We start from the raw sequence: 144,179 nt of genomic DNA on the forward strand, positions 1-144,179 counted from the left end.
TGGGGGACAGATCCGGAGATCTTGCTGGCCAGGGTAGTTGACTTACACCTTCTAGAGCACGTTGGGTGGCACGGGATACATGCGGACGTGCATTGTCCTGTTGGAACAGCAAGTTCCCTTGCCGGTCTAGGAATGGTAGAACGATGGGTTCGATGACGGTTTGGATGTACCGTGCACTATTCAGTGTCCCCTCGACGATCACCAGTGGTGTACGGCCAGTGTAGGAGATCGCTCCCCACACCATGATGCCGGGTGTTGGCCCTGTGTGCCTCGGTCGTATGCAGTTCTGATTGTGGCGCTCAGCTGCACGGCGCCAAACACGCATACGACCATCATAGGCACCAAGGCAGAGGCGACTCTCATCGCTGAAGACGACACGTCTCCATTCGTCCCTCCATTCACGCCTGTCGCGACACCACTGGAGGCGGGCTGCACGATGCTGGGGCGTGAGCGGAAGACGGCCTAACGGTGTGCGGGACCGTAGCCCAGCTTCATGGAGACGGTTGCGAATGGTCCTCGCCGATACCCCAGGAGCAACAGTGTCCCTAATTTGCTGGGAAGTGGCGATGCGGTCCCCTACGGTACTGCGTAGGATCCTACGGTCTTGGCGTGCATCCGTGCGTCGCTGCGGTCCGGTCCCAGGTCGACGGGCACGTGCACCTTCCGCCGACCACTGGCGACAACATCGATGTACTGTGGAGACCTCACGCCCCACGTGTTGTGCAATTCGGCGGTACGTCCACCCGGCCTCCCGCATGCCCACAATACGCCCTCGCTCAAAGTCCGTCAACTGCACATACGGTTCACGTCCACGCTGTCGCGGCATGCTACCAGTGTTAAAGACTGCGATGGAGCTCCGTATGCCACGGCAAACTGGCTGACACTGACGGCGGCGGTGCACAAATGCTGCGCAGCTAGCGCCATTCGACGGCCAACACCGCGGTTCCTGGTGTGTCCGCTGTGCCGTGCGTGTGATCATTGCTTGTACAGCCCTCTCGCAGTGTCCGGAGCAAGTATGGTGGGTCTGACACACCGGTGTCAATGTGTTCTTTTTTCCATTTCCAGGAGTGTAGTATCCCATGACTTTAGTCATCTCAGCTCATACATATCTATACTTAAAAATTACTTGTTGAAGAATTTAGCAACCAGTTGCACGAAAAAAATATTATATCTTTACCACTTTCAAGCACCTGTACAGGAAAATACACCACAAGTAAGTACAAGATAAATAATAAAATAAAAGTTGATTAAAAAGAGTTTAAAAATTTAATCATATAATATGGTCAGTACTTATAGTTGTATTATTAGCTAGCGTGAAAACGAAAGACATGTTAACAGTATATTACTGTATTCCTAAGAAAATACAAGAACAATGTGTGACAAAATAATGAAATACTTTAATGCCAAGAGACCTTATATAAGTAAGTGCCTACATAATGATCAAAGTGCGTGTAAAAATATAGTATACGGATACAACAAGTGTAGACATCATGACAGAATTGGTCTTAATCAATTAATGACATGTAAAACATAAGTTTTGTCTCATAAGTGGGTAAAACCCAATAAAATAAAAAAAAACAAATACTTATGAAACTGTAGTTCAGAAAAATTGGTTCAAATGGATCCGAGCACTATGGGACTTAACATCTGAGGTCATCACTCCCCTAGAACTTAGAACTACTTAACCCTAACTAACCTAAGGACATCACACACATCCATGCCCGAGCCAGGATTCGAACCTGCGACCGTAGCGGTCGCGCGGTTTCGGACTGAAGCGCCTAAAACCGCTCGACCACACTGGCAGGCTACAACTTGTAATGTCCCCACAGAAAATACTCTCTTCCACGCACCAATTAATCATTTTCAATCAAACCATCCACATTCATTTACTTTGGAAATGTTATCTGATCTGATTTTCTCGTAATATATACGGCGACAGCTCCAAGACGCCAAAGTATTTTCTAGTGCGTTTATTCTTTGAAATAACACAGATGTATATATGCATTCTCCATGGTTGTTACAGTGGTAACTAGGACAGCTTCTGGAGTATCTGTTGAGGGATTGACGTGTTTTTGGGAGATACATATTCTGCTCCTTTTCTCGCTAAAGCGAGCCAATTAACATTTGTGCCGCTAGCGGTTCGTTTGAGGAGAAAGAGACTGTAAAAGGAAAATAATTAAGGCGTGGAATCACCGGAGATCTGGATATGTAATGGAGATGGATTTAATACACAATTTCCTCTATAAATAAGGTTTGTGACTTTTTTGTTCTGGAGTGAATGAACGAATGAGTTTTCTCTTAATCATTTGATGATCACGTTGGCCCTGTAATTAGTGGGGAAGCTTCAGCTGTGTCGAAGAGAGCCTGCAATCACTGTGTCTGTGTTAAATCGTCCGAAAAGGCTTCGTACACATCTGGAATTCGCAATCTTTCGTAAAAGGAACAAATGGTCCAAGCGATTGATTCTCCCGACTGACTGCAGTGTTTAACAGTAATAATAAATGTAAAGATCTCTTACAGCAAGCTAGCCGCTGATTACCAAGACGAAGGACTCCACCAAAGATCCTATTTGGCTGATTTCACGTAATGAAATATTATTTTAAAAACTGTACATAGATAAAGGAGAGAAAGAGAGAGAGCGAATGAAAATAGAAATAATACTAATAATCTTCCATTAGTCAAATTTTTTGCGTGTCTTATCACGGATCAGCCAAGAACGGGGAGGGCCTTACTTTACTGTACAGATTTGTGTGTGAAGGTGAAGGGATCTTAAAGGCAACAGATACACGTCTACACAGACAAGACATTACACAGAGATAGCGGCTAGCTGCATTCATCATCCATTCTTAGATACAGAGACGGCAACTTATTATCCGAACATTAAAAATGTTAAAATGGCCAATCCGTGACAGGACACGTTTTTGGAAGTTGCTAAAATAATTTTGTTCTCTGTTTCATGTCAACTACGACGAGCTAACCTAACCGGCGCTTGAAAAAGAGAGGAAAGACTCGCAGGTGATATAATTGGATCTACAAATAAAGCCGGAAGACAGCATGGTGGGCGCAGAGATAAGATCAGATCAATTTTATTTAAGGTTGCTAGTGCAGTTGAAGTATACGATTTTCTCTTAGTAAGTGTGTTCATTTTAGATGTAGGAAATGTTTTGATTGATCTGTCCCAGTTGCATTTATCTGTATATGTACATTAAGAAAATAGACACAGAAGTACTCTTGTGTGAAGGGAGTTATATAGAGTGACAGTAGGGCGATGTTTAGGATGAGTCAAGCAGAGCAAAGCAACACGCATCAGCCTTCAGCTGTTAGCACTGATAATAATGAAGCAGTAAGAAGTGTTGTAGGACCGATGGCTACAGATAGCGCAATAGAACGCCCTGTAGACACGGCTGGAGGTGTAACAGCAAGTACGCAGCAGGGATTAGATCCATTGGTAATTATCATGAGACAGATGCAGATGATAACCGGGAGCATAAATACTTTGAAAACCGACATTAATGCGAAATTTGCCCCAGTTACTGAAGGGCAAAATGATTTGAATACGAAATTAGCCTCAGTTACTGAAGGGCAGGAAAATCTGAAAACCGACATTAACGCGAAATTAGCCTCAGTTACTGAAGGGCAAAATGATTTGAATACGAAATTAGCCTCAGTAACTGAAGGGCAGGAAAATCTGAAAACCGACATTAACGCGAAATTAGCCTCAGTTACTGAAGGGCAAAATGATTTGAATACGAAATTAGCCTCAGTTACTGAAGGGCAGGAAAATCTGAAAACCGACATTAACGCGAAATTAGCCTCAGTTACTGAATGTCAGGAAAATCTGAAAACCGATATTAATGCACAATTAGCAACAGTCACTTAAACTCAAGAAGAGATGAAATTGGTCCAGACTGAGATTAAGCAGCAGTTACAAGACAGTATTTCCGAATTAGAACAGCGGACAGAGGCGAAGACCAAGGAACTCAATGATCAGGCCGAAGCGACGGAACGAAAATTAACTGCACAAATAGAATTGGTGAAAGCACGTGAGGAATCTACTCACCGCGTACGAAATGAAGGAGTGTGTGGCTATTAAGATAGATACTGTACGGGAACAAGTGGAAATGGTTCCGCAATTAGTACAAAAGCAAGACGCCATGTCATGTGCAATTGCGCAAATACCTGAATTGGCACGTACACAGACTAACCTAAAGGAAAGCGTTGAATATCTGACAGAGCGTCAAGACGTTATAGACCACCAAATTAACGTATTAACGGGTAAATTATCCGAAATCACATTAGATAACAAAAGGCTAATGTGTGAAAACGTTGAGCAAAATGTTAAGGTAGAATTCCAGAGTTAATCTGGCAAACAGGAAGAGAATCTGTTTGCGAAAGGACTTGAGGAGGTGCGACAGCAGTTAGGTGCTGATTTTGAGCATTGGGAACAAACAATAGAAGAGTAGATGCGCGCTTCACAGCAAAGCTCAGAACAAATGAATACAGGGCAGCAGCAGAAGTTGGCAGCGACTACAGAGCCAGTTACTGCCCATTCGCACACAATACCGACTTGTGCAAATAATTCAAACATTAAATTGCCACAAGCTGGTTGTTCGCGTGAATTCTTATCTAACGGAGATTACGAAAGCCTTTGCCATGCCGAACAAAAAATGATAAAGCATCGGCAATTCCAGATTTTTAACCCTGACAAAAGGGGGGTCCATCCAATTGTTTTTATTCGAAGTTTCAGAGGAGTGCTACCCAGAAATTGGTCGAAGTGGCAGAAGATCAGTTTTGTTACAGGATATATACAAGGTTCGGGGGCGATCTGGGTCTCGGACATGACTTCTGTTTGCCCGATATATGACGATTTTGAGAAGGCGTTTTTAGCAAAGTTCTGGTCAGAATGGGTACAGGAACGCCGAAGGCAGGAGGTGCTCTACCCAGAATCTTTCTCCTTTTCGAAAGGAAGCCTTAGAAGGTATTTCGAAAAATATATAAATAAAACGAGATACTGGGACAGACCTACGCCCTTGCCAGACATAATAAACATACTTAAGGCAAGACTACCAACTAGCATCCGGAATCAATTGATTTACGGCAACGACAAAGACTTGGAATCGTTCCTCACGACGTTAGACCATATAGTTATTATCGAAGAGAACAACTAGAAAGCCCGTGATAACAGATTCCAATATAGGGCGATAGAACCTCCGCCAAACGGTAGGCAAGGTGGAAGAATGGGTTATACCAATGGCGATCAAGCGACACTTAGAAGGAATGAACAGAGATCGTTAACTAATGGAGGAACCCCTCAAAATCTCAATAGTAATCCCGGCAATGGTCTTGCGAGGGGCTATTCAAGGAACAACAAGAACGGGAAAAGATACAACCCCGTGCGGGGGAACGAAAGAAATTTCAGACCCGAAGCCTGGAATAATAACAATAATATAAAGTGGAATCAACCGGTAGGAATGAATTCAAATAGCCAACATCAGTGGGGACGGACATCTACGAATCAACCGGTAACTACCGAAGTGACGGATGATATCAACCAGCAGACAAATCAAAATCCAACAAACTTGTAAGGAACCACTCGTGCCCCGGAGGAGCGGTCAACAATTGGTTGAGGGGCAACAGGATATGTGTACCCATGTTAACGTATAATGATTGACGATTACTGGCAGATGTACTGACCGAGGACTTAGAACCACAAGATGAGGATAAGGAACAGGTGGCAGAAGCCGAAGTGCAAGTCATTATGGAGACCGTACCTATAGTGGCGGTTTTAGACACAGCTGCCACCACAAATGTTATTTCGGAGGCACTATTTAACAGGATCAGAAATATAAGACGAGTACCAATTTTTCCAGTTCAAAATTGCAGAATAATAGGCGCCGTTGGGACTCGATCGGCTAATGTGAAGGTGCAGTCACTATTTGGTGTGGAATTCGGAAATGTAGCAATATTAAGCACATTCCTTGTTGTGAAAAATTTGGTGGTAGATTGCATTATTGGAGTCGACAGCCTACGCCAATACGGATGCACAATAGATTTTAAAACAGGAAAAATTTGGTTGAATGTTAATAAACAAGAAATTGAGTTGGAGTTGTTGAAAAAAAAAAGCCTTACGAGAAAATATAATTGTGGGATCAGTGTGCAAGTAATCAGGTCGGCACAATATTCTAAAGAGCACGTAATTAATGAGTTTCAAGTCAAAGAAGATTTCGGTCAATTAGTGTTTGAAAAGGTAAATGAATCCGACTGCATTATCGAAGATCAGAAGAAGCTGCTCAATGAATTATTATTAACGTATGAAAACGTTTTTGATGAAAGGCCAGGAGTTATTAAGGGATACATATGCCATCTGTACGTTAAGTCGCACGAAACGTATTGTAGAACTTTCTATCCTGTTCCCTGGAGGTTAAAGGCTCAAGTTCAAAAGGAAATAGAGCGCAGACTGCGTGGGAAAATTACGTGGAAGAATTTGAGCAGATAGACAACAACATGCCCCACTCCTCCACTGGATATACACCTCATGAATAGATGTTCGAGGCTAAAGAAGAAAACTTCTGGACTGAACATATGCCCAAAACTCAGGAAACTGAGATGCCTTGAGAAGAAAAAATAAGACAAGCCATCATAAATATGACACAAAAGGCTGATCAGAGAAATCAACAATACGACAAATTAATCAAGAGGGTACAGGCGTACCACGTCGGAGGGAAGGTACTAGACAAAAGACATACCATATCATCCTCAATAAAGAAGAGTATAAAGAAATGGGAGTTATTATATACTGGCCCACACATCATTCTACAAATTCGGAATCCTGGGGCTTATCTGTTAGCATACCCGGGATCTAACAAAATTAAAGGGTTACTTTCCCATAACGACTTGAAAAAATTTAATGAAGATTAGAAGATAGGGAGGAATGGTGTTGCGAGTGACAGAGATGAACGCTCGTAAAAACATAACAATAAACTGTGTGTGTTTAGTGTTATAAAACTTTAAACTGAAATAATTAATCAGTGACACAGATTGTAGAAATAGTGACTAACTATTACTATCGAGTGCTGCAAAGAAGAGAGTGGAGATAGGCTTCACCTGTGTATGGGTTAACATAGAACCTTAGCATTGCTAATGTCATCAAGAATTATAAAGGATCTGAATGACCTTCAACAAGAAAGAAGTATTTCCCGAAAATGACGCTGCATAATCAAAAGAGGTAACCAGTGAATGTTCATATATAATTTCAAGCGCACGCTTGGATGTGTAAACGTGTGAAGTGAAGTTTTGCGGTTAAGTAATGAATCATGAGTGACGGTTAACGCCGCAATGATAATTTCCCGCGCAAAACAATTGACGTCGGCGAGAGAGTTAGAATCGATATAGACGACACAGATATGCTTTGTAAGAGACTCGCATCAAACGCGAGGGGAAACTTATTGATGTTCAACTTAAAAAAAAGTGTCATAATTAGAGGTTAAGAGTTTTTGATTTATTGTTGAATGTCAAAAGAAGTTAATATTCATAGAATTAGTAGTTATTTAATGGGTTTTGTTCACTTTGGAATTTTGCTTGAAAATCCATTTCCATATATGTGCATATACAGGGTGTTTCAAAAATGACCGGTATATTTGAAACGGCAATAAAAACTAAACGAGCAGCGATAGAAATACACAGTTTGTTGCAATATGCTTGGGACAACAGAACATTTTCAGGCAGACAAACTTTCGAAATTACAGTAGTTACAATTGTCAACAACAGATGGCGCTGCGGTCTGGGAAACTCTACAGTACGATATTTTCCACATATCCACCATGCGTAGCAATAATATGGCGTCGTCTCTGAATGAAATTACCCGAAACCTTTCACAACGCGTCTGGCGGAATGGCTTCACATGCAGATGAGAAATGTACTGCTTCAGTTGTTCAATTGTTTCTGGATTCTGGCGGTACACCTGGTCTTTCAAGTGTCCCCACAGAAAGAAGTCACAGGGGTTCATGTCTGGCGAATAGGGAGGCCAATCCACGCCGCCTCCTGTATGTTTCGGATAGCCCAAAGCAATCACACGATCATCGAAATATTCATTCAGGAAATTAAAGACGTCGGCCGTGCGATGTGGCCGGGCACCATATTGCATAAACCACGAGGTTTTCGCAGTGCCGTCTAAGGCAGTTTGTACCGCCACAAATTCACGAAGAATGTCCAGATAGCGTGATGCAGTAATCGTTTCGGATCTGAAAAATTGGCCAATGATTCCTTTGGAAGAAATGGCGGCCCAGACCAGTACTTTTTGAGGATGCAGGGACGATGGGACTGTAACATGGGGCTTTTCGGTTCCCCATATGCGCCAGTTCTGATTATTGACGAAGCCGTCCAGGTAAAAATAAGCTTCGTCAGTAAACCAAATGCTGCCCATATGCATATCGCCGTCATCAATCCTGTGCACTATATCGTTAGCGAATGTCTCTCGTGCAGCAATGGTAGCGGCGCTGAGGGGTTGCCGCATTTGAATTTTGTATGGATAGAGGTGTAAACTCTGGCGCATGAGACGATACGTGGACGTTGGCGTCATTTGGACCGCAGCTGCAATACGGCGAACGGAAACCCGAGGCCGCTGTTGGATCACCTGCTGCACTAGCTGCGCGTTGCCCTCTGTGGTTGCCGTACGCGGTCGCCCTACCTTTCCAGCACGTTCATCCGTCACGTTCCCAGTCCATTGAAATTTTCAAACAGATCCTTTATTGTATCCCTTTTCCGTCCTTTGGTTACATTAAACCTCCGTTGAAAACTTCGTCTTGTTGCAACAACACTGTGTTCTAGGCGGTGGAATTCCAACACCAGAAAAATCCTCTGTTCTAAGGAATAAACCATGTTGTCCACAGCTCACTTGCACGTTGTGAACAGCACACGCTTACAGCAGAAAGACGACGTACAGAATGGCGCACCCACAGACTGCATTGTCTTCTATATCTTTCACATCACTTGCAGCGCCATCTGATGTTGAAAATTGTAACTACTGTAATTTCGAACGTTTGTCCGCCTGAAAATGTACTGTTGTCCCAAGCATATTGCAACAAACGGTGTATTTCTATCGCTGCTCGTTTAGTTTTTATTGCCGTTTCAAATATACCGGTCATTTTTGAAACACCCTGTATGAATGCCGGATGAATCAGAGAATAAATGAAAGAAGTGAATCCACATTCCTCACTACTAATAAGTTTTTCATTACAGCAATCAAGCGGAGAAATATATGTATTTAGGATAAAATTTTTATGAGTATAGATAAATGATATGACTTTTCAAGGTAATGATGGATTATGTCCTTGTATAAAATGAACCACGCTTTCCATTATTCGATGATTTGAATCCAAAATCTACTGCAAGTTGCATGAATCCTTTAAATTACGAAGAATAAATCATTGACGGAAAAGTGTCAGAATTTTTGGGCTTATAAGCACAAGTGGTGATGCGAAGTCCAAAAGAAAATTCAAACTAGAGTAAATATTATGATGTTTTGGCAACAGCATTAGTTAATGGATAAATGGAAACCTTAAGTCAATGGCTAAATTCCTTGCAGTACATCGTAAGAAAAAGGATGCATGAAGCCATAGGGATTTTGTTTTTTAAAAGGAGAATCTTGGACGGTGCAACCTAACCAGTTCTTTTAGAGGAAAAGTTTCCCTTTCGGTCATTGCTAACTCTTTTGGAATGAATGTTGCATGTAAAATCTGGTATCCCTGTCCCTTCTACTCTTCCCGTTGTGGGCCGCGTAGAAGGCCGACTACAAATGTGGACGTCGGGGACATGCAAGATCGGGGGGAGTTTCAGCACCGCAAGATATTGTCCTGGGAACAAGATTGCAAAAACAAAAAAAAAGTCGAGATATTGATTGTAAAATTTTTATTAGCTACAGGCACAAATCACTCTTCTCCAAATCGTTATATAAATCGATCCCTATCTTTCCTTTAGAGATCAATTTCAAAACTATTTTTTCTCTTCTGTAAGGCTTTCTTATTTTCTATGTACCGTAGGCTGGGGGTCTAGGCTTAAGAGGTTTTCCAAGGTTTCCCTGCTTAAGAAAAATCCCGAATGGGTAGACCCTGATAACAGTTTCATGTAAGATAATCTTCCTTGGTTGTGCACAGCAGACATAACACCTTGATGCACGTAAAAACAATACAGCCGCGGTGCCTGTCTCTTCATTTCTTCTGTTTTCAATGTTTCTTTTCTTCGTCTGTCTTAAACATAATTACTTTTTTTCAGTCGGAGGACTGACACTCATCACTTCCGGGTTACCCACACTAATAGATAGCTAGCGAAGTGTGTTCGGTAAATCAAAATTAGGCTCACAAACTTCGCTCGCTGCGAGGGGCATTGTAATATCCCCACAGAAAATACCCTCTTCCACGCACCAATTAATCATTTTCAATCAAACTATACACATTCATTCACTTTGGAAAAGTTACCTGATTTGATTTTCTCGACAGCTCGACACCGAAAAACTATTTTCTAGTGTGTTTATTCTTTGAAATAACAGAGATGCATATTTGCATTCTCCATGGTTGTAGAGTGGTAACTAGCACAGCTTCTGGAGTGTCTGTTGAGGGATTGACGTGTTTCTGGGAGATACATATTCTGCTCCTCTTCTCGCTAAAGCGAGCCAATTAACATTTGTGCCGCTAGCGGTTCGTTTGAGGAGAAAGAGACTGTAAAAGGAAAATAATTAAGGCGTGGAATCACCGGAGATCTGGATATGTAATGGAGATGGATTTAATATACAATTTCCTCCATAAATAAGGTTGTGACTTTTTTGTTCTGGAGTGAATGAACGAATGAGTTTTTTCTGAATCATTTGATGATCACGTTGGCCCTGTAATTAGTGGGGAAGTTTCAGCTGTGTCGAAGAGAGCCTGCAATCACTGAGTCTGTGTTAAATCCTCCAGAAAGGCTTCGTACACATCTGGAATTCGCAATCTTTCGTAAAAGGAACAAATTGTCCAAACGATTGATTCTCCCGCCTGACTGCAGTGTTTAACAGTAATAATAAATGTAAAGATCTCTTACAGCAAGCCAGCCGCTGATTACCAAGACGAAGGACTCCACCAAAGATCCTATTTGGCTGATTTCACGTAATGAAATATTATATTAAAAACTGTACATAGATAAAGGAGAGAAAGAGAGAGGGCGAATGAAAATAGAGATAATACTAATAATCCTCCATTAGTCTAATTTTTTGCGTGTCTTATCACGGATCAGCCAAGAACGGGGAGGGCCTTACTTTACTGTATAGATTTATGTGTGAAGGTGAAGGGATCTTAAAGGCAACAGATACACGCCTATACAGACAAGACATCACACAGATATAGCGGCTAGCTGCATTCATCATCTATTCTTAGATTAAAGAGACGGCAACTTATTATCCGAACATTAAAAAATGTTAAAAACTGTAGTTGCCACAGGACGTAAACGAATATGTAAGTGTGCATAAGCAGCGTATTACTATGTAAGAATCTAATGATTGTTAAAATAAGTTCACACAAACGACATTTGGCGCTATGGATGGCAAACTTGAGAACAGGTCTCTGGAACAGGTTTACTGAGGTCACTAGCGTGCTACCAGGCAACCTGCAGACGAAAACAAAGTGCGAAGTATATGATGAGACTGCGAGCTGTAACTGGAGTAAGAGCGGAATCAGTTCTCAATGGGTAGCTAAATCAATCAGCAAAGCGACTGTAGAGGAAAGGAAATGAAGGCGAAAATGTATACTTATATTGTAGCGAAACAAATAGTACTGGAATATACACTCCTGGAAATTGAAATAAGAACACCGTGAATTCATTGTCCCAAGAAGGGGAAACTTTATTGACACATTCCTGGGGTCAGATACATCACATGATCACACTGACAGAACCACAGGCACATAGACACAGGCAACAGAGCAAGCACAATGTCGGCACTAGTACAGTGTATATCCACCTTTCGCAGCAATGCTGGCTGCTATTCTCCCATGGAGACGATCGTAGAGATGCTGGATGTAGTCCTGTGGAACGGCTTGCCATGCCATTTCCACCTAGCGCCTCAGTTGGACCAGCGTTCGTGCTGGACGTGCAGACCGCGTGAGACGACGCTTCATCCAGTCCCAAACATGCTCAATGGGGGACAGATCCGGAGATCTTGCTGGCCAGGGTAGTTGACTTACACCTTCTAGAGCACGTTGGGTGGCACGGGATACATGCGGACGTGCATTGTCCTGTTGGAACAGCAAGTTCCCTTGCCGGTCTAGGAATGGTAGAACGATGGGTTCGATGACGGTTTGGATGTACCGTGCACTATTCAGTGTCCCCTCGACGATCACCAGTGGTGTACGGCCAGTATAGGAGATCGCTCCCCACACCATGATGCCGGGTGTTGGCCCTGTGTGCCTCGGTCGTATGCAGTCCTGATTGTGGCGCTCACCTGCACGGCGCCAAACACGCATACGACCATCATTGGCACCAAGGCAGAAGCGACTCTCATCGCTGAAGGCGACACGTCTCCATTCGTCCCTCCATTCACGCCTGTCGCGACACCACTGGAGGCGGGCAGCACGATGTTGGGGCGTGAGCGGAAGACGGCCTAACGGTGTGCGGGACCGTAGCCCAGCTTCATGGAGACGGTTGCGAATGGTCCTCGCCGATACCCCAGGAGCAACAGTGTCCCTAATTTGCTGGGAAGTGGCGGTGCGGTCCCCTACGGCACTGCGTAGGATCCTACGGTCTTGGCGTGCATCCGTGCGTCGCTGCGGTCCGGTCCCAGGTCGACGGGCACGTGCACCTTCCGCCGACCACTGGCGACAACATCGATGTACTGTGGAGACCTCACGCCCCACGTGTTGAGCAATTCGGCGGTACGTCCACCCGGCCTCCCGCATGCCCACTACACGCCCTCGCTCAAAGTCCGTCAACTGCACATACGGTTCACGTCCACGCTGTTGCGGCATGCTACCAGTGTTAAAGACTGCGATGGAGCTCCGTATGCCACGGCAAACTGGCTGACACTGACGGCGGCGGTGCACAAATGCTGCGCAGCTAGCGCCATTCGACGGCCAACACCGCGGTTCCTAGTGTGTCCGCTGTGCCGTGCGTGTGATCATTGCTTGTACAGCCCTCTCGCAGTGTCCGGAGCAAGTATGGTGGGTCTGACACACCGGTGTCAATGTGTTCCTTTTTTCCATTTCCAGGAGTGTATAAAGGTAGCAAATACGATTCGTGAATGAACTGTGACAATCGACATTCATACTAGTTGTTTGGTAAGTTGTAGAATACATTGTACATTGCTGAACTGGTGTAGTGGGGGGGGGGGGCAATGGCGTGCTCACGGGAAATACGGACCCGAAAGAAACGAGCAGGATATACCAAGGGGTCAGAACCAATAACTGGAATATGTGAAGAAACAATTCCCAGTCATAAGCCAAAACGAAGGATCAAAAATAACCATAGGAGAAAGGAAACATGGGCATCGTTGTATACTTCTTTCATAATGAAATAACTAGTTCAGAAATATGTAGGATGTCCTAAATACCCTTAGTCAAGTAAATATGACTAGCGTCATTAATATTAATTGTATGAAATAAGTGCAGTTGGTTTGACTACCTGATTCTGAATGACTGAAAGTGCTTGTCGACCTTGAATGGTAGTTGTAACTATAAAGTAAAACATCTGTATCAACAAAAATTAAATTTGTGTAGGTCATTGTTTATCTATAGCTAACCACCTAAAGTAAATCCACTGTGAGATTTCGATGGCTTAGTATCTGCAATAACAAATGTTTAATTAGCTGGTAATGTATGTGGTTGACTACTTGGAACTAAAAATGCATCGCTACTTGTAATTATAAATCACTGATAACTTGTATCTATAGATGGTCAACTTAATGAAAAACCTGTGAAAGAGAGACAAAAATAACTATGTATATCACATGTGGCAGACAGTAAAATTATGACTAACTGGAGCTGAATACAATTATTTAAATTTCATTACATATAGCTAACTAACAGAAATTAAATGCTATAGGATATGGCCAAGATATGTTGTGTAAAATAGTAACAACGATTTACTGGCCGGAAATAGCAAATTAATGACCATCTGGATGCAACTAATTACTACAAATTATTGAAAGTTAAATTCAGTTTGCACTGCAGTTTACTGAATATAACTACAAGCATGTAGTTGTTGTTAGGACTCTAACCTACCAAATGAAAATGCTATATCTATGAAAATTAATATATCCCTACCGCTAAACTTCTGCACCTAGGTAATAAAATCCAATTATAAATCAGAGGCTAAATGCAAAAAAACTCCTAACATTAAGACAGTAAGACGTTTTGAGTCAAGTTGAGAGTTGGGTAAAGTGTGGAAGGGGAAGAGGGGAGGAAGCTTTCAAATGCACAGAAAGGGGGAAGAAATAGAGAAGGCAGGCTATATAACCAAAACTGTGCGAGCAAATCGTAAGTATGGGAGTGGGACAGGGTATTGTGATGGAGTTTTTGGGAGCAGCCGTGACAAGGGGTAGAACGGGGGAGGGGGGAGGGAGGGTTTAGAGCAGTTAGCCACTAACGTTGCCATGTATTTATTATAGCTGACAATGAACGGCCTAAAACTTGCAGGTTGTGACTCATTCTTGCATCTTAGCTGTACATTTAACCAATGACCTACAAACTGTCTGTCCTCGTAGGCGCAGATGCTTTACTTTGTAGCTACAAGCACTGTTTACGGTTAATAAGCGCTTTAAGTCATTCAGTCAGGTAGTCAAACTTGTTGAACTTCTTTCATACAACTAATATGAATGTTGCTAATTATATTTACTAGGCCTAGCGAAATTAGGACTTCGTATACATTATTCAACTAGAGGCCTCACTGCAACAGAAGTGTACCATGTTGCTCACTGTTCCTTTCCCCTGTACTTATATTTGACCTCTCTTTTCGGCTATTGCTTAGGAACTGTTTCTTCACTTACTCCAGTTATTGCTTCTCGCCCTTGGTGTATCTCTTGTTGTTTTTGCTACAACATTTCCTGCGAGAGACGATTGACCTCTCCACAACAGTAAAGGGATGCTCCCTACAAATTACCATACGACTGACATGAATGTTGCTGGTAACAGTTATTTCACGAATCGTATTTGCGACCTGTATAATACTCCAGTAGTGGTTGTTTCACTAGATCAAAAGTATAAAATTCTGCCTGCGCTTCCTCTCCTCTGCACTTACTTTGGTGCTTTATATTAGCTACGATTTGGGAATTGTCTCTCCGCTTACTCCAGTTCACAGCTTGCAGCCTCATGATATACTTTGCACCTTCTTTTAGCCGACTGGTTCCCTCCTATTACGCTGCTGACCTCATTGCTCCTGTTTCTGAGAAGAGTTCCAAAGCAGCACATCCGTAACGTCATATGCCGTTTGTATTAACTTATTTATTATTAGTGTTTCACATATTACATAACACGCCGTTTAAGTGACTTACCTTTTCGTTTATGTCTTATTCGAACTGCAGTTTCGTGAGAATTATTTTATTATTTTATCACACTTTTACACGCACTTTCAAGCCAAACTCAAGCTACTCATGTCGTTGACGATATTTCTAAATCTGTCATCACGTCTGCACCTGTTGTTTGTCTTCCTTAGACAGTAATTGTACAAACTCTGTGATGCACATGTAAAAACTTATTAGATCTTTTGGAATTAACGTCCTTTATTATTGTAGGAGACATTGATTTTGTATTTTCAGGAGTGCAGTAATATGCTACATACACCTGCATATTTTTCGAATCGCAGACAATGTGATAATAAGTATGTACCATATTTATGTCTATTAATTTTTCAACTCGTCCTTCTGAAATTTGGTATATTTTTCTATAAAGTCTTCTCAAGAAGGAAACTAGGTGCCTGAAAGCGGTAGAGAAATAACATTTCTTTTGTGCAACTGATTGCTGAGTTTTTCGACAAGTTACTGAAGATGGATAAAGTATTTAACTTAAAAACCTCTTAAAGAACTTTACTTGACACATTAACAATAATGCAATTTTACCTAATAGCATAATACAGTTAAATTAATGCATATATTGTATCACTCACTAATGGATATATCTTTCGTAATCTGATCCAACATCTTGGAGTGTTACTTAAATATCATCACTATAGTTTTACACAAACAGTCATATTATTGTACAGAAATATCTTTACGGTAGTCATAGAACAGCTAAATCAAAGAAAATCATATTATCAAGAAACATAGTCCTCTATAGGATAATGTTCCAACAATGTAAACTTAATACTTTCGAAATTTTTTGTGAATGTGGCACTGTGGTCTCTCATGTTACAAGCACTACAAAATAAAGTTTCATTTTCGAATTATCAAAAAGAGAAGAGATACAGTCACAATAACAAAGATTAGAAATGTTGTCTTCATGTGATTAACACATTCACCAGGTAGTGTTTCTCCAAAAAGAAGTTGCAAAAAGAAAAAGAGTATTAAAGGAAAAAATTTACTCGCAATGTAATTTCAAAGAGAGTGAAGATAATTGCTGCATTTCAAACCCACTAATGATATACCTCCCACATAATTCGACTACTGCCCATCACCACAGTTCAAAATAAAATCACATTATTTCCAGTCTTTGCCTGAGTGCTTCAAATGAATTATTTCCTATGGTGTAACAGTTTTATCAGAGACAACTACACAATTGGTTATCTTAATTAAAGAATTTGGTCACAGAGAAACTTAAAAGGATTTTCAATAACAATGAAATCAGGCTGAGAAATAAATGTCTGTAAGAGTCATTATTCTCTCATCGTGCACTATTTTATCTCGATTATATGCCCTTTATATATCATTTTTACGCATATCCATGATTATATTTGATTTCTTCGCGTTCATCGAATGGTGCTGAACAAAGCAAAAGACATTTTCATTTACATCCACACATATTAGGACAACACCCCCAATAATTCAAGAAACATCTTGCTAGCTTAACCATTAATCATTTACATTTCCTAAAACTCCAAGTGATGGTAGATGTGATATGTGTACAGACAGGAACAACAACTGTGATACCATAGAATTCTATCATGGTCTGCACGCACCCTAAAAGCCCAAATGACTTTTAAATATTCGAGACATACACTCAAAACCTAGCCCCCGTGGAGTGCACAACTTAGAAGAGAATGAGACTCTTTCCATCGTTAATGGAAACCACATTTTTACTTCCCATGAAGCAGCAGAGTTAGATAAAGGAATGCATATAAAAGTCATTTTTATCACTCACTACATAGAACTTCACTATAGAAACTTAACCCAAACTCCACCGACCATATTTTCAAACCTTCCAGTGACATTTTCTGAGTATTTTGGTACAAGGGACTCGTGGTCTTCAGTGGCTCCTTGCAGAAATATTGCGTTTAAGTTCTTACTTACATTTACCTTTTAATTTTACTAGCAAAAATATCTACACACAGTGTAAATGTCGATATTATGTGCTCTATCTTGTTTTGAAACAATCATGTGTTATTCAGTCATAATTTTTGCTGTTGAGAACCTAATCACCTATTCCCTAAAATTTTCAGTCAGTGCATTTCCGTCCATTCTCAGATATGTTTCTCTGGACACATTAATTCTGTGATAACAGTAACACACAGTAATGGGAAAAGTGTTTCTGACGAATGATTAGCTGACATGTACCTTGTGTGTGGGTTTACGAAATGCAGTGGAGGAACGATATTATGCTGAACTCTTTCTACAGTGGCTGCAATCAAAAAACGATACAAGCAAAAGACTATTTCGTTAGTCTGCGTGTTGTGCTGTACGTTTCCATAATTGCCTAGCACAGAGTGCTTCACTGTTCTGAAGATTAATATAATAAAACATAATGTCATTATAGATCTGTACCGAGCTACTAGAAACGAAGATTCCCTTAAGGCAAAACACTCAAATATTCCTAAACAGCCTCTGATATTTTTATGGGGTAGCTAGTTTTCATTATGTATAAGTTTGCGAATCTTTTCTTTGGTATGTGTTGCTTATAACTAATGACATGACGTCTGCTCTGCAGGTCAGTAAACTTGTTCACCGTTTTCAATGATTGTGTTACACAGACAAGAGACTACATGAGGACTATGAAGTCATATTACTCTATTTTAGGATATCCATGTAGCAACACCCCAGCCATCACCCCAATATCAGACACTCCAGTCAGTGTGCAGCGTTAAAGTTGACAAGTTGCGAGTTTAGTAAATAATAACGGAACATTGATAATGTATCCAAAATTTGAAGAAGAAATCAAACAAAAATTATTGGCATTCGAGACGAGTCCAGTGGTTTCTGATTTAGCAGTCTACTGTTTTGCAAGCTAAAACGATTTCATTGGTGAAGAGAGCTATTTTTCGCTTTTACATACCTTGTGGAACATACATTTTCCTTAACCATCAGTAGCATTGCACATCTGGCAACCCTCTTCGTACAGATACAACCGTTTTCGCGTCACCTGTGCAGTGTTCAATGATAACCCCTATCAGAGTGAGTAGCAAGTGTATGCTCCAAATTAATGACGATTCAGTCCTACTTCTACCCATTTCCTATTAATGAGGCAAGTCGATTTTCTCAGTGTGTCTCACTCACTATTAGAATACCAGCCACAACAGTATTACTAGACTGTTGTCACTGAGCACAACAGCAAAGATATTGTGACATTAAGAGCTGCCAGCTTGAGGAAAGAAAGAAAGTGGCTCACTCAGATAACTTTGATGACCGAGGAACAGAATCTGGGTATTTCCTGAGGTGTTAACACGTGCGCTGATTGAAAGGGTCTTACAGATATGCTACAGAAAAAACACTAGCTACACGAGAAAAATCGAAGGGATGAGACAAGCTTGTCGCATCTTCAAGTTTGACACTAGGATAATTATTGTAAAGTTAATATCGCTTCTTATTGTGATAGATTACTCAATTAATAACGTATAAACAATGAACAAGTATATTCCTACGATGTGTGATATCAAATCTAACGTTCTCAGTAATCACCACAACCGAACACACATGAAATCAGGCAGATGTATAAGGATTTATAATCAAGTTTACGAATTTGATGTTAGTATAAATTCTCCATGGTTCCACCTAATACGAAGGCCACATGAGTTTCCCAGCCCATTTATCTCAGTGGATGAGAAACGACAATCGACTACTTGGCAAGTGCATCTAATTTTTTGTGTAGTTTTGTCGCTTTGCAGATGTACATGTTGTTCGCGAATGTTATTAGGCAACATGAGTTTCCCAGCCCATTTATCTCAGTGGATGAGAAACGACAATCTACTACTTGGCAAGTGCATGTAATTTTTTTGTGTAGTTTTCTCGCTTTGCAGATGTACATGTTGTTCACGAATGTTATTACTTACTTTTTCAGTACTCTATCTACATTTTGCACTCTTTTTCTTCAATTATGATATGTATGCGTGTAATTAGGTTTGAATTTGAATGGTGGTAGTTATTTAAGTATTAAAATTAGGTTCATCAGTGCATAACGTCACAAACAGTACTGAAGCACTGGCGGCAGTGTGCATATGCTCACTTGTCATCGGTCTTTTGTGTCTTAGGAAGGGTATCGAGGATGCTGTGCACTGAAGCAGATGTAAGATATTCTAAAAACTGTGTGAACTTAGAATAATTTCTGTGAGTGTAAGTTACGGTTCTGTAAATAATGAGAAGAATCAACTTTCGTCGATTAGACATTGGACCACGGCGGGTAAGACATCTCGATTTTCAGTGTCTGTGCCAGCAGAGAATTTCTGCTAGAAGACAGAATTCCCATTGACTCGCTGAAATGTCAGTCACAAAATTATTTTCATCGTAGTATGGTTGCATGGTTAATAGTATTGCAACTTAATTTCGATTGAATACGTAAACATTTGTCTTCCATTGAAGAGCTGAGTACAACTAAGGATAATGACCAAACACTTGAGAGGACTTTAGCTACATTCTAGCAGTAGCCCGTTTTTGGTGTTTCGTGTATTCTGTAGTTATAACAAAGCTTAGGATGGGGTATGCGGGGGCATCTCCTTCAGAAAAAAAATGGACCATCTGAATCATTGTACATGCACCTTCTACAGTTGTTAATAAACATTAGGTTAACAGTGTCGCCAGAGATAGCGCAGAAGGGCTGGAAAAACCTGAATAAAGTCCCAGAAAGAGCTCGTTTACTCCACACAAGCAACTCCAAGAACAGTGCTACGGGGTTAGGATCATGTTTTCGCTCTGCTCGCGTATCTGTGAGCAATGCAGACGTCAACACAGTCAGCAATCACTGTGACAGTTGTTGAGCCCTAATGAGTCTTTATGAGGAATGAGGATACTATATACCATATTATACTTACAGTTGGTACCTCTGGCGTTACTTTCATTTCTGCCGAACGTTCGTTATCCGTTACCAATGTTTTACACACTGTCTGTGTTTATACACAGACCCCACCTGGGACAAATTTTCATATGTCATTAATAAAATACACAGCTGATTTCAGTACTCACTGGTATTCGCAATTTGCAGCGTACCTCTCTCTCGCTCCCTTTCTCTCTCTCTCATACACACACACAACACACACACACACACACACACACACACACACACACACACAGAATTTCCTACATTGGGACGATTTGCAATTATGCCTACAGAGCATTATGTAGCCAAATGAAAAGTGGTCGCCAAACCACAGAATGTCAATCATCCAACAAACAATGAAAGGATCCCTGGCAAAGAAAGACGATGAAAGAAAAAGTTCGAGCAGGAGAAATCTGCTGAGATTAGTCAGTGTATATTTTTGTGAAGAGAATCAGCTATAGCTCAGAACATACAACGAAATTAACTTCCAAGAGTGGTTAATGAACATCCGACAAAAAATCCAATTCATTATTGTGAAAATTATACTACTAAAGATTTGAAATTTACTAGTAAGTCTTCGTTACATAAAGGGCTACGTTAATACGAGGGTCACTCCAAAAGAAATGCACACTATTTTTGTAAAAATACAGTTTTCATTCTGCATGTGTGAAAGTTTTACAGTGTGTAGATACATCCTTCCCGCTTGTTTTCAAACATAGTTCAACCTGTTCCCGTGAGTGGCGCCGTCACAGCATGTCTTCGAGATGGCTGAAACACTTGACGTTCGTCAGAAGCAACATGCTGTCATAAAATTTCTGTACTGTGAAAACGAGACAGTGGGAAACATCCACAAGAGTTTGAGAAAGGTGTATGGAGATGCTGCTGTCGATCGCAGTACAGTTATGCGGTGGGCAAGCAGGTTACGTGATGAAAGTGGGCACAGCAATATTGAGGACTGTCATCGTAGTGGCAGGCCTCGCACTGTACATACTCCAGACAATATGCAGAGAGCTAACGAATTGGTGACTGCTGACAGACACATCACAGTGAACGAATTGCCACTCTACGTTGGGATAGGGGAAGGAAGTGTTTGCAGAATACAGAAAGTGTTGGCGTTAAAAAAGATTTGTGCCAGGCCGGTTCCCAGGATGTTGACAGTGGCTCACAAAGAAACAAGAAAAACGGTATGCAGTGAACTTTTGGAGCAGTACGAGAATGGTGGAGATGAATTTCTTGGAAGAATTGTGACAGATGATGAAACATGGCTCCACCCTTTTTCACCAGAAACGAAGAGGCAATCAGTGGAGTGACATTATGCAAATTCACCCAAGAAAAAAAATTCAAAAACCACACCTTCTGCTGTAAAAATTATGGCTACGGTATTTTTCGATTCCGAAGGAATCTTGCTTGTGGACATCATGCCAAGTGGAACCACCATAAATACTGATGCATATGTGACGACACTGAAGAAACTTTAAGCTCAACTGAGTCGTATTCGATCACATCGGCAAAAGCAGGATGTTTTGCTGTAGGACGAGAATGCACGGCCACATGTCAGTCAGAAAACCATGGAAACGATCACAAACAACACTGAAATACCCACCTTACAGTCCTGACCTGGCTTCATGTGACTATCATCTCTTTGCGAAACTGAAAGACTCTCTTCGTGGAACAAGGTTTGAAGATGATGACTCCCTTGTGCACGCTGCCAAACAGTGCCTCCATCAGTTTGGTCCAGAATTTTACCGTTCGTGTATTGTAACGGTACTTTGACTACCGCGCCACGGCACAATACAAAGATATGATTTACGATCGCGCATGCAGAAGAGCGCTGCGCCAGCGACCGATTTTTATAAATAATTTAGATTTTTTTTTTTACTTTTGCATAGGTGTTTGTTTTTAACAACTAATTGATTACTCTCTCTCTCTCCCCCTCGTCTTCATGCGAAAGACATGTATTCTTCGGCGCTGTGATAATATGCTTTTAAGTGGAAATTAAAACTATATTACGAAACGAAGTTATTTCAATAGTGATTCGAAACTGTTATCGCCAAATTTATAAATTAATCCTGACAGTGAAAACTTAAACAAATTTTCAACAGACGGAGAACAATGATAACAGGTCATACTACAAGAAAATTAAGAAGACAGCCACGAAAACTATATTATAATTAATACTACGTTTCTAACAAAATTATAAGGTAAATTTCGACTAATTTCTGCTGCTATTTCCGTATAGATGCTTTTTGTAGTGTTGCCGACCCGGTCTGCCATGCACAGTCAAATTACAACACTACCTCAATCAGTAATACGATGTCCGCCTTATCCGTAACTTATTCCATCGAAATTCTAAACCCAATCAAATTTTCTATTTTATATTTTCACGGCAGAACGCCGAGGAAAGGAAACACTACAATTGGCGTCCTGGTGACAGGACTTGGACTTACAATCTCCGGATTTGATACAAGTGCAATAATTATAAATTTTGGACATTTTATCTAATTTTAATCATTTAATAGCATCAGAAAATGAAGTTGGACTAATTCTCATTCATTTCAATTGTAATGTTAGGTGCATGAAATTTACAACAATATTGTTGGCCCTGTTATTAATTCGTGTTAATTTTCATTTTCATGCTGAGGAAATTAAATTGTTAAAAAAAAGGAAAAGGATAACGTTCCATAAAATAATTTGCACGGACGCGAAAGAAAAGTTTTGGATTGAAAACTGTATATCTGACGCTACATTTGCAACATAAGACTGAGGAAAAAAAAAGAAAAGAAAAGAAGGAAACACTACAGTATACAGGTGCTGGTTCCAAGATGGCATAAGGCTGTTGAGGGGGATGGAAATTGTGTGGAGAAATGAAAATGTTGTTCCTAAAGGATGTATCTACACACTGTAAATCTTTCAAACATAAAAGATGGATTTTCAAAAGTGTATATTCCTTTTGGAGTGACCCTCGTAATTTTAACTGCAATTAAAATCAACAAAGCTGAATAGAAAAGATAAAATTCACTAGTCGTATTCTCTAAGTCTCACTTTTCAAGCATCTATGAACACCTGATTAATTTACAATTGATAAAATGAGGGAAAGAATTCTTCACCGTACTGACATTACGGTGTGATAGGAAATAGAGGTGAAATACTCATTATTGCACGTATGTTTGAATACTTGCAAACGTCACGTCTTCCTAATATCGTTTACTCGTTTATTTGATATAGAACTGTAACAGCAAAGGTCCCGAGTTCGAGTCTCGGTCCGGCACACAGTTTTTAATCTGCCAGGAAGTTTCATATCAGCGCACACTCCGCTGCAGAGCGAAAATCTCATTCTGGAAACATCCCCAAGGCTGTGGCTAAGCCATGTCTCCGCAATATCCTTTCTTTCAGGAGTGCTAGTCATGGAAGGCTCGCAGGAGAGCTTCTGTAAAGTTTGGAAGGTAGGAGACGAGGTATAGGCAAAAGTAAAGCTGTGAGGACGGGGCGCGAGTCGTGCTCGGGTAGCTCAGTTGGCAGAGCACTTGCCCGCGAAAGACAAAGGTCCCGAGTTCGAGTCTCGGTCCGGCACACAGTTTTAATCTGCCAGGAAGTTTCATATCAGCGCACACTCCACTGCAGAGTGAAAATCTGATTCTGAACTGTAATAGCAGTTTTCCTGTTGCAGTGTGGTTTATGTAGCAGCTACATAGGAGACTAGGTTCAAAATAAAATACAGCTATAATAAATACCGTAGTTCTTTCGCCGATGACATTGTAATGCCTTATTACAGAAGATATCGCCGTCGCTCCAAGCAAACAGTCTATAAAACCATCGAGAACATAGAATTGACAACGTCTCCTGCAGACAAGAAGAAGAACACCCTGAAGAACACAGCCTCTACCGCACTCCTCGACGGACCTGCTGTTTTTTGTGGCTGTAGACTTAACTTCAGCATTGATCTGAATGATTCCTTTTCACATGGTAACGGATGGCTTACAGTGGCAATTGTACGTGGTGGCACTGGAGTTCCCAATGTTCCTGGACTTGGAAGAGCAGTTGAACGGAATGGATAGTGTATTGAAGGGAGGATATAAGATGAATATCAACAAAAGCAAAACGAGGATAATGGAATGTAGTCGAATTAAGTCGTGTGATGTTGAGGGTATTAGATTAGGAAATGAGACACTTAAAGTAGTAAAGGAGTTTTGCTATTTGGGGAGCAAAATAACTGATGATGGTCGTAGTAGGGAGGATATAAAATGTAGACTGGCAATGGCAAGGAAAGCGTTTCTGAAGAAGAGAAATTTGTTAACATCGAGTATAGATTTAAGTGTCAGGAAGTCATTTCTGAAAGTATTTGTATGGAGTGTAGCCATGTATGGAAGTGAAACATGGACGGTAAATAGTTTGGACAAGAAGAGAATAGAAGCTTTCGAAATGTGGTGCTACAGAAGAATGCTGAAGATTAGATGGGTAGATCACATAACTTATGAGGAAGTGTAGAATAGGATTGGGGAGAAGAGAAGTTTGTGGCACAACTTGAGTAGAAGAAGGGATCGGTTGGTAGGACATGTTTTGAGGCATCAAGGGATCACAAATTTAGCATTGGAGGGCAGTGTGGAGGGTAAAATTCGTAGAGGGAGACCAAGAGATGAATACACTAAGCAGATTCAGAAAGATGTAGGTTGCAGTAGGTACTGGGAGATGAAGAAGCTTGCACAGGAAAGAGTAGCATGGTGAGCTGCATCAAACCAGTCTCAGGACTGAAGACCACAACAACAACAACAGTTCTTTCGTCCAGCTTAATGACACGGCAAAAGAATTTTCCGAGAAATTGCTTTCGCAAACACAGAAATTGCATTCGCTGGCGCCACATATTTGTCTCACAGTGTGTAGTGTCGCAGTAAGTTTATAAAGAGGAAGCATGCACTGGCATCCAGTGTGGACTTCTACTGCGTCCCGGTACAGCGTGAGGAGACTTTGGCGCCAGACACAAAGAGCCCATACGCAGGCGGGCGCACCCATTTCGCCGGGGCCCACCCCGCGCAGCTGCTGCTTCCGCGGAAAGCCAATTGCATTTCGCGGCCACCTCGTTCGCAGGGCAGCGGACCGGACGGGGACAATGGCAGAGGGCGACAATGGCGACCTCTGGCGGCCAAGTGCGCGCCCTAAGTGGCGTCCGGCGGCCGGGCGACGCTTTTCCGCAGATTAGGCTGCCGGCGCGGCTTGTTCGGCAGCTGACGTCACAGGCCGCGTTCATTACTCCTAGCAGACGACAGTGTTCCCCGCTACTGCTCGACTGTCGGTTGGGAGTATACTGAAGTGGCGGGAGGACGCATCTGTACATTGTTATTACAAATGATTGAAGCGATTTCACAGTTCTACAATAGCTTTATTATTTGAGATATTTTCACAATGTTTTTCACATACAAAAACTCAAAAAAGTTTTTTTAGGCATTCACAAATGTTCGATATGTGCCCCTTTAGTGATTCGGCAGTCATCAAGCCGATAATCAAGTTCCTCCCACACTCGGCGCAGCATGTCCCCATCAATGAGTTCGGAAGCATCGTTGATGCGAGCTCGCAGTTCTGGCACGTTTCTTGATAGAGGAGGTTTAAACACTGAATCTTTCACATAACCCCACAGAAAGAAATCGCAACGGGTTAAGTCGGGAGAGCGTGGAGGCCATGACATGAATTCCTGATCATGATCTCCACCACGAGCGATCCATCGGTTTTCCAATCTCCTGTTCAAGAAATGCCGAACATCATGATGGAAGTGCGGTGGAGCACCATCCTGTTGAAAGATGAAGCCGGCGCTGTCGGTCTCCAGTTGCGGCATGAGCCAATTTTCCGGCATGTCCAGATACAAGTGTCCTGTAACGTTTTTTTCGCAGAAGAAAAAGGGGCCGTAAACTTTAAACCGTGAGATTGCACAAAACACGTTAACTTTTGGTGAATTGCGAATTTGCTGCACGAATGCGTGAGGATTCTCTACCGCCCAGATTCGCACATTGTTCACTTCACCATTAAGAAAAAATGTTGCTTCATCTCTGAAAACAAGTTTCGCACTGAACGCATCCTCTTCCTTGAGCTGTTGAAACCGTGCCGAAAATTCAAAGCGTTTGACTTTGTCATCGGGTGTCAGGGCTTGTAGCAATTGTAAACGGTATGGCTTCTGCTTTAGCCTTTTCCGTAAGATTTACCAAACCGTCGGCTGTGGTACGTTTAGCTCCCTGCTTGCTTTATTCGCCGACTTCCGCAGGCTACGCGTGAAACTTGCCCGCACGCGTTCAACCGTTTCTTCGCTCACTGCAGGCCGACCCGTTGATTTCCCGTTACAGAGGCATCCAGAAGCTTTAAACTGCGCATACCATCGCCGAATGGAGTTAGCAGTTGGTGGATCTTTGTTGAACTTCGTCCTGAAGTGTCGTTGCACTGTTATGACTGACTGATGTGAGTGCATTTCAAGCACGACATACGCTTTCTCGGCTCCTGTCGCCATTTTGTCTCACTGCGCTCTCGAGCGCTCTGGCGGCAGAAACCTGAAGTGCGGCTTCAGCCGAACAAAACTTAATGAGTTTTTCTACATATCTGTAGTGTGTCGTGACCATATGTCAAAGAATGGAGCTACGGTGAATTTATGGAATCGCTTCAATCATTTTTAATAGCCCTGTATTCTGAGAGAAGCAGTGTGAAGTATTCAGAATATGGGATAGAAATGCTTTCTATGAATTACTCATCAGACAGGTCGACAAAGTAACTTCAATATCTCTACGTTTCTAGGAAAGGAGAGCCTCCAGGGGTATGTCTCGAAGCCCCAAATGTAGGACTTAATACTGGGTGATCAAAAAGTCAGCATAAATTTGAAAACTTAATAAACCATGGAATAATGTAGATAGAGAGGCAAAAATTGACACACATGCCTGGAATGACATGAGGTTTTATTAGAACCGCCCCACATTGCTAGACCCGCGAAAGATCTCTTGCGCGCATTGTTTGGTGATGATCGTGTGCTCAGCCGCCACTTTCGTCATGCTCGGCCACCCAGGTCCCCAGACCTCAGTCCGTGCGATTATTGGCTTTGGGGTTACCTGAAGTCGAAAGTGTATCGTGAACGACCGGCATCTCCAGGGATGCTGAAAGACAACATCCGACGCCAATGCCTCACGATAACTCCGGACATGCTTTACAGTGCTGTTCACAACATTATTCCTTGACTACAGCTATTGTTGAGGAATGATGGTGGACACATTGAGCATTTCCTGTAAAGAACATCATCTTTGCTTTGTCTTACTTTGTTATGCTAACTATTGCTATTCTGATCAGATGAAGCGCCATCTGTCGGACATTTTTTGAACGTTTGTATATTTTTAGTTCTAATAAAACCCCATGTCATTCCAAGCATGTGTGTCAATTTGTACCTCTCTGTCTACATTATTCCGTTGTTTATTCAGTTTTCAAATTTATACTGACATTTCGATCACCTGGTATATGCCAGCTAGGAACATAAGTTTACCGTCAGTTTAGATGATGGGTACCAGCTTCAGAATGGTTATTACTGATGTTAACTAATATATTACTTTTACGTAGGGCCACAAACGTTCACACATATGTAACATAGAAAAAGCTTGGTGCAGCCGCTACAGCTCTTTCCATTGTCTCGTAACAACCATTTCAGTCCCAAAAATTTAAATAAATTACAGGAAATACAATTTAAACAGAAGGGTAGTTCGTACCTTGAAGACTGCATCACTGAACAGCGGCATCCAATAGTGTGTTATCTCATTTGCCTGTTGTTGCAGCTCGCTGATTACTAATCTTGACTTACAAGTAAGAAGTACGGCGACGGGACCTTCGGCACGAAGTTTAAGTTTCTCCTGCCAGGTAGCACCATGTTCAGAGAGTTGTAGTCACTTTGGACGGGATATTTCAGAAGCCGAGATTTTGGATAAGGGAAAATAAAAAATGGCGGTAAATATAAAATACACGAGTGGCACTACGTCTAGTATGGTCGGAACTTGAAAGAAAGTTGGAAAAATTTGAAAACGAAAGATACAGAATAATGGAAATTTTAAAAACATCTCTTGGAAATTAAAAGAAAGTCAAAAACTTATTGTTCAGAAATTTGAAAAGCAAAGTATTAAAATGAAGCATTCTATCGGTACAACATAAATTTTACAATATCAGACTAACCTAACTGTGCCACTCGTCCACTCTTACTATCGCCAACCAGTCTCAGTGTGCTACTGAAAATGAAACAGCCAATCAAATAACCCAAGATGCTGAAACCAAGCAAAATGTGTTACTGGGAATATAAAAAACTCTTTATCTTTTCCATTACCTACAGCAAATCACAGCAAATTATTTAAATGAAAGGGCCAGCAATGAAAAATCTGGAGAACGCTCCCTTATCCTTCACTTCCTGCCAGTCACGCGAAGTATTAAAAATGAAATACAGAATTGGAAACGCAAGACGGACGGAATTAGCCCAATTGCGCTTTGTATTGTCCCATCGCCCACTCCTCTTTCCAACCGATCAGAGTGTAATATTATAACGATGCATTATATTGGCACCAAGATGCATTATTTCTGTGATATTTAGGTAAGATTGTATAAAGACATACTGCATAATGTACCACTTCCCTCCGCTCTCCCCTTCTCCCGTTAAAGCCTATTATTTTATCTACCTTGGAAATGGAAGACCTAAATGGAGTGTAACCTCATCTGTGCTGTGCTCATAAGAATCTAAATGATCTGAATTATTTATAAAAAAAAAAACACACACTTTCAGAAGTGAATTCCGTAATACGACGAAAATATTCTCATCTAAATTTTGACTATTAACTTCAAAACATCATTTATGGGCTCACTTACCAGTCACATAAGTAAATTTAATTCGAAGCTACACATCATTTGCTATGGAATACTGGAATGAGTACATAACGTACTTTCCACAAACAGTTACAACTCAACACTTGCTTATCCAGTGAATTTAATGAATTGGTAAAACATAATTGCAGAAGATGAGTTTTACTTTAAATTCTTTTCTGGAAATCTTTAAGAAACGTGAAATAAAATCAGCTGCACATTTATGCCCCTCATCCTTACTGTCACCAAGAAATGTCGTAACTGGTAAAAACGTTAAAAGTTCAGTCTAAGTAACACAGTTAGTGTAAGGCAACAGAGGTTCGCGTTAATTATTTGTAATGTTTGTCAAATGCCACTGTGGTATAAAAGTCTGAAAAAATTCACCAAAACGCAGCACGATAAAAATATTGCTACATGTACATTGTCACAATGTTTACATCAAGCATTACAATATTGTTTTACATACATATCCGTTAAATTCGTCCCTCATAAACGAGGTCTCGATGTAGTGTTTTTGACGTAATCAAAAAGTTCTGGGTCCCAGTTTCGAACCTAACTACTGCTCAGAGTGTAAATAAAAATCGTTGTCAGTGTTGGCGAAAGACTTGCAGCATAAGAAGTGACTCCTAATCTGCCAACGCCCTTGTCAAAGAGGGATGACGAGCAGACACAGATCGAGAGTCGAGTCTTGCTGGCTTTTGGCTCATCCAGGTGGTCTGTATATCGTTGCAGTCTGTGAGAGATGGAGCAAATATGCTTTGTATACCTTGGCGGGAATTGCCGAAGATAACAAATGCAGTCACTGAGTTGAGTAAGAACTTGTCTGTAGTCGCATGGATGTCACACACTTGTCCAAGGTGATGCGGATGCCAAATTATCGTGCATACTTGCACTCAGGCTGTGATTTTGTTATGTGCGTAAGTGTGACACACCACAGTTCGGTAAAATTCATTTGAATGTTGAAGAACAAATACAAGTAACAGTTATTATTTCTCATGCATTCTAACACATAGATACAGTGATTTGAATAATTATAGATATACAAGCAAAAACACATTGGTTTGTCATCTATGAGTAAAAAAATATTATAAATAGTAGATAAATGTAGAAACCAATGACATTTTTTGCTCCAAATACGTTATCACTTACTATTCACTTACATATTTTGCTGATTTCAAATTAGTTTTCTGAACAGCAGTTTTATCAAACATCTCATCAGAATACTTATTTGATTTTCGAAGATTTTCCATTGTGACCCACTACAGAAAATACGTTCGACACATGGAAAGTGTATATCGGTATTTCGTATATCCTGAAATTTTCTTTATTTCAGGATAAAAATACAAGACTTCCAACTCACACATGGAAAGTGGATATCGGTATTTCGTACATCCTGAAATTTTCTTTACATCAGGATAAAAATACAAGACTTTCAACTCACAATCGTCTTCACATAGATTTGTGAAATCATTACATCACTCGTAATTTTAGTAAATAAGTTTGTTGTAATTCAATGTTAATTTCATCTCATAGAGCGTGTTGAAAATAAATTTTGTTTTTATGTCATAAAGTCATTTACAACTAGTGACTCCATTTCCTAGACATATCTTTGGCAGTTACAATTGAGTCTACAGTTTTTTGTAAGTCTCCCTTGGTCATGGATAGCAGAAAAGGTGAGCTCTTTGTTTTTAAATCTGGGGTAAGGCATTGTACAATGAACGCAGTTACTGAATAAAGGTGAAAAAGCCTTCCAGTTGTCTCTTGACACATTCTCGATTAAAAAAGTTGCCCATGTGCTACAATGGCACGACCTTTTTTATGCACTCAAACTTAGTGTCTCTTCCGAAACTTTTATCTTCAAAGTTCCGTGTACTCCATAGACTTCGACCTATAGAAAATCTATTCCATCCTTAACAGAAAACTTACACACCCTTAATTCTAAAATACTTTTGGATGACTTTAGACTTGCAGCAGCAATCCACAAACGTTTAGGAGACTACAGATTTAAAGTCTGTTAATGTTAGTCGTTAGCAACTATTGAGTTCAATGGTCACCCATTTCGTAGAACTACAAATACGAATGAATTTGATAATTATATCAATGAGACACCCATTTCTGATAATGTTAGCAGGCTTGGTACGATGGAAGAAGCTGTTGCAGATTAAGAGTTTTTCTTCGCTGCATTGTCTGGTTATATTCAGCGTTTTTGCACGTTAGAAGGGAAGTTGGAAAGTACTGTCAGGAGCAGAGTCACTTGAACTGAGCCACGTCAGGAGTGTAGCTGTTAGGCCATCCACCTTAGAAGCATTATTATGTGGGACTTTTGTTACGCTTTAATGCAAGTAAAGTTGTGGTCAACCTGCAAGTTGCTGTGTTCACAGGAATGTGGTAGCGTGTATCGTGTGTGTTCTTGCCTGCCTCGCACCTCTCAACCGACTTATACAGCCAATTACAGAGAGACCTAGAGTACAAAGAGTACTCTGAAACAGAGAGCAACTTCACTTAGCATTTTTATCATTGTTGCAGATGAAAGAAGCGATAAGTAATAGAAAATCGTAGTATCAACAGGAAATCGTACCCCAAATATTTTGATTTATAATCTGGAACAAATCACACTTTTTTCGGGTTCCCTATAGCTTCTCCTTGCCCTCAACAAGGGTGCCTTCGTCGTCTACCTTCTTTAGCTTTAAGAATTCTAATAACATTCCATGGTGCTTGTGAGCCCACTGAGTCAGGTGGGTAACATTTCTGTACGAAGCATTAATAGGTCATTTATCAAACAGAAACTATACTGAGACAAGGCAAAAAATACTGCACAAGAAGTAATCAATGAAAATGAGGTGGATGGTACGTTATTCGTTAAAAAGTAACGGGTAATGAATAACAAATAATTATTTGTATTCACAAAGAGGAAGAATGAAAGAGGAGAAAGACAAATTGAGTTTTGAATTCTACTTTAGCTAGTAATAGAGATTACTCTATTCAAGAATCGTAAGACGAGGAGGTGTACTTCGAAAAGACCCGGAGGTGGAATACGTTTCCAGCTAGATTACATCATCGTCAGACAGAGATACCGAAATCAGATGTTGGACTTGTAAGGGGTCCGTAGGCCCTTACTGTAGGTTTGCACTCGGCACAGGTCGACAGAGCAAACTATCGATAGTGTGTCGGGTTGCGAGAGCGAATGAGTCAGTAGGTTCCCGTGTGGCGGGCCGAGCTGTGCGGAAGCCAGCAGCGGTAGTAATTCAAGGTTTACCGACAAAGGGAGTGGCCATCGCCGCGGTTTAACCCCTTTGTGTTAGTATAATACGCGAAAGTGATAAAGTATAATTACGAGAGTGATCATTGATATTTCTGTGCCGATATTTGAGATTTCGCGTCTACCGCGCCGGCATCGTTTGGATTGCAGTGTTGGATTGCAGTGTTGGATTGCAGTGATTTGGATTAGTGTGACGATCATGAATAACGAAGAAGCCTGTGCTGAGATTAGCCGTTATTAAAAGTGTATGCCGAAGGCAGTGGCTGTCTCTTTTTCTTGTGTTTTTGAGAGGAATATAGGTCTTGATTAGCGAAGCTGTGTTGGTGTTTTTCTTGTTACCAGACATTTCATTATTACAGCATTTGAGAAGGACAGCATGGAATGTAACAACTCCGTAGCAGTCCATTCCGATTGCCAGCCCCATTAGGTACACGGTCACATTAATTAATTATTATCTGGGCTGCTATCAGATCCCGATCGAGCGGGAATGTAAAAATAATCGGACGCGTTACAGACTGTAACGCACACTCAAAGAATGGTTCAGATGGCTGTGAGCACTATGGGACTTAACTTCTGAGGTCGTCCGTCCCCTAGAACTTAGAACTACTTAAACCTAACTAACCTAAGGACATCACACACATCCATGCTCGAGGCAGGATTCGAACCTGCGACCGTAGCGGTCGCGCGGTTCCAGACTGTAGCGCCTAGAACCACTCGGCCACTACGGCCGGCTAAGGTAAACTCAGTAATACAAGTAAACGTAGATCATAATTTAGCAGTGATGGAGAGTGGATTGAAGCTTAAGAGGAACATCTGGAAGAATTATTGTGAAAGGAAGTGGGATACTGAACTACAGAGGAACCATGACACGCAGTGGAAGATCGCTAAGAATATGAAAACTGCGATATGGATAGCCACAGAAGATAGTTTAGCTAAATAGGATTGGACATTCCTAAAAGAGAAATCGAAGAAATGGAAAGACAAAAATTGGCATAAGGGAAGTATCTCCTTAGAAATTTTCGGTAACAGAAGAAATACTTCAGCTGATTGACGAAAGAAGAAGGTACAAAAAAGTTAAGGGAAGACAGGAATGGATCAGTATAAATCACTTAGGAACGAAGGAATAAGAAGAGGAGGAAAGCAAAGGCGAAATGAGTGTAGGAGAAATGTAAAGAAATCGAAAAAGAAATGAGTATCGGAAAGACTATGTGACATGACAGTCACATACAGTTGAGCAATATTTGATTATTTTTCTAATCTTCCCTTAGCTGCTTTTGAGGGGGATACAATGCTTGCTAACTCTGGAAGAAGACTTCAGAATGCGCGGTTAATAAATGTACGGGACAGGTTGTTCGTCATGAGGCCTGGCTTGATTGAAGGCGGTCAGTCACAGAGGCACTAAAGAAGACAAATCGGTCGCCAGGACACTCCAGTTTGCAGAAGTGGTTGCGGTAAGTTCCTGCTCAACGCTTTTTACTGACGAGTTCACCTCCATGTGGACAAATCTAGGAATGCATCGCAGTGACTTTGCTCCATCACCGTTAGAAAATTCGTTGCCCATTCTTCCTGATCTTCTTGTCCAATCAAATGAGTCTCCCCAGCCACCACACTTAGGAGCGAAGATCTACACCAGTGAGTGTGTAACGCCGGAAATGCGTATCCGCCTATTTCCATCTATTGTACTCAAACTTTTTCTCCTTATTTTGTTACCTGAAGATATGACGTTTCTGTGTCTTTATATATTGTAAATGTTTTACTATATATATATATATATATATATATATATATATATATATATATATATATATATATGCATGAAGTAAATTTAAGTCAATGTATAATTGGTTTGTTTTGTAAATATTATTTGTATTTTTACGCTGAGTCTGGCCTAGGGAAAATTATGCTATCGAACGATTACTTTAATAGGTTGTGTGGAGAACCAAAGTGTTTAGGATTATTGGTAGTGTTAACTCTGCCGCATGCAGTGCAGGCAGAGAGAGTCTGGCTGGGGTGGTGCAGTGGAGCAGGTGTGTTGTGTGACGCTCCCGCGAGTTGCCGCGCTTTCGGGGTTTGGCAGCATGTAATTGCGCTCGACTTGCTATGATAGTTTCTGACACAGTGTCGCGGACGGGAAGCATTTGCTGGCAAACATCAAGAGCCCGTCTCGCCTGGTGACCGTGTCGAGAAGAAGGCGCGCCAACATCCAGCTTCTGCAACAGCGATGGCCAACAATGAGTGACTGTCGCCACCTCCCCGATCGACGACTGCAAACCTTCAATCAACCAACAAGGAAGACTAAAAGCACGTAAAGTTTTCGAACTCTATGGCAGATCTCAGCTTTTCAAACTGTTGCATCACAAAAATACAGCAACTTAGCATGAACCTTTGTTGCTCATCGTCCCAATTGCATTACCTACCAGGGTCCCTTCCTTTTCCAGAATGAACCCAAGTGTCGTTGAAATTTATATGCCAGCATTATAGTAATATCATTCCAATTCACTGCTTTAATTTCAAAGTTCAGTTACAGTATTCATAGCTGGCTACAATAGTCAGATTACACAAGCAGAAATTAAGTGTGCGAGTTTTGTTAGCATATTTTAGCTTACCTGCGACTGCAGCTCAGCTTGATACATACTACATTTTGCTATTGTTAATTGTTCAGAATCATTTAATTCAATTTCGAAGTTAAATCTCTTATTTCTAAATTACGTAGATTCAAGTAGCTTTTGAAATGATTGTTGAGGTAGCCTAAGACTAACCTTATTTTATTAAATTTCGTTGTGTTTCAGAAACAAAGTTCACTACTAACTTCAGTCACAAAATTAACTTTTAATTCTCCGGTTTTATTAATTCGTTTGCTAAATTAAGTCAGAGCACAGCGAAATTTATTACTTGCAACAAACATTCATTTTTCACACAACGCGTGTCAACCTTCAGTTGCCACGCTTTTAGTCCTAATTAAATGTGCATTTATCTTTCATTTTCAGTTATTATAGAAGTTGTCCATAGGCCTGGCGGCCGTAATTTTCCACAGATCTCATATATCTAATTAACGCCAATTAATTCTTAACGTAACGACCGCACATTTACTTTCTTTATTAATTTTACCCTTTTCTCAAAATTAATTTCCACCAATTTCATTTGCATTTTTCCTTTCATTTAGATGTAACTCTTCCCTCCCCCTTTACCGAATAATTAACTTCGGTGACGATTGCTTTTTTCCCAAATTTCCATTAGGTGCACGCGGTTTCATTATTCACTGACATTAAGGTCGATAAGTGAGGGGGAGGTTACATGTGGCGACCTGGTGAGAGGACAATCTTCGGATTTGAGGTTGTTCTGGACATGAATTTTGCATTGTGCAAATCTCGTAACAAAGTACTGGTTACGAACAGGTAGTTACGTCAGCTACAATAAGTAGTGGGAGGAATCCTAATTAGATTCGAGTTTTGCCATTTATACTGAAAATTATTAAAGTGAATGAAGGCAACAATTACCAAAATTTGGTAGACCATCGGTCGAACATTGGGAAACGCGCACCGCGTAACACATTGTTCAGGGGTAGGCGGCTAACATGAAAGACGCGACCGCCGAAACGCAACAAAGAGCAGAAATGGAATTCCAAACTTTAGAAAATGTTTCCGCATCGGAAGTGAAAATCAAATCTGAACCGCTTGATGACGAATACAGGGGACAATTAAAGAAACACCCGCTACGGAAACAAAACCGCTGATTTCCGGGAATTTAACTGATTTATTGAATGTTTTTACTAACGAAATCTAGGCTCAGTCTAGCAAGATAGAAACTCAATCGGCAGAAATTAAAGTTCAGTCTGCCAAGCAAGAAGATTAGTCTGAAATAATTGACAGGAAGCTATACAATCAGAACAAAGCTATTAATGTTGTTAACAACAATATTTGAGTTGTTAACACAAATGTTGATAAAATCAAAGAAGTTATTGTTGTAATTAATACCGAAATCGAGAATCTTATACAGGAAATGATAGGCGTTCAGGCGGAAATTGCGAGCATAAAAACTCGTATTGATTCCGAAATTAGCAGAATCGAGAAAAGTGTAAGAGAAGCAGTTGCTCCGATGATCGAGAATAAGGTGACGGAACAAATTCAATTAGTGAAGAAAGAGGATCAACAGAAGGTGGAATCTTTAAAGGCTTTAGTGTCCGAAGTAGATACTAAAGTGAGGAAACAGGGTAATTCCTTCGAAGAGAAAAAGAGGGAAGTGGAAACGCTTGCGACAACCACTTGCCAAGTAATTACGAGAGTGTCGGCATTAGAAAAGAAACTTGACGAAAAACAGAGCTATGTGCCAATCTCTGCACATAGTTCGGAATTGTTGACGAAAGAGCAGTGGTACGACCCCGTGAAAAAAGGCGGTATACACGCTACGGATTTCATTAAAAATTGTGAAAGAGTTTTACCCAGATCATGGACTAATGAGAGAAAAATTAATGCGGTTATTGACGTGTTGGCTGGTGATGCCAAGCGTTGGGGCTTAAACCTCAACATTACGAACCTGACTTTTGACTAGTTTAAAATTTTGTTTCTGGCTGAATACTGGTCAGAGCAAAAACAACGAAGTGTCTGGCGCAAATTTGTCGTATCGAGGCCTTTCGATGTGAATTCGCGTGGGTCGATGAAGGAGTTTTGTGAGGGCTGGATCCGCAAGTTGGAATATTTGCGTGATCGCCGCACGGAATCCGAAATAGTCTGGGAACTCTGCAAGAAGCTTCCAGATGATACAAAAGGCTACGTAAGAAGCAATTACATGACAATCAATGATTTCCTGGAATGCGTTGAGGACGAGGACAATTGGCGCAATAATCACGACTGTGGTAGAGGCTGTGGTAACAACAACGGGTACCACAACAATCACAACAACGATATCCATGGGAACAATGCATACCGCAACCACGGCAGCAATAATAATAATGATTCGGACCGTAATAACAATCGGTACAATGCAAATAATAACAGGAATGATGGAAACCAGTATCATAACAACGTGATACGGGTTTCACAGAATAGTAATAACGCCAGAGGGTGTGATCAGCCGCCTCAGCAGCATCCGGGGAGCAGATCTGCTGGGACGAGACAGGGAGACCATTAGCCGCGCCAGTGAGGGGCCGACCGGGCGTGGGGAAATTATGGCTGCCCAATAACAGGAGAAAATCCAGGTGTCGTCGTTATGAAAATTCCGTATGGAGTAATCAACGGCGGGAGAGTGTGCCAGTGTTAAGAGAAAGGAGTGCGGCCATAAGTAGTAGATCAGCTGTAGACAAGGCAGTAGAAAATACATTCACTGTCGGTGAGAACAATTTAAGTAGTGTTCCGAAAATCGATTATAAAGTGGCAGCTGTAACACCCACAGCGGAACTGGAGGTTGAGTTTAATGATTCGCAATTGTTGAGAGAAGATCAGATGTCGGATAACACGTCCGTCATCCAGCGAGGGGATGCAGAGAGGGATGAGGTCTGGTTAAGGCAGTTCGGTCGCCTATACGACGAACTAGGAGATTATAGGGGCCCGTACGGGAGAAGTGTTTATGGGGAGCGCGGGCAGGATTTGCCGCGTCTAGTCCCGCAGGAAGATAGTGTTTGTGAAGTGATAGAAAGTTCTGGCCCTAACCGGCAGACTTCACCAGAAATAGTTGATGTTAATGGTGGGCACTAGCAAGATTCGTCGTGTTTCGTCCCGCAGGAGTTGGATGTTGAAGTAGTAACGGGAAGTTCTGGCCCAAACCGGCAGACCTTACCGCAGTTATAGTGGTAGAAGTAGCCGACCCATCCGACGCAAAACTCCAGTTTAAACATTGCGAGAGTATTAAGGATAAAGATTACGAAAATTTTAATGATAGCCGAACACGATTGGTAGAAAAGCACGTGGATTACAGCGTGTATGAGGTTAGAGCTGACGTTATACGGTCGGACGGTGGCAGTGTGGGTTGCGCAGATCCAGAGGAAGTAATTGCAGATACTACTGGGCACATTGCTCCAGGTAGATTGGCAGATGAGACCGATCTGAACAAAGAGGAATCAACGAAGGTGACAATTAGTGAATTGATAGCAAAGCAACACTCACTAGTTGACGAGTTACAGGAAAAGGTTTCGGTATTGGAGGCGAAGCTACAGACTAAGCCCCAGGACAAACATGGTGAAATTAAAACTGTATGTGAACAGAGGCAAAAAAAGCCGCCAGATAAGCCGGATTTAGGATCAAAGCCGGATGTTTTTTTCTGGAATGACCTGGGTATAGACGAGAATTTACTGTGGGAAAATAAAGAAACAGTCGAGGACAAGTGTAGACAGATAGTAGTGTCGGTTAATATGCACGGCCTACAACTAAACGTGTTGATTGACACTGGTGCAGAATTGAGTGCTGTATCTGGGAAAATATTTGAGTTACTGAAAGACAGACCTGGTATCGCAGTTATGCCAGTAACACAAGTGAAAATTATCGGTGCTACTGGGAAGGCCAGTAAACCGGTCACAAAGCAGATTTTTGTCAACTTCGAGATACGTGGGGCACGATCTGAACAAGAGATTGTCGTCGTCCCAGTCTTAACTACGGAAGTAATTATCGGGTTACATTGGCTAATAAAGTACCGTGCAATGATCAATTGCGAAAGCAAAACTTTGACAATAGTAATTAGTTTTGCCGAGGCAGGAGATGGTGTGCATATGCAATACCAGCCTACAACCATTGTTAACTGGCCGGATGCCATTGACGTAGGTATGAATTTGAACCACTGTAACATGTGGAATCTTGGCATTGAGAATAATGTAGGAAGTGAATTGTTAAGTATTGTAGACGATGTGTCAAACTTAGCACACGAACAAAGACGAGGCCTGTATGAAATAATACTGATGAATAAGAGTGTGTTTTCAGATAAACCGGGACTTGTGGAAGAGATAATCAAATTCCCTCCACGGAAAGACATTAGTATTGGTGTAAAAAAAATCGTTTGCGAGAAATAATAAAGCCCTAAGCCGAAGCCATGACGCTAAAGCGCGTTTTGCTAAGTTTGCAATAGGAGACTTAGTACTTGTAAAAGCTCATGAGAAATCGAGCGAGAGAGACAATGAAAGCTCTAAATTTAAGTTTGTTTATAATGGTATATATAAATTCATTGGTATACCTCACAGGAGTGCTCATTGCTTAGAGTATCCAAACTCTGGAAAACTATTAGGTATATGGAACAGTGCAGGTTTGAAATTGTACCAACCTGGGATTGAATAATACCACAGAATGGGTAATTTGTACAGTATGTAAATATAGTGTGTAAAATTTAACGATTTGCTAGATTGCCATGCCTTTGCCTGGCCAAGAGGACATTAAAGAAGTTATAATTAATAAGTAATTAATTTTGACTAAATGATTAGAGTAACTCGTTATTAATCAATTGAAAAATACAAGCTGCTAGTTTAGGTTTTCAGCTGAGTCACAGTACATTAAGGAATGTAAATATCATTTTCTAACTAGCTATAAGATTTCATAAATATGTGATTTACTAGTCATTGCCGATGTACTTAGACGCTGTTTTAGGTTTCAGACTAGTACATGCGTGTAGTGATGGACAGTGTTGAGTTATCCACTGTGATATTGTTAATGGACTCCTTGAGATTACTCGGGAGTGAGTTTTTCCGAAAGAATTCAGTGAAACGGACGTTTTGGAAATGCCGTTACACAGGCGTGTAAGGTCAAGCGTGCCGCACAGGCGGGCACAACAATACTGGCGAGGCGGAGCCGCTGTCGGCTCTTGTGCTGCTCTCGACATTCTTTGTACTTGCGGGTACGGAAGGGGGAGTGGTTTTTCTTCCCAGACAGCTGATGTGAAAGAATTCTACTGTAATTTTTTTTTTCGATCTGCTGTATATTATTTTCTTGTTTAGCGTTAAATGGACTCTGATGACGAGTATATTAATTATGAAAAGGTTATATAAAAATGTTTATTCTATGTAATTAATTATTAATATTTTGATATACCTGTTTTTTATGATCATGTACTCTGGTTAATTTTGTGAATAGTATTCTATTTCTTGATAATGTTAGGAGTTTTGCTGATTTAGAATAGCTGAACCATTTTCTATGTTTTCAATGAATTTTAATATGTTGTCAACCTGTTTTCTTTTGTGTAAGATGGCAGACTGGAATAAGGTAAGTGTCTCCACTCAATTATTATTGTCTAAAAATTGGTTTATGGCTAATAAGCCTAATGCTAAATGTTCTTGATATTTTGAGCATATGCATCTCCGCTGCTTTTTTTTCCTTTTTGGACATTTTCTGAGTCTGTTTAGGTTACACGAACATCCTCAGAATATGTGGGGCATATACCATCCTATTTCCATCTGTTGTACTACAAATTTTTTCCCTCATTTTGTTATCTGAAGTTATGACATTTCTGTGTCTTTCTATATATTGTAATAGTTATACTATTTGTATATATATATATATATATATATATATATATATATATATATATATATATATATATGTTGTTTTGTTGTTGTGGTCTTCAGTCCTGAGACTGGTTTGATGCAGCTCTCCATGCTACCCTATCCTGTGCAAGTTTCTTCATCTCCCAGTACCTACTGCAACCTACATCCTTCTGAATCTGTTTAGTGTATACATCTCTTGGTCTCCCTCTACGATTTTTACCCTCCAAACTGCTCTCCAATGCTACATTTGTGATCCCTTGATGCATCAGAACATGTCCTACCAACCGATCCCTTTTTCTGATCAAGTTGTGCCACAACCTTCTCTTCTCCCCAATCCTATTCTACACTTCCTCATCAGTTATGTGATCTACCCATCTAATCTTCAGCATTCTTCTCTAGCACCACAATTCGAAAGCTTCTATTCTCTTCCTGTCCAAACTATTTACCGTCCATGTCTCACTTCCATACATGGCTACACTCCATACAAATATTTTCAGAAACCATTTCCTGACACTTAAATCTATACTCGATGTTAACAAATATCTCTTCTTCAGAAACGCTTTCCTTGCCATTGCCAGTCTACATTTTATATCTTCTCTACTTCGACCATCATCAGTTATTTTGCTCCCCAATTAGCAAAACTCCTTTACTACTTTACGTTTCTCATTTCCTAATCTAATACCCTCAGCACCACCTGACTTAATTCGACTACATTCCATTATCCTCGTTTTGCTTTTGTTTATGTTCATCTTATATCCTCCTTTCAAGACAGTGTCCATTCCGTTCAACTGCTCTTCCAAGTATTTTGCTGTCTCTGACAGTATTACAATGTCATCGGCGAAACCTCAAAATATTTATTTCTTCTCCATGGATTTTAATATCTACTCCGAATTTTTCTTTTGTTTCCTTTACTGCTTGCTCAATATACAGATTGAATAACATTGGGTAGAGGCTACAACCCTTCCTCACTCCCTTCCCAACCACTGCTTCCCTTTCATGCCCCTCGACTCTTATAACTGCCATCTGGTTTCTGTACAAATTGTAAATAGCCTTTCGCTCCCTATATTTTACCCCTGCCACCTTTAGAATTTGAAAGAGAGTGTTCCAGTCAACATTGTCAAGAGCTTTCTCTAAGTCTACAAATGCTAGAAACGTAGGTTTGCCTTTCCTTAATCTTTCTTCTAAGATAAGTCGTGAAGTCAGCATTGCCTCACGTGTTCCAGTATTTCTACGGAATCCAAACTGATCTTCGCCGATGTCGGCTTCTACCAGTTTTTCCATTCGTCTGTAAAGAATTCGTGTTAGTATTTTGCAGCTGTGATTTATTAAACTGATAGTTCGGTAATTTTCACATCTGTCAACACCTGCTTTCTTTGGGATTGGAATTATTATGTTCTTCTTGAAGTCTGAGGGTACTTCGCCTGTCTCATGCATCTTGCTCACCAGATGGTAGAGTTTTGACAGGACTGGCTCTCCCGAGGCCGTCAGTGGTTCTAATGGAATGTTGTCTACTCCTGGGGCCTTGTTTCGACTCAGGTCTTTCAGTGCTCTGTCAAACTCTTCACGCAGTATCGTATCTCCCATTTCCTCTTTGTGTACATTCTCTTCCACTTCTATAATATTGTCCTCAAGTACATCGCCCTTGTATAGACCCTCTATATACTCCTTCCATCTTTCTGCTTTCCCTTCTTTGGTTAGAACTGGGTTTCCATCTGAGCTCTTGATATTCATACAAGTGGTTCTCTTTTCTCCAAAGGTCTCTTTAATTTTCCTGTAGGCAGTATCTATCTTATCCCTAGTGAGATAAGCCTCTACATCCTTACATTTGTCCTCTAGCCATGCCTACTTAGCCATTTTGCACTTCCTGTCGATCTCAATTTTGAGACGTTTGTATTCCTTTTTGCCTGCTTCATTTACTGCATTTTTATGTTTTCTCCCTTCATCAATTAAATTCAATATTTCTTCTGTTACCCAAGGATTTCTACTAGCCCTCGTCTTTTTACCCACTTGATCCTCTGCTGCCTTCACTACTTCATCCCTCAGAGTTACCCATTCTCCTTCTACTGTACATCTTTCCCCCACTGCTGTCAATTGTTCCCTTATGCTCTCCCTGAAACTCCGTAGAACCTCTGGTTCCTTCAGTTTATCCAGGACCCATCTCCTTTAAATTCCCACCATTTTGAAGTTTCTTCAATTTTAATCTGCAGTTCATAACCAATAGATTGTGGTCAGAGTCCACATCTGGCCCTGGAAATGTCTTACGATTTAAAACCTGGTTCCTAAATCACTGTCTTACCATTATATAATCTATCTGATACCTTTTCTTCCGTGTGTACAACCTTCTTTATTGATTCTTGAACTAAGTGTTAGCTATGATTAAGTTATGCTCTGTGCAAAATTCTACCAGATGGCTTCCTCTTTCATTTCTTACCCCCAATCTATATTCACCTACTATGTTTGCTTCTCTCCCTTTTCCTACACTCGAATTCCAGTCACCCATGAATATTACATTATCGTCTCCCTTCACTATCTGAACAATTTCTTTTTGTCTCATCATACATTTCATCAATTTCTTCATCCTCTGCAGAGCTAGTTGGCATATAAACTTGTACTACTGTAGCAGGCGTCGGCTTCGTGTCTATCTTGGCCACAATAATGCGTTCACTATGCTGTTTGTAGTAGCTTACCCACACGCCTATTTTTTTATTCATTATTAAACCTACTCCTGTATTACCCCTATTTGATTTTGTGTTTATAACCCTGTATTCACCTGACCAAAAGGCTTGTTCCTGTCATTGGTAACCTAGTCTCTATCGTTATAATGTGGTATGTACTAAGATTTTGGAGTAAATGAATGACTTATTAAACTAACGTTTGATTTGAATCTCGGAAACAAAACATTCTCCGGCAGGATCGTGAGTAGGCTAACTTTTAAAAACAGACATTACTCTTGCATTCTTAATCTGTGAACTGTGCACGACTTGTGCTCGTGCCATTTATTCTTTGTCATCTTCTATTACGGTGCTGCCGTCTCCTGGCCTCGCATTCGGGAGGACGATGGTTCAATACCGCGTGCGGCCATCCTGATTTACGTTTTCCGTGATTTCCCTAAATCGCTTCAGGCAAATGCCAGGATGGTTCCCTTGAAAGAGCATGGCCGACTTCCTTCCCCGTCCTTCCCTAATCCAATGAGACCGATGACCTTGATGTCTCATCCCCTTCCCCAAAGAACTCAAGAACCCAAGCTGCCGCCTCATTTCTTATTCCATTTACTGGCGTCACTAACGTCCTGCCTTACATGTCCGTGAGTGGCAACAGCAGCACATATCGATAGTAAACTGTCCTGTCATCTCTGGAGCGGCCGATAGTACTTCCGGGTTGTCGTGTGTCTTGAAGTAAGTCGGAGACAGACCTGGATAGCGATCGGGACGCAGCAGCAGTGCAGTTGGGGACGGAGACCCAGTGAGGTCCGCACAGCCAGTACCAGCAGGACAACCGTTGGTTGGTCATTCGGTCGGTCGTCTCATCGACGACGTGTTTGAATCGGCTCCTTCCTGTGCACAGATGTTGGTTGTGTTCCCTCGGCATAGTTGGCTCCGAGCCAGTGTCTGCTTCACGTCGTCCGTCCGAAGGGAGTCAGTTCAGTTGGAGACGGACCAGGAGTGCAGTCGGGGCGGAGCAGTGAGTCGGCAGAGTCAGTCGGGAGGCAGACAGTGCGAGTACGCGCCGGGACCGTGGTCGACATGGACGGAAAGGCGTTGGTCGGTCGGTCGGCTGGTCGTCGCAAGGCGACATGTGGTCTGCTGATCACTGACGCCAGTATCAGTCGGGGAAGAGTTGGCAGCCAGGAACAGTCGGGTCCGTCTGGTGTTATTATTCGCTGGGACCGCTGTCGGTGAAGGTGGGCTGCCATTTGCTCAGCCGGTCGTCTTAGTTGGCGACGTCTTGGATCCTCACGACGAACGCCATTTTCCGGGTTGGGATGTGGTTGACCTTGTTGGTTCGTTGGAACTGAGCAGCAACGCGGTCTCCACAGTGCGAAGCCAGGCCGGGGCTTTTGGTGGCGGACACGCGCTGTTCCATCAGGTGGCGCTACCTGTGCGAGCAACTTTTCGCTTTCTTCCGAAGCGGGATCCTCAAGTTGAGTAAATAGTTACCTGTTCTTGAAACTCGACTGTTAGGATTTGTTCGTTATTTGTGGGTTGTTGTTTTCTCAGCCCATGACGAGTGTGATAACAAGTTCTGTGTTTCCTTGCCTAAAATCTGCAGCCTCTGGTACTGACTTGACAGTTGTGACTTGTGTTTTCGTATTCTTTTAAACTCGCCTTGAGTGATGTTTCATGCCACAATCTTGGTGAGACCCAGGTTTAAGTTATTGGTATCTCGGTTCACTCTTCATTGTCCAACATTTTCTATTATCTGTCCAATTGGATCTGACCGTTGGAAATGTGTCAGATTGTCGGTGGGCCGTGAACCATCCGTTGGTTGTGTTGCCTTCCGATTAAGAGCTTGTCGGTTGGGCTGCCTGTCTCACCTAAGCGTGCGCTAGTGTTACTTCCCAGGCCGACCCTTGGGGTCTTCTTAGCAGCGCTCCCTCTGTTTTACATAGTGATTTCCTTTTACTTCTTAAGTACAGTGTGTGGCCTTCAGCCAAGTTTTAGTTTATTTAAATTGCAAGGCGGTTCATTTAAGCCTTTAACCGTAAAATTGTTTTCTGCATGGTGTGTGTGGCGGCCTTCAGCCGAGTTTTAATCTCTCTTAAATTAGAAATTAAAATTGTTGGTCTTGCGCTTAAGTCATAACATTGTTATTCTTTAGTATGAGGCTTTTAGATGAGTTTGCATGAAATGTTTAAGCTAAGGCCTTCAGCCTGTTAAATTGAAAGCCCGTCTTTCTAGGCTCTAGGCCATTAAATTGTTTGGTTGATATGCGGACTCCAGACGAGTTTTAGCCTATTTAGAATTAACATTGAAAATCTTTGTTTTGGCCTTAAGCCATAACACTGTAATTGGTTAATGTGTGGCCTTCAGCCGAGTTATATGGGAGAGATTTAGGCTAAGGCTTTCAACCTATTTTTATTGAAGTAAAACACTTTTTGAAAAGAAATGACACTTCCAGAAGAACTCCTGTACCTCAATTCCTTACTTAGGCCTTGCGCCCCGGATTTTCGTATGTGGCCTTCAGCCAATTTAAAACAAACCAATGGATGTCTTTCGCTAAAACTATGAGAGTTTTAATTCTTGCTTATGCTATTGTGTGTTTGAACGATAAAGTTTATATGTTGAGTGCTACTGACAGCAACTTATTTTGTCCGCTTTCCACAAATATAACCTCATCTGCTTTGTCCTGGTTGTCCAGGTATTTAACTGGCTACCGGAAGCTGTGTATTCTAGGCAAGAAAACACACAACTTGTTATCACACTTGTCATGGGCTGAGAAAACACCAACCTACAAATAACGTACAAATCGTAACAGTCGAGTTTCAAGAACAGGCAACTAACTATTTACTCAACTTGAGGATCCCGCTTCGGAAGAAAGCGAAAAGTTGCTCGCACAGCTAGCGCCACCCGATGGAACAGCGCGTGCCTGCCACCTAAAGCCCCGGCCTGGCCTCGAACTGTGGAGACTGCGTCGCTGATCAGTTCCAACGAACCAACAAGGTCCAACCACATCCCAGCCCGGATAATGGTGTTCGTCGTGAGCATCGGAGACGTCGTCAACTAAGACGACCGGCAGAGTAAACAGCAACCCACCTTCACCGACAGCGGTCCTGGCGAATACTAACACCAAACGGACAATACTGTTGCTGGCTGCCAACTCTTTCCCGACTGATACTGGCGTCAGTGATCAGCAGACCACATGTCGCCATGCTACGACCAGCCGACCAACCGACCAATGGCCTTCCGTCTGAGTCGACCACGGTCCCGGCGCGTACTCGCACTGTCTGCCTCCCAACCGACTCTGCCGACTCACTGCTCCGTCCCCAACTGCACTCCAGGTCCGTCTCCAACTGAACTGACTTCCTTCGGACAGACGACGTGAAGCAGACACTGGCTCGGACCCAACCATGCAGAGGGAACACAACCGACATCTGCGCACAGGAAGGAGCCGACCCAAACACATCGTCGATGAGACGACCGACCGAACGACCAACCAACGGTTGTCCCACTGGTAGTGGCTGTGCGGACATCACTGGGGCTCCGTCCCCAACTGCACTGCTGCTGCGTCCCGATCGCTCTCCTGGTCTGTCTCCGACTCACTTCCAGACACACGAAGACCCGGAAATGCTATCGGCCGCTCCAGAGATGACAGGACAGTGCACCATCGATACACGCTGCTGTTGCCACTCACGGGCAATAAGGCAGGACGTTAGTGACGCCAGTAAATTGAATAAGAAACGAGGTGGCAGTACAGTAATAGAAGATGACAAACAATAAATGGCATGAACACGAGCCGTGCACGGCTCAATCTATCTCAATGTTATCACGTTGCATTGAAAAACAGGTGCTTCATGTTTAAGTAAGAGCGTGTGTTAATCTGTGGTGGTTGTTGTTGTTGTTGTGGTCTTCAGTCCTGACACTGGTTTGATGCAGCTCTCCATGCTACTCTATCCTGTCCAAGCTTCTTCATCTCCCAATACCTACTGCAAGCTACATCCTTCTGAATCTGCTTAGTGTATTCATCTCTTGGTCTCCCCCTACGATTTTTACCCTCCACGCTGCCCTCCGATACTAAACTGGTGATCCCTTGATGCCTCAGAACATGTCCTACCAACCGATCCCTTCTTCTGGTCAAGTTGTACCACAAACTTCTCTTCTCCCCAATCCTATTCAATACTTCCTCATTTGTTATGTGATCTACCCATCTAATCTTCAGCATTCTTCTGTAGCACCACATTTCGAAAGCTTCTGTTCTCTTCTTGTCCAAACTATTTACCGTCCATGTTTCACTTCCATACATGGCTACACTCCATACAAATACTTTCAGAAATGACTTCCTGACACTTAAATCTATACTCGATGTTAACAAATTTCTCTTGTTCAGAAACGCTTTCCTTGCCATTGCCAGTCTACATTTTATATCCTCTCTACTTCGACCATCATCAGTTATTTTGCTCCCCAAATAGCAAAACTCCTTTACTACTTTCCTAATCTAATACCCTCAACATCACCCGACTTAATTCGACTACACTCCATTATCCTCGTTTTGCTTTTGTTGATGTTCATCTTATATCCTCCCTTCAAGACACCATCCATTCCGTTCAACTGCTCTTCCAAGTCCTTTTCTGTCTCTGACAGAATTACAATGTCATCGGCGAACCTCAACGTTTTTATTTCTTCTCAATGGATTTTAATACCTACTCTGAATTTTTCTAATCTGTGGTTATGTCTTATTATTTACGAGCACTTGATTGAGTTGGTCAAAGATACGCTAAAGGCAGGTCAGAGTGACCAAGAAATGTGGGCAGAACATGTTCTGCTCAACTTACTGAGCATGTATTACCATGGTGCATAAGGTCCTAGCGGTTTCATTTTCATGTTGGTATTCTGTTTGCTATGGCTTCATTGATTTTATAATTCTACTTCAATGTTAGCCGTATTGTCATTTTGTCGTGAGTAGGTAGTGACTGAAGCTGTGAACGCTAGAAAGTAAAGTGCCAAGTGGAGAAATCTGAACATTCCCGACATATTCTTCTGTCTGACGGTTGTCACGGCAGCCTCAGATCCACCTGATTTCTGCAGTCACGGAATCAAACATTTACCTAAGCGCTGGCAGACTGTTTTAAAAGTGGAGTAGAATATATTGGTGGTGACTGAGGTCCCTGTTACCAGTGTTGTGTTTATTGAACTTACTGGTAAAAGCTACAAACGTAAGCACCAAACCATTAGAAAGTCAAAACAACCTACGGACAAATTAAGAACAAGCGTGGTAACAATGGGAAATCAACTGTCGAAAACAGAGGAAAGAGTGGATAATTGGAAACGTACAATGGAGGATGCCATGAGGGGGAGGAATTGTCTGATTGCGTGATAGAAGACGAATATTGAGTCAATATGGAAGAGATACGGGGATCCGGTACAAGAGTGAGAGTTTAAAAGAGATTTGGAGGACTTGAAATGAAATACGGGATAAGGGATGTATAGCACACCAACAGAATTCCAAAAATCATTGGGAGTAAGTAGTAACCAAACAACTGTTAAGTTAGTGTCTAGAATCAGACACTGGGGCACTTCCATCTGACTTTCTGAAAAATATCATCCACACAATTCCGAATATAGCAACGGCAGGTAACTGCGAACGCTGTCACACAGTCAGCCCAACAGCTCATCCATCCGAGCTGCCGACGAGAACGATATACAGAAGAATGCAAAAGAAATTGGTAATTTGTTTCTGAAAAGTAGATGCCACCGAAAGGCAATTGTCGTGCTTGATCATTGAAGCACGGCAGAACAAATGAACATTTTCATAGTTTTTGTTGATATTGAAACGGCGTTTGATTCTGTAAAGTGACGCAAGATATGAGAAATGCTAAGAAAAATACGAATAAGCTATGGGGAACGACCGGTAATGCAAAGAATGTACAAGAATCAAGAGGGAATCAGGAAGTCCTCAGATTAAAAAGTGTGTAAGACGGGGCTGTCGTCTTTCGCCTCTACTGGCCATCCAGACAACGAAGAAGCAATGACGGAAATAAAAGAAGGGCTCATAAGTGGGATTAAAATTCAGGCAAGAGGATACCAATGATCAGATTTAGTAATGAATTGCTATCTTCAGTAAAAGTGAAGAGGAATTATAGAATCTGTTGAATGGATGAACAGTCTAATGTATGCAGAATGTGGACTGGGAGTATAGCGAAGAAAGACGACAATAACGAGAAGTAGCAGAATTAACAGTAGTGAGAAACTGAAAATCAAAATTAGTAATCACGAAGTAGAAGAAGTTTAGAAATTTTGCTACCTTCGAAGCAAAATAAGCCATGACGGACGAAGTAAGAACATAGAAACCAGCCAAGTGCAGGCAAAAAGGGCATTCCTTGCCAAAAGAAGTATCCAACGTAGGCCTCCCTTTGTGGAATACATTTTTGAGAAAGTTAGTCTGAGCCACGGCACTGTATGGTAGTGAATCTTGGAATGTGGGGAAACCGAAGCACACGAGAATCGAAGCTTTCGAGATCTGACGTTACTGAAGAATGTTCTCGGCAGAGTTGGAGACGAAAGGAACATATGGGAGACAGTGACATGCAGAAGGGACAGGACGACAGGTCATGTTCAAAAAATGGTTCAAATGGCTCTGAGCACTATGGGACTTAACTTCTAAGGTCATCAGTCCCCTAGAACTTAGAGCTACTTAAACCTAACTAACCTAAGGACATCACACACATCCATGCCCGAAGACGGATTCGAACCTGCGACTGTAGCTGTCGCGCGGTTCCAGACTGTAGCGCCTAGAAACGCTCGTCCACCCCGGCCGGCTCAGGTCATGTTCCGATGCATCAGAGACTAACTTGCAGGAAACTAGATGGAGCTGTAGAAGATACAAACTACTGAGAAAGATAGATATTGGAATAATCCAAAGAAATAATTGAGGATGTAGGCTGTAAGAGCACCTCTGAAATGATGAGGTTGTCACAGGAGGGGAATTAGAGGTGGGCTGCATCAAACCAGTCAGAAGTCAGATGACCCAAAAAACAATCTCTAATACACATTTGCATGAGAATAGAGATCGATGTTAATATATCACTAGAAAAATTTAATCGATGGCAATTATTACAAATGGTTGACACCTAAATGAGGTGAACTAAAAGCCTTTTACCATAGCGTAATGCACAAATTCAACATTTTGCCTATCTACTGTATGGTTCCTGCAGTATGTCACGTTATTTTAAAATGTCTGCAAAAATGCGTCAGCGGCACAATAAAGTTAAATTTGTACGTTACTACAGCATCTAAATACATGAAGTACACTTAATATCACTAAAAATAGTGCAATCAATGACATTTGTTAGATGTGACTCAATAAATTACTACAGTAAGAACTATGGCTCTTTAAGGAACTGTTATCAGGTACATTTATATATAATACAAAAATTCCACCACGTGCGCAACATTATTTTAGAAAGGAAAACGGTGTTTTTATCACTTGAATTTTAGGGACGAAGAAGGTGTTTTATTACGATATATCACTTAAACTGCTGAATGATATTTCTTGTTCATGCACACTCACAAAACACCCAAAGAGTGTAACAGAGGTTGATAACATCTCGAAAAAAGAGATTCACAAAATTATTTATGATTTATTGTATTATATATTTGATTTTGCACACATTGCAAGCACAATGAAGCTTCAAACGAACTATTTCAGTTTCTAAATATTGTGTATTACATATTAATATGCAACCAGCTATCGTATTGGCACCACTGATAAAACATTTAGGCTTAGCAGCACTCGTTTACGAAGAAATTCCCTAAGTATACCACTGTAGCAAGTTTTATGGACCCTCAAGCTAAATATTTCCGCTTGTAAACTGTATGTATAAATTATTAAAATACATGCAGCTTGAATGTTTGTCGTAATAAACGCAGAAACTCTACGAAAGTGGCAGGAAATAGTATTTCATTTTATGCAAGATTTCGCTCACTTCCGAAGCGCAGTCGACCTTCAAATTAAATACACTCCTGGAAATGGAAAAAAGAACACATTGACACCGGTGTGTCAGACCCACCATGCTTGCTCCGGACACTGCGAGAGGGCTGTACAAGCAATGATCACACGCACGGCACAGCGGACACACCAGGAACCGCGGTGTTGGCCGTCGAATGGCGCTAGCTGCGCAGCATTTGTGCACCGCCGCCGTCAGTGTCAGCCAGTTTGCCGTGGCATACGGAGCTCCATCGCAGTCTTTAACACTGAGAGCATGCCGCGACAGCGTGGACGTGAACCGTATGTGCAGTTGACGGACTTTGAGCGAGGGCGTATAGTGGGCATGCGGGAGGCCGGGTGGACGTACCGTCGAATTGCTCAACACGTGGGGCGTGAGGTCTCCACAGTACATCGATGTTGTCGCCAGTGGTCAACGGAAGGTGCACGTGCCCGTCGACCTGGGACCGGACCGCAGCGACGCACGGATGCACGCCAAGACCGTAGGATCCTACGCAGTGCCGTAGGGGACCGCACCGCCACTTCCCAGCAAATTAGGGACACTGTTGCTCCTGGGGTATCGGCGAGGACCATTCGCAACCTTCTCCATGAAGCTGGGCTACGGTCCCGCACACCGTTAGGCCGTCTTCCGCTCACGCCCCACATCGTGCAGCCCGCCTCCAGTGGTGTCGCGACAGGCGTGAATGGAGGGACGACTGGAGACGTGTCGTCTTCTGCGATGAGAGTCGCTTCTGCCTTGGTGCCAATGATGGTCGTATGCGTGTTTGGCGCCGTGCAGGTGAGCGCCACAATCAGGACTGCATACGACCGAGGCACACAGGGCCAACACCCGGCATCATGGTGTGGGGAGCGATCTCCTACACTGGCCGTACACCACTGGTGATCGTCGAGGGGACACTGAATAGTGCACGGTACATCCAAACCGTCATCGAACCCATCGTTCTACCATTCCTAGACCGGCAAGGGAACTTGCTGTTCCAACAGGACAATGCACGTCGGCATGTATCCCGTGCCACCCAACGTGCTCTAGAAGGTGTAAGTCAACTACCCTGGCCAGCAAGATCTCCGGATCTGTCCCCCATTGAGCATGTTTGGGACTGGATGAAGCGTCGTCTCACGCGGTCTGCACGTCCAGCACGAACGCTGGTCCAACTGAGGCGCCAGGTGGAAATGGCATGGCAAGCCGTTCCACAGGACTACATCCAGCATCTCTACGATCGTCTCCATGGGAGAATAGCAGCCTGCATTGCTGCGAAAGGTGGATATACACTGTACTAGTGCCGACATTGTGCATGCTCTGTTGCATGTGTCTATGTGCCTGTGGTTCTGTCAGTGTGATCATGTGATGTATCTGACCCCAGGAATGTGTCAATAAAGTTTCCCCTTCCTGGGACAATGAATTCACGGTGTTCTTATTTCAATTTCCAGGAGTGTATTTCCGCACCTGGGTTGTCTGTACTACCTTTCCAAATGCACGCAGCTTGCTTACAGGCACTTCTCAAATAAATTATAGGTGGTAGACGACAGTAGTTCGAACTATGTGCCTCACATTAAAGTCGTCTAAATTCCTCGTAATTTGTCCGCTTGGGCACTACTGCAAATCTATCTTACAGCTTAAAACGTAAAAATGTTATTCTCACATATAACACTCGCCGAAAACTCACCACTCTTTGGAAAGAAAATAAATATTTCCAAACCAACATCGTCTGTATATAACTCATTAAAATACATACGCCGGCCGGGGTGACCGAGCGCTTCAGTTGGGAATCGCGTGACCGCTACGGTCGCAGGTTCGAATCCTGCCTCGGGAATGAATGTGTGTGATGTCCTTAGGTTAGTTAGGTTTAATTAATTCTAAGTTCTAGAGGACTGATGACCTCAGATGTTAAGTCGCATAGTGCTCAGAGCCATTTGAACCAAAATACATACGACATTCAAATCTTCTAGAAATCTGCTGCACAGAATTATGAAAGTTAAAATTGACGATGTCGCAGAAGAAAAAAATCTTACATCATGGAACGCTTAGCAATACGATCAGAATGCCTACCGCTAGAACAATACAAAACTTTTTGCTGTTACATAGTGGAAAGCTATAGCCCCTTTGTGGTATGTATATGTAACCACACCGAATGACTTGATTGTTGGTCGCCGTCACTGTATTGATATAGTTAAATATATGCGGAAATTTAGTTTGGACGGGAACCGTACTCCGAAGTGGTTAAGGTGACCTCTCGCTCTAAGTGGGAAATCTGTATTCGGCCCGGTTCGGCAAAAATTTGCTTTCATACTATTCAATTGATTTGAATACCCCATTGTAGCTGATGTTGGAATTTCTGTTTACTCATGTTATTAGTAACATCCTTTCACCCAGAATTTTGTTCCCACTCCTGAAACTCTCTTCCTTTCCCATTGATGGTTTTTCGAAGCGCAGCGTCAGAGCTGCGTGTCTCGTTACTACCTTTCCTGAAGCCAAATAGATCGTCATTTAACAACTCCTCAGCTTACTTACGCAATCTTCTGTATACCATGCTTGTCAGTAACTTGTATGTATGAGTTGTTGTGCTGATGGTCTACAGCTCCAAATGGAAGTAGCCGTCAGACAGCGTAACTTTTGTGTATAGGAATGTAGTACCTTGCAACAACATTCTTGAATAAAACTAAGTCAGTTTCTTGTCTGCTTTTTTTCAAATGACATCTACGCAATCCTACCTCTGTCGTCAGATTCCATATATGGTTGTTGCTACTGATTCTCTGCCATAATTATGACTTACACTGTGATGGCACTTCACATGCTAATGTTGGCATGTATATATTTACATGAATATTTCTGGAAATCAGGTTTCCGATGCCAACTAAACCTGTGATTAGTTTCACACATCAATGTATACGGCTAGAGGTGGTGTCACAAATTCCTCCATGATAGAAGATGTGGAGGCAGAGTAGATAAATGTTGACGGTACACCATTGACGATAGAATGAGAAATTTCAAACTTGTCAATCATCAATGACATCTGGACGCAGAAAGTAGCATCTATATAATTTCACCCTTTCCGCACAAATTTGATGCAATCACGACGACGTAGTTCAACCAGTTCCTTTAGTGTTCTAGGTGGATCATAATTCGTGGTTGGGCAATAATAACCTCATTTTCTGCGAGCCATTCATTTAAGAGTTACAGAGAAATCCATATCAAGGTATGAGCATGATTTCGTTCGTTCCAAATTATGGCTTCATCCTCGTGGCCTCTGTAGTTGCCACACTGAATTAGTATCCCTGATCAATTGGCACTCCCATAAACTTTCTTCACTAATCTGAGACTTTTCTTGTGCTCATACTTTACATAAGAGTCTGAATCTAATTTAATGTTCGAACACACCGTGTGGTGGTATATTATCGGCTCTACGCATTCACCACTGGCTGCTAGCTTCCCTCAAACTTTGTTCACTACTTCACTAGTGCAGTTCAGAACTACCGAAAACTAAACTATCCACTTAAAATAAACCCACGATTATATATTTTGTGCTTTTCGTGGTCGCCCGACCTGTTCCCTTCCTTAATCAACATGTTACTCCCTAACATCTGCTTCATAGTCTCAAATAATTCTTGGACTCTGACATTACGTAACCATCCGTATTAAATGTTTTCCCTGAATATGAACCAACGCTGTGCAGCCACTGTACCATTTATTTGATATCTCAATAAATTAGACAGATTTTTCTTATTGAGTTACTGTTGACACCACTCATAAATCTCAAATTCTTCAGCTGAACTGTATCCAGCCTATTGATCCCGTACTTTGTCTCTATTCTGTATAACTATCCTGACTGACAGCTTTCATAGAGATAATCTATTTGGTTGGTTTCCTATGTTTCTGTAACAGAGACTTGCATTTTTCTTTTCCAACTCGACTTTCATTTTGGTCTACCACAGGACAAATATTTCCGTTATTCCCCACAGTTCACCCAGGCACTTAAGTCACAGGGCCGTCTTATACCCTTCAGTTTCGATATGCTTGACTGAAACAGAAAGGAAAAAAAAAGCTAATTCAAAGACTCTATGAAAACGTAGATACCCAGATTCAAGGAGACCGTGGTGCTTCAAAATAGATTGACCCCATATAAGCGCGACTCCATGTGGAACAGAAGGTGGTTCCTGAAGAGTTTGGGAAGGTGCAGAAAAATTTAAATGATCGTATGGCGGCAGTGGCCGGGAGGTCCCAGGCGGAAGTTCGGCCGCCAAGTGCAGGACTAATTGAGTGCTACGCCGATTGAGCGACTTGCTCGTCGACAGTGGGGATGATGATGAGGACAACACAACACCCAGTCCCTGAGGGGACGGGAATCGAACCCGGCCCCCCGTGTGTGGCATGCCAACGCGATGACCAGTCAGCTAATGGGGCGGACGGAAGGTGCAGAGACTGAGCTCCATAGACATAACAAACTAACGGCACACTAACTGCTGGGACGGAAACCCTGCGATACATGCCCCCATTACTCCTGTGAGTTAAAATGGAGGCAGCGATACGGACGTTCTGGCTAAAAACTGGGAGAAAGTGGATACCTTTTTGATGACCTGAATCCCACACAAATATATGGATTGTGGTAAATAGAGGAATGGTTGGGAAAAAGCCAGCTGACTATACAACAACTTATAGCTGCCTCAGTACCAGTGTAATATCTGTAAGTGGGGAGCAATGGAGGAACGAACCATGATGCCGTACAGGACCCATGATCTGGTATACTGGCACTTCGGAATGAGACAGAGGCACTGGAGCTGAGGTGTTCGTGGTACAGCGTGGACTAGAGAGCACAGTCTCCCTAGGGAAGCTGGCCACGGTATACCAGGCGAAAATATCCGCTGTCAGTATGCGCTTGGAGGAGAATTTAAATAGGCACTTCATATATAATAGAATCTTAACTTATTCAGACAACCATGCAGAGCTGAAATCTCTATCAGATCCTGCAGCTACATCAAAGCTCGTTGCAGAACACCGCAAAACCCTTGTGAGACTGGGGGGAAAGGAACCTAGTAATTTAGTAATCAGTAGCAACGTAAAAGATGATGGGCTGAGCAGTAGAATTATGACTACTAAATTTACTGGACTGGAACCGGTCGTGATGGCTTCTACGACAAAGAGCAAATCACAGCTATGAAACTGAAGCAGTGATGCCAAAGCCATGTGTTAATCTTTTAATTCATGGGTTTGGCATCACAGATCCAGTTTCGTAGTTTGAGGAGACAGCCTAAACTCGTGGTAGCACTAATAGGCTTAAGAAACACCTAGTAATGATGATGCGTGTAAGGGAGACCCAAGATGTGAGGTGTGGTGAGGATGATTAAACGGCATCGCACCTAATCTTCCACTGAAAAGCATTGGGCACTAAAAGTCTTAGAATATTCAGGTCATCACGTCGTAAAGAAGTTGCGTCTCATAAAGGGAACTACTAAAGGGCCTCCCTATACTCGTTAAGGTACTGGTTGTCTTTACTGGAATTACAGGAGTGAAACCACGCAATGCTTAGATGTGGGCAATAGTGGGGCAGGACCACTGTTCTTTCCATCTCCCTCTTAAAATCAAATCAAATCAGCAAAGCAAGAGGGACACAGCTGACATTCTTTATCAACATTGTCCTATTCTATTATCATTTATAATGATCCAATTGGCAGAGGACGTTAATCTTAAATATTAAACTCAAAACAGAAGTAATATCCGGCGTTCCCCAATGAAGTGTTACGGACCCTCTATTGTTCCTGACATATTAACGACATATGAGACAGTCTGAGTAGCTGTCTTAGATTGTTGGCAGATGATGCTGTCATTCAAAGTCTTGTAAAGTTGTAAGTTATCTGTATGGTGCGAAAAGCGGCAATTGACCTTGAATCAAGAAAAGTGTGAAGTTATTCACATGAGTACTAAAAGAAATTCGCTAAATTTCGATTACGCGATAAGTCACAATAATCTGAAGGCTGCAAATTCAACTGAATTCTTAGGAACTACAATTACAAATATCCTAAATTGGAATGATCACATAGATAATGTTGTAGGCGGAACAAACCACAGACTGCGATTGATTGGCAGAACACTTAGAAGGTGCAGCAGGTCTACTAAACAGACTCCTTGCACCAGGCTTGTCCGTCCTGTTCTGGAATATTGCTGTCCAGTGTGGGATCCGCATCAGGTGGGACTGACGGATGACATTGAAAAAGTAGAAAGAAGGGCAGCTCGTTTTGTATTGTCACGAAATAGGAGGTATAGTGCAACAAACGGATAAGTGAGTTGGAGTGGCAATCATTAAAACAAAGACGTTTTTCGTTGCGACGGGATCTTCTCATTAAATTTCAATCACCAGTTTTCTCCTCTGATTGTGGAAACATTCTTTTGGCACCCACCTACATAGGAAGAAATGATAATCACGATAAAATAAAAGAAATCAGGGCTCGCACAGAAAGATTTAAGAGCTCATTTTTCCCGCGCCCCCTTCGAGAGTGGAACGACAGAGAGACAGCTTGAAGGTGGTTCATTGAACCGTCTGCGAGGCACTTTATTGTGAATAGCAGAGTAATCACGTAGAGGTAGATGCATATATTCTGTGAAGCCCTTCCGAAGAGAGCAGTTGATACAATGAAAGTTTATTAAATAACAAATACAATGACTGACACAATTATACAAAATGTGTTCCAAAAATTAAACAGAATATTGGATGGTACACTTAACATATCATCTAAGATGCGTATTTACAGAGTGTTCTGTATGAGATCCGGCATCTGGGATTCCTGAGGTAACAGCACGAAGCACGATGTAAACTCAGTGACGACGCAGCAGTAGCTAAGTCTCCAGAGTAAGATACCATTACCCCGCCGCCTGCGGACAGAGATCGCCATGAGTATTTCTACAAATGATCTTAAAGCAGCTCCAAACCCTAAAACGCTAACACACACTTATTTTGCTTCATCTGAGACGATGGCTAACACGGATACATACACTCCTGGAAATGGAAAAAAGAACACATTGACACCGGTGTGTCAGACCCACCATACTTGATCCGGACACTGCGAGAGGGCTGTACAAGCAATGATCACACGCACGGCACAGTGGACACACCAGGAACCGCGGTGTTGGCCGTCGAATGGCGCTAGCTGCGCAGCATTTGTGCACCGCCACCGTCAGTGTCAGCCAGTTTGCCGTGGCATACGGAGCTCCATCGCAGTCTTTAACACTGGTAGCATGCCGCGACAGCGTGGACGTGAACCGTATGTGCAGTTGACGGACTTTGAGCGAGGGCGTATAGTGGGCATGCGGGAGTCCGGGTGGACGTACCGCCGAATTGCTCAACAAGTGGGGCGTGAGGTCTCCACAGTACATCGATGTTGTCGCCAGTGGTCGGCGGAAGGTGCACGTGCCCGTCGACCTGGGACCGGACCGCAGCGACGCACGGATGCACGCCAAGACCGTAGGATCCTACGCAGTGCCGTAGGGGACCGCACCGCCACTTCCCAGCAAATTAGGGACACTATTGCTCCTGGGGTATCAGCGAGGACCATTCGCAACCGTCTCCATGAAGCTGGGCTACGGTCCCGCACACCGTTAGGCCGTCTTCCACTCACGCCCCAACATCGTGCAGCCCGCCTCCAGTGGTGTCGCGACAGGCGTGAATGGAGGGACGAATGGAGACGTGTCGTCTTCAGCGATGAGAGTCGCTTCTGCCTTGGTGCCAATGATGGACGTATGCGTGTTTGGCGCCGAGCAGGTGAGCGCCACAATCAGGACTGCATACGACCGAGGCACACAGGGCCAACACCCGGCATCATGGTGTGGGGAGCGATCTCCTACACTGGCCGTACACCACTGGTGATCGTCGATGGGACACTGAATAGTGCACGGTACATACAAACCGTCATCGAACCCATCGTTCTACCATTCCTAGACCGGCAAGGGAACGTCCGCATGTATCCCGTGCCACCCAACGTGCTCTAGAAGGTGTAAGTCAACTACCCTGGCCAGCAAGATCTCCGGATCTGTCCCCCATTGAGCATGTTTGGGACTGGATGAAGCGTCGTCTCACGCGGTCTGCACGTCCAGCACGAACGCTGGTCCAACTGAGGCGCCAGGTGGAAATGGCATGGCAAGCCGTTCCACAGGACTACATCCAGCATCTCTACGATCGTCTCCATGGGAGAATAGCAGCCTGCATTGCTGCGAAAGGTGGATATACACTGTACTAGTGCCGACATTGTGCATGCTCTGTTGCCTGTGTCTATGGGCCTGTGGTTCTGTCAGTGTGATCATGTGATGTATCTGACCCCAGGAATGTGTCAATAAAGTTTCCCCTTCCTGGGACAATGAATTCACGGTGTTCTTATTTCAATTTCCAGGAGTGTATATAAATTAAACTTCGCTCTATCGCCGGAAACAGTTACGAATCCCGGAATTTTTCCACCGGTAATTAGTCACGTGGAGAAACCGGATATCTACTTCCAAATGTTTGCGGTTGTGAGTTCCACTTCCTCACTGCTAGAACGCGCTGGATATTTGGCTGTAACGAACGAAACCTTACGTAGAGCAACCCGCCCTGCCTCGAAGAACTGGGAATGACAGATGTTAAAAATATGAAAGCATTCTTCTGTAACCAGTACTCGAGAATGAAGAAGGAGGCTGGTGTAACTTGCCAAATACGTACCTTGAGTACTTAATGCAGGTCGAAAATGGAGATTCAAAAGGGCCTCCCACTTTCCGCCAGATTTCGTGAAGGTTGATGTGAACCGGGTGGCCAGAGTGCTTGGCCACCGGGAAGGTTGCGGGTGATCGCCTCGTGACCTCCATGAGAAATTTTGTTCATTACGGTACGGACATGTCCCTAACCTGGGCACCAGGATGTTGCACCGCAACACCGCGAGTTGGCCACACTTGCTGATGGAATGAGCTCGTTGCTTAAGAGCACTCTAATGTATATTTTTCTGTTTTTCAAATCGAAACCTGGTACATCAACTACAGATATGATACTAGGACTGGATCACTAAGAACATCTGATGCACTCCAGAAGGCTAAGGCTCCACGGAAGGATGGGAACTGGGACTTTCGCTAGCAAATTTCAGATTAATCGAGTTCGTCTAATCCCACAGACACACACACACACGCACACACACACACACACAAACAATAATTCACACGCGCAAATTGTAATTTTTGCCTGCGACAGCGGATAACATTTGCCTTAATCTAAATTGAACAGTCGTCTGTACACCAGTTCTGACCAAAATTTGCAAGGAGTTTCCTTGGTTGTCAGGCAAATGACGAAGATGGAGGTTTTTTTTCCAATTAGTTTCACTTGGAAATCCTTTTGTCTCATCTTGACATAACTGCTGCTTGGATGAAAAGTGTGGCACAGTACCTCTGCCTGGCTCTCATGAGTAGATAAATAATTTAATAAGTAAGAAACTGAAAACACTGCTGCAACTGTCAATCGTTGCCACCTCTCAGGAACCATTTCCGAGAGATTGCGCTATTATATAACAAACTGGTAGCTTTTTATCAAGTTACTAGGACTCAAAATTCTCCGTAATTATAATGCAAGATGACCAGATACACCGACGAGATAGTGAGCACCTAGTGAGCAGAGGAGTTGAAGGAATCACAACAAAGTGCAACTAAATGAAATGTACAAAATATGGAGTAATCGATAAGGAACGAAAGATTAGGTTAGAAACTTAAACAGAGCAGCTAAGTCATGTAGAATCTCTCAACTGCACCTGAAAATTGTAGCACATCTCGTTGCCAAAACTTCGCGCAAAAACCATTCTACAGAGTCTGCTCGCAACCACACAAGAGAAAATTTTTAACTGTATTTAAAATTTTCACTGTAAATGATAACAGCTGCTTCAGCCATGTTTAAAATTTTGAAAAATGTATTTAAAATACTGAATTAGGACCAGGTCTTTAAAAAAGATCAATGCATAAACATGACGACTCGCAATGAGTAATGCACGCTACATCACTTGAATAATTTTCATTTGTTCCATTCATTTATTAGTCACTGTAGCGTGGTCGTATTGTTTTAATGTATGAGCCATCAATTTCATTTCAGCTCTCATTTACATGCATGTGTAAATTTGCGTATAGTTATTGATGCCATTCGTTAACACAATAGTTCAAGCCTCGGCGCTAAACGTTCCCTTTGAAGACGTTGTAGAAGGTCTGTGTGTGTGTGTGTGTGTGTGTGTGTGTGTGTGTGTGTGTGTGTGTGTGAGAGAGAGAGAGAGAGAGAGTGTGTGTGTGCGCGTGTGCATGTTTGTGTGTGCGTGTGCGTGTGTGCTTGTGTGTGTATGTGTGTGCTTGTGTGTGTATGTGTGTGCTTGGGTGTGTATGCGTGTGCTTGTGTGTGTTTTTGCGTGTAGCTGCGTGTAAGAGTGCGTCATGTGAGAATTGAACGAATTTTTAAAGATGTAATTTAGAAGTGTTGCCCTTAATGATCGAGTGTATGTGATGTAAATTTAAGTTCTGTGGTTGACGGATATTGCTTATTTTGGTTTTCATTGTGTCACTAGCTATGGTGAATACTGATTGTACTGACAACTGGCGGCTCTGATTTAAGATGCTCTTTTAGGACCTGTGGTTGATTCCTGTGTTTCAGCGATAATGGAGCCTAGAATATGTTGCCACTGTAGCTCAGTAGGACGTAGAGAGAGCTATGTGTCACATGTTTTTCTGTCTCCACTGTACTCGCTGATCATCTTTTTTCACAATGTATCAGAAGGCAAAATTCTCATCATTCTCCTTCCCTAATCATTGCATTTAATGTGCACACGAAATATTTTGATAATTGCGCATAGGATCCCTGATAAAAGATCACTGATGAGACTTCTTTATATTCTGATCATTTTCCAGTGCACTGTGGTTATAAATACACCTAGAGTATGGGCTCTTGTTTATAAACTATACACATTTTACCGACAAGCAATGTGAGGTTTTTTCATCACTGTTTTCGTAATCTATGGGCTTTTGTTCCTCGAGTACTCTGTAAATGTGTTGAAATAAGATAAGTAATGATGGGTGAATTAAACGCAGAGGTCGGAAAGGAAAATGTAGGAAGGGAAGAGATAGTTGGTCCATACAAATACGGTAGCAGAAATGTGGAAGGAGAGACTTTGGCTAATTTTTGTGAAACCGATTGTGGGCATCACGTGGTTCAGGAAGAAAAATAGCAAAACATTGAAGAGATGTGTTTGGAGAGAGAGGAGGAAAACTATCATTGACTACTTTCTGGCGGAAAAACAAAATCAGAACAGCAGATGGGTGTAGTGCGCTTCGAGGGGAACCTTTTCATGGAGCCTATGGACTAGTGGCGACAAACATGAGGATTTATGTAATGAAAAGGAATACATTCAGAGAGAGAGAAGATATTTAGAACCTAGAAGCTAGAAAATATGAAGGCACAAAAGCAGTTTAGGAACTTACTCAAGCTTAATATCCCAAGCGCTGAATGTGAAAGCTTGGAAGATGAGTGGGGGGAGTTAAAAGATACATTTTTAAGTTCGGCACCTTTGGAGAAATGTCTGGAGGGGCAAAGGATCAGGAGACGCTATCGTGAGATGAGCGATGAAGTAAGCAGTAAAAGAAAAGAAAGAAGAAGACAATGAATGGAACAGAGACAGTAAAGAATAGAGTTAAATGAAATACTGGGAAAATAAAAAGAAGTGTAAGGAAGCGCTAGCAGATGAGGTAATGTTGGGAGAAATGCACACAAGAGTTGTAAAAGATGTTAATGGGAGTTAAAACATGCTGTACGAAGTTACAAGGAGTAAGAGGAAGGAAATCGCTAATTTAAGCCTGGCGAAAGAGGAATGTGCAAAGTTAATAATACAACCAGATATGATGAGGAAAAGAAGGAAAGTGTAGTTTGACAAATTACTAAACCTGAAAAATAGCTATTAATAGGGAATGGAAATAGGTCACTGAGCCTCAATCTGGAAAGAGAGAAGGATATTACTATTTAAGAAGTGGAACTAGGATTTAGAAGAATTAAGACAGAAAATGTAGCTAGCATAGTTGAAGTAACCATGGAAATGATAAAGGCAGCTGGATATACTGGGTTACAACGGTTACAGAGTCTGCTGAAATGCATACGAACACAGAAATGTGTGCCTGAAGAATGGTGAAAGGAAATAATAATTTCACTGGTCAAGAAGAGAGACAGGAGAGTAAGTGATAACTGGCTAGGGATCCACTCATTTACCAAGTATCAAAGATAATGGAGAGATATTCGAGAGAAGATTGGAAGAAAAGAGGAAGGTCAGTTAGAGGAGGAGCAGTATGGCATTCCTCGTTGTGGCACACAACAGCCCACTCAGGCTTTGCTATGAGCCAATTGTTGGAAAGACATTGAGAAAACAGGAAACATTTGATGGCGATACGTCTTAATTTACTAAGGGCACACAGCATTGTACACAGAGAAATGATATGGTGAATTCTTGGAGAGAAAGGTGGCTGGATAACAAATATCACAAATCCTTGTAGCAATGTAGGACAAATGCTTCAGCCCTGTCGAGACCCAAATTAGAGGGACTAACTGGATTAGGAATGGTACAGAGTTGAATCAAGAAGGTGTGGTATCACCATTATTGTTTACAACTGTGATGGTGAACGAGACAAAGGAAGCTCACCATGGAGGGGAGATGAAGTTTCTGATATTTCCCGATGATGTTGTGTTGTGGGAAATCGAAAGGAATGATTTACACGAACAACTAGACGTCTTAAATGAAAAAATCTAGAAACATTGGATTAAATGTACTGTACTAGAAAAAAAGACAGTGGGCATCACCGTAGGAGACAGGAAAGGTGAAGTATCAGATAACTTCATAGGACAAGGTACCGAAATTGTGAATAACTTAAATATCTAGGAAGGACGATAATACAGAATGTAAGGACGAGGGCAGAAATCAGCAAATCGGTACAGCACAGCAATTCATTTTACCTTTGTTTGAGAAGCCTAGTCTGAGGAAGAGAAATGCCAATGAAGTGGAAGGAAGTGCTATACAAGACACATTTTATGCCTATATTGACATATGAATCCGGGACTTGGACACTGAAAAAAACGAGAGGGAAGTAGAAACCAAGCAAATAAAATGAAGTGCCTGAGAAGTATGTTAGGGAAAAGGAGAACAGAAAAAGTGAGGAGTGGTAAAGTTAAGAAGAAAATTGGAGTAAATATGTCGAATGATAGAATTGGGAAGAGAATGGAAGCTGTAAGGATACCAAAACAAATGGTGAAAGTAAAGTTTGAGGGCAGGATGGAGATCTACAGAAAAATGGATTGACGGCTTAAGGACCAGTGTAACAAGAAGTAACTTGGATTGGATCAAAGCAATTATTGCAGAAAAGTGCGGGAAAGATGCGGGAAAGTGGAACGTGGCTTGATGCTGGATGAAGGCGAAATGAAGGCGACAGCGAGCACTCAACAGTGTGCTTGCATCTGTGCTTGAATATTTTTTCTTCCGTATTTCAGGTGGTAGACAATAACATAACGATGGAAATCAGTCGTCGTGTACGGCGTCATCTGTGATCAGCTGTGACTTTGGCGCAATGCACACATGGGGCAAGCCATCGCCTTTACTGCGTATACAGAAAAAGTAATACAGTTTCACATGCGTAGGACATGTAATCCCAGGATTAAATTAAAAATACAACCTATTCCTTGGTTCAAAGCAAAACCCTGTCAAATCCATTTTAGAGGTCACATTACGTAGTAACTGACGGAAAGTCATCTCGTCAAACAGAAGGGATCTCTGGTGTTCCCCAAGATAGTTTCACAGACCATCTGTTACTTGTTACCTGTAAAAACTATTTAGGAGACAGCAGCTGTCTTAGGTCGTTTGCCGATGATGTTGTCGTTTGTCATGCAGTAAACTCAACTTCAAATCAAAACAAAATACAAAACATTTAGAAAAGACATCTGTATGGTGCGAAAATTGGCAGTTGACCCCACATAATGAAAAGTGTGAGGTCTTCCCAATGAGTGCTAAAAGGAGTCCTTTAAACTTAGGTTACATGATAAATAAGTGAATCAATTCAACTAAATACCTAGGAATTACAGTTGCGAACAGCTTAAATTGGAAAGAACACACGGAAAATATTGTCGAGAAGGCGAACCAGAGGTAGCGTTTTATTGGGAGAACACTTAGAAGATGCAACAGATCGACTGAAGAGACTACCACCATTACGATTGTCCATGTTCTTTTGGAATACTGCTGCAGAGTGTGGGATTCATACCAGGGAGGAGTAATGGAGTACATCGAGAAACTTCAAAGAAGGCAACATGTTTTGTATTACACCGACATAGGGGAAAGAATGTCACGGACTTGATAAAGGTTTAGGAGTGGACATCATTAACACAAAGACGTATCTCGTTGTGGTGGGGTTTCTTAGGAAATTTCAATCTCCAACTTTCTTCTCCGATTACAAAAATATTTTCTTGAAGCCGATCTGCATAGGGACAGACGGTCATATTAAAAAAATAAGGGCAAACAGAGCTCGCACGGGAACATACAGCTGTTCGTTTTCTCCGCTTGCAGTTGAAGTGTGGAATAATAGAGAATTATAGCAAGGGTGGTTCGATGAACCCTCTGCCAGGCACTTAAGTTTGATTTGTAGAATAACCATGATAGATGTAGATGTAGATGCCCCATATACATCTTCTATCAGATCTACTCATAGTTGCACCTATTTCCATTGGCATAACAAAACCCAGTGTCTGTGGGGTCGTTGCAGTACTTAAAGTGATAACGAGTGTGTTGGTGGTCCAGTGGAACTGAAATTATATTTCACAATACGTTTTCTTACATACGTTTTGTGATAGTGAAGTGTTATTAAACCAGCGGAAAAATGTTCTTGTTAGAGCACAAAAACGTGAAGATGTTCCTTCCTGCAAGACTCTGACAGAATAGTGGGGAACCCTCTGCCGCAATCCTCATTACGCCTTCCTCACCAAAATTTTGGCATGCGAAAATAGTCCCGATCATTTAACACAGAATATTTTAATTCATTTACCCATTCCCTCTTTGTAATTAACCTTCATATTAAACATCTCCTTCTCAATGCCATTCTCTCTCTCTCTCTCTCTCTCTCTCTCTCTCTCTCTCTCTCTCTCTCTCTGGCCAAACTTTCAGGAAACATTCCTCACACACAAATAAAGAAAAGATGTTATGTGGACATGTGTCCGGAAACGCTTAATTTACATGTTAGAGCTCATTTTAGTTTCGTCAGTATGTACTGTACTTCCTCGATTCACCGCCAGTTGGCCCAATTGAAGGAAGGTAATGTTGACTTCGGTGCTTGTGTTTACATGCGACTCATTCCTCTACAGTACTAGCATCAAGCGTTTCAGTACGTAGCATCAACAGGTTAGTGTTCATCACGAACGTGGTTTTGCAGTCAGTGCAATGTTTGCAAATGCGGAGTTGGCAGATGCCCATTTGATGTATGGATTAGCACGGGGCAATAGCCATGGCGCGGTACGTTTGTATCGAGACAGATTTCCAGAACGAAGGTGTCCCGACAGGAAGACGTTCGAAGCAATTAATCGGCGTCTTAGGGAGCACGGAACATTCCAGCCGATGACTCGCGACTGGGGAAGACCTAGAACGACGAGGACACCTGCAATGGACGAGGCAATTCTTCGTACAGTTGACGATAACCCTAATGTCAGTTGCTGCTGTACAAGGTAACGTTGACCATGTCACTGTATGGAGAGTGCTACGGGAGAACCAGTTGTTTCCGTACCATGTACAGCGTGTGCAGGCACTATCAGCAGCTGATTGGCCTCCACGAGTACACTTCTGCGAATGGTTCATCCAACAATGTGTCAATCCTCATTTCAGTGCCAATGTTCTCCTTACGGATGAGGCTTCATTCCAATGTGATCAAATTGTAAATCTTCACAATCAACATGTGTGGGCTGACGAGAATCCGCACGCAGTTGTGCAATCATGTCATCAACACAGATTTTCTATGAACGTTTGGGCAGGCATTGTTGGTGATGTCTCGATTGGGCCCCATGTTCTTCCACCTACGCTCAATGCAGCACGTTATCATGATTTCATACGGGATACTCTACCTGTGCTGCTAGATCATGTGGCTTTACAAGTACGACACAACATGTCGTTCATGCACGATGGAGCTCCTGCACATTTCAGTCGAAGCGTTCGTACGCTTCTCAACAACAGATTCGGTGACCGATGGATTAGTAGAGGCGGACCAATTCCACGGCCTCCACGCTCTCCTGACCTCAACCCTCTTGACTTTCATTTATGGGGGGGGGGGGGCATTTGAAAGCTCTTGTCTAGGCAACAACGGTACCAAATGTAGAGACTCTTCGTGCTCGTATTGTGGACTGCTGTGATACAATACGCCATTCTCCAGGGCTGCATCAGCGCATCAGGGATTCCATGCGACGGAGGGTGGATGCATGTATCCTTGCTAACGGAGGACATTTTCAACATTTCCTGTAACAAGGTGTTTGAAGTCACGCTGGTACGTTCTGTTGCTGTGTGTTTCTATTCCATGATTAATGTAATTTGAAGAGAAGTAATAAAATGAGCTCTAATATGAAAAGCAAGAGTTTCCGGACACATGTCCACCTAACATATTTTCTTTGTTTGTGTGTGAGGAATGTTTCCTGAAAGTTTGGCCGCACCATTGTGTAACCTGTATATAATTGTCTCCTTTTTATCCCACTGATTAACGCACTACCGCTTTCGCACTCTCACTAACACTGTCTCCTTTTGTCTTGACTGGAGCAGACTGCAAGCAGGGGAAATGATATTTCTCAGAGCAGTTAAGGGAAAAACAAGAATGGACAGAGTAAGGAATGTAGAGATTAGAAAGGACCTCAAAAAGAAAGTACGAGAGACGAAATTGAAAGAAAGAGATTAAGGTGGTATGGGCATGTTAAAAGGATGCATGGGCAGAGACTCCCCAAAATTATGGAAGAACTAAAGATGGATGGGAAATGACCTAGAGGGCGCCCAAGAACACGGTGGAAAATGGGAGTGAGAATATATGTTGAAAGGAGAGGTGTGACCTGGCAGCAAGTGGAGGAAGAAAAGTGGTGGGAGGACCGAGCCAAATGGAGAGGACTCGTCAGCACCCAGACCTGGAAATAGCTGCAGCGGGATTCGGATATAGATAGATAGATAGATAGACTAACACTGTCTCCTTTTGTCTTTCTTTCCCACTGCCACTGTGCCACTTTCTCCACAATACCTTGAGACCCTAAAAATTGTTGGGATTCAACTTATTTTTCCCTTGTACCCACGTGTTCAATATTACAGTACAAAAAAGGCCCACCCCTTCACCTGACAAATTTCGCCGGTCTGGAAGGACTCATACCACCCAAGCTTACGTATGGTCCCCTTTCAACTGTATTTTTAATTAAACTGCCTCCTCTGTCTCTCTCTCTCTCTCTCCTCTCTCTCTCTCTCTCTCTCTCTCTCTCTCTGATCTTTGCTGTCTCCATCCATCCCTCTTTCTCCTTTATTACCATTGTTTTTCACTGAGCATCAGTATCTCCTCTCTCTTTGCTTCCCACTATTTGGAGGAGGAAGAATGTTTAACGTTCTGTCGACAACGAGGTCATTAGAGACGGTGCACAACCTCCGATTAAGGAAGGATGGGGAACAAAACGGTTCTGCGGTTTCAAAGGAATAATCCCGGCATATGCCTGAAACATAAATCAGGATGTCCTAATGCAAGTTTGAACCTTCGAACTCACAAATGTCACGAATGCCAGGCCAGTGTGCTAACCACTGCGCCACATCGCTCGGTCCTCCTACTGCTGTTGTCATCATCCACCTCACTTCCTCTTTCAATTACACCTTCATTCGTCCATATTCACTGTGTCACCTCTCTTTCTGTCCCACTGGCACTGTTTTCTCTCTCTTCCACTGTCATTGTCTCTTTGCAGCTCTCTTTCATTACAAAGAACCGCGAATATGTCCACACACCTAAATTTTTGGCGAGAAAGCTGGAATGGAATATCAGAGTTTTTTGAAAAGGAATTATATTCGATCTTTGTGGTCCGACAAGACCATTCTACCTTTGGATGCCATCTTTTCCCTGCTTCAGAATTGCATACTGCTTATTTTTTTCCATAATCTGTAGACCAGTAAAGTTTTCACTGTTAATGTACCTCGACACATTTAGTATACGCTTTGACATCCATAAATAACAAATATGCACGCATAATATATGGATAACGCAAAATCGTTTACTTTTCGATTTTTCTCTACGCTTCATCGACCTCACTTCATCCAAAATGCCTGACTTGTAGTTTGTACCTTAAAAGAGTAAAAATATTACTAGAAACATTCTACTGAAGTTCCAGTTCTACGTAGTTTTTGGCACTTATTTTTAGTTCTTTTCAGTCAACTCTTTTATCACTGCAGTACCCGTTTGGCATATTTGTATAGGCTTTAAGTATCCATTACACAGGGAGAGAGCACCATAAAATTATATTGGTGAAAAAAATGCAGGCTACAAACAAAATTTGGTGACCTTACAACAAATGCGATGACTCCAGAATCCTTTTTATGTATTCAGTACACCAGTTGAAACTACATTTACACCTCACATTAGTTATCACATGCATCTTAAGTGCGTAAGTATGATAACTTTGAAGCTCTGGATGTTGGTAACGGATAATGATATCAAAAGAAGTTTCAACATTCCTCGATAACTCCATCTTAAGATCATGCTGTAAATTTCGAATATTTGTAAAGATTATAAACTATGCGAGTGACCAACCGCAAAACGATAAGTATCTGCACCCATAAATAGCGGTTTTTTCGTGTCTCTTGATAATAGAGTTTCTAGATGATAGTCTAATAAACATACAGTTAAAATTTGAGTCATTTCTTATTGTTAGTTATTTAAATAATTTATACCAATGTTGCAAAGACGGGTAGAAACAGGATTTTGTGGTTTTCTGTATAAGTACGTTAACCTGGAACCTCTGGATCTCGGTGACGAACAACGGTAACTGAAACTGTTTTGAAGTTACCCAAGAATATCACGTTGAGGACATATAATAAAACTCTCGACGATATGCCATTAATAGAAATTATAAAAATGGCCATCACCATAATTGTTACTTTCTGTACCCATAAATCATTGTTTTTCAGGGTTTTCTCGGGAACCACCCATGAATAAATAGTGCTTTCACAAGAGGACTAAGGCTCACCCTAGACCCTACTAAACGCAGAAAAATCAACCTATTTGCTCATTTCGCCACAGTTTGAGGTAGTGTCTACTGTTCAAATTTTGGCCTCATACTGTACGATAACTACAGTATGCCCAGTCTTCCGATAGGTAGTATACAAATTGTCACTAGGCTAGTCCAGTACGGTGGACCTTAATTTGTTTGCCGTGTGTCAGCTCTAGTATACCATGTTCCACTTTCCTTGTGTAACTTTTGCACAGAGCGTGGGGAACGAAGTTGTAAGCCTTGTAGCCCGTTGCAATGAAAGAAACATTGCAGGTCCAAATCTTCCTCAACGCTGACAACATTTGCATCTCACACTATAATCTGGCAGCTTGCTGTGATGGAAGTGAGGCAGGGAGTAACTAGGTCTCATGAAAGATCATTACAATGACGTTGACATTCACATGTAGTACTTATTTGTAGCTGTTATTGTGAAATGAAATTAAATAAGTTGCACAGAATAAGGTGAAGCAGTTCACTGTGTAATGGCTAGTGCAGTGTGAGCCCATACAACACGGCAAGTGTCATGGAAACTTCAAATTTCTACCACTGAATACCAAGCAACAGTAGGGGACATTGCTTCAACAAACGTTCGACAGACTGTAAAACGCCTCCTGCCCCATCCACTTTCTTCACCTGCCCACTGCCGGCAGCTGTGGCCGAGCGGTTCTAGGTGCTTCAGTCTGAAACCGCGCGACTGCTTCGGTCGCAGATTCGAATCCTGCCTCGGGCATGGATGTGTGTGATGTCCTTACGTTAGTTGGATTTAAATAGTTCTAAGTTCTAGGCGACCGATGACTTCAGATATTAAGTCCCATAGTGCTCAGATCCATTTGAACCATTTCCTTTCACCTGCCCTCTACCTTCGACATCTTCCAACTGCCTACTGGGTCCACCCCTCTTCTGCCCTTTCATTTCTCCCTCTCTTTTACCACCTCCTACCACTTCTCTATTTCCTGCTCACTCTGCCTCCAGCTTGATCGTCTCTCTGTGCATTCTGTCCCTCAGCCCCCCCCCCCCTCTCTCTTCAACTCATCCTCCTCCAACTCTCTCTGCCCATCCCTTCAACCCTCCTCTCTGTTCATTGGGTCCTGTCTCCCTGTCTATACCTTCCTCCCTATTTCTCTGCCCACCTCGTATATCCCCTTCGTAAAAATCGATCTTCTCCCCTCCTCTCTCTGCTCAGCGGTGCTCAACCTCTCGCACAGACCCAGCCAAGGCTTGCCAATAATGCCCATGTAACACTCCTCCTGACCTCCCTTTATATCCATCTCTTCTTCCCCAAACTCTCTCTTATTTTTCTTGTCTCCCACAATCTATCTCATTACCAGCAGCCAGTTTCTCTGCTCAACAGAGCCCATCTGCCCAAGCAACCCTTGAAAGGCAGGCCAATTCTGTCTGAATTACATGCCCGTTTAGGAGGGCAGCTTGCATATCAGAGGTGAAAACACTTTTTAACCCACATCACCGCTTATATGGATTCTAGGAGCTTCTAACCCTGCCATTGTTGATTCTCATATAGCAAGTGGTATACATATTAAATTTGGTGGAAATCGATACAGTGATTTAGGTGAACTTACTAGCCTTTTCAGTGTGACTTTGCACGAAAATGCACTCAAGATATGTATTGAACAAATCTCCTCCTACCATTTCTCTGTTTTCCCCTCTTCCTATGTCTCTCTGTCCACTTCACCCTGCTAACTCTGTTTGCATACATCCACTTCCACACGACCTGTCCTTTCTTCTTGTACTAATTCCTCTCTTTTTCCATCTCCTCTGCCCCCTGTCTCCAACGATAACATCCTGCTACACCCTTTTCACCTGCCCTCTGCTCTACTAGAATTTCCACCTCCTTCCTTTGTCTTCCCTACTTCTCAATATTCTCCTTCTCCCTCTAACTCCTCCGTCCCACACTGTCTATCCACTCCTCACCCCTCCATCCGTTTCCACCTCCTCCACCTCCTTTCTCTATCCATCTTATTATCTCTCCCTCCCTTCCTTCCTCACTATAAGTGTCCAACCCATTCAGCCCACTTTCCTTTCCCTCCCGCCCTCTCCCTCCCTATCCATACCCTCCTGGCGCCTCTCCTTATCTATCCATTACTCTGTCCATCCCATCCAGTCCACTCTCCATTCCTTCCTGCCCCCTGTCTCCCAATCCAACCTCTCCTTCCCCCTCTCCTTATCTATCCGCTACTCTCCCTGTCTCAACATTCTTGTAGCCATGCCCATCTACAAGTGTAGCTCTTGCAAAACAGGTCGATAAAGCAGACCATTAATAATCCCATGATAGTTCTGTCATGAAGTGCTACCTACATGTTAAGAGCCTGACAACCATTTGTTGGACTGAGGTAAAGGTTGTCGATAGAGCATTATGATACTACAGCAACAGGACACACATGTTGTACAGGTGTTCTACTGGGGCCAGGGAATCTTTTCTGAAGGCTGCTCTGCAATGTAGGTCGATAAGATGGGCTGGTACTATTCGCGAACAATCATTTGCCTTACATGGCAGCCTATATAGCAGGTTCAGGAGAAGCACGTTGTTTACCTCGTCTTTGAGCTAGGAGGTCATAAGCTTCGCAGTGGTGACTCTCGGAAGTTTGCTGTTTGTGTGACAAATTTGCTTAAAATCGATCCAGAGGGTTTGGGAAGAGATCCTAGGCATGCGAAGTCATCTGTAGAACTACACACTTGGTATGGATGTCGGGAAAAATTCGTACAACGCTTCTTGTATTTAGGCATAAAACGCTTCTAGAATAAACACTTTTTAGAAAAAGTATTCCTGAGGCTGACTGATTATTTCCTGTGTATTTGATGTAATTTTTTATTTCTTTTTGTAAAGTGCTTACATTCCAGCTAAACTATGCTAATAAAGGAAGCATCTGAAGTAGACTGTCACATAACACAGGAGTTTATAGACACTTGATACCCATGAGTTTTATCAACATCAATAGGCTTCACAATTTTCGTACTGCAGTGCTATGATTTCCATTCAATTACAGAAGAATTTTCTGTAGATGCAACTTGAGTTCCAGTTCTAAATGTCGAAACAGTTAGACAGTTAAGCTGCTGGTAATATGTTTGAAGGCTGATCTGAATTGAGATCTTGTACTTGAACAGAGCTGCAGATCTCAACCCCTTCCCCAGAATAAAAACTTATCTATGCCCCCAGACTCATCTGCCTGTTTGGCAGGGCAGGTTGGGAGCTCAGTTAGCCCCTTAGCGGATACGCTCTGGAATACTTCATTTTTATAATTACATTGTTTAAGTTTTGTGTGTTTGGTATCTATTTGGCTTAACAATGTTTTGGTTGCGCTGCTGACAAGTCCACCCTTCCCCTGCTCTTCCACTAGCTTAACAACCCTCCTGTGATTCAGAGTTACAGTGTTTTTATATTATGTCTCCTGGGGTTAGCCCATGGAAGCCGTCCACAAATCATATTATCTCACAGCGAATGAAAAGTTACTTTACCTATCAATAAACGATACGCATAATTCCGAAAAAGGGCACCAAATGTGGAATCTTGGCTTATACCAAGAGAGATGCGTGAGGAAATGTATCCAAAAATGTGTCATGATAAGAGACGGGAAATTTCATGGAGTTTCGTGATCTAGTGAAACGTGTATGTTATTTTACGTTGTATCATGTTGATAATGACACAAAATTAGATACATAAACAAAAATATTTAATTTAGAATCAACATATCAGATACTGGCTCAGTACATGCTGTCGATCTTCAGTTTCAAGAAATGAGTTCTGTAGAATTATGTCACAGAGTATGTACGATTTCCGATATGACTGTTTTTCGTATATTACAGTAGGCCACTGCAGCAACTTTACATTTTTATACGGTTTTGAAATCTTGAGTTTAAGTAACCGAGAAATGTCACTTTACAGCTAATCTGCAGCCTCCATCGAACATACAGTCAAAAAAGGCTCGTAATGTGCATGATGTCAAAATATGTATTTAATTGTATTTCCTGCATCTCAGTGTTTCCGTGTAATATTATCAAGAAATTTATGCAGTAACACTATCCATCCAAAATCCACTGCAATTTCCGTTTTTACTCTGAACTTTGCGCCAATTTTCAATTTTCACGGTACAGTAAAAATGGAAAGCAGTATTAAGTTTGGACTTAAATAACGGATGCTATGTGTGCGCAATGCACGTGCCGCGTAACCTACACTGGTACATCAACACTTGCTAGTAATGAAAGTTCCCACAAATACCCTTCCTCCCCCCCCCCCTCCGCCCCTTTCCCCCTCTTCGACCACTTACTCTCCCTCTGCCGTATTCTAAGCTTCTGCGGATGTATTGCATATTGTCTGTGTGTGATGTTATAGATACATTACTTGTCAAAAGTTTTGACTCACCTATCACAACTACAGATTTATGGTTAAAACAGGCCTTCCTTTTCAATATTCTATCATATCCGCGTTCTGGTTAATAAAACAAGTATAAAAACGTAAAGACTAAAAGGTCTTGTTGTATATTTGACGGGTTGTTCGTATGGAGAGTCACTGATGTGTATTCTAAACAACACTGACGTATCTTTATCGAAGACAAATCTGTGTAGGGCAGTGTGTTTGTACACCAGATGAGGCTTATACCATTTTAGCTCATCATGCGGCGAAAGGAAGGGTTTGGAATTGAAAATCGTGCTGTAATTGTAACTTTGCATCAGGAAGGCAGTTACTGTAGGACATCAGCAACATAAAATGCCGTTGCCCAATGTGTAGCGGTGTATACGCTTCAGCCGTTCAAGCAAGCTGGTGCGAGTGCAAATGTTCTGGGATGTGGAAGACCCCAAGTAAAAGCATACAGGGAAGATCAGCTCGTATTTGTACAGAGTAATCTTCAGAGGACTCGTGCTGCACCTGAAATTCACGGTAAAGTATGTAGTATGTGAGCAGCTCCAGTCTGTGTCTCAATAGTGCAAAGCTGTCTCGTGGCCGAGATTTAAAGAGGAGCTTAGCGGCCAAAAATCCTCTATTTCGCAAAAAAATAAGGTGAATTGATAGCAGTGGGGTCAGAAACATTAAAAAACTGGAGCTTGCAGCAATGGTCCAAAGTTTAATTCATGGATGGACCTAAGTCCGAAGCACGTATTTGAAGACAATCGTCGAAGATTTGTTTTACGACTTCGTGGAGATCGTATGACGAGTATGTGTGTGATGTCTACTTTGATGCATCATGGAGGGTCGTTCATGGTGTGGATATGTTTTGCAGTTATGAAGTCGGTAATCTGGTGAGAATTAATAAAACATTAAAGAAGAAAGGATATCAGAAATTACTGATCAAAAATGCAGTTCCATCCGACAACGGACATTCTGCAGTAGAACAGTGACCCAAACATGCTTCTAAATTGCGCAGAGGCTTTGTCAATAGAAAGAGAAATCTGAGGAAATGAAGAATATGATTTTGGCATGTCAGTCACATAACTTAAATTCGACTGAAGTCTTATGCGATGAGCTTTACAGGGAGGTTAGAAAACTGAGTTCATCGAATGCTGAAGATGCATAAAATAATTTACAGACATGTTGGTTTGCAGCAGGTGTGAAAATACTACAATATCTTATCTAAACATTGCCAAGAGTTTCTGCAGCTGTTCTGAATGCAATTTGTGGATACTTTAGAAAAGTAAGTTCTAAACATAAACGTGATCTACTTAATGGCACAGAGAGAAAATATTCATTTTCTTGGTTTATTTAGTTTCTATGATGTGTTTGTGCGTTGAAATAAAGTGTGTAGTTTCAGCATGGGTGATCGAAGTCTAATAACGTACCAAGGGGATAGAATACAGGGGTGTGGAGTAATTTTTACATACTTTAAATTATGGTGCAGTTTTGTTCTCTGATTAGTAAGGTCCACGCGGTATTGCTATAGACGATATTTTAAGGTTTCAGTACCCTAGAATGGCAATAAAGGATTTCACATAAAAGTGTGTCACTTCGTTGACCACAGAACCACAGCTCTTAGAGCATAGCCAAAACTAATACACAAGGTTTTAACGGCAAATGATTAACTGCGAAGCTGTTTCTCACTAAATTCACAAGCACCGAAAATATTCTTGGCTGGCCGGAGTGGCCGACCGATTCTAGGTGCTTCAGTCTGGAACCGCGCGACCGCTACGGTCGCAGGTTCGAATCCTGCCGCGGGCATGGGTGTGTGTGATGTCCTTAGGTTAGTTAAGTTTAAGTAGTTCTAAGTTCTAGGGGACTGATGACCCATAGTGCTAAGAGCCATTTGAACCATTTTGTTCTTGAATGTGGAGAGGCACCGATTTCAAAACGCTACTTCTCAAAGTGATAAAACTATTTTCTTTCATGTTCCTGCCGTGTTCTGTCCAATAGCATTGTCCCCATACACAGCGCAAATAGTGCTGGCTGCTTCCACAGCTATCACCCCATTACTGAACTCAAACAGAGGAATAAATATCGGAAAAGTTCCGATTTCCTCACTTCGCACTCTATTGTCTAGCGTCCAGGCACTTCAATGTTATTTACAGAGTTTTCATGCAGATGTAGATGTCCACAACTCCAGTCGCTATCCCCAAATCACAAAATGAGAATACGTAAACTAAAATACCAACAAACAGAAAACAAAAACTCTACGACCTTACACAATAACCTAATATTTACTTCCTCTGAAATAAGGCGATAAGTTTGTCGCTCTTCTAGACTTCTTATTTAAATAATTTCAGTATTATGATTCATAACAGTTAATTTCAATTAGAAAATCTCACTCGTATCTTCAGTGCTGCTTGTTTATATCTTGCCTAACCATGCAAAGCAATGAGAGGGTTATAAATGTCCAAAATAATAATCTGGTATTACTAAAGATAAAAATGTTTTACATGACTTCGGCTTATCCTCTATTCCAGCCTGTTGTATCTCTTGACACACTTTTAGTCTATGGTGAATGAAATTCCTGCTTGCATATTTATCTCCATGTGTATAAACTCTTTGTGTATTTGAATGAAACGCAGCATGATTCACCTTCAACATTCAACACTTTCCCTATTATTCTTCCAAAGTACAGGCAATAGTAATGAGATCAAATTTAACGTTTCCACCACAACGTGATCTCTGCACAATCATACTGCTTCAGAAAATTGTCCAGCAAAATCTCATTTCCTCCAGTTTATATAAAAGGCCTTTAAGTATAAGACAAAGACAACAATCGTTTCGCAAACGAAAGGCGCTTTATTGTATAAATGTTTAAGTAATATTACTGATGCTAATGACAATTGCACATGTAGGTATAATTTCGAAAAGTTCATGATTTTCAAAACATTTTCGAACCAACGTCATTCTAGTTCCGATGTCACCTATATTAACTTTCACTTTGATACACGTACGTATTTTTTAGAGCTAAAAAAAGGTTGTTAAATGTTAACGTAAAAGGAATTTGTGTATGTATCGTTATGGAACTACGATGTGCATTAAATAATTATGTCGTGTTCTTTACTAAGTGGAGAGAGTGTGCCATTGATCCTCAATCATTATACCTTGTCTACATTTTTTTCTTCTTTTAATACTCGACTTGTGTGTACGAGTTAGTATGGGGACATCCCCTTACATGTATTACAGTTCGTTTGAAGCCACTAAACACTACGTATGAGTGACTTGCGTGTGCATTTCTTGACACCTATGACTGAGTACATGTGATTCAGGTGCTAAGTATCGATTAGCTAATATTTTTGTTTCTGATGTCGTAACTTTCATAGCGACATAGCTGTTAACATTTAGTTTCAGCGTATGTTCGTAATCTGCTATAGTGTAGCGATGATTTGAGCTAGTGGACGGGGCTGTGGAGAACTAGTAATTTATTAATTATGTGGGAGAAGAAAGAATGAAGGAAAAACTTTGATCTTAATTTGGGAAAGAAATTTCTGGTAATGTACGTTTGGAGCACACCATTGTCTGTTAGTGGAACGTGGGGTGTGGGAAAACCGCAACAGAAGACAGTCGAACAGTATGAGAAGTGGTGCTACAGAGGGATGTTGAATATTAGGTAAGAACTGAGGAGGTTCTCCGCAGAATCGACGAGGAAGGGAATGTATGGAAACACTGGCAAAATGAACGGAGGGAATGATAGGACCTGTTAAGACTGTAGGGGATGATTTCCATGGTAGCAGAGGCAGCTGTAGACAATAAAAACTATAGAGAAAGACAGAGACTGGAATACCTTCAGTAATCAGTGGAGGCCACAGGTTGCAAATGCTTCTCTCAAATGATGAGGTTCGCACAGGAGAGGAATTTGTGGCTCGCTGCATCAAACCGTTCAAATGATCGATGACTCAAAAGAAAAAACGAAATTGTCCACAAAATATTGCCCCACATGTGTTGCCTTACGAGAGGGTGGTTGTCATGCTGATACAAACATCGTTTCCGAACTGTTCCTCTATTGTATTCAGTTCACAGACACGTAAAATTTCTTCATATTCTTCCGTATTTAGCGATTCTGTAATCACAACAACGGAATCATAACCTAAACACGAAAACACTCACAAGCCATAACTCCACTTCTTCCGTACTCTGCGTCCTAAGCACGATAGCATGTTATGTTCTCCGGGCAGTCATCAAACACAAACACCTCCCTAGGATTGCCACAGGGTACAGCGCGATTCGCAGCTACAGATCACTCGCATTAGTCGCCCTTTATATCACCCGAAGCGTGGCTTAGTAATGACCTTTGAAATACGTTACTGGCCATTAAAATTGCTACACCAAGAAGAAATGCAGATGATAAACGGGTATTCATTGGACAAATATATTATACTAGAACTGACATGTGATTACATTTTCACGCAATTTGGGTGCATAGATCCTGAGAAATCAGTACCCAGAACAACCACATGTGGCCGTGATAACGGCCTTGATACGCCTGGACATTGAGTCAAACAGAGCTTGGATGGCGTGTACAGGTACAGCTGCCCATGCAGCTTCAACAGGATACCACAGTTCATCAAGAGTAGTGGCTGGTTTATTGTGACGAGCCAGTTGTTCGGCCACCGTTGACCAAACGTTTTCATTTGGTGAGAGATCTGGAGAATGTGCTGGCCAGGGCAGCAGTCCAACATTTTCTGTATCCAGAAAGGCCCGTACAGGACCTGCAACATGCGGTCGTGCATTATCCTGCTGAAACGTAGGGTTTCGCAGGGATCGAATGAAGGGTCGTAACACATATGATATGTAACGTCCACTGTTCAAAGTGCCGTCAACGCGAATAAGAGGTGACTGAGACGTGTAACCAATGGCACTGCATACCATCGCACTGGCTGATACGCCAGTATGGCGATGAGGAATACAAGCGTCCAATGTGCGTTCACCGCGATATCGCCAAACACGGATGCGACCATCATGGTGCTGTAAATATAACCTGGATTCAACCGAATAAATGACGTTTTGACATTCGTGCAACCAGGTTCATCGTTGAGTACACCATCGCAGGCGTTCCTGCCTGTGATGCAGCATCAAGGGTAAACGCAGCCATGGTCTCCGAGCTGATAGTCCAAGCTGCTGCGAACGTCGTCCAACTGTTCGTAAAGATGGTTGTTGTTATGCAAACGTCACCATCTGTTGACTCAAGGATCGAGACGTGGCTGCACGATCCGTTACAGCCATGCGGATAAGATGCGTGCCATCTCGAATGCTAGTGATACGAGGCCGTTGGGATCCAGCAAGGCGTTCCGTATTACCCTCCTGAACCCACCGATTCCATATTCTGCTAATAGTCATTAGATTTCGACGAACGCGAGCAGCAATGTCGCGATACGATAAACCGCAATCGCGATAGGCTACAATCCGACCTTTATCAATGTCGGAAAGGTGATGGTACGCATTTCTCCTCCTTACACGAGGCATCACAACAACGTTTCACCAGGCAACGCCGGTCCACTGCTGTTTGTGTATGAGAAATATGCTGGAAACTTTCCTCATGTCAGCACGTTGTTGGTGTCGCCACAGGTGCCAACCTTGTGTGAATGCTCTGAAAAGCTAATCAGTTGCATATCACAGCATCTTCTTACTGTCAGTTAAATTTCGCGTCTGTAGCACGTCATCTTCGTGGTGTAGCATTTTTAATGGCCAGTAGTGTACGTGGCTGACGAGGAGGAGCTGCTCGATCATGACGCCCCATTCTTTAACTCTCTCTGCAGAGTCATCATTCTAGCTGGACTGTTGGTGGCACTTAGAAATTGACTGATTCCTGCCGCTGATTTAGAAGCGATATTTCGCAGCTGCCCTCCACAATGCTCGATGACGTCCGTCAATAGCTGAGGTACTGGCTTAGCTGTAGAAATACTGAAAGTGACGCCCACCCTCTCCCCCAGTACCGATATTTGCATGTAATAACTACGCTGTGTTTTTGTAAAACTCTCTACGGGTATTCGACAAGTTTAGAGGGCATCTTTGACTTTCCATGCGCTCTGCACGTAGGTATTGTTGTAATAGTGGTGTGGAGTTGTCTAACAGACAAAGAGATGGTAAGGTCAATCTGAAAGCATGTTTTTCAAAGTTAGTAAGTAATTAGTATTTTTGGTGTGTAATTCTGTGTTAAATAATACAGGTAAATATATGTCTTTAGTTTAACTTAAAGATATACGCTCGCTAATTCCATGCCGTGATCGAGTGTGGAGTGAATGTGGAACGATGAAATTGTGTCAGAAGAGGAGTAAGGTTGCTTTCAGACCAACCAGCTGTTTTACACCGTGGTTGGTCATTGGCGTTTACGCTTTACAATCACCTCACCAGCAGTCAGCTTAATCAAGAGTAGAAGGATTGAAATGTCTCTGGTGGATTTGTCATTCAGGTGACATCCAATGACCACTCTATGTTAGAAGTCACCTAGCTTTCCTGGGCGACCCTTCATGCTGTTCCTGCTTCTGTGCGGGCACAACAATACTCCATTCCTGTTTTGTTACCAGTGGGTTCTCTCTTTGACATCTAGTGATCAATCCCGCGTTATATAGGGCTGTACACGCTTGATCAGATAGGGTATTGCCGCTGTAATGCGTGAGATATACAAGACGTTCTTATTATTATTTTCTTTATTCTGCGGGCCACAAGTCAGCAGGGAAAAGCAGTACTGGAGAACGTTACACTGCAAAGCAATTACGTGACTGTAATACTGGGAATCCCATTGTGACTTTAATGATACTTGGAATGGAATAAAGTGTGCTCTGGGGTTAAAAAGAATAGCTAACGACGAGGGGGAGAGAAATAGAAATTCCCGCAACTGACTTAATTGGGTGAAGCTTCTTTGCATTCCGCGAGTAATTTCGTGGAAGCACACCGACTCTGTGACAACAAAGGCTCCTTTCACACTGCTGTAAGCTGCACCGTCCAACGGAAAACACGGGAATACCCACTGCCGTTCAGTAAGTACTAACGTTTGCTTGGCGGTTTCTTAAGGGGGCACCACCCAATAATAATTCGTGAGACGCAAGGCCAGTTCCACTTTTGTCGGTTTTACTGGATTTATCACGCGAGATACGTGCAGATACTTGTGACGCATATGATTTATATTATGACTAAAATATTAAGTTTTGGCGTACTAATGTGCAAATCAGTCAGCCTCCTGATCCCAAGTACATAGAAAACAATTGTACTGTATTATATTTGAGTTCTTCTTATCTTTTCCACAAGTAACAAAACTGAGAAACGGTGTGTTTAATCATCCATGAATCTGTTGATAAGCTAGATCTGTAACAATTTAAACAGTTTGGAAACTATGTACTTTTGTAATCTTGAGTGACTGTCTTTAAACTTACAGAAATCGCTAGTTATGTCTGCATAGTAAAGAGTACAACATCTTTTATTCTAACATCAGTCTAAGAATATAACTGCATGACTAGAGCACAATATTATATATAGCAGAGAAATTTGTATAACACTGTTCAATAACTACCCTTTTCTTCTTCGTGTTCTGTTACTAGTGATCTTTAGATATAATAAGGTTTCATGATCCAGAGTCACATTTAGGCCTACCTTGTACACTCCCTCCCTGTGTTCGTAGCCTGTATTGGGTAGCTTTCAACTACCTGTCTATGAGAACTCTTCAATCGTAGAGAGTGAAACAAAGTATGATGCAAAACACAAAAATCATTTTATTTAAGAAACTGTATTTAAGAAACTGTTTAATAATTTCCAAATTTATTTTGTTTCAGTCAGTTAACATTGATTAATTACTTGCATGTTTCACGGAATTTCGAATTTTTTTGTTACTTATTTTTTAAAATTTTTATCTCTTTTAGGGACAACAGGAGGGCTTTACGTACAGAAAGACGTGAAATTTATTGTCATTCAAGAACAATGAAACTTTATTCTCAGTTTCAGGTGATAGACGAACTTGGCTGCCTTAGAAGAGATGACAAACAGAGGCTAATTAATTTCTGAACGTCAGCGCATCTAGTGAGAGAATTCTGAGCAACTGCGCTTTCATATGTAAAACATATTAAAAATAAACCAAAGACAGAGAGGGGAGGTGAGATGTTACACTACTCACATGAACTGGAAATTAAAGAGCTATGAGTCATAAACTAAAACTGTCAGAGAGGTGCTAAAAATAGCGGTAACTCAAGTTCAAATGGACGTGAATACAGTGGTATATTGACAGAAAGTAGGCCTCTCTACCTAAGCGGCAGGTGACTTAGAGGCTCTCTGCCCGTTTGGGTCGTTCAACTGAGATCTCAGAAACAAACATTAACATGTAGGGCGATATAAAGCGGTGGCCATCTCGGACAGAGGTTTCCACCTTATGTATTGTTATGTTTAATAATTCCAAAATTTTTTTGTTTCAATCAATTAACGTTGACTAATCAGTTTACTCACTCACTTGTGACATTCCAGAAGCCGTTACACAGCTTCTCTTGTTTTCAAATCGTTATACACATCGCACAGCAAAGATTAGACATTACTACGCGATTTTTTACTGATCAGAATACTCAATGAGAGTTACTGACACTGCGAATACGCTGAAGCAAATTGTTACTAACTTCACAAGTGATTAGAGAGGTACCTTTCGACTTCTGAAGGCCGTGCATCAGAGTAGTGAAGCAGATGCAGTATATTTTCATTTCCGAAAAGCATTTAACACAGTAAATCACCGAAACTTATTAAAGAAAGTAAACAGACTTCAAATAATATTTGCGTTTGGAACAAGGATTGTTTGCTGTTAAGGAAGCGAGATGTTTCCTCCGATGGATATTTATAGTCACATGTAGAATAGACATCAGGCATGATCCAGAGAACTGTCCAGAGGTCTCCCAGAGATTCTTATTAGTAACCTCTGAATTTTTGCACAAGTCGTAGTAATCTATAATGAAGTACTATCTGAAAGAGATGCATAAAAATCCAGCCCTACATTGATAAGAATTCAAGGTGGTGCGAATATTGGCGACATGCGTTAAATGTTCGTAAATACAAATTTTGTACACTTAATAGTACCTAAAATGACAACTAATACAAAAATTTTGACTTAACAGCCTGTCAAGACATGGAATGTAATGATCACGCAGGTCCAGTCGTATGTAAAACTCTCGTTTATCAGTAGTTTACTCCAAAAATTTGATTATGTTCACAATGAAGGCCGCTTAGAAAACATTCATGCGAGCCGTCGTTGAATATTGCTGTAGTATGTGGTATCCATAGCGAATAGTGCTAACAGACTTTACTGACATTTGGAGAAGGCAACATGAATGGCGACAGGTTTCTCTGAGTCGCGGAATTTGCTGAAAACTTGAACCGATGGGCGCCATATGGTAGGCGCCATTTATGCCGTAAAAGCCTTCTCATAGAGTTTCTAAATCCAGAATTAAGTGAAAAATCCAGGTACAGGGACCAGGAATGCATCGGTAAGGATCGCTGGGCTACAGAAACAGGAAGTACCCTGAACTATAAACTAAAAAAAAAGTTCCATATTTCGATGTAGACACACAGGCAAGAATATATCAGTGTTTCTGGGGACCTATATTAAATTACCCGATCAAATTTCAAATTCACTCCGCAAGTTGTATCTAACAGACTGTCCCTGAAAAAGCAGTTCTCGCTGAAAACGACTGTCCCCTTTAAGTTAAAATGGAGGAGTAAAACTGTATCACACAACCAGAGAACGTTCTCTTGTATATTAAAATGTCACCCGCTCCGCAGTCGCGTTACCATTGCTAGTGGTGCTAAGGTTGTCTTACCACCCACTATCTATTCCCTTCATTGTGCCATATACGTAGCAAGTTTGATATGTGTAGCAAGTTTGACAGAAACTTCCCCAGTCAGTGCAGAGTTACACTTACATCTTACTGTCTTCCTTTATCCCCACGCCATTTCTTGGTAGACAGTAAGCCACATTCGTTCAAAGTGTGTTTTAAAGTTCACTCAGACATTTCGCAGGTATACTTTTGCGTCAAAAACTTCCAACTCCTACATCATACCCACAGAGAGGGTTTTGAAAGGTATCGTAAGCAAGTGACAATTCTACATCTACATCTACATACATACTCCGCAATCCACCATACGGTGCGTGGCGGATGGTACCCCGTACCAGAACTTGCATCTTCTCTCCCTGTTCCACTCCCAAACAGAACGAGGGAATAATGACTGCCTATATGCCTCTGTACGAGCCCTAATCTCTCTTATCTTATCTTTGTGGTCTTTCCGCGAAATGTAAGTTGGCGGCAGTAAAATTGTACTGCAGTCAGCCTCAAATTCTGGTTCTCTAAATTTCTTCGGTAGCGATTCACGAAAAGAACGCCTCCTTTCCTCTAGAGACTCCCACCCGAGTTCCTGAAGCATTTCCGTAACACTCGCGTGATGATCAAACCTACCAGTAACAAATATAGCAGCCCGCCTCTGGATTGCTTCTATGTCCTCCCTCAATCCGACCTGATAGGGATCCCAAACGCTCGAGCAGTACTCAAGAATAGGTCGTATTAGTGTTTTATAAGCGGCCTCCTTTACAGATGAACCACATCTTCCCAAAATTCTACCAATGAACGGAAGACGACTATCCGCCTTCCCCACAATTGCCATTACTTGTCCCACTTCATATCGCTCTCATATATTTAATCGGCGTGACTGTGTCAAGCGCTACACTGTTAATGGAGTATTCAAACATTACAGGATTCTTTTTCCTATTCATCTGCATTAATTTACATTTATCTATACTTAGAGTTAGCTGCCATTCTTTATACCAATCACAAATCCTGTCCAAGTCATCTTGTATCCTCCTACAGTCACTCAACGACGACACCTTCCCGTACACCACAGCATCATCAGCAAACAGCTGCACATTGCTATCCACCCTATCCAAAAGTTTCATTTATGTAGATAGAAAACAACAAACAGCGTACCTACCACACTTCCCTGGGGCACTCCAGATGATACCCTCACCTCCGATGAACACTCACCATCCAGCACAACGTACTGGGTTCTATTACTTAAGAAGTCTTCGAGCCACTCACATACTTGGGAACCAATCCCATATGCTCGTACCTTAGTTAGGAGTCTGCAGTGGGGCACCGAGTCAAACGCTTTCCGGAAATCAAGGAATATGGCATCCGTCTGATACCCTTCGTCCATGGGTCGCAAGATACCTTCTGGTACCAAATTATAAGGATCTGAAATGTTCCTGACATTTCTTCAAGGGTCCCAGAACTGCGGAACTGCACTGAACTCCTTCCCCTTGTCTGCACACGCTAATATCTATTTGTAATATGTGTGCTATTTTTGATACACTCTATTGTAATAGAAAGCTTTCAGTTCTTTCCATAAAACACAGAAAAGTTGCGTTTCGTGACGCAGGCACACACAAGGTGTACCTCACGGTGTCCTGCAACCATGCACTTCGGTGCACAAAGATTATTTCGCGCACACTCTTTTGCCCACAAGGAGCGAAACGTACATCAAACGCGAGTACACTTGCTGCGGAACAAGTCGTCGCTTGAGGACTGCCAGGAAAGAGCGACGCGATGCGTCGTTGGCGGCAGTTCAAACGAAGCGAAGCTCGGTGGGAGGACTTCTAAGGCAGTAGGGGGCTGGGGAGTGGGCGGGCTTTGAGAGAGAGAGAGACTGAAGACGACAGAGAGAGAGAGAGAGAGAGAGAGAGAGAGAGAGGGAGAGAGAGGGAGAGAGAGAGAGAGAGAGAGTGGGGGAGGGCGAGAGAGAGAGAGAGAGAGGGAGAGAGAGAGAGAGAGAGAGAGAGAGAGAGAGAGAGAGAGAGAGAGGGAATAAGGGACGTAGGAAAGACAAAAGACTATTGCAAAAGAAAAGGCCGTTACAGCAACCCAACTGTTTTCCTCGCAAACTTCAATCTATACTACTTCCATTTGCAATTGCACCAACTGAATAAAAATTAAAAAGGTAAATTAAAAATGGATTAATGATACGGAAGTGAGAAGTGGATTTCTCAGTCTGTAGTAGAATATACTCCGTTTTGAACCTTCCTCAAAGATTAAAACTGTGTCCTGAACCTCAACATTACCTTTCGCAGGCAATGCTCTTACCAACTTAGCTATCCAAGAACAAATCTATAGTTCACGGTACTTTCAAGCAGATAAAAATGATGCAACTGAAAATGTTTCGAAACCAATAGTGCGAGTCTATAAGGTCTTCAATATACACAGTCTTACTGGATTAACGAGCTTTCATTCAGCCATATGTTCATCAGCTTTATTCAGTTTAACATCTGTATTTTACTGCTTGCAAGTTCCGTAAGCTATGAATCCAAGAACGACTCAGGATCCGCTCTCACAGCTGCACTAGGCTTTGGCAACGCCATTCACCATACTTTCTTCCAGCACTGATAGGTTAGCAGGTTATGCTGGAGAACTTCTGTGAAGTTTAGAAAGTGGGATAGAGGTGGTAGCAGAAGTACAGCTGTGATGGCATGTCGTGAATAGTGACGATATACACTCCTGGAAATTGAAATAAGAACACCGTGAATTCATTGTCCCAGGAAGGGGAAACTTTATTGGCACATTCCTGGGGTCAGATACATCACATGATCACACTGACAGAACCACAGGCACATAGACACAGGCAACAGAGCATGCACAATGTCGGCACTAGTACAGTGTATATCCACCTTTCGCAGCAATGCAGGCTGCTATTCTCCCATGGAGACGATCGTAGAGATGCTGGATGTAGTCCTGTGGAACGGCTTGCCATGCCATTTCCACCTGGTGCCTCAGTTGGACCAGCGTTCGTGCTGGACGTGCAGACCGCGTGAGACGACGCTTCATTCAGTCCCAAACATGCTCAATGGGGGACAGATCCGGAGATCTTGCTGGCCAGGGTAGTTGACTTACACCTTCTAGAGCACGTTGGGTGGCACGGGATACATGCGGACGTGCATTGTTCTGTTGGAACAGCAAGTTCCCTTGCCGGTCTAGGAATGGTAGAACGATGGGTTCGATGACGGTTTGGATGTACCGTGCACTATTCAGTGTCCCCTCGACGATCACCAGTGGTGTACGGCCAGTGTAGGAGATCGCTCCCCACACCATGATGCCGGGTGTCGGCCCTGTGTGCCTGGGTCGTATGCAGTCCTGATTGTGGCGCTCACCTGCACGGCGCCAAACACGCATACGACCATCATTGGCACCAAGGCAGAAGCGACTCTCATCGCTGAAGACGACACGTCTCCATTCGTCCCTCCATTCACGCCTGTCGCGACACCACTGGAGGTGGGCTGCACGATGTTGGGGCATGAGCGGAAGACGGCCTAACGGTGTGCGGGACCGTAGCCCAGCTTCATGGAGACGGTTGCAAATGGTCCTCGCCGATACCCCAGGAGCAACAGTGTCCCTAATTTGCTGGGAAGTGGCGGTGCGGTCCCCTACGGCACTGCGTAGAATCCTACGGTCTTGGCGTGCATCCGTGCGTCGCTGCGGTCCGGTCCCAGGTCGACGGGCACGTGCACCTTCCGCCGACCACTGGCGACAACATCAATGTACTGTGGAGACCTCACGCCCCACGTGTTGAGCAATTCGACGGTACGTCGACCCGGCCTCCCGCATGCCCACTATACGCCCTCGCTCAAAGTCCGTCAACTGCACATACGGTTCACGTCCACGCTGTCGCGGCATGCTACCAGTGTTAAAGACTGCGATGGAGCTCCGTATGCCACGGCAAACTGGCTGACACTGACGGCGGCGGTGCACAAATGCTGCGCAGCTAGCGCCATTCGACGGCCAACACCACAGTTCCTGGTGTGTCCGCTGTGCCGTGCGTGTGATCATTGCTTGTACAGCCCTCTCGCAGTGTCCGGAGCAAGTATGGTGGGTCTGACACACCGGTGTCAATGTGTTCTTTTTTCCATTTCCAGGAGTGTAGTTCAGCTGGTGCGAAGACTGCAAGAAAGGCAACGTTCTTGGCTATAGTTCCAGACCGTAACGCTGATTTAATATACCAGAAAGAAAATATGTTACGCTTTTAAATTCGCTACTCGTATCTTTCCAGAGTGAAACATACTACGAAGATGCCTACATTTAAGCCTACATGACTAATATACAGTTCACTCTTGATGGCTTGGCAGGCGATTAATCGAACTACTTTCGGCCCTTTTTTTTTACCGTTCCAGATACTACATTCCGCAGCTCGTGGTCGTTCGGTAGCGTTCTCGCTTCCCGCGCCCGGGTTCCCGGGTTCGATTCCCGGCGGGGTCAGGGATTTTCTCTGCCTCGTGATGACTGGGTGTTGTGTGATGTCCTTAGGTTTGTTAGGTTTAAGTAGTTCTAAGTTGTAGGGGACTGATGACCATAGATGTTAAGTCCCATAGTGCTCAGAGCCATTTGAACCATTTTTGAACCAGATACTACATGAGGGAAACGAATGTTTCAGCCTTTCCGTAAGAGCTCTGATTCATCTTGTTTTCTCAGATTGATCATTTTACACTGTATAGGTTGGCATAAACATGATATTTCCACACTCGTAAGAGAAAGTAGCTGACAGAAGTTTTGAAAAGAGACTTTGTTTTAATGATTGCCGCCCCATATCCGCCACACGTAATTCCCTGTCTCTTAGCTCCAGTACAAGGATTATAGCTTAGAAATGACAGGCTACTGATTGTTTCCTCAAGTTTAAAACCCTTATTCAATGTGTGTGAAAAAATTTGCTGTCTACATTTTTACGGTTGGTAAGACATCGTACTGGTGACGCAATTAATGTACTACAGAACAGAAAAGAAAACTTCTTGGATAACGGTTTCGGTTTAACAACGTTAAAGTTCCACGAGGTGCAGTTCTGACGACGTTAGCGGTGATAAGCAAGATTTAAGAAAGCTAAGCGGTCTGGGTTGGATTCCCGGCCGTGTCGGAGATTTTTCCCACTCGGGAACTGTTTGTTGTGTTGTCCTTACGTTCGTATAGTGGCAACTGAACATTTCGCTGCTAATCTGGCTGAATGGCACCTCCAGAAAGCCAATAAATTGATGAAAAATGAAAAAGATTTAAGAAAGGTTTAAGAAAAAGCAAGACACTGTCATACACTCCTGGAAATTGAAATAAGAACACCGTGAATTCATTGTCCCAGGAAGGGGAAACTTTATTGACACATTCCTGGGGTCAGATACATCACATGATCACACTGACAGAACCACAGGCACATAGACACAGGCAACAGAGCATGCACAATGTCGGCACTAGTACAGTGTATATCCACCTTTCGCAGCAATGCAGGCTGCTATTCTCCCATGGAGACGATCGTAGAGATGCTGGATGTAGTCCTGTGGAACGGCTTGCCATGCCATTTCCACCTGGCGCCTCAGTTGGACCAGCGTTCGTGCTGGATGTGCAGACCGCGTGAGACGACGCTTCATCCAGTCCCAAACATGTTCAATGGGGGACAGATCCGGAGATCTTGCTGGCCAGGGTAGTTGACTTACACCTTCTAGAGCACGTTGGGTGGCACGGTATACATGTGGACGTGCATTGTCCTGTTGGAACAGCAAGTTCCCCTGAAGGTCTATGAATGGTAGAACGATGGGTTCGATGACGGTTTGGATGTACCGTGCACTATTCAGTGTCCCCTCGACGATCACCAGTGGTGTACGGCCAGTGTAGGTGATCGCTCCCCACACCATGATGCCGGGTGTTGGCCCTGTGTGCCTCGGTCGTATGCAGTCCTGATTGTGGCGCTCACCTGCACGGCGCCAACATTGGCACCAAGGCAGAAGCGACTCTCATCGGTGAAGACGACACGTCTCCATTCGTCCCTCCATTCACGCCTGTCGCGACACCACTGGAGGCGGGCTGCACGATGTTGGGGCGTGAGCGGAAGACGGCCTAACGGTGTGCGGGACCGTAACCCAGCTTCATGGAGACGGTTGCGAATGGTCCTCGCCGATACCCCAGGAGCAACAGTGTCCCTAATTTGCTGGGAAGTGGCGGTGCGGTCCCCTACGGCACTGCGTAGGATCCTACGGTCTTGGCGTGCATCCGTGCGTCGCTGCGGTCCGGTCCCAGGTCGACGGGCACGTGCACCTTCCGCCGACCACTGGCGACAACATCGATGTACTGTGGAGACCTCACGCCCCACGTGTTGAGCAATTCGGCGGTACGTCCACCCGGCCTCCCGCATGCCCACTATACGCCCTCGCTCAAAGTCCGTCAACTGCACATACGGTTCACGTCCACACTGTCGCGGCATGCTACCAGTGTTAAAGACTGCGATGGAGCTCCGAATGCCACGGCAAACTGGCTGACACTGACGGCGGCGGTGCACAAATGCTGCGCAGCTAGCGCCATTCGACGGCCAACACCGCGGTTCCTGGTGTGTCCGCTGTGCCGTGCGTGTGATCATTGCTTGTACAGCCCTCTCGCAGTGTCCGGAGCAAGTATGGTGGGTCTGACACACCGGTGTCAATGTGTTCTTTTTTCCATTTCCAGGAGTGTAGAATTAGGTGACCTAGTAAAAGCGTTCGTCAATATATGGTGAAGCGAGAAGTTTCTATACGCTATAGCGCTATACTAGTAATGTACAATACGTACGAGAATAAAAAGAGGGAACCGCTACGGTCGCAGGTTCGAATCCTGCCTCGAACATGGATGTGTGTGATCTCCTTAGGTTAGTTAGGTTTAAGTAGTTCTAAGTTCTAGGGGACTGATGACCTCAGATGTTTAGTTCCATAGTGCTCAGAGCCATTTGAACCAATAAAGAGGGAACAATAAGAATGCAAGAAGTCCTCGGATTAAGAATTACTTAAAGTAAGGTGGCACTCTACTTCTTCGCTTTTCAACTGTTTACCGAAGAAGGTATGTAGGAAATAAGACGATGGCGGAGATTCACACTCGCAATAAAAGAATATCGATGATAAGATTTACTGTCGACACTGATGTCCCCTCCGAAAGTGAGGAAGGATTACATGGTCTCCTCAGTAGAATTAAAATTCTACTGAGCACAGATTATAGCCTGAGAGTAACCAAGAAAGACGAAGGTATTAAGAAGCAGCCAAAAGTGAGTAGACACGAAATTAACATCAAACATGTAGATCATATGGCCAACAAGATGAAGGAATTATGCTATTTTGCATGGCAAATGACGCACGGTTCAGGAAGCAAGTAATATAGGACAAGCATACTAAAAGTGGAAATGAGAGCAATCCGTGTTGAAAAAGCATAGTAATATCAAACAAATCATTATTTTGAGACTATAATTTTTTGAGAATGTAATTCTGAAGTACAGAACAGTACAGAAGTGAAACACGGACTGGGGTAAAACAAAATAGGAAAGACTCAAAGCGCCGAAATGTGATGTTAAGGAAGGGCGCAGAAAATGGACTGATAACGATAAATGAGAATTTTCGAGGAACTGGATTTCTATGGAAATCACTAACGAGCAGGTGCAACTGAAACACCTGAATTACACCAACCACTACCTGTCAAAGTTTCCACTATACCTCGCACGCTGAGAAGAGTACCATTTCATTTCATGACTAGGGGTTGGCGTAATCGAGGCGTGTCAGTTTCATCTGCACGCACTAACGTAGTTGTGTGATCAGGGCACACGGCGTTAACATTCTGTCGAATATCGATGCTGTGCTAAATTTGTACGTGGTAGATTTCTGGTAATGCTTAATGGACGAATAGGATACATTTCAGAGAGGATGGAAATAGAGGTGCCGTTCATTGTGTTACTGATGTCTAAATGAAGTACACCCTAACAGCAGAGTTTCTGTTATGTGAAGGTGGTCTGTCAGTAAAAGTAGTAAAAGCTCATTTGTAATAATTAAAAAATGTGAACTTTCAATTTTCATTGTTTTGCTATCCACTTGCTTTCCACTACCCTAAACCAGTCACTAAAACTAACGTGTAAAACTATAATGGGTGAACTACATCATCAGCCCCTTTTCCTTCTTTCTTTCTTTCTTTCTTTCTTTTCTGTAGTGTTTTAACCCATGGAGTACAGGAGTCCATGTTTTCAGGATTCGGAAAATTTTGTTTTATTATTTAACTTCGTATCGGTATGCCACAGTCGTCGAGAGTAAAGGTACTGATCAGTTTGCGCTAGCCAGAGCATCCCAGAGCACGGAATCATCTGTTTGCTACGTACCTTTCGTTCCACAGCGAATGAATTTTCAAATTCCACCGGCATCGTTCAGTGTATATTGATAGGCTTGTGAGTAAATACTTGGCGAGATGGAAGTTGGTTGGTAGATTGGTTTGGGAAGGAGACCAGACAGCGTGGTCATCGGTCTCATCAGATTAGGGAAGGAAGTCGGCCGTGCCCTTTCAGAGGAACCATCCCGGCATTTGCCTGGAGTGATTTAGGGAAATCACGGAAAACCTAAATCAGGATGGCCGGACGCGGGATTGAACCGTCGTCCTTCCGAATGCGAGTCCAGTGTGCTAACCACTGCGCCACCTCGCTCGGTGCGAGATGGAAGTCTTGGTCGGATTGTGAAGACGGGTATCGGTGACAGCAGCGCTTAAAGATTGCGGTGAGATGGTAAACTGTATTACGTTTTCGGGCAGTACGAAAATTATAATCATTTGAATGGAGGTTTCTCCGGAATGGCGAATTACCAGTATGTTTATGTAAAAGGTTGGATGTGAAAACGTGATTAGGGACATTTATAGCTGGTAGCCCAAAACTAAGTTTATATACTTCGTACTGTCATTTATAAGTGATACTTGCCTAACTATATCCACATCAGTACTCCACAAGCCACCCGAAGGTGTGTGGAAGAGGGTACTAGTAGTACCACTACCTGATCCCTCCCTTCTTGCTCGTTTCGCGAATTGAGCGTAGGAAGGATGTCAGTAAACATCTGTATTACGCTAAGGCGCCAAAGAAACTGGTACAGGCATGCGTAGTCGAATACAGAGATATGTAAACAGGCAGAATACGGCGCTGCGGTAGGCAACGCTTATATAGGACGACAAGTGTCTGGCGCAGTTATTAGAGCGGTTACTGCTGCTATTATATCAGGTTATCAAGATTTAAGTGAGTTTGAACGTGGCGTTATAGTCGGTGTACAAGCGATGGGGCACACCATCTCCTATGTAGCGATGAAGTGGGGATTTTTCCGAACGACCATTTCACGAGTGTACCGTCAGTAACAGGAATGCGGTAAAACATCAAATCTCCGACATCGATGCGGCCTGAAAAAGATTCTGCAAGAATAGGACCAACGACGACTGAAGAGGGTGGTTCAACGTGGCATAAGACAAGACCTTCAGCAAATTTCGGCAGATTTCAATGCTGAGCCGTCAACAAGTGTCAGCGTACGAACCATTCAACGAATGGGATTTCGGAGCCGAAGACCCAATCGTGTACCCTTGATGACTGCAGGGCATGAAGCTATACGCCTCTCCTGGGCTAGTCAACACCGACGTTGGACTTTTGATGACTGGAAACATGTTGCCTGGTCGGACGAGTCTTGTTCCAAATTCTATCGAGCGGATGGACGTGTGTGGATGTGGAGACAACCTCACGAACTCATGGATCCTGCATGTCAGCAGGGGACTGTTCAAGCTAGTGGAGGCTCTGTAATGGTGTATGGCGTGTTCAGCTGGAGTGGTATGGAACCTCTGATACGTCTAGATACGATTCTGACAGGTGACAAGCACGTAAGCATCCTGTTTGATTACCTGAATCAATTCATGTCCATTGTGCCTTCCGGCGGACTTGGGCAATTCCAGCAAGACAATGCGACACCCCAGACGTCCTGACTTGCTTACGAGTGGCTCTAGGAGCACTCTTCTGAGATTAAACACATCCACTGGCCACCAAACTCCCCAGACATGAACATTATTGAGCATATCTGAGATGCCTTCTAAGTTGCTGTGCAGAAGAGATCGCCACCCCCTCGTACTCCTACGGATGCATGGACACCCATGCAGTATTCATGGTGTCAATGGCCTCCATCACTATTTCAGACATCAGTCGAGTCCATGCACGTTATGTTGCGGCACTTCCGTGTGCTCGCGGGGGCCCTTCAGAATACTAGGGAGGTGTACTAGTTACTTTGGCTCTTCAGTGTAGCTATAATTTCTCGAATTTCCTCGCAGCCATCATTTCGTGAGACGGTTGTGGGAGAAAGTAACATGTTGTCCGACTCTTCTTCGAACGTACTTTTTCGGGATGTAAGTAATAAACTCCTCCGCGATGCCAACGCGTCTGTCACAGGAGTTCGTTCAACGTATCTGGAACACTATGTTGCCGACTAAATGTTTCGAGATCTTCTATATCTCTTTGGGCTAATCCTATCTGGTAAGAATCCCAGACGTATGAACAATACTCAAGACCAGTTGAGCAAGTGTTTGCAAGTCACTTCTTTCGTGAATAAGTTACGTTCCATTCACAGGCTTCTTATGTATCTCAGTCTGACGCCTCCTTTTCCTACTATTTGTTTGACGCCTTCATTCCACTTTAGGTCGTTCCGGATAATTCCTCGTAGTAGATACTTTTCCTGCACATTGTTATCAACGGTGCATGTGTACAGTAGTTGATTTCTTGTGGTATGTGTGTGCAACATGTTAAATTTATATACGTTCAGGGTCAAGTGCCAATCCCCGCCACATTCACGAATCTTCTGCATGTCTTTTAGCAAATCGCGTCTTCTGACGGTGCTACCTTCCTACACGCAACAGCTTCATCTGCGAACAGCCTTCGGAACTACCCGTGTTTTGTACTATATTATTTATATACATCGTAAACAGTAACGGCCCTATAAGCTTCGTTAATGTATTCCCAAAATTACCGTTTTACCTGTTGATTTTGTTGGGCTAAATTGACTTGTTGAGCTCTGTCTGCAAGGAAGTCATGAATCGAATAGCAAATCTGGTCCGATAATCGGTAATCTGTTTTATTTCTCTTTTTTCCTCCACTAAATGACATTCCTGGACGGTGTTACATTTCTTCCTGAAGTCAAGGACTACGGCATCAACGTGACCGCCAATGTCTACAGTGTCGTGGATCTCATGGAGGAACGGAGGGGTATGTTCAGCAAGATCTCTGTTTGGGGATACCATGTCCTCATACAGATTTTTATTGAAAACATTTTCGCTCTCTAGAAACGTTGTAATACGTGAGCATTAGACAAGTTCTCTAGTTCAACAACGGCTTGACGTAAGTGATATACTCCCATAATTATGTACATCTATCCTCCAACCCTTCTTTGAAACGGGAAGACCTGTGCTTTTTTTTTACAGTCGCTAATTATCCTTCGACGGCCGGTGTGGCCGAGCGGTTCTAGGCGCTTTAGTCCGGAACCGTGTGACTCCTACAGTCGCAGGTTCGAATCCTGCCTCGGGCATGGATGTGTGATGTCCTTAGGTTAGTTAGGTTTAAGTAGTTCTAAGTTCTAGGGGACTGATGACCTCAGATGTTAAGTCCCACAGTCCTCAGAGCTATTTGAACCATTTGAATTATCCTTCGTTGCTCCAGTGACCTACGATAAACTGCCGCTAAAAGGGGAGCAAGTCATTTGCATAATGTATGCAGAACACTACACGTATCTCAACTAGGTCAGATGCTTTTGTACTACAATATGATTCCAGTTGCTTTTCAATTCAACCATCACTTATCTCAGTATCAGCTATTGCGGCGGTCGTACGAAGACCGAAAGGAGTGAACTTTTTACAATCTTTCGCTGTGAAACGATTTCAGAAGTCCGAATTCAATATTTCGGCCTTAAGTCATTTTCCCCTTCGGTGCAAATTTGGCCACTGAGTGACTGAATTGATGATTTAGAACAGCTTACTAAATTTATATAATACCAGTACTTCTTACTGTGTGAAACCAGTTCGGTTAGCAATATTATAGTTTGAAAGTAGCGAACGCTTCTCTCACTGCTCTCGTTACGCTTGTTTTCACGTTGCTCAACTTTGGTTTGTCACCTACTTTTAGACTTCTCTTAAATCAATGACGAAATTCTCTTTATATATGTGACAGTTATCTAACACGGTTATTAAAGCAGGGTAGGTCTTTATCGTCCGCCCCTCGTGGTCTCGCGGTAGCGTTCTCGCTTTCCGAGCACGGGGTCCCGGGTTCGATTCCCGGTGGGGTCAGGGATTTTTCCTGCCTCGAGATGACTGGGTGTTGTTGTGTCGTCTTCATCATCATCATTCATCCCCATTACGGTCGGAGGAAGGCAACAGCAAACCACCTCCATTAGGACCTTGCCTAGTAAGGCAGTGCGGATCTCCCGCATCGTTCCCCTACACTCTGTAAAGAAGCATGGGACTTCATTTCCTTTTTTCAGGTCTTTAACATACCATGTGACATTGTTCAGAACATACCTGGCTAAAGAATGTTGAACTATGCTTTTAATTATTTCCATTTGTGCTCTACATCTTCGCCTCAGCACTAACATCTGATGTCTAGCACTCTGTTGCTCAATGTGTATCCTGTCACACATGCTAACCAAAAACATTTTCCTACCTTTCTGAACAGTCCTTATGGCACCCGTAGTACTTGATGGTATCACTGTCATTTCATCACCGATACACTTTTCTACGTATCTGATTCGAGAAGTTCAGGTCTGGTTGTTGCTGGGATGTGTAAGGTCTTTCCTTCACAAGTTGGTTCTCTATCTGCTCGAAGTAGCTTTAGGACAAGGTATTCAGAATAATGTCACATGAATTCCCTCTTTCGGCATCAGTTTTAATCACATGACTCTTCCATTCCATATCTGACAACTTCAAGCCTTTCCCTATTGTAACAGCATGGTCAGGGAACTTATTCATGAAATTCATCAAGTTCCATTACTGCAGCTCTTGATGCATGTGGTCGTAAAAGGGATCGATTACCATTATTTGACCTGACGTTCATGCTCAACTCCACCTATATTAATTCATATTCAAAACTTGCTATAGCCTCACCAGATAATATCCAGCACTTTGTTGGTACAAATAATCCGGCAATTTGGCCCCTAACCTATCCTTACAATAAATATTGCAGTTTAAATTTAGGATGTTGTTACAATTCATCTCCTGTTTCAATTAATTTTGTATACCTTTGGTGTAATTCCACGTGTGCTGAACTGCTGTTGAAATTGCTCGTCAATATTTCATAAGGTTTTAGCCTTCATTTACTTATTTTAAACATTATTTGTGTTAATATTTGCTGTAAAGTAATAGTATTAGTGGATCTTCGTTAATCCCAGTCTTTCTTCCTGTGTTATTGACTCGGATGGTCTGTTATTCGAGAGTGTTTACGTCGTTCGTCAAAGCCTCGCGCCTCAGGAGTGTGTTTACATTTTGCGGCGTGCATTTTCAGCTGTAGCGGTCATAAAGCTAAGTATTGACAAAGTTATTTGTGAACTGTTATACAGTTATTAAATTTAATATCTTTCAGCGGCGTCTCGTGCTGTTTGTGGCGAAATAACGATTTAATAAACTTTTGGAAACGTTCGATCGCTGTGTTTTTTAGAGTTTTCTGTGCGTTGATGTCGTTTAGTAAACTTCGTGCTTTAGTTTTCAGCTGACGGTTTCTAATTGTTTCTAGTGAAATATTTCAGTAAAATTTTCATTCAGTGTTTTAACTTTGTTGAGCGTGACAGATAATTTTTTTGTTTTAGCCAGTAATTCAGTGAAGTTTTGTTGGTATTAGCTGGGGTGTACTTGTATTAATACAAGTAGTGACTTTCTTACTAGTAAGAGATTTTAGAGACCGCTACTGTTAGTTCTATAATTGGTTCTACTGTTGTAACTGAACTTAGGTAACGTAGAGGTTGTTTCTTTCAGTAACTGTAAAATTTTACCACGAGTGACAAGTGTTGGCTCTGTCGTAGGTTTGTGAGTAGTGGGTTACGGTGTGGGATTTGTTCAAAGTATTTTCATTGGTGAGAATGCAGTGGGGAACCCAGTGGGCATTCTAGTGAAATCCTCTCCTGGGAATGAAGAATCTTTTGTAGAAATAGGTTGATAGAGGAGCAAAAGCGTAAGATCTGTGCCCTTCAGGTGCAGTTACAACATGCAAAGTAGGAACTAGATAGGGTGAAGAGGGTGAAGGATGGTGGGGAATGAGTACTGGCAGTTGGCAAGAAGGCACCTAGGAGGAGGAGGTATTCAGACAGTTATACTTTGTGTATATGCAATGGATTTGACCAACCGTCAGACTTGAGTGGAGCGGAGCCGCTTGTAGCTGTAGATGTAGGGAACATGCAGCAGTCCTTAGCACTTACGAGGCCTAGGTCAGCTGCAAAGTCTAACAGAAAGAAGAAGGTTCTGCTGTTACGTAGTTTGCACGGTAGAGGCGTGGCCCAGCAGTTGCACAAAGTGTTGGGAAGTGAGTACCAGGTCACCAGCATTGTGAAGCCTAGTGCAGGGTTGGCTCAGGCTACTGACAGCATAGGAGAGTTATGTAGGAATTTTACGAAGGAGGATCAGGCAGTGATAGAGGGTCGAGCTGGGAAAAGTCTTCATAGGGACAGAGGATATGATGTAGGTGGTGACCTGGTAAAGATAGCTACTCAAACTGGTGGCACTAATTTGCATTTCGTGCTACTGTTTCAGCGTCATGACCGGCTTCATCTTAATGCGACTGTTAGGCGCGTTAACGTGGGGATGGAGAGGGCACCGATGGCTGGGTGACATTTCAATGGTGCCAGTTGGGTCTGTCAGTGGATCGGGTTTCACTAGGCATGGCCTGCACCTTAACAGCTATGGGAAAGTGAGGCTGGCAAAGCTTACAGGAGAGTGCAGTGGGTGGTGTTGGTGGTGGTGGTGGTGGTGGTGGTGATGGTGGGATCACGCATGGAAAAATTCCTGTAGTAGTTGGTGTTAGAGCTGCACCTTTTTTAGGCTGAAGTCTGTCGATAGGTATACCTGTTTAAAGGAAGTCCCTCTAACTAAGGGCTCACCTTCAGAGGATGTCACGTTTCGAAGTAAAGAAGGAATTAGCATATTTCATCAAAATATAAGAGGTATTAGAGGTGAAGTTTGAGAACTGCTTATAGATGTTGATTCTGAAGTTATTGGTATATCGGAGCACCACTCAAATAATTTGACAATTCAGAGGATTCCTTTACCAGGATACAGATTAGCTGGCTGCTTGTCAAGAAGTTCATTACGGGGTGAGGAAGTGGCTATGTACGTAATATACATTATTCCATTTGACTCCATAGATGTAACAGGGCACTGTGCTGAACAGATATTTGAATGTTGTGCAGGGGCAGTTGAATTTAGTGAAACTAGACTTCTAATTGTTGTTGTTTATAGGTCCCCTAGCTCTGACTGCAGAGCATTTCTGCTCAAGCTAGAGAGGGTTCTTGATTCACTTTGTAGGAAATACCAAAATTTAGTTACATGTGGTGACTTCAATATAAATTTTGTATATGATGAAGCAAGAAAAAGGGTGTTGGTAGATTTAAACTCATATGATCTGATGCCGACTAGGATACAGGGGAATAGTAGCTCATCCATAGACAATATTTTTATTCATTCTTCAGTACTAAATGGGCATTCTGTTGGTAAAAGGGTAAATTCCCTTTCAGGCCACGATGCACAAATTTTAACACTAAAAGGCTTTTGTACTCAAACAAATGTCACATATAATTACAAACTATGTGAGGAAGTTAATCCAACAGCAGTAGAGAGTCTTTTAAAACTTGTCAACGAACAAGAGTGGCATGTTGTTTATAGTGCCAATAACATACATGATAACTATAATGCTCTCTTTAACACATATCTCATGCTCTTTGAGAGTTGCTTTCCATTAGAACGTTCTAAACGGGGTACTAGCAGTAAAAGACAGTCAAGGTGGCTGACTAGTGGGATAAGGATATCATGAAGAGATAACTGGGAATAATATCAAAATGTTAAAAGTAGTCACAATCAAGCCCATTACAAACAGTATTGTAAGGTGCTTTAAAATGTTATTAGGATGGCAAAGAGTATGTGGTATGCAAATAGAATAGCTAATTCACAGGATAATATGAAAACCATATGGTCAGTTGTGAAGGAAGTGTCTGGTCAGCAGCACAAGGTCGACTATGTAAAGTCAGTTCGTAGTAAATATATCTCTGTCAGTTATGAATCAGATATATCTACAGTATTTAACAATCATTTTCTGAGCATTGCTGTTGAATTAAATAAAAATTTAGTTTTTGCAGGGAATCATGTAACTTATTTGGCAAATGCCTTTCCGAGATTGATGTCTGAAATACTCCTCTCTGATATAGAAAGGGGGAGATTGAGCCAATATTAAATCACTGAGGACTAAGGACTCGGATGGTTATGATGGCGTGCATAGTAGATTATTAATGTACTGTGCTGTACATGTTAGCCCTGTATTTAGCCACATTTGTAATTTTTTCTTTAGTAATGGTCAGTTTCCTGAACGATTACACTACTCAGCAAAAAAGCCGCTTTACAATAAGGGAGACAGGGATAATGTAGACAGTTTTAGACAAATTTCTATGCTGTCAGTATTTGCTAAAGTTACTGAAAAGGCTATGTATGTAAGGTTCATCAAATTCAAATGGTTAAAATGGCTCTGAGCACTATGGACCTTAACATACGAGGTCATTAGTCCCCTAGAACTTAGAACTAGTTAAACCTAACTAACATAAGGACATCACACACTTCCATGCCCGAGGCAGGAATCGAACCTGCGACCGTAGCAGTCGCTTGGTTCCGGAATGAAGCGCCTAGAACCGCTCGGCCTGCTAAGGTTGCTAAGGTTGATCATTTTATTTCACACGATTTGCTATCAAATGTACAGGTCGATTTTAAAAATCGTTTAACTACTGAAAATGCTATATTCTCTTTTCTCTGTGAGGAACTGGATGGGTTAAATAAAAGGTTTCGAATGCTAGGCACATTTTTTTATTTAACTAAGGCGTTTGATTGTGTTGATGACAAAATATTGCTCCAGAAGTTGGACCATTACTCAATACGAATATTAACTCACAATTGGTCCACATCATACTTTAGCAACAGATATAATGACTGCTGTGATAAAGAGAGATGCGAAAATTTATCCTTGTGCTTGCAAAACCAGTCCTGGACGATGCGAGCTGTGTCGTCCTGGAGCACAAGACGGTAATTGTGAAACAAGCATTGTACCGTGAGATGGACAACATCAGCCCAAATGGTCAGACAATCCGTGGCAATAATGCGACGATGGAGAAAACCTTGGATCCCTTGGAGTACAACGATGTGGCTCCTCAGTTCATCACTGAATCCCCGTTACGTTTCACTGTTCGGTAACAGTGTGAAACAAGACTCAACCGAAGAAATGACTTTCCTTCATTGCCCCACTGCCCATGATTCATGGCATAACACCAGGTTTACCTATTACGGACATTGGTATCATTTCCCAAGCTACGTTTTACGAAAAAATACAGTGACCCGTATATGTAATAAGTTTCCTTTAATTTACGCCCATGGTCACAATCTTTTTGTCTAACAGATTACAGGTTTCCGTCTTTAATGAACATCATCAGATCTGCAGCGAAAATGGGAAAAATATAAATACACTCGCAAACTGTATACGGCTTAATAACAATACATAGTCCATAATGAAAAGTAGTACTGACAAAAGTTGCCAGCCGGGGTGGCTAGGCGGTTCTAGGCGCTACAGTCTCGAACCGCGCGACCGCCACGGTCGGAGGTTCGAATCCTGCCTGGGCATGGATGTCTGTGATGTCCTTAGGTTAGTTATGTTTAAGTAGTTCTAAGGCATAGGGGACTGATGACCTCAGAAGTTAAGTCCCATAGTGCTCAGAGCCATTTGAACCATTTTGACAAAATTTACATTTTTGCGCTTTAAATATGAAAAGGCATACCTGTTTCATAAAAACAAAGTGCTAATGTACTGCAGCCGTAGTGGCATCGTCAAATGTTAAATGCGGAATCAGCACCATCATCGTCAAATACATACGAATCACATCACCTGAAAGCCACATACCCTGTGCACTACCAACGGTGTTTCATATTTATGTCATTATCTAGAATATTGGCACTAGAGCACATGTCAACCACTGTTTTTAACTCTTCCTCCTTTTAACAATATTACTTTTGTCGTGTTCTTCTTTTTATTGCTTTATATTACTGTAATGCCATTTATACTTTAAAGGCTTATTACAGACTTCAACTATTGTATCCCCCTTTATTTACGCTGTTTCGATTAATTATTGAAAACTAGTGTATACCGACATTAGCGACATCTGGTCAACTTACAACACAAACATCTTCTGGTTACTGTACGGCAGCTTGTTTTAAACAGTAGTACTACTGACAACATGACTCGTGCATGTGATGTTATGTATATGTATTTGACGATGCTGGTGCTGATTCCGCATTTAACATTTGACGATGCCACTATGGCTGTAGTACATTAGGACTTTGTTTTTGTGAAACAGGTATGCGTCTTCATATTTAAAGCGCGCAAATGTAAATTTTGTCAGTACTACTTTTCATTATGGTCTATGTATTGTTCTTAAGCTGTATACAGCTTGCTAGTGTATTTATATTTTTCCCATTTTTGCTACAGATCTGATGATGGCCATTAAAGACCGAAACCGGTAATCTGTTAAACAAACAGATTGTGACCATAGACGTAAATTAAAGGAAACTTATTGCTATCATTGATGAGTGGTTCTAGAATTCTAGGTCGCCGTGCTATTCCTTGCTTATGGAGCTACCAGCGTATTGTTTTGGTGTTGATAGAGTTCGCTAGAGCTACAGGCAGCTATGCAGTGACTTCTGCAGCTGACGTCCTCTTATTTTTCGTCACTATCCTATTTAATAAGTCTGTCACGATCACCTGACACACAGTTTGTAAGTAGGATGTTTAGGTTTTCTTATTGGTAACGCCACGTAGCGCTCTGTATGAAAATAACTGGCTGTGCTGTGTGCAGTCTGTGGCTAGTTTGCATTGTTGTCTGCCATTGTAGTGTTGAGCAGCTGGATGTGAACAGCGCGTAGCGTTGCGCAGTTGGAGGTGAGCCGCCAGCAGTAGGGGATGTGGGGAGATAAATGGCGGAGTTTTTAAAGTGGATGATCTGGACGTTTGTCCATCAGAGACAGTAAATTTGTAAGACTAAATGTCATGAACTGATATATATATAATATGACTTTTGAACCATATTAAGGTAAATACATTGTTTTTTTCTATCAAAATCTTTCATTTGCTACCTATGCCTATCAGTAGTTTGTGCCTTCAGTAGTTTGAATCTTTTATTTAGCTGGAAGTAGTGGCGCTCGCAGTATTGCAGTTGCTTGAGTAACGAAGATTTTTGTGAGGTAACTGATTTGTGAAAAGTATAGTTTCATGTTAGTCAGGGTCATTCTTTTGTAGGGATTATTGCAAGTCAGATTGCGTTGCCCTAAAAATATTGTGTGTCAGTTTAAGCACAGTCATTTATAATTTTTCTAAGGGGACGTGTCAAGTTGCGTCCATGTTGTGTCTTAGCGGATGATGTTTTTCCGCTTTCCCTGTATGCTTCGTCTTACTTTCGTACATCTACCATATGAGCATCAACAATATTTGGAGAATGAGATTTTTCACTCTGCATCGGAGTGTGCGCTGTTATGAATCTTTCCTGGCAGATTAAAACTCTGGACCGGACCGATACTCGAACTCGGGACCTTTGTCTTTCGCGGGCAAGTGCTCTACCGTCTGAGCTACCCAATCACGACTCACGCCCCGCCGTCACAGCTTTAATGCAGCCGGTACCTTGTCTCCTACTTTCCAAACTTCACAGAAGCTGTTCTGCGAACCTAGCAGAAGAAAGGAAGAACGGTAGAGCACTTGCCCGCGAAAGGCAAAGGTCCCGAGTTCGAGTATCGTCCGGCACACAGTTTTAATCTGCCAGGAACGTTCAACAATATTCCCACGTTAGAATTAACTTAGCTCCAAGATGGCGCACTCACAGCCACACAGAGAACTGCGCTGACCGCGACTGATACTTGCAACGTACTGAGGAGGTTGGGCTGGTGCTGTTAGCGCTTAAACACACCAGCGCCACTTGCACATTATGTCGCATTCGTGGTTATGTTCAAACGTACGTTTCTCGCGGTGTTTCCACATTTTTATCCAACTCTTGTACGTATTAATATGGTGCACGGTTCCGTAATCATTTTGGTAATGTGCAAGCGTGAATTCCAATGTATCTCCCTTTCTCGCGGACATTAGGCTCTTGGGTGGCAGGAGGGTGTGATGTATCATTTCCGTCATCTCGCTGAGCTGTTTGTACACACGCCGAACATCTCCGATGGACCCTGCTTGAGCCCTCGCCGGATTATACACGCTAGCCGGCACTATTCGGGCGTTCCTGGGCTGGCTACAGGCGGTGCAGATTGCCGAGCGTGGTCTTTCCTGCCGAGATATCAGCCAGGGAGCATCATCGGTGGTACGTCTGTGTAGCCTCAAGTGCCTCGACTTTGCGAGAAATTGGACTCATCTGGATTCGACTCCGGCATATTGTCTTGGGACAATATCGGATCATTTCGATTTGCATGGAACTGAGATCAGTTGTATCAAATGAACTATTTTAGTCTTGGCTCACTAGAAACAGTGCGTAACAGTGGAACTGGGTCCCGATATCCTACAGACTTTATTTAAAGAAGGTGGTAGTAAGCCGGAATATGGTCTGTCAAGCCAAAAAGGGAATTTAATCTTTTTTCTTAATTAGTACAGATGTTTCCTCTTCATTATTGAGTAACAGTCATAGACTCCATGTTAGTTCACGTCGCCAATTGTGGGTCAGTTGTTGTGGTCTTTGCCAAAAGTGCCTGTGATAATTTGTAGCCATCGTTTTCGTTAAAGTTTCAGCTACGTAACATGGCGGCCACTAAGTGACGCGCGTTTCTTTGGCTCGCGAGTTTTTCCGCTCATTGAAGGTGTTACACAGAAGTGCGGCAGTCCACAACGTGTGCATCAGACTAAACAAGTGTTACTTGCCGTGGTGTGTTGTCCTCCGTTGATTACCACAAGTGATAAGTGATAAGTGAGTGAAAAATGGGAAGAGCACGAGTAAGCGGCAGCGGGCGAGGCTACAGGGGCGCAGGCAGCGCGGGCGCCCGGTCTCCGGCGGCAGGTGAGGCCTCGCTTCCCGACATCGGGGAGCTCGTCCGGTCCCAGGTGAGTGCGGCGCTGCACAGTAAAGACACGCTAGACGTAATCGTGCAGTCCATCACGGACTCCGTGACGGCCGCGGTCATGGACAAACTGCAAGAGGCTGTCGGGCGCAACAGCACCGAAATCCAGTCTCTTAAAAAGTCCCTGGCCGCACAAGAGAAAAAAGCCGCCGACCTAGAAGCTAAACTGTCTGCGGCCACCGATGAAATTGAGCAGTATCAGCGAAGGAACAACTTGCGCTTGTTCGGGGTAGCTGAAAAAGATCGTGAAAACACCGACGACCTGGCCATTAGCCTCGTGCGTGAGAAACTTGGCGTGCAGATCGACGTGGCCGACATTGACAGAAGCCACCGTGTTGGGCGCAGGATACCAGGTGCCATGAAACCCAGGCCCATAATAATTAAATTTGTGTTATACCGGAAAAGAGCTGAAGTGTTTGCCCAGAAAAGAAAACTCGCCAAGAGTGGGGTTACCCTGAGGGAAGACCTGACGTGCGAAAGACTAAAAGTTTTGAACACTGCAATCACACAGTTCGGCCTTCAAAATGTATGAACCCAGGATGGCAGGATCGTAGTCAAGACGGAAGGAGGGAGGAAAACGGTGACGAACATGTCCGAACTGAAAGACTGAGCGAAATCTCACGAGACACAAAGTCTCATATTGTACTCTGTCTAATATAAGTTAATTTTTATTCTTTCTTTTCATTTTTTACGTAAATATCGCTTCGTTATTTCTATAAGTATCATAAGTACTCTATTTAAAATCAGTCAATTGTTTCACATAAATATTGCTTCTTTATTTGTCTATCATAAGTGCTCATGCATAGTCATATTGTTCAGTCAAACGGGAATTAACATTCTCCATTAACAGGAATCTCCTTAAAACCGCCTTTCTATATCTGTTATTTTCATCCTCGTCACTACCACTACTACTACTACTATTATCTTTTCCGTAACCACTACTGCCACTTTCCATCTTTCTTTTTGCTCCTTTCTCCGATACCTCCAGCTTGTCTTTCACCTTTAGCCCACAGACGCTTGAGTCAGTCACGACCTTGGACACACCTGTAAATATGTCTTCCCCCGCGAAATCCAGCTTTTGTCCCTCTTCCGGCCAGCAGGTAGACGGAGCGCGCTCCGTCCTAGAGGCGGCCACATTGGGACAGACCGGTTCCGGCGGCGGGCTCTTTGTGGCCCACGTGAACGCTCAGTCGCTAACGGCTCACTTCGACGAGTTCTGTGACCTGTTCTGACAATCGCTGTTCCATGTTATCCTCGTCTCTGAAACTTGGTTGAAACCAAAAATTTCTTCCGACGCTATCCGAATCACTGGTTACTCTCTCCTAAGGGCAGATCGCGAAACACGACGCGGGGGTGGTGTGGGTGCCTATGTTCGCTCTGATCTCAGACCTACTGTACTATGCACATCGGATGCAAAGGGCGAAGGAGAAGCAGAGTTCTTGTTTTTCGAAATAAATACATCAAATCAAAAACTGCTAATTGGAGTAATCTATAAACCTCCAAACGTCGGTGCTATGTCCTCCTTTCAGTCTGCCCCGTCCTCGCTCGTAACACTGAATGAACACATAATCATTATGGGCGACACAAACATCTACTTACAGTTAAAATCTCCCTCTGCAGAAAAACTAAGGAGACTGTTCCACTCCAATGATATGAGTTTAACACCGCTGGACCCAACTCATCACACGTCACACAGCCATACACTCATACATATAATAGCAACAAAGCGACAAGATAAAATAATTCGCGCCAATCAAACATCCGCTCCAGGACTCTCTGCTCACGACGTGATATTCTTAAATTACTCAGTGCATACTACCAAAGAAAAATCTCACCTGGTAACCTACAGAAACGTAAAAAATGTTAACCATGCCGCTCTTCAAAAGGATTGCTCAGACATCCCTTGGCATGATATAAGCAATGAACCGACTTTAGACGGAAAAATGCTCCTCAACGCACTGTCAAGGTAAAGAGAGCTCCCGCTCCGTGGCTGACCACTGCATTACGCCAGTTAATGAATAAACGTGATGCTGCACATAGGGCCTTCAAGCGTAACCCAACTCCCGAGGCGTACGAAGCTTATAGGAAACCCCGAAATAGAACCAAGCAAAGCGTGAGGAATGCCAAAATCAGACATGCCCGCTCTGTCGTATGCGGTATAACAAAACCTGCTGCACTGTGGAAAAAGCTGCGCAGTTTCGGTATAGGGAAGCGAAGATCTGACGCTGTTTATCAAGCGTCTGCAGAAGAATTCAACGATTTCTTCTCAACAGCTGTAAACTGCCACGCAGCGACAAATTACCAGCCCCAAGATATCAATCTCTCGAGAGACAAGTTTTTCCTAAAACATGTAACTACCGGCACAGTACACAAGGCAATTATTAGAATCTCTTCCGAGGCAGTAGGAAATGATGGAGTGAGCATTGGCATGATTAAGAACGTCGTAGACACTATTACTCCAGTTATCACAGACATCTTCAACCTGTCTCTTGTCAGTAGTACATATCCTACTGAGTGGAAGCAAAGTTTAATTCAACCTATACCCAAGACTCTCAACCCTAAGTCGCCAAGTGACTACAGGCCGATCAACATACTACCTGCAATATCTAAAGCCCTAGAATACATCGTCCATGAACAGCTGACGGATTACCTCAAAACTCATAACAGCCACAACAAATATCAGTCAGGCTTTTGAAAGCACCATAGTACAGCAACTGCATTAATCAAAGTAACTGATGACATTAAACATGCTATGGACAGACGTGAAGCTACCATCCTAACACTGCTTGACTTTAGCAAGGCTTTTGATACAGTTGACTTTGATATATTACTAATTAAAATGAAACAGCTGAATTTCTCAAACAGCGCTATACACTGGTTCGACAGCTGCCTCAAAAACAGAAGTCAACAAGTCATTTGTGGGTCGGAAAAGTCATCATGGAAAAACGTGCGCTCTGGAGTTCCCCAAGGCTCCGTCCTTGGTCCATTACTCTTCTCACTGTACATTAATGATATTTCTTCAGTGATTCACTCCTGCAACTACCATCTATATGCCGACGACATCCAACTGTACATAAGTGCAAGCCCCAAGAACATTGCTGACGCAGTAGCGAGTATGAACGCAGATCTTTGCTCTGTTTCTCGATGGGCACAGAACCTAGGTCTGAAACTAAACCCCAAGAAATCCCAGGTCATACTTATATCTCATCCAAAGTTAATCAGTCAGCACTTTCGCGAAACAGTCCCACAAATACTCCTCAATGGTACCCAATTACCATACCAAAAAACAGTAAAAGACCTTGATATAATCTTGGATGAACACCTAAACTAGGAAGAACAAACAGTCCCAGCTTGCCGGAAATCGCTCTCCTCCCTGCATGCAATACAAAAATTTAGAAAAATATTTCCAACCCATGTTAAACAAAAATTAGTCCAAACATTAGTCTTGCCTAATCTTTACTACTGTGATGTAGTTCAACACAGCACAAATAGTGAAAATTCGAGATGCCTCGAGCTAGTGATGAATGCTTGCGTTAGATACGTATGCAATATACGGTTGTATTATCGTATCAGTCCTTCATACTCACAGCTAGGTTGGATACGCCCACATAAGGCACGCGATCTCCACACGATGTGCTTACTTCATCGATTTTTTAGCCACTGGTGCCCCCAATACTTATCTTCTCACATTAAACACCTATCATCATTCCACAACCGCAATACCAGATCGGATACGTCTAGCATCTTGGCTGTACCTTTACATAACTCCCCTGTGCCCAGAATGAGATTTTCACTCTGCAGCGGAGTGTGCGCTGATATGAAACTTCCTGGCAGATTAAAACTGTGTGCCCGACCGAGACTCGAACTCGGGACCTTTGCCTTTCGCGGGCAAGCGCTCTACCATCTGAGCTACCGAAGCACGACCCACGCCCGGTACTCACAGCTTTACTTCTGCCAGTACCTCGTCTCCTACCTTCCAAACTTTACAGAAGCTCTCCTGCGAACCTGGCAGAACTAGCACTCCTGAAAGAAAGGATACTGCGGAGACATGGCTTAGCCACAGCCTGGGGGATGTTTCCAGAATGAGATTTTCACTCTGCAGCGGAGTGTGCGCTGATATGAAACTTCCTGGCAGATTAAAACTGTGTGCCCGACCGAGACTCGAACTCGGGACCTTTGCCTTTCGCGGGCAAGCGCTCTACCATCTGAGCTACCGAAGCACGACCCACGCCCGGTACTCACAGCTTTACTTCTGCCAGTACCTCGTCTCCTACCTTCCAAACTTTACAGAAGCTCTCCTGCGAACCTTGCAGAACTAGCACTCCTGAAAGAAAGGATACTGCGGAGACATGGCTTAGCCACAGCCTGGGGGATGTTTCCAGAATGAGATTTTCACTCTGCAGCGGAGTGTGCGCTGATATGAAACTTCCTGGCAGATTAAAACTGTGTGCCCGACCGAGACTCGAACTCGGGACCTTTGCCTTTCGCGGGCAAGCGCTCTACCATCTGAGCTACCGAAGCACGACCCACGCCCGGTACTCACAGCTTTACTTCTGCCAGTACCTCGTCTCCTACCTTCCAAACTTTACAGAAGCTCTCCTGCGAAACAACCTGAAGAGTACAGTAAAACGCATTCATAGGACTACATTAGCGACCTATTCACAGTTGTTAGTAAATAGCACACTCTTTGTTATTCCAAGTACTCAGACTATTATGACTGTACAACTCTGTATTGATCCTTGCAGAAAATCGACCCCAGCCAGTAATCACCGAAACTTTGAGGCAACGCTGTTTAGTTTAAGCGGAGTCGTACAAAATATGCAATATTTATTTATTTAATTTATTTATGCATTTATTTTACCTGGCAAGATTAGGGCCTTCAGGCCCTCTCTTACACCTAACCAGGCATACTCAGATTCAACAAATTTCAGTTTCTACAGAACATTAAGGACATATAACATGTTATACAGTATTAATGTTACAGAAAAAATTAGAGATTATAAAAGTAGTACAATGATAATTATAACAATCAAAAAATAATTATAATAATCAAGAATAATAGTAATAGTAATGACTATGTATAGGAAAGTAAACATATGTTTTCTTTTATGAATGTCAGTCCTATTGCTAGTTGGGAATTTTCTCGTTATATTCTTGCAGCTTGTGAGTTATTCTCATCAAGCAGAGACATAAGACGATAGAATGGTGTGAAAGAGATATAGAAGAGGTAGATAGGTTAGAGGAAGAGAAATAGAATGGTAAAATTCAAAGCTATGATGGAGTGGAGAAAGAAAAAGATGAGAGGGGCACGACAGTGGTGGCTATACCGTCCCTAATATGTAAGTCTTGAGTTCCTTCTTGAATGTTAAGTGGTTCTGGATAAGACGCAGATCACAGGGGAGTTGAAACTTCCTGGCAGATTAAAACTGTGTGCCCGACCGAGACTCGAACTCGGGACCTTTGCCTTTCGCGGGCAAGCGCTCTACCATCTGAGCTACCGAAGCACGACCCACGCCCGGTACTCACAGCTTTACTTCTGCCAGTACCTCGTCTCCTACCTTCCAAACTTTACAGAAGCTCTCCTGCGAGGAGGACAGCCTGGGTGAAGAAGAACAGAATTAACACCAGGGAACTTACATTTTGCACTGCGACTTGGATCGCATTAATGGTAAGTATAGGACTCGGTGCACCACCAGCAGGAGCACAGCTCTGATAGCGAGCACGACGGAGGAAGCAAACTGGTAAACAAGGTAGGCAGAAGTACTACACGTGTCGACGGGAAGAATAACGAGGCACCAAATAGCCCGGCCGTTCACAATCTGAATTACTGATTTACATTCAAAGGGGAGAAAATCTTACATAAAATTTGCTTGAAAAGAGTTAAGAGTACATTATGAATGGCCTAGTAATATACTGAAACACGGGCCGCACAGAACAGTGAGAGAATACGTAACTGCAAGCTGACAGCTTAAAACTTATGCATGCACCGTAAAAGACAATAAATATTATTCTTTTCCATGAGTGGCATTCAGATTTCAATTTAATGGGGACGAATGGGGCAACGTGGAATAATAATCCAAAGTTGTGAGCTTAATGAACGCACACAAATGCGTCTCCTTGCTACTAAGCAAAGTGGAAGGCAGCTTAATCTTCAAGTCCCTATTGTCGGAAACACCTATGCTATTTAATAGCTAGCAGGAATAGCTATAAAGGGACACATTGAAAATAGGAGCAATACAATCTGGTAATAAAACTGCTAACCAAAAGCCGTCGGCTCAGCAAGGCTTACGTAAGACAGTTAAATAAAGACGTGAGACAGTTAAATTTTGCATCGTGCATGGCAGGAAAATTTCAATTCAGTGAGGATGCAGATAATGACGCACAACAACACGCCATAATCATAGGCTAAAAAACTAAAAATATCCTAACGTCTATAAAAAGAGTACATTTTGCATCTATGCAAGATCGAAACTGGGTGGATCTTGAAGTACTCACTACGGGAAATACGCATATCCAGTTTACTAGCTAACCCTAATAAAAGGCCATCAAGTCAATGGCGAAAATACACAAATAAAAAGCGTACATGTGTATGGTACAATAATCAGGAACCTGAAGGAGAAGGAAATGAGAGTGGGCGCTGCTTCAAAAAAGAAAATTTATTCACAAGGGCTGCGTGCTTAATCGTATGATTTAAGCTTTGAAAGGTGTTTAAAATGGGATACCAACAGCAGATGCTAGTAACGATTTCTAAGATCTCATCATAACTGAGGTGTATAAAAACTCAGGAAAGTATCCAGTTTAACAGTTTAAGGACAGGTGGCAGCCTTCTGTATACTGGGTGAAGAATGTGAAGCTCTTTTAATTAAGCAGAGCTTGAAGACTAGAAAGAATGGATTCAATATCAGTAAAACTCAACTAATAGGATATTGCATAGCTGAAGTTGGATACACCATGGAAAGATGGAAAAACTTGCAATTATTGGATAGAATTGTTTTTGGAAAGACATGCAGAAATTACACGAATAGTGGCATGGACACTGACTCCATTACGACGGAGTGTTAGTGATAGAAGACTAAGGAAGGGGTGTGTGTCATACGCTGTGATGGAGAAGAAGAAGAAGAAGGACGAGGAGGAGGAGGAGGAGGAAGAGAAGACACAGTAAGACAAAGAAGGCAAAGACGTTAATGACACAGACAACAATGTACTCGTTTTTAAGGAAACAGAAGTTTGAGAAACTGGAACCGAAGAAGAATTACAATGAAGAAGATGACATTCGCAAATGAAAGGCAGTCTTCAACAAATTACCAGTAGAAATCGAACTATGTCCACTGAAACAACGCGAATGAATTGGTACACGGATTAATTTTCTTGCTTTCTTTATAAGCGGTACTAATTCACTTGGCAATGAAATATTGGCTCCTGAAGATGAACTGTGACAAGACTCGATCATTGCTTAAAGTTTATAAAAGCTGCCTAATACAAAGTCGAAGCATTATAAGCAGAAGATGACAAAAGATTTGTGCTTCTGCGTGAAGTTAATACTCAGGCATGAAGAGTACTGTATTGTTTTGCATTATCAGCAGAAGTTGACCAAGGTTTTGCACAGCAGCAGAAAATTAATACCCTTGGTATTACTGGTGACTTCAAAAGAAAATTATGTGATCAAAATTATCCGGACACCCCCAAAACATACGTTTTTCATATTAGGTGCACTGTGCTGCCACCTACAGCCAGGTACTCCGTATCCGTGTCAGTAGTCATTAGACATCTTGAGAGAGCAGAATGGGGCGCACAGCGGAAATCATGGACTTCGAACGTGGTCAGGTGATTGGGTGTCATTTGTGTCACACGTCTGCACGCGAGATTCCCGCACTCCTCAACATCTATAGGTCCACTGTTCCCGATGAGGTAGTGAAGTGGAAATGTGAAGGGACACGTACAGTACAAAAGCGTACAGGCCGACCTCGTCTGTTGACTGACAGACACCGCCGACAGTTGAAAGGGTTCGTAAGGTGTAATAGGCACACATCTATCCAGACCATCACACTGAAATTCCAAACTGCATCAGGATCTACTGCAGGTACTATGACAGTTGGGCGGGAGGTGAGAAAACTTGGATTTCATAGTCGAGCGGCTGTTCATAAGCCACACATCACAGCGGTAAATGCCAAACGACGCCTTGCTTGGTGTAAGGAGCTTAAACATTGGACGACTGAGCAGTAGAAAAACGTTGTGAGGAGTGACGAATCACGGAACACAATGTGGCGATCCGATGGCAGGGTGTGGGTATGTCGAGTGCTCGGCGAACACCATCTGCCCGCGTGTGTAGTGCTAATAGTAAAATTCGGAGGCAATGGTGTTTTTCATGGAGGGGGCTTGCACCCCTTTTTGTTTTGCGAGGACACGATCACAGCACAGACCTACATCGATGTTTTAAGCACCTTCTTTCTTCCCACATGTGAAGAGCAATTCGGGGATGGCGATTGCACCTTTCAGCCCGATCGAGCACCTGTTCATAATGCACGGCCAGTGACGGAGTGGTTACACGACAATAACATTTATTTAATGGACTGGAGTGCACAGAGTCCTAACCTGAATCCTATAGAACACCTTTGGGATGCTTTGGAACGCCGGCTTCGTGCCAGGAATCACCGACCGACATCGATACCTCTCCTCAGTGCAGCATTCCGTGAAGAGTGGGAGGCCATTCCCCAAGAAACCTTCCGGCACCTGTTTGGACGTGTGCCTGCTAGAGTGGAAGCTGTCATCCAGGCTAAGGGTGAGCCAACACCATACTGAATTCCAGCATTACCAATGTAGGGGGCCACGAACGTGTGAGTCATTTTCACCCGGCCGGTGTGGCTGTGCGGTTCTAGGCGCTTCAGTGTGGAACTGCGTGACCGCTACGGTCGCAGGTTCGAATTCTGCCTCAGGCATGGATGTGTATGATGTCCTTGGGTTAGTTAGGTTTAAGTAGTTCTAAGTTCTAGGGGACTGATTACCACAGATGTTAAGTCCCATAGTGCTCAGAGCCATTTGAACCATTTTTTAATCATTTTCAGCCAGGTGTCCGGATACTTTTGATGACATAGTGTATAGCTGCCCTCATTTATTATTTATGCCGACTTGTATCACTACCGTTCTGTATGCTGTTTCATGGAAGTGATAGGTATTTCACACTCTGTGACAGCAGAAGTTAACAATATTTTGAAATGCAAAACGAAGTTAGTACCCTAGACAGGATAGCTATTATGTTTGACTGATTTTGAAACTGCATAGTTGGAATCTACCAATATTTCAAAAATGGTTCAAATGGCTCTGAGCACTATGGGACTTAACATCTGTTGTCATCAGTTCCCTAGAACTTAGAACTACTTAAACCTAACTAACCTAAGGACATCACACACATCCATACCCGAGGCAGGATTCGAACCTGCGACCGTAGCAGTCGCGCGGTTCCGGACTGATGTAAGTAGGCTGTTTATGTATTCTTATTGGTAACGCCACGTAGCGCTGAGTATGAAAATCACTGGCTGTGCTGTGTGCAGTCTGTGGCTAGTTTGCATTGTTGTCTGCCATTGTAGTGTTGGGCAGCGGCAGCTGGATGTGCACAGCGCGTAGCGTTGCTCAGTTAGAGGTGAGCCGCCAGCAGTGGTGGAAGTGAGGAGAGAGATGGCGGAGTTTTGAAATTACATATATTATGACTTGTGATGATATTAAGGTAAATACATTGTCTGTTCTCCATTAAAATCTTTCATTTGCTAACTATCCCTACTAGTAGTTAGTGCCTTCCGTATTTTGAATCTTTTATTTAGCTGGCTGTAGTGGCGCTCGCTGTATTGCAGTAGTTCGAGTAAGGAAGATTTTTGGTGAGGTAAGTGATTTGTGAAACGTATAGGTTAATGTTAGTCAGGGCCATTCTTTTGTAGGGATTTTTGAAAGTCAGATTGCGTTGCGCTAAAAATATTGTGTCAGTTTAAGCACAGTCTCGTATACAATTCTTCTAAGGGGACGTTACACTGAGAGCCTAGAACCGCTAGACCACCGACGCTGGCCAATCTTTCTTTGTTGCATATTTGATTACTTATTATTAGTTTTCAGTGTGCCATTTCATTCAAGAACTGGAGTGCTTGGAAAATTAATAATGAACTTACTCGTTTAAGTCGAATCCTTGCTAAGTTGCTGATTGAACCAAGACAATTTAAGACGATGATAGTGAGGGGAAACCTTCACAGAAGGTGTTAACAATGTCTTATCTATTATACTAGAAGCAGAATTAGTGTTTTTGTAGATGACACTATCGTCCCCCCCTCCCCCTCCCCCCCCCCTGAACCATGGACTGCCGTTGGTTTTGAGGCTTGCATTCCTCAGCGATGCAGATAGCCGTACCCTAGGTGCAACCACAACGGAGGGGTATCTGTTGAGAGGCCAGACAAACGTGTGGTTCCTGAAGAGCGGCAGCAGCCTTTTCAGTAGTTGCAGGGGCAACAGTCTGGATGATTGACTGATCTGGCCTTGTAACAATAACCAAAACGGCCTTGCTGTGCTGGTACTGCGAACGGCTGAAAGCAAGGGGAAACTACGGCTGTAACTTTTCCCGAGGGCATGCAGCTTTACTGTATGATTAAATGATGATGGCGTCCTCTTGGGTAAAATATTGCGGAGGTAAAATAGTCCCCCATTCGGATCTCCGGGCGGGGACTGCTCAAGAAGATGTCGTTATCAGGAGAAAGAAAAATGGCATCCTACGGATCGGAGCGTGGAATGTCAGGACCCTTAATCGGGCAGATAGGTTAGAAAATTTAAAAAGGGAAATGGATAGGTTAAAGATAGATATAGTGGGAATTAGTGAAGATCGGTGGAAGGAGGAACAAGACTTCTGGTCAGGTGACTGCAGGGTTATAAACACAAAATGAAATAGGGGTAATGCAGGAGTAGGTTTAATAATGAATATGAAAATAGGAATGCGGGTAAGCTACTACAAACAGCATATTGAACGCATTATTGTGCCCAAGATAGATACGAAGCCCACGCCTACTACAGTAGTACAAGTTTATATGCCAACTAGCACTGCTGATGACTAAGAAATTTAAGAAATGTATGATGAAATTAAAGAAATTATTCAGATTGTGAAGGGAGACGAAAATTTAATAGTCATGGGTGACTGGAATACGGCAGTAGGAAAACGGAGAGAAGGAAACGTAGTAGGTGAATATGGATGGGGGGGGGGGGGGTAAGAAATGAAAGAGGAAGCTGCCTGGTAGAATTCTGCACAGAGCACAACTTAATCATAGCTAACACTTGGTTCAAGAATCATGAAAGAAGGTTGTGTACATGGAAGAACCCTGGAGGCACCAAAATGTATCAAATAGATTATATATTGGTAAGACAGAGATTTAGGAACCAGGTATTAAATTGTAAGACATTACCAGGGGCAGATGTGGATTCTGACCACAATCTGTTGGTTATGACCTGTCGATTAAAACCGAAGAAACTGCAAAAAAGTGGGAATTTAAGAAGATGGGACCTGGATAAACTGAAAGAACAAGAGGTTGTACAGAGTTTCAGGGAGAGCATAAGGGAACAATTGACAGAAATGGGGGAAAGAAATACAGTAGAAGAAGAATGGGTAGCTTTGAGGAATGAAGTAGTGAAGGCAGCAGAGGATCAAGTAGGTAAAAAGACGAGGGCTAGTAGAAATCCTTGGGTGACAGAAGAAATACTGAATTTAATTGATGAAAGGAGAAAATACAAAAATGCAGTAAATGAAGCAGGCAAAAAGGAATACAAACGTCTCAAACATGAGATCGACAGGAAGTGCAAAATGGCTAAGTGGGCATGGCTAGATGACAAATGTAAAGATGTAGAGGCTTATCTCACTAGGCGTAAGATAGATACTACCTACAGGAAAATTAAAGTGACCTTTGGAGAAAAGAGAACCACTTGTATGAATATCAAGAGCTCAGATGGAAACCCAGTTCTAACCAAAGAAGGGAAAGCAGAAAGATGGAAGGAGTATATAGAGGGTCTATACAAGGGCGATGTACTTGAGGACAATATTATAGAAATGGAAGAGAACGTAGACGAAGAGGAAATGGGAGATACGATCCTGCGTGAAGAGTTTGACAGAGCACTGAAAGACCTGAGTCGAAACAAGGCCCCGGGAGTAGACAACATTCCATTAGAACTCCTGACAGCCTTGGGAGAACCAGTCCTGACGAAACTCTACCATTTGGTGAGCAAGGTGTATGAAACAGGAGAAATACCCTCAGACTTCAAGAAGAATATAATAATTCCTATCCCAAAGAAAGCAGGTGTTGACAAATGTGAAAATTACCGAACTATCAGTTTAATACGTCACGGGTGCAAAATACTAACGCGGATTCTTTACAGACGAATGGAAAAACTAGTAGAAGCCGACCTCGGGGGAGATCAGTTGGGATTGCGTAGAAATGTTGGAGAAAGTGAGCCAATACTGACCCTACGACTTATCTTAGAAGCTAGATTAAGGAAAGGCAAACCTACATTTCTAGCATTTGCAGACTTAGAGAAAGCTTTTGACAATGTTGACTGGAAAACGCTCTTTCAAATTCTGAAGGTGGCAGGGGTAAAATACAGGGAGCGAAAGGCTATTTACAATTTGTACAGAAACCAGATGGCAGTTATAAGAGTCGAGGGACATGAAAGGGAGGCAGTGGTTGGGAAGGGAGTGAGACAGGGTTGTAGTCTCTCCCCGATGTTATTCAATCTGTATATTGAGCAAGCAGTGAAGGAAACAAAAGAAAAATTCGGAGTTGGTATTAAAATCCATGGAGAAGAAATAAAAACTTTGAGGTTCGCCGATGACATTGTAATTCTGTCAGAGACAGCAAAGGACTTGGAAGAGCAGTTGAACGGAATGGATGGTGTCTTGAAGAGAGGATATAAGATGAACATCAAGAAAAGGAAAACGAGGATAATAGAATGTAGTCGAATTAAGTCGGGTGATGCTGAGGGAATTAGATTAGGAAATGAGACACTTAAAGTAGTAAAGGAATTTTGCTATTTGGGGAGCAAAATAACTGATGATGGTCGAAGTAGGGAGGATATAAAATGTAGACTGGCAATGGCAAGGAAAGCGTTTGTGAAGAAGAGAAATTTGTTGACATCGAGTATCCATTTAAGTGTCAGGAAATCATTTCTGAAAGTATTTGTATGGAGGGTAGCCCTGTATGGAAGTGAAGCATGGACGATAAATAGTTTGGACAAGAAGAGAATAGAAGCTTTTGAAATGTGGTGCTACAGAAGAATGCTGAAGATTAGATGGGTAGATCACATAACTAATGAGGAAGTATTGAATAGGATTGGGGAGAAGAGATGTTTGTGGCACAACTTGACTAGAAGAAGGGATCGATTGGTTGGACATGTGTTGAGGCATCAAGGGATCACCAATTTAGTATTGGAGGTCAGCGTGGAGGGTAAATATCGTAGAGGGAGACCAAGAGATGAATACACTAAGCAGATTCAGAAAGAAGTAGGTTGCAGTAGGTACTGGGAGATGAAGAAGCTTGCACAGGATAGAGTAGCATGGAGAGCTGCATCAAACCAGTCTCAGGACTGAAGACCACAACAACAACTACTACTATCGTGATCATTCGAAACACAGATAAAAAACATAAGAAATGGTAAAAAGTTTCTCAGAAGTGCCATTGATTAGTTTTTTGTGAATGGTCTGATCCTCAATTTTTAAAGGACACCACATATTCGGTTCAGCGCATGTAGGGGTGTTACACGTATGATAAGTATAAAGCATGACGAAGAAATAATAAAAAGTGTGGAAAGCAAAAACAAAGTTGTTTGTCTATATCGATAAGAATTTAAACTGGAAGCAGCACATTTTACAGCTTCTAAAGCAATTTAGTTCAGCCTTATTTTTCACTTAGAAACATCACAAATCTCGAGAGAGACAAATCGGTATGATAACATATTTTGCATTTTATCATTCAATAATGTGACATGGAAGTTGTCTGGGTAGCTTGTTTTTAAGAAAGGAAGCCCTCATTCCCCACGATGTGCTGTAATAATAACATGTGGTGGACACCGACGGTCACCTTTTAGACATCCGTTTAAGCTACTGGGCATTCTTACTACCGCTTCACAGTGTATTTATTCCCACATGAAGTTTATTGTAAATAATCCACTGCAGTTCAGAGGGAACAATAGTTTATGTAACTACAATACCGTCGGCCGTTGTGACCGAGCGGTTCTAGGCACTTCGGTCCGTAACCGCGATGCTGCTACGGTCGCAGGTTCGAATCCTGCCCTGGCGTGTATTTGTGTGATGTCCTAAGGTTAGTTACGTTTAAATAGTTCTACGTCTAGGGGACTGTTGACCTCAGATATTAGGTCCCATAGTGCCGAGAACCATTTTTGAACCACAATACCAGAAAGAAAATAACATTCATTACTCCACATTAAGGTTTTGTTTAGCAGAAAAAGGGATGCACAGTGCTGCATCTAAAATGCAAACGTATGACAGACAGCAAAATAAAATTACAATGCAAACTGAAAAGTTTCTCGTTGAGTACGCCTATTCAGAAGAAGAATTTGTATTACTATAATGTCTAAGGCAATGGGTAGAAATTACTGAAATACAGGGTGATGAAAAAGTCAGTATAAATTTGAAAACTTAATAAACGACGGAATAATGCAGATACTGAGGTAAAAATTGATACACATGCTTGGAATGACATGGGGTTTTATTAGAAATCAAAAAATAGGTCCCAAAATATCCGACAGATGGCGCTGCACAGCAAAACTGCTACCGTGATGGATGAGAGGTACGCGGATAAGTTACAGAATCGCATCATTCCCGGCCTGGCTGATAAACACCTGCTGGAACGTACGATTTTTATGCAGGATGGCGCTCCACCCCATACTACTAGACGCGTGAAAGATCTCTTGTGCGCGTCGTTTGGTGATGATCGTGTGCTCAACCGCCACTTTCGTCATGCTTGGCCTCCCAGGTCCCCTGACCTCAGTCCGTGCGATTATTGGCTTTGGGGTTACCTGAAGTCGCAAGTGTATTGTGATCGACCGACATCTCTAGGAATGCTGAAAGACAACATCCGACGCCAATGCCTCACCATAACTCCGGACATGCTTTACAGTGCTGTTCAGAACATTATTCCTCGCCTACACCTATTGTTGACGAATGATTGTGGACATATTGAGCATTTCCTGTAAAGAGCATCATCTTTGCTTTGTCTTCCTTTGTTATGCTAATTAATGCTATTCTGATCAAATGAAGCGCCATCTGTCGGACATTTTTTGAACGTTTGTATTTTTTTTGGTTATAATAAAACCCCATGTCATTCCAAGCATGTGTGTCAATTTGTACCTCTCTATTTACATTATTCCGTGATTTATTCAGTTTTCAAATTTATACTAACTTTTTGATCACCCGGTACATACATTTAAAAAAAGGAAAGAACCTATAAATGTTCAGCAAGCAGCCATATTTACAAATTAACTAGCTATGTGAATGTGAAATGACTCTTTCCACACCACTGCGACCTGTCGCGCAAATGATGCATGTAACATGAGACTATTTTAGAGCGGGCACTTAAGGACAACGGCTACGATGCTTGTCCAGAGACAGAGCTTTCAAAGAAAACATTAATTACACTAATAATAAGGACGAAGAACTGTTTTGGTCCTCTGGTGGGCTACCATTCAGTTCTACAGTTACTGACAGCGGCAGCAGATTTCTATGGAAGTACAAAACACAAGACTTTATCCGATGCGAAGAGAATGCATCTGATGCCTCCAAACTGCGGGAGTCTATGATATGATATGATGTGTGGCTGTGACAAGGTGTATATAGGCATGACGGGGAAGATGTAGCAGAACATATTACGGAACACGAACACCTCACGCTGGTGAACCGAAGAGTAATATCGGCGGTAGCGGGACATCAGACTAACTGCCGCGTATACTCTGACTTCAACAGTGTATGTGTGCTGGCCAAGATATTCAAGATTTACGTAAGGGAAGACTGGAAAATGGTTGAGGTAGCCAAGACATCATGTAACTTCAATAGAAAAGACCTCTATACGCTTCCGGTTTCGTGGCTCCACATCGTCATGCAAGTGTGGACACGGTCGCTGCGGGGGAGGAGCACAAACAGTCAAGAAACCACACCTGCGGAGAATTATGCTTCCGGTAAACATTCTCTCCCTCGCTCTGCCCGTCCAGTGACGATGGCCCACCAACAGCAGCAGTATATAATTTTAATCAAAAGCTTTCCTTCAGCGTAAGCATGGCGAAACTCTCTTTTAGAACAAAATGCGACATTGGTCTTCGACTCTATACTGATGTGTTCGTCGAAACGTGGAGGTAACGTTGGTGAAATTTCGTGTTCTATTAAAGATTGAGATGTAAAAAAGATACTTAACACACGGTTATATGAAACTCATGTTCAGGGTAAAATATAGCAAAACGTTAAGAAGATGCAGATAGGCGAAGCCTACAACAAAGTTTCCCTATATCAAGATAATAGCTGATGAAATTGGTGTAACTGCTTATGTAGGCAGTGAATCTGCAAATCTGCACTGAAGGCGAGATAAAATAGGTGTTCTTATTTTTTTAAACTAATGATTACCGGCAAGACCGTCAAACAAACATCTCAAGAGACATAACATTACTGACAGAATTTGGAGCTGAGAACAGAACGAGCAGTTTACAAGCACTATATTGGATTTCGGCAGATATTCAGATCCGTTAAATGACCAGATTGACAGAGATATCAGAAAAGGCCACAATACGTAAGGGAGCTAATACCACCTGCAATCTATTTCCAAATGTTGTGAAGAAAAAGAAATGTAACAGCAGCGGGATTCGTGGAATAAAAAAATGGATGAGAATAAATGCTGTATTTGAAAAATTTACTCTGTTAACTAGTCATGACCATGAAATCAACGAGTTATTTGTAATGAGCAGGCCACAGAATGACGAAATATTCAAAACCTATGAGGGAAAATTTCGGAAGAATGACGTTTTGTGAGAACGCCAGAGAAATTGTGTGAAGGAAGAGATAGAGAACACCAATAGGAATTTTTCATGTCTATCGTGGATACGCATTTCGATCGACGAAACAAGTTGTAATCAGTCAACTTCCTTTTCTCTTTGTTCGGATCTGAGTAAATGAAAGAGAGTCGTCAGAAAAAAGCCGTGAAAATGTGCACCTTCCCACACAAAACTTTCTCCCAACAAACAATTTCTGATGGAATCTGATACTATTTCGCAGACATCTTCGAGAATAGGCGAACGCTCATAACTACCTTCAAACTACCTTTCAGGGCTACTAATATGTTGAACTAGTTAAGATAGATTTAACAAATTTTAATACGTTATAAATGCTTTGATGAAACTAGAATATGTCATACCGTAACTGAGTAACGTAACCAAACTGAATGCTCCCAATTCAGTGTCCATAATGCACCGATAGGAGTTCAACCTAGAGTCGTAAATGATTAATATAGCAGTACCCACCGGAGACACGATTGAGCACTCTAACCTAGATTTCTGTCAAAGAGCGACGTCATTATAGTCTGATTCGACTTAAACATAAGTCGCTTCAATGCTAAGTGCATATACTGAAGAATCAGCCGGTGAGTAGATTTCCTCCCACTTTGGTCTCATATGAATAAGGTAACGCACACCCACAAGCACTATCATAATGTATCAAATATGTACAAATACATATTAGAATGGCTGGAGAAACTAATTATTTTTGAAAGCATCTTTGCGGATTAGAGAATGGTTATTTCTGGTATGATATGAAACTAAGAGCAAGTGAGCCAATGTGAATTATCGATGTTAATCCGTAGGTCGGTATTTCGTAAGATATCCTGACTATAGTTTATAATAAACACTGACGGTTAAAATATCTTTCGTGTATGAAAGTACAAAGCTTGACATCAATCTGGTTATCATAGTATAAAATGAGACTATTGCTAGGACTTGCTAAAATCACTTCTATGTAAAAATTGGGATTCACGATCATGTGTAAAGTGACATCACCTGCCCTTATTTTGTGTTATATTGTGTGTCGCATTAAGTTCCAACTTAATATGGTTCCTACTAAGCAAAAGAGCATGAGTACTTTCCTCTATTACTTGTAAACGTACTCAGAAAATAATCAGTTCAGTATGGAACCTTCCCGTCTCCTCTATATCTCTTTTGTTACGCAACCTTCCCTTCTACAACAGCCTATGAAACCTTCCCTTAGGATTTCTATCTCTTGCTTAATAATAACAAAAGAAATCTTCCCTTTGAAATTTATCCCCTTTCTCAATCTTCGTATACAAATTTAATTGCTGCTTATTAAAAGTGATTTTCTAATTATTTCGACGAAACATAGAATGTGTCGTCGTCGTGGCCCTCAGTCGTTACCTGCACTAACCCAAAACTTTTCCTTACCATTTTTACTGTTACTGGATCGTCATCTCAGTGCTACATCGAACTGCGATATGGATATACTTACTCTGGTTTACTATACTCTATTAGCTGCTGGTGGGCTGTCATAATAAGTGGCTGTATTTATAACCAAAGCTGACGTTATTCTTTAATAGCAAAGCTGACGTTATCCTTTAATTAATTTTACTGAAGCTACGTAATTCATAGTTAAACTTTTTCTTGACAGCAATAAAATTTTGCGAAGTTTTACATTGATGGTTTTTGACATGGATTATAATCAGTAATGCAATATTTCTGGCAAAAATTAATTATATTCTGAATGAAATCATTTCACAAACGTTCAAATGGGACTCACGTTTTACATAATCTTACAACTAGCAATGGGAAAACATACCTTCAGTAGTCTTGAGTTTCTCAAAAAATTAATTCAATAATTTTAGTTCCTCTTATGATAATAGCTAGCTGATATCTCTGTACATCCGTTTATAATCTCTTGTAAATCATAGCTAGTGGCTGGCAGGAACACCGCTCCTCTCAACCTCTCGCTTCAGACCTGCTACCGACTCGCTTCACATCTCGCTTACTACTGACTTCCTACGAACGCTAAAGTGCGGTCTCTCCAGCCAAGAATGCTTTCTGGTGCAGACAATCCCTGCTACTCTTACAAAATGTATCAATGCGTGGTCTTTCCCGCTCTTTTCTTAAAATGTATACATACGCTGTCTCTCCCTCCCTTTTTAAAATTATATCAATGTGCGGTCCCTCTTGCCAACAATACTTTGATGCAGACATTCCCTGTTGCCACAATTATTTCCAACATGACAAATATTAATTATTCCTACTTTATCCTATTAATAAAATATAAACACCTTTCATAAATTGTGGTTCGACAATAGACAATAGAAATATAAACGTCTTACCAGTAATGACAACGATACTCGTTCCATTAAGGTTGTTTCATGTGGAAACCCTAATGTTATCAGTAGTTCCTGCTATGCTCTAAGATGTCACATTCTAACTCACAACGGAATAATAGGCAATAAAACTGTACTGATTACATTTCTTAAGGAATTTGCGTAAAATTCAAGCTCTCGCGAGTTCATCAACATCTATATGATAGTCTGTTACACCGCACTCTTCACATGTTGCCGAACAAAGTAAGTCTCTTGGTATAAAGCGCTGGAATATTCTTGTGTCCCTTGTGTTATCAGGTGCTGGTGCGCTGCATTGATTTTGTGATTCGCTGGACCGAGGCAATATGGAGGTTCCAGCTTGTCAAAAGGAAAATTAATTAACAGAATTCCAAATGAAATTTCCGCTGCCACACGGCGAATCGATTGCTGTTTTGTTTCGCTTTGACCAATGTCCCTGCTGAAGACAAAATTCTGATAATAGGTCACACTTGAAATTTAGTGCAAAACTGAAAATAAGTACAGAGGAATCTAATCAGTCGTGTTTTGGGGCATGAATTTCAAAAATAACACGAGAATGAAAATAACTAGCAGGATCGTTAGTTAAATTTACGGTCGTAATGACTGATCCACAACTATTAATAGAAGAAACGTCGCAACTGCCAGAAAGTGGATCACATGGCATACAAGGCCTCCATATGAGAAAGGATAGAAAAAAAGAGAAAATCCTGAATTCATTCAAATAAACAAGGATGTGATGTACTCAGTAAGCCTACCACATAGATGAATTAATGAAAAACTGATACTGTACCATGTGCAGCGATAGTTAGCTACGTTACTGAACAAACGAAGTTAAAATTTTAGTGCACATTTAAAGACCCAAAGATATTGAAAAAGGTGTCGTAACAAGCTGTAAAATGCAAGCCTCAAATTCAACATACATCTTGTAGCTCATTGCATTAGAATGGTTGTCGGAAACTAAACCTCAAAAAAGCTACCACTCCCTTCGTTCATAGTTTACACCTGGAAACAACAGCCAAGACCACCACCCGACCGAGAACAGCATAAGGAAGGCCAGCTAGACACAGTTAAGAACAGAATACTTTGTTCGTTGTTCAATGAGGCTCTCCGACATCCCACATGGTCCGTACAAGCCCATGATTCACCGTACCTATAGTCTCAGAACATTAATTGGGAAGTGCAAATTCTCCTTTAGAAGACAAAATGGAGTGACTGCAGCGCTCAAAATGACGTGTAGATGAACTAAATAAAATGTCAACATTGCAGGTAGCTTCCCTTGTAGCGTATACAGTAATTTTTTGGACTCCTTATTTAAGTAAAAAAATCTTATAAACTTCCAAAGTTATGCTCCCGGTTAGCAGTAGAATAAAACAATTTAAACGTAGCTGTAAAACACTGCAGTATAGCACTGTATTTAAGTAATCTTTGTCCCAAAACGAACGGTATTTTTTAATGCGTATACCATATTGATTTTGCAGACCTGCGGAAAAAACTCAACAAAGTGAATGGAATTAATTTCGTCATCGCCAGAGGTAGGCTAATTCGAATGAATCACTAATTTAACAAAAGGAAACTTTTACTTCTTTACGTCATCTGTAGATTTTATTTGCCTTATGCAAGTTCAGTCGTCGGGAAGTAAAATATTAATCTACCTTCTTGCATGTTCAAGCTACAGATAGAAAATTATTGCTTTTTGCTTCAGAAGCACATGTAGCTGAATTAATATAATTTAATCATGAGTGATAGACTTACCTGCAATCAATAATCCATTACACGACACATTCTCTCCCCCACATGCCTGTTGTTAAGAAATTGCAAAATTACTACACTAACACCAAAAAAGCGATACCATCTATTCCACACTTCGATACCATGTCATCAGTAGGAGTGGACACTGCATGTATATCTACTTCTTATCTAACTGTAGCCCTGTTTTGGGAAACTTCCATTAGTAACCACTGACTTCCTTTAAGATGTTACCAAGAGTAAATGCTTCAACACCATTGCATACATGACATCAAGACTAAGAAAAGAAATCATCCCAGATAGGAAATGATGTTAAGGCAATTAACTGAAAACAAATATTTACTACTTTTTTGCTTTTGAAGCACACAGTAAAATTTGTCTGAGCTGCTGTAAGACACCTTTAAACTTTTCATTTAATTTCTCCTTGATTATATCTATTAGTTTATTACAGACAGTAGGGTCTCAATTTCTGACATACTTGTAAATCAAAAATGTTACACATTTCGTAATATATACTGTTCAGAAAAGTGAGCTTTAGAAGATGCTGTCTAATCTTGGAATCTAAACGGTGAACAGAATTTAGCTTCCATTTTCTCGTGTTGTCCATATTTATCCGAGTGTTAATACAACTGACTGTGAAGAGGATATTAGGCTGCCATTTGCAAACAATAATTGTGTGTTCATGTTTTCCAACTCCCTCAAATTTGTAAATATATGATGCTCTGTGGGTATTGGTAAAAACAACGTTATTTTGCAGTCATCAAAGTTGGTTTCATTTGTTCTACCCGCGTTCTGCAGAAGGTAACAAGTCATGTATGACAGTGCTTGCCTGTCATTCCTTACATTAGTCTCTTCACCACCACTGTCACGACCATTGTCACTATAGCCAGATACATTATCATCAGGGACACTGTACAGAATATTTTCATCAGCTATGAAATCAGCTTTTGAAGTGTCAACAAAGTTGCCATTTTGAATTACCAGAAATCACCTAAGTTGCTTAATGGTATACATCTATCATGCTCATAATTACTTAAGGAATTTGTAGGTAGGGACATGTTGTGTATTATAACAAATAGGCAGCCAGAATAGCAGACAGCTAGTGGAAGAATATAAATAATTCCACGTTTTTAGGCCTATACTTGATGAAAGGCACAATGCACCCTCAAAGTAAACACTTCCACATCTAAATCGGTGTATAATTCTTTTCAAGTATTGAAATGATACCTCGACATGTAAGATAGGCAAAAGGCGTTCGTATATCAATCAGATTATATTATTAATGTTTAATAAAATAAACTGACTTCACATAACGTTTTTAGAATATTTCCAGTAATGTTTCACTTTATATATCATCATTTCAGGTACAGAAAGCCACTGAATCTTTTTCTACACTAGAAAACACAATCTGTGTTGTTAACTACCTAATATGACTTTCAAGTGTATTTGAACTGAAGATTATATTCAGAACGAACTTTTGAAGAAAGATCAAAACATTTACCAGCCATGAAATGTGATGTGAAGAACCTCTAAAACTATATTAAAACGATCAATTAGTAAATAATACCAAAAATTTACTCAAAATATGTTATGTAAACGTATAACCTCACAGAAACACACGAAATTGCTGGACAACACTTCAGGCAAAAAGAAAAAAAATTGTCATTATATCTTTAATGTGATCTATCACTTAAACTACATATATTCCTAACGAAAATATAAATTCATAAGGCTCCAAATGTGAGAAGCGACGTACAATACGACCAAAGACAGTAGTTGGAGAATATGACAGCGATTAAAGGGCACTAAAAATTCAAACTTAATGCCAAAAACATGAATTGTATTACCTATCAATATACATAAGATTTCAAGCACAAAACACGTGGCACTACTGTTGTGAATCAACTGTGCAGTAAGATTAAAAGAAGACATACATATACCTGTTTATTGGAACTACTGATAAACTTGAGGTTAAGGAGCAATTGTTGGCTACCATTGTTTTATGCCTGTATCACACATAGAAAGCAGAGAGGACATTCGAATCACATTTTTACACGTCTCAATTGGACCTGAAACTAATTAAAATACGTGTGGCTCGCTGAAGTAAATAATAGCTCAGTAGGCAAGTGTAGTTCCATATTCGCACCATCCATTAATACAAATTATGAAATTTGTCAAAATACACAAGAATTGATTCTAATGCATTGATAAACACTCATGAACACTACTGCTGGTGCAACATACAACTTAAAGTGCAGTTCTCTAGGGGGATTACCAAATTAACAACGTTATTCAAATGACATTAGCATTGATGACATATCCTGACAAGAAGGAGTTTTACCTAGCTCACCATTCACCCATTCTTTCGCTACTATTTTTGTGAAAATGATCTGTTCAATGTGATTTACAAAAATATTTGCTAAGGCTCCTGAAACTGGGGACCCCATTGGTAATCCATCTTCTTGTAAATAAAATTCGTTACTGAATTTGAGGTAATTTTGTTCTGTTATGAGCTTTATTAGTGTGCATATTTCCTTAATCTGTTCATCAGGGAGTTGACTATAAGTTTTCAGGTTCTTATCTATAATTTCTATTGTTTCTGGTACTGGTATTTTGGAACACATGTTCTTATATCAAATGAGAGGACTGTTGCTGTGTCTGGGAATTTTATATCTTTTATTTGTTGTATTAGCTGTGTAGAGTTTTTAATGGTTCTGTCTTTTTGCACTTTGGAATTTTCAGACAGTAATTTTAACATGTATTCTGAAAGCTTGTAAGTGGGGGATTTTCTGAAATCCAGTATTGGCCTCACAGGAAGATTCGGTTTGTGACCTTTTGGTTGGCTTCGGAGGACTGGTGCAGGGGGATTGATCTGTGTCAACTTCCTTTTCTCTGTGTTATCCGGAATGATGTCAATATTTTTCAGAGTGTCTTTTACTTTTGTCTGGAACCTGTTTGTTGGATCTGATTTTAATGTTGTAATGTAATGTAGCAAAAGAATCAACATATTATATTAATGGCAGGTACATGGGTGACATCCTTTGCTTAACAGATGAACCACAAACAAAAATTTTAAAACTACATACTGACATCAACATGATACATAAAAATATAATATTCACAATTGAAAGAGAACAGAACAACAAAATTAACTTTATGGATATAACACTCAAACTACAAAGCACTAGGCATTTGTTTGAAATTTATTGTAAACCCACAGCAACGGACATTATCATTCCCCAATCCTTGAACCACCCACATGTACAAAAGAAAGTAGCACTTCGACGCAGTACCACTGGTCAAAGAAAGCTACGAAAAAGAACTGGACGTAATAATGCAGTATCACAAAATAACGGTTACAATAATAACACAGTCACAAAGCTAAACAAGAAAATTAAAAGTCAAATAGAAGCAGAAAGCTCCAAACCACAGACAACGCAACAGAACCAAACATAAAAATGCAGTCACAACTGCAACTACACAGGATAACCAGAAAAAGATGAAAGAAAACACAAGGTGGTATACAATGACATACAAGCACAAACTCATCCGTTAAATCACCAACATTTCTTAAGACAGACTCTAAAGACAATCTATACGAAAATACACCCCAAAATTGACAAGAAACAGAGACATATACCAGAAAGCTTGTATATATCAGCTACAGTGTAACACTTGTGAAGTCACATACATATGACAAACAGGTAGAACATTTGATGTCAGATACAGAAAACACATGAGAGCCTGGAAATATAGGACAAACCACTCCACGTTTGCAGAACACCTAAGAGAAAATGACCACAAACCAAGCACTAGAGAGGATGACATGAAAATAATTAGAATCAACAATAAAAAACACCTCCTAACAACGTAAGAAAATTACCACATACAGAAAACCAAAGTAGAGGGGAAACCCTTGTTGAATGACCAAGTACACATGCTAAGCAATTCATTATTTACACTAATAGATAAAATAATAGAATAAGGTTCGCAAAAAGTATTAATATAATAATACTGTCCAGTATAATAATAATAGAACCCAACATCTTTACACTCACTTATCCTTGAACCCCTCCACAGAGTACTGAAACGAAAAGTCATATCCTTGTCACCAAAGTTTTAAACCACTCGCTAACAGCTAGTACAACCCCCCCCCCCAAAAAAAAAAGAAACAACTCGTCAGATATATCCCTCTCTCTATCATACACAGACTCGGTATAAACATCATAAATAGAAGCTAGTCTCGAACATATGCTTCGTTAGGTTGGCAACAAATAGGTAAACATACCAAAGAAGATGAAACACGAAATGGAGTCGCAATATTTACCTTGTGGAAAACAGTGTGCGACGAAATAGTTTTGTTGAGTGACAAAAGAACAACATTCCACCACAAAAAAAGAGTGAGAAACATGGTGAACAGTGTGTGGAAGGCCAGAACACAAAAATGTGATTATATGGCAGTGTTAAAAGTGGTAACGCGACCTCCAGACAAGATGTGAGGAAATGCAGATCAGCAAATTGTAGATAATTACTTGTTTACAAAAAAAAATTGTGAGGTGAACTGTTTAATAATCTAAAACTAACAAAACTGTATCGTTACAGATACCACTGATGTCTTAGAACAGGAGAAGGCGAAATGCGTATGGGATAAATAAAGTAACTAGCAGCAGTAAAAGGCAGTTTTATTTACAAAACAAGACGTCTTGGCAATTAAAAATCATTATGCCTCTGAAAAGAAGTAAGATCGTACAATAGCACATCGAGCTAATATGTACATGTAACCCAACGTAATACTAGTAGCGAGAAAACTAGACGGTTGTACCCTGTCATGATTTCTAGAGTTTCTTTTTGACAACTCAGTGCCACATACCAGAGCAATACGTTTTTGACACTGTATCGGTTAACAGTTTAGCTTCCTCGGCAATGAAACGCCGTTGCAGTTTTTAGCGCAGTTTTTTAGCGCAGTTTTTAGCGCAGTTTTTAGCCATTTGCCTAGGAGCTGTACTTGACCAGCAGAAATTGCACGCAACGTATGAGACTCGTCCAGAACCAAATGGCCTTTCACACTTGACTTAAAAGCGCTACCGCCCTATGCATTGCGCTCTGTCGGTAAAAATTATTTTGCCACTGTCGAGCAGATGACGCATTACGAATTGCGCATTACATAATGCACGGAACTGAATTCCTACTCCCAGGAAAAACCGCAGCCACACAAGTTGCGAGACTATCACACTCTGTCAGTACTTCATCTGTTCCATATGTGAATGTGCACCAGTACCAGACAACAGAGATCAAGAAATAGGAAGAGATTAAAGTTTAACGTCCCGTCTAAAAAGAATACATTGAAGCACAAGCTCGGATTTCGGAAGTATGGAGTAGGAAAGCTGCCCTGCCCTTTCGAATGAACCATCCTGGCATTTGCCCTCGAGTGATGTAGGGAAATCACGGAAAACCTGTATCAGGATGGCAGGACAAGGATTTGAACCGTCGTCCTCCCGAATGTGAGTCCAGTGTGCTAACCACTGCGCTACCCTATAAATTTGTGGTTGTACCTACTCTTGTATATGGTCCCGAATTATCAACAGTGAAAGAGAGAGGGAGGAATCACGTATAGAATCTGGAGAGATGAAGTTCATGGTATACGTATGAGGTTGTTATAAAATGGATAATATGACTGTAAGGACTGAAGCAATCAGATCAAATCTAAGAATCTTTTAAATTAATTTCAAGAGGGAAAAGAACATAATGCAATGGAAGTATAATATTGATACAATGACAGAAATAGATTAGTAGAAAAAGATTATGAATTACTGGCCTACTGGAAATAGAGAACTAAGTAGACCTTGTAAGAGATGGTTAGATGGATGATAGAGACCGGAACCGGTGATTACAACTCCTAATCCTTGGAAGATGATGATGATGATGATGATGATGATGATGATGATGATTCCTTGTATTCACGCATTTGAGATCGATTTTCTTTCATGCGTATGTGTCATTTGTAGCTATCCTAATTTTATATCATTTGATAAATAAACAAATATCTGGATGGCGGGTTTTCATTTAACAGTTTTGATTTCACTTATGTAATTGCATACTGGTTACAATTCACCATAAGTCAGATGCTGCGACTATGATTAACTACCAGTTAACTTATCACCAAATTAACAGAATTATCTTAGGGATAGCAGTATGTGGCTGCTAAGTTCATGGATATCCATGGGTTACGTGGTGAGCCATAGGATAGCAAATTAAATTAAAAATACATAATTTGTTTTTACAGGAAGAAGATCAATTAGAAGGAACATCACTTGGTGCAGTGAGGTGTGTACCACACAGTACTGACTACGTTTCAATAACTGATGTACGAGTAAATCATCATGCGTTCCCAGAGTGTCCAACACTAAGCGCAACTGAAGACTGATTTGGATTTATTTGTCAGATTGCTCTCGCTTTTTGGCTGCTGGAGTACCATATTACTTCCAACTTGAGCTGATGGATCTGCAGTGTAGGACTCCACGCAAAGCCGCATTAGTCCATTCCGGGAGTTTTCAACATATTTATAAAACATGACCTCAAGAGCAATACCCTAGGCTGCACAAACAAGCTCTTAGAGTTATTTCAAGTTTTCGTTCAACATATGTGAGCGAATATTTTTCTGTTATGTAACCGATAAAATCTCATCTACGCTCGGTATAGCTGATTTTAATATGCGTAATGCCATGCGTTCGGCAGTATCACAAACCATACCGACAGATATATTACATATTATAAAGTAGAAACACGTACAAAATTTACGAACACCACGACTTAATGTTAAATGTCTGTATGTAAAGAATTTTCTTTAACAACAATTATGTGTAATTCTGTTAGTCTTACTAACACTATCCAGTGCTCTTACTACCAAATAAAGGGACTGTTTTGGCAGAAAGATAAAAAGTTGAAAAATTAACGCTACTGCTAAAATAATGCTTAAAAAAGTATGCTGCAACGTTCGCCTTTTACATGTAATTCTATTGTATTCCTGACACATCTTCGTACGTATCCTGCTTGTGCAGTCCGCAGCATATAACTTCCCACTCACACACGTACTCGGAACAGTGGAGGAGGAAACGGTAGCGTTGGGCACATGTAGCTTGGCTAACCCAATGTAGACAGGACGATTAACGCCACCTCTCATTTTGTTTCATATAAAGCTGAACCCTACTCGTCCGTATAAAATTTATTTAAAAACTACAAAAAGACGCTGACATTTATTTCCGGTTTTGACAGCTACGTCTTCTGATAGTCTGGGTTTGTATTTCAAGGAGAAAAGAAGGAAGTTCAAGGCTTAACATCCCTTCGACTTCGACGTAATTAGAGCCAGAGCACAGACTTGCATTCGATCAAGGATGGGGAGGGAAATCGGCCGTACTTTTTCAACGGATTCGTCCCTGAAATTGCTTTAACCGATTAAGGGAAATCACGGAAGACCTAAATCTGGAAGTACGGTCGCGTATTTGAGACATCATCCTCGCCAATGTGAAACCACTGTGCTAACCAATGTGCCACCTTGTTCGATATTGTACTCAAAGCTAGTTTTCAACTCCTGTAGCTGACGGATCATACTGGGACGTCGCTTTCTGTAAACCTCTTCCGCCTGAAAAGATAGTTCCTCCTAAAAATTTTTAGAAGTTTTACATTGTGATTCGAAATAAAGCTGTTTTGTAGTATTGGATAACCACTAATGCTCTACCATCCTACACCTAATTTGAACAAAAAGAATTCTAGTTGAGGCGTAGATTTTGTCCTACGTTAAGAGTGATTTGTGAGAGCAGTTTGTCAGGCTGTTGAAGTTGTACGGATTACGTCTCTGAACCCAGCCGTGAAGAATCGAATAAATGAATTTCCTAGTATTGACAGTTGGATCCTAATACACAGATAAGGTACGAAAATTGCTGTTCGAAGCGGTGAGTATTGCAGAATGAATCATATGGACCGATTCACATTACAAACTCAATTGCAAAAACACTGGATAACGTGTGAGAACGTCATGATGTCTGTCACGTCTGTTTGCATAATGCCACTATTTGGTCAAAGAGAACCGAGATAGACAAGTACATACGTTGGATAACATGCTATGGGTCCTAGTACAATCTAGTGTTATTCGTCACAGAGACAATTCCGCACACGTATGACATTCCTATGACACCCAATAACAAAATTTTGCATTGAGTGGCTGTTAATGTCAACACGAATTGCGCTGTACACAGTTAACATGGTATATACTATAAACGAAGCTAGCAGACTGCCCTCAGAGTGGTAATTTGTATGAACATGCATACTGATGAAACCTTTCGCAGTCGGAGCGAAATTTGTAGAAAATTTGGATACTTCAGCTTTGGAGCTTTTTAAGACAGAAATAATTTTGCTAATAAGTACACATATCAGATGTCATAAAACTGTTATCTTGATTTTTTGTTAATAGGAATGCAAGTTGAGCCGTGTATCGACTCGTGCTACACCCTGTGTTTAGATTGCATTGGTTTTCCTTTTCTTCCGCTGACATATTTGTTTGATATGTTGTCTGCCATTAAGTGGCTGCTTGGTTGTCTTTTCCCTCTGCTATCGATATCTGCGTTTCTGCTACCGGGAAACTGCTATGGAGGAAGTGAGATCTTTGACCGGTTGTAACCTCGGGTGGTGGCGTGGAAGTAGGGGCGTCGAGCGCAGAGAGTGTGGTGGGTATGGGAGGGCAGTGTGGCTCTCCAGCGCGAAGCAGGCGTGGTCGGCTGTACCGAGTCGCTACGTGATGTATGTCGGTTGTGTGTAACGAGCGGATCGAGTTGACGGAAGAGCTCCCCGCGTGTTGGTTGTATACAGAATCACCCCACGTGTAGTTGCTGTTCATTTCGCCTTGGTGGGACGTTAACAAGCTCCTTTAAATCCTCCGTTTCAACACTGGAGTTTAAAAGGGAGACACTTAACATGAAGGAGCGGTCACTACCCGTAAACGTTGCAGAGAAGACGTGAACTCAGGTGACAGAGCGTGTTGTCGCGTGACCGTGGCGTGTTGGGTACGCTGGTGACGCGTCCAAGGTCGGATGTGTGGATCATTGCTATCGGAGGTCGTGTACTGCCTGTTCGAGCATAATTGCAAGTTAAGTTCGTAGAAGGTTTAATCATTAAGGGGCTCCGGAAAGGCTCAAAATCATGAAAAGTTCAATTTTTACTCTTTTGCGTTTTCTGAATCTGCAGACTATTACCTTTTAATAGATATATAATTTATTCAATTCCGAAGACTACAACTATTTCTAAATTTTTCTTTGAAATGTGTTCTACATGGGCGTGACCCACCGTGGCGCTGTTAAACTGCTGTCAAATGGTGTTATTATTAACGTCCGTGTTCATCAGGTACATTTTAGTGATGTGAGATAAAGTATGTGTTGTGGCTAACCTGTGATGGTTCAATATATATCGCTGGTGTGATTGTCGATTGTTTCATGTTTATTTGCTCTGTCGTTATCTCGAAAATATTCGTAATTAATTCTGTTTCTTGAGTCTCTGTTTTGTTGAAGTATAATAATGAGTAAAAGTAAAGTTATTAGAAATCCTCTGAAGGCTTTTAAGAAAAGGAGAAATGTTGGAAAGCCAAAGGTATGTATTATTACTGTAAATAATAACATTCTAACATGGTACGAGCGATGCTTGCTTTAGACAAGGAACGCCTTCGGGCTGCAGACAGGGCTGTAAAGAGTCTAGAAATACAAGCAAGAGTAAACAGGACGAGGAAGAAGAGGAAGTTGGAGGAGGAGTTTTCAGAGGATGAAGATAATCCATCCTATGGACCTGGAATGCACTAAAAAGTTAATCCAATCTTTGTCGCTCGATTCCCAAAACTTTTATTTTCTCATACTAATTACATGTTTTCTAAGTATCTTCCAAACATATTTGTTTCAAACTTTCAGTAAATGTTACACAGTACCTTCTGCATAATTTAACACAGCCTTTTTCCTAAAAACTGTATATTTTTGAATATATAAATAAAAAATTGCAAAAAAATGTTGTGAATTTTCATTACAATTGAAAAAAATCATCTTTAATAACTGAACTAAAATTTTGTAAAATCCCTGTGTTAAGTTGTAGCCCATATTCCAATAAATAATTTGTAAAAAGTTCAACTTCCTACCTCAAATACTTTGTGAGGAAAGATGTAATTTATAAGCGTTATTTTAACATTGCAAGTATAGGGCGTTCCGGAGCCCGTTAAGTAATAATTTGTGTAACCAGCGTCTCTTCTGCCTTGTGGCCTCCGGCGACCGGGTTTCCTGTCCCTGGTTCAAAATGGCTCTGAGCACTATGGGACTTAACATCTTAGGTCATCAGTCCCCTAGAACTTAGAACTGCTTAAACCTAACTAACCTTAAGACTTCACACACGTCCATGCCCGAGGCAGGATTCGAACCTGCGACCGCAGGAGTCCCGCGGTTGCGGACTGTAGCGCCCAGAACCGCACGGCCTCCGGCGATCAGGTTTCCTGTCCCCGGCACCGGTGTAATTGAAGACAGTGATCTTTCCTCCTCCTCTCGTTACTGCCAGATGGGAGGTGTGGTTTTGGGCAGTATAATTGTTTCGCTATTCTGTCGTGGGTTACGAGTAAATTCATGCTTCTTGTTGGTTGATCATGTGGTCCCTCATTCAGGACTGTGTGGTGTAATGTTTCCTTGCACGATGTTAGCTCTAATTCTGTCAGCAGGTTAAGCCATCTTATAACAAGTTTTCGCTGGCTAAAAGTCGGTGCAGTGACGAACCTTAGAGTGGCAATTGTGTTTACGGGCGCATTTAAATTGGTCAGTATTCTGCCTAGCCTGAGCATCCCTGAGTGGGTGGTTTGTGGCCGCCTTACACGGGTCCGTCATACCTGTTATGTTCTAATTATATTCCAGGACACTTCTGTTTAATTTTTTTTAAAATTTCTCCAAGTTTGTAAATTCCTTTTATTGCCATTAACCGTGTGTTTGCTGAGACCTGTTTAATTTTTTTTTAATGGCGGTGTTGGTAGCTTCACTACCTCACCGTACCTTATTAACCAAGTTCTGTATTTACTTTAGTAGCCTGTTTACTAATATTCTTTAAATTTTTTTAATTGTTGTAATGCTATAAATTACTTTGATTGCTGTTAGCGGCGTGTTTTGAAAGGTTGTTTATTGCCGTACTGCTAGCTTATGTGTATTTTAAAAAAAATTATTGTTGTATTGCTATAAATTACTTGATTGCCGTTAGCGGCGTGTTTAAAAGGCTGTTTATTGCCGTACTGCTAGTTTCTGTAAGACACGAATAAAACATTTGTGAAAATCTCAACTGGACAGTAAACTACTAGAAATTTGGCCCCGTTTCCCAACTCGTGGTGTGGCGTGTAGCAACCGTAACCACTGTGTGTGTCACAAGTGTCAGTAATCCACTAACATAATTAATTACCCATACGTTGAGAGAGAAAGCAATTCTGACACTAATACGTATAACTCTCCTCCGACGAGCTGTGTGGTGTAGTTAACGTTTACAGAAGGAATTAATATTGTTATAAAATACAGAATTTTTCTCTCAGAATTACGTAGGACCATAGAACAGATTAGAGACTGAGTAATTTAATCATCTTGAAATTACATAATCACCAGCCTTTTGAATTACATTATTTTCTGTAACGATTGCGAAGTAATTGATCCTCCTGAAATCGTTAAGCACAAATCGATAAGAGTTATTTTGCGCGTGTTTCTCACATTGCGAGATGATCTAAGGAACAGTTTGCTGATGTTTCAGACATCATTGTGTAACAGCTCAACAGCTGAAGGAGTCAAGCTGCTGTAACACAAATGAATGTAGTCGACAATGTACTACCAGCAGCTGGTGTATTTCACACCACTGCGAAAAACCGAAGACTGATGTGGCCCGAGCAAAATCATTTTAGTGAACGTGGGGTAGCGCACGTGATTTATATTTGTTTAGAGAATGAGAACATGTATACCAATCCATGATGACTCATAAAAAGTATTCCATGGGAGCCAATTGGGAAGGTTTACTATAGGAAGCAGGAAGCAGATGATTGTTCACGGTGGGTGACAGAGGACATTCACGCGTCTCTGGTGTAATGGGGACGTTGGAGGCTACCTGAATTAGACGAAACGACAGGATGGAAAGTATTGCGATCCATTTTAGTGAAGAGTTGGATGTTACAATAAGAAAGTGAATGACAAACATTAGGGGGAAGTATTTTAATGCCTTACGGTAACGTACTGGAGAGGGACCGACATACGAAATATACATTTTCAGTGTTGAGGTAACATTATCATGGTAAAAACTGATTAACACTACTTTTTTGAACTGACATGGAATGCGCTAAAGTGAATATGACAAAAACTCCATTCTGTAATTCTGTATATATTCGTGTGTTACTGTCTACTAGATTGCATGCTTCTGATTTCAAGTCTTAGTATATACACACATCAAAAAAAGTTTTGTATCACCTGGGTTCCGAGAGTTCCGGAACTTGTATAGAAAATTGGAATAGGGATGAACAAAAATGTCATTTCCGCCCTTCTTATTGCTCATGAAAACCACACAGTGCATGTTGTAACACTATACAGCGGGACCTTCAGAGGTCTAGATTTCTGTACCCAATAGCACGTCCTCTTGCACTGATGCATGCCTGCATTCGTCATCACATACTATCCACAAGTTAATCAAGGCACTGTTGGTCCAGATTGTCCCACTCCTCAACGGCGATTCGGCGTAGATCCCTCCGAGTGGTTGGTGGGTCACGTCGTCCATAAACAGCCCTTCGCAATCTATCCGAGGCATTTCCGATAGGGTTCATGCCTAGATAACGTGCTGGCAACTCAAGCCCAATGATGTCGTTATCCTGAAGGAAGTCATTCACAGGATGTGCACGATTGGGGCCCGAAGCCCCTTCCATGAAGACCAATGCCTCGACAATATGCTGCGTATGGTAGCAATACCTTAATCTTCATTATGGATCGTGGGATGACGGCAGGCATGAACTTCTTGATGCAATAATTTACCAATAGCCGTATGTATTGTAGAAACAGTATGTAACCTCCCCCTCACTTACCGACCTTAATGACAGTGAAAAATGAAACCGCGTGTACCTAATGGGAGTTTTGGTAAAGCAATCGTCACCGAAGTTAACCTGTCGGTAAAGAGGGAGGAAAGGGTTACATCTAGATGAAAGGAAATGTGCTAATGAAACTGGTGGAAATTAATTTTGAAAAGGGGTAAAGTTAATAAAGAAAGTAAATGTGCAGCCATTACGTTAACAATTAACTAGCGGTAATTAGGTATTTGAGATTTGGGGGAAATCACGGTCGCCAGTCCTAAGGACAATTACTATAGTAACTGAAAAAGAAAGGTTATTACACATATAATTAGCACTAGAAGCGTGGCAACTCAAGGTTGACACGTGTAGTGTGAAAACTGAAAGTTTGTCAGAAGTAATAAATTTCGCTACACCCTGACTTAATTTAGCAAAAGAATTAATAAAACCGAAAAATCGAAAGTTAATTTAGTGACTGAAGTTAATAGTGAGCTTTCTTTCTGAAGCACATCGAAATTCAGTAAAATACGGTTAGTCTTGGACTACCTCAACAATCATTTCAAAAGCTACTTGAATCTACGCAATTTAGAAAGAAGAGATTTAACTTTGAGCCTGAATTAAATGATTCTGAACAATTAACAATAGTAAAATTTAGTACGTACCAAGCTGAGCTGCAGTCACAGGTAAGCTAAAATATGGTAACAAATCTCGCACTCTTAATTTGTGCTTGTGTAATCTGAATATTGTAGCCAGCTATGAATACCTTTGAGATTAAAGCAGTGAAATGATGTTACTTTAATGCTGGCGTCTGAATTTCAACGACACTCGGGTTCATTCCGGAAAAGGAAGGGACCCTGCTTGGTAATGCAATTGGGACAATGAGCAACAAAGGTTCATGCTAAGTTGCTGTAATTATATTGACGAAAATGGAACAGTTTGAAAAGCTGAGGTCTGCGATACAGTTCTAAAACTTTACTTGCTTCCAGTCTTGTTGGTTGATTGAAGGTTTGAAGCCGTCGATCGAGGAGGTGGCGACAGTCACTCATTGTCGGCCGTCGCTGTTGCAGAAGCTGGATGTTGGCGCGCCTTCTTCTCGACACGGTCACCAGACGAAACGGGCTCTTGATGTGCGCTAGTTAATGTTTCCCGTCCGCGACACCATGTCAGAAACTATCATCGCAAGTCGAGCGCAATTACATGCTGCCAAACCCCGAAAGCGCGGCAACTCGGGGAGCGTCACACCACGCACCTGCTCCACTCGCTACTCCAGCCAGACCCTTTTTCTCAGCCCGCGCTCCACGCGGCAGAGTTAACACTACCAAAGATCCTACACACTTTGATTCTTCACACGACCTATCGACGTAATCGTTCGATAGCAGTTTTCCCTAGGCAAGACCCAGCGTAAAAATACAAATAATATTTACGAAACAAACCAATTATACATCGACATAATTGCATAAATATACAAATAGTAAAACAATTACAATATACAAAGAGACAGAAATGTCATATCTTGAGGTAACAAAGCAAGGAAAAAAAATAGTACAATAGATTGAAATAGGAGGATATGCATTTCTGGCGTTACAAGTATAGTCAGAATGATATTTTCACTCTGCAGCGGAGTGTGCGCTGATATGAAACTTCCTGGCAGATTAAAACTGTGTGCCCGACCGAGACTCTAACTCGGGACCTTTGCCTTTCGCGGGCTAGTGCTCTACCATCTGAGCTACCGAAGCACGACTCACGCCCCGTCCTCACAGCTTTACTTCTGCCAGTACCTCCTCTCCTATCTTCTAAACTTTGCCCGCGAAAGGCAAAGGTCCCGAGTTTGAGTCTCGGTCGGGCACACAGTTTTAATCCGCCAGGAAGTTTCAAACAGTATAGTGTTACAACATGCAATGAGTGGTTTTCATGAGCAATAACAAGAGCGTAAATGATATTTATGTTGACATGGTTATACGTCATACCTTTAGTCTTAGAGATTGTAAACATTTCACTTTGAGATTTATCCTCATACATATAGGCGGCCTCCGATATTTCTCTTTTTCTTCCTTTCCTTTTTGTTCAATCGATTCCACTTTGTATAATCCTGCATAATTGTATAGGACTTATAGGTAGGGAGACAGACATTTCTCGGTATACAGAGATTGAGGAACTTCTTTATAACTGTGACTACATGAGGCAGCTACTGGCATTGCATTAATACACTCGGCACAATTTGGGGTTGTCCTACATAAGGGTCCTAATGAAGTGTCTACGATGACCAGGTGTTTGATGATTTTATGATACGACTGCATTGGTTTACTTCGGGAATGCAATTGGCTTTTAAGACAAACTCTTTTATGCTTTTTATCGTTAATATTGCGGCAGCTGTTTGTCGTACCACACACAATACGACCAGGACCACACATAAGTAACTAAGTATTCTGACATGGATGTCACATTTTCTTGTATATTAATTTATTTTCTTGTTATTTATACTACTTAACTTTTATTTTTAAAAAATTCCACTGTTCCACTGGACATACGATTGCATGCAGTACATCTGATGTGTTGCATGGCCTGTTACAGCTGTTTGTTACGGTTTTATGAATAATTGCGTACACATATGTTTATATATCATGCGTTATTTGAGTAAAACAGGGAAAACTATTAACAGCAGCATGACATAGGCAGAAGCATATGTGCCCTAGTGTTACATATAGTTTTAATGATATACAATATATCTCTTTCAGCCACTTACATAGTTAACATGATACCTGTCAATTGTTAACGTATGTTCTATATTTCTTATAATTTTTTGTAATAGTTTATTTCTTCTATTCATTGTACAAGGGCCTGAAGATGGCATCAATGTAATGCCGAAACTGGTAGCACATAGAGGTTCATAAAATAAAATAAAATACTAAAATACATACGGCTGTTGGTAAATTATTGCATCAAGAAGGTTGCAATATGGGTCCGAGGATGGCATTCACGTATCGCACAGCCGTTACGGCGCCTTCCATTACCACCAGTGGCGTACGTCGTCCTCACATAATGCCATGGAAAAAAAGCAGAGAACCTCCACATTGCTGCACTCGGTGTTCAGTGTGTCTAAGGCGTTCAGCCTGACCGGGTTGCTTCCAAACACGTCTCCAACGAATGTCTGGTTGAAGCCATATTTGACACTAACACGTGAAGAGAACATTATATCAAACCTGAGCGCTCCATTCGACATATTGTTGAGCCCATCTGTACCGCGCTGCGTGGTGTCGTGGTTGCAAAGATGCACCTTACCAAGGACGTCGGGAGTGAATCTGCGCATCATGCACCCTATTGCGCGCAGTTTGAGTCGTAACACGTCGTCTTGTGGCTGCACGAAAAGCATTATTCAACATGGTGGCTCTACTGTCAGGGTTCCTCCGAGCCATAATCCGTAGGTAGCGGTCATCCACTACAGTAGTAGCCCTTGGGCCGCGTGAGCGAGGCATGTCATCGACAGTTCCTGTCTCTCTCCATCTCCTCCATTTCTGAAC

The sequence above is a fragment of the Schistocerca cancellata genome, chromosome 6, assembly GCF_023864275.1.
Source record: "Schistocerca cancellata isolate TAMUIC-IGC-003103 chromosome 6, iqSchCanc2.1, whole genome shotgun sequence".
Lineage (NCBI taxonomy): Eukaryota > Metazoa > Arthropoda > Insecta > Orthoptera > Acrididae > Schistocerca > Schistocerca cancellata.